Source organism: Larimichthys crocea, chromosome VIII (assembly GCF_000972845.2).
Source record: "Larimichthys crocea isolate SSNF chromosome VIII, L_crocea_2.0, whole genome shotgun sequence".
NCBI classification, from domain to species: Eukaryota; Metazoa; Chordata; class Actinopteri; family Sciaenidae; genus Larimichthys; species Larimichthys crocea.
The window spans coordinates 12,941,030-13,081,682 of record NC_040018.1 but is presented as its reverse complement, the minus strand read 5'-3'; the positions used below and the strand labels follow the sequence as shown (position 1 = coordinate 13,081,682).

General features: G+C 38.4%; 1 protein-coding gene and 1 long non-coding RNA gene across 2 annotated transcripts; both read left to right on the top strand.

Moving 5' to 3' along the window:
- The first annotated feature begins 50,544 nt into the window (after nucleotides 1-50,544).
- Nucleotides 50,545-122,112, top strand: galnt18b (UDP-N-acetyl-alpha-D-galactosamine:polypeptide N-acetylgalactosaminyltransferase 18b). The gene is made up of 11 exons (XM_010744806.3): nucleotides 50,545-51,855; nucleotides 82,576-82,771; nucleotides 85,683-85,849; nucleotides 91,928-92,111; nucleotides 93,138-93,335; nucleotides 93,580-93,694; nucleotides 106,790-106,975; nucleotides 110,960-111,097; nucleotides 114,715-114,810; nucleotides 117,420-117,584; nucleotides 121,474-122,112. The coding sequence occupies exons 1-11, from the start codon at nucleotides 51,618-51,620 to the stop codon at nucleotides 121,618-121,620; spliced, it is 1,830 nt and encodes a 609-aa protein (XP_010743108.1). The 5' UTR covers nucleotides 50,545-51,617; the 3' UTR covers nucleotides 121,621-122,112.
- A 9,192-nt stretch (nucleotides 122,113-131,304) lies between these two features.
- LOC113746268 (uncharacterized) lies at nucleotides 131,305-133,101 on the top strand. The gene is made up of 3 exons (XR_003462714.1): nucleotides 131,305-131,325; nucleotides 131,460-131,590; nucleotides 132,956-133,101. It is a non-coding gene; the product is annotated as an uncharacterized LOC113746268 (long non-coding RNA).
- The last annotated feature ends 7,552 nt before the right edge of the window (nucleotides 133,102-140,653 follow it).

The window sequence follows — 140,653 nt, the reverse complement described above, 5'->3', positions numbered from 1 at the left end:
TAGCTTTTGGTAATGTCGCTTGACATTATACTCTTTAAAAACAGCCACTGTCTCTTTGCAAATGAGGCAGACACAGTTGTTGCGTATTTCAGTGAAGAAATAGTCCAATTTCCATCCATCCTTGAAGCGTCGACCCTCGCAGTCAACTTTCCTTTTTTTGTTGATTGTCGCCATTTTTTAACATTGGCGGCAAAGGGTCACTTTGCTGCCCTACAGTGGGTAAATGAGGAACAGCATTTAGTGTGCAAGCTGCTTCATATGCTGGTAACAGTACTGCTGCCCAAGCTGCGCGAGTGCGCACAACGTGCGGGCCAGACGTTACTGATTTTATGACAGAGGCCGAGGGCCGGATGAAATTTGACCACGGGCCACATTTGGCCCCCGGGCCGGACTTTGGACATGTCTGGCTTAAAGGGTCTCAACATGGATGATGAGAGACTGATTGTTGAAGTGGAACAACACACAATAATTTATGACACAACAGATGCTTTTTATAATCTCTCCACTTCGGAGAAGCAAAGTCAGCTGTTTGTTGTTGTTGTTTTCTTTATACACAGTTTATCGCGGGGTCTCGAGTACGTCCAGGATTCTCGGGTGATTTCCCGTGAATATGGCCGGCTCGCTACGCTGCCGTTACGCGGCCAACACGCGCCTGGTGTGAGTTGACACAGGGCAAAGGACGCAGCTAAAATGCGGCGCAGCCATTACGCTGCACTTACGTCTCCTGTGAGTCCCGTGTGAGGCAGCAATAGCTGAGTAGGTCCCGCTGTTTACTGATGATGATTACGTGACGTGATTTCGATACTTGAACTCAGTGACCTTATGACTTTATAATTTCCCACTGCGGTGTTGTATGTAGTGTATTTGGAAACTTTACAAAGGGAATAACTGATGAATTTATACATGGAAAAGTCACCATTACCTGCCCAGTCCTCCACACTGACACTATGGTGAACTCAATATATGGAATCAATCTTGTGTCAAAAAGTTGAAAGAATACTTTTAAAACAGCAAGCAAAAAATCACAACTCAAAATATCAAAAAAAAAACAAAACCAAAAATACAAAAAAAAAAAAAAAAAAAAATCAAACACAAAAATTTAATTAAAAAAAATACAAGATTGCAATGCAATCATTTGAGTAATCATGTAAAATATGTGTCTTTGCCTCTTTCTCAGTTTTGTTTGATGCCATTTTCTATGATTACGATTCCAGCCTTCTCGTTTGCGCTCCCTGACTTTTTGATTGCGGTTTTGACACAAACGTGCCTGGTGGGTGGGATTTCCATGGGTGCATTCCCATTGGCTTATTTATGTTTGACGGGCAGCTAAGCAAGCGTATGAAGCGTATGCCGTACTCTGCTTCTGACTGGTCTTATTTGTGTGTAGTCTTTTGTCCCATACGAAAATACAGATGTGCGGTTGTCGGTTCCCGGGTTGACCCCAACATAGACATATATACATAGACGCCGCATTGAGCGCTGAATCGTACGTCGACATCACCGTCATATTGGATGTGGCAGATCTGCCTGTAAACTAATACAAGGAAATGGACTGAACTTCATAAAGCGCCTTTCTACAAAGTTCTTTAAGTGAATGTCTCTTATACACCCATTCACACACACACTAATATATCTGGGAAACAAATAGGCACCAATATGGCGGACCCGTTGACGTATTGCGACCAACGACCAACCCGCTCAATGCGGCATCAATGTATATATGTCTATGGGCCCCAACTGGAGAAGGTGGGGTCAACATCGGTACACGTCCGTGAGCTGTGCAGGGCCGGGATTAGGCCTTCCCGCACCGCCAATCAGAGGGCCCAATAACGCAGCATCACGGGCATTTAAAAAGAGAATCCAGGCGGCTTGTCTTTGTCTATCGCCTTGTAGTCGAAATTGTGAACGTTAACTTTGGTTTAAGGAGGTTTTGTTTTGTGTTTAATTACTGGGACTGGGCAGGGTTTAGTTAGATTTACTGATTACATGTGAGAAGATTTTTTGTTAGATTCATAAGTTTAGGGGTGCTGTTTTGATGTATATTCTGTTATTAGATAGTAGCTTAGATAGTGAGGTTTTTGTTTCTTGTTTTGTTTAAAATAAAAACATTAAAACTTGCGAGCAGCACGCGTCAACTTCCACAGAGCACCTCGAGCGGGCGGAAGCAAGACAGAAAAAGAGAATCTGGTGGATTTTCAAAATAAAATACCCTGCGCAAACTGCCGGTCATAAAAACAGACAAAAGCGAAACTAATTAACTACGTAGCATATTTACACATGTAGAAGCATGTTTAGAAGAACATACACCGGGAAAATGTCCAAATCTGAGCAGGTAAACAAAGTCTAGCGGACTAAGCACTCGCTTCTGAAACACTCTTGGTGGGGTTTAAAGTCGCGTGCAGGACGGACCAAATACGCCGCGCTCACGCAACGTGCCTGGAAGCCTGTTTGACCAGTGAGAGCATGCGCTGTGTGGGTTCCCATAGAAACCGCGGTCCCGCGAAATAGATTGTAAAGTGCCTCATTATCACCAGCCAAGCTGGCTAGTGAGTTTTTTTTTAATACACACCAAAAAGTATTTTCACCCGCATTTGGCAGGTCGGTGGGTGTTAATTTAGAGCCTGAACAATGAGAGACCAATTGTTGAAGTGGAACAACACACAATATTTATTATTATAATCTCTTCCACGTCAGAGAAGCGAAGTAAGCTGTTTGTTGGGTCTCGCGTGATCTCATGTGAATACGGCTGGCTCGCTACGCTGTCGTCACGCTGCAGTCACGCACCCGGTGTGCGTTGAGGATGGAGCTAAACTGTGGCGCAGCCATTCCGCGGCACTTACGTCCCCTGTGCGGGTCCCCAGTTTGGTTGGACAGAATCTAATGGTCACTCCGTAGATTCATTTTATTTGTTTCCATGGCTTTAGTATCTTTCATATCTGGCAACCAGGAGCCTCGGCATGAGTCATTTAGTTATAAATCAAAACACACGGAAAAAAAAAAACTGCCTGGTCCGTCATGGCAAATTTCAAAATAAGAAATATACTGACTATAGTAATTTGTCAAGAAGCTTGTCTTTCAATAGAGCATCTTTCCTAAATCTCTAATCTCTAATACAGTAAATATTTATTGATAGTGAAAATGGCAAGAACATTCTGGAACTGGTATAATATAAACATGACTTTTTCTGGTGTTACCTAGACCCTGACGTTAAAGCACGTATCATCTACTCAACGAGCAGTGGGTGTTGCCGCAGGCCCCTCCTCCGCCCCAAAACACTCACAGGCGGCCGGTCCTCACGGAGCAGCCCCTCCAAGCTGCAGTCAGAGCAGGAGATTCACCACACTACATCCAGACTACAAATGAATTGCGTATGCGCAAAGCTGTCACTTTTTGTCTCTCCAAGGACGTTAAGTCCTCTCTCCTACAGTGTCCATTATAAATACATGTACATGGCTGATTATGCAAATTAGGCCAATAGCTACTTTCCTTACTGAGGAGTTGGCAACACTGAATGACATTAATTGCCCATAGGTTTCTGAAGTGCTGTTTGGCCGCCGCCATGTTTGGATGTACTGCTTCTTCTGCCTCCTGTCTAATCCAAATATCGGTAAAGACGCACATCATCATCTGACAAATATAATAACCACCTACTTTGTACCTGTACTATTGAAGGCAATTGCATGTCCAGTTATTCCATTACCTTAAATATTTAAATGTAATAAATGTGATGATGTCCAGCTGGTAGGATGTGCATCCCATGTACTCAGGCTGTGTATTGTAGAGTGGGGACCATACCCACTTTGAAGGTAGGTAGTGTACACCATGTCATATCATTGGTGCACCATGTAATGTGTTTTCTTCTGGTCTAGCACATCTTTGTGTTCTCCTACTGTATATACTATAGCAGGATTAAGTGTAACCAGCAATTTTAATAGAAAATCACAAGGGAGTTAGCAGTGTACCATATCTTTTATACAGTAAGCCTTGCCGCCTCCTTGCAGGATCCAGCCTGCTAACTGTGACAAACTACAAGGAGGTGAACAGACTAAATATTTCTTATTGTCGTTCTGAGACAAATATTTTACATTATTTATCTATATCTGCAAATCTTCTACAAGTAAATATACAATTTATTTTCATTTTGTTTTTATTTTCTTTTTTTAGATAAAATTAGGTATAATGTAAAACAAGCAACATAGTTCCCACGTCAGACGCCACCAGGATGTCCAAACAATACTCCTGTACAACTATATTGCATCAATTTTAGTGGGTTTAAAAAATGTATTAATGTTTAAAGGGAGTACTGCACTTTCTAATACATCTTATTCATCCAACCTTTTTAATTCATGTAAATTTAAGGACCAGCGTGTAGGATTTAGTAGCATGGCAAATGGTAAATGCACAGCTCTTCTGATCTACCAACTACAGTACTAAGCTCACTCCTACACGCTCACATAGCAATAGCACAGCCATCACAAGCTATGTGGACTTGCCCAAAGATACTTTGACTGGATTGGGGTTCCTTCTCCTTTAGAAAATATGATTATTAGACGACTTAATTTCCTGTATTATGATGACTTTTAATGGATATCAAGTACAAGGCCCCAGAATCCCAATGTTCCTAAGCTTTATCTACATGCTGCAGTGTCTGTTGGTCTGACTGGAGCCTATATGGAATAATAGTGTTACTATCTAGCAATGTTTAGATAGATAGATTGAATTAATAGTCCTTTCAGATTGGAGAAAAGTGTAGTAAAGAAGAAAGAATAGTGTAAATGCTCATTTAAATGTGAACTAACATGTTAAATCATAACTTATCATGAAACTTGCATGGTGTTATTTGTCACATCAATGTTAGGAGACTCTGTTTGTCTTTGCAGTGTAAGATAACAGGTAGTTGTTCCTTCCATCAGCTCTGGTACAGGCACAGTGCAGTAGTTTTGAGGCAGAAGATGTGTTGGAATCAATTGACCCATGACTGTCTGCAAAGTCCAGCACATCAAAAAGGCCAAACTATCTAGATGAAAAACTCTGTAAGAGGATGTTAAGTCCATGGTTATTTACTGGAGCCCAGAGGAACTCACCAGACTACCATGAGAGAAGAGGCAGTAGAAAACTAATTAGACTTTCCCCTGAGATTATTTCCATTAATTAGAATCATTCAAGGGTGTCATTGTAATCGGGTCAGCGTGAGGGTTAAAGAAGTAAAACACAAAGGTTAAAGAAAGTTTTTTTTACTAAACAAACCCAGGTTAAAAAGACAAATAAAATAAAAAAAACTCTTTAGTAGCGTTTAATGGAATTCTTCATGCATTAAAAACAAATCTTCAACTCATTTTAAATGTTTAAGTAATTTAGCTGGAAATGTATTGAAGTCTGCAAGAGTGCAGTCGGGTTACAAGTTATTTGAAAGGAGGCAGTTGGTTGCTTCGGTCTATATTTAGTAAAGGGTTGTAAAATTAATTAAAGAAATTAGATATTAATTAGAATTCTAGTGCCTAACTTAAGAACTTTTCATTCTAACTACATTTTGCAAGTCGTGATGTATATTATTAGTTAGAATTATTAGTCAATTAATACATGCGGCAAGAAAGTTGAAACCCAGAGCTGAATGACAAACTGCACACAAACTTTCCTCAAACCCAAATCTGGCTGTGTCATGTTTTATGGTCAGCTTTTGATGAGTAATCACTTTATTGAGATTTTAAATGAAGACACTGAAGTGCTGCCTACTGAAGGTGCTAAGTCACAACCAAGCTCTGGCGTAAATGCCACTGATTCAAACACCAATAATTTCAAATAACTTATGTGCACCCTGTGCAGGTAAATGGCCTCATCACTCATTTGAAGTCCCAGGCCAGACCATCCTCTCTTACATCACTTCCACAGTGTAAGACCTAATCAGAGACAGTCATTTATCCTGCTGAAGGAATATGACTGCCATTACTGGACTGAAAGTGCTGTGTGTGCAGGTACACCACACACTCATACATAATGCCTATCAAACTGCTCATTAATATTGTGAAGCTATTTCCAGATTCCCTCACGGGGTTCTTATGCTAACGTGCGCAGGAGCACGACATGCTTTGTTTGGCAGATGGGGTTGGAGACGGTGACCTGGGATATTAAATGCAACACTTATTCTTGGACAAGCTTTAGGACAGATATCACAGATGCCCAAGACAATGACAATGGTGTGAAGCTCACGAAAACTATTCATATGTGGTAGCCATTATTACTCAGTATCACTTGCATTTGTTCATATTCTTGTGAAGAGACAAGGATGACATCCTTTGCACAAACTTGCTGTCAAGTAAGAAACCCACATTGGCTATCCTGCATAATGAAAATCATTTCCATTTATAGAACACTGTCCCGTAATATGTAACCGTGCTTTTGGGTGTCGCTGCAGATTAAACAGATGGCAGACTGTAAAGATCTAGTTTGACATTTGAAGTTGTTTGGCTCGATGCCCTAAACTGTAGCTCCAGTATGGTAGTGGATGTCTTTTTTTAATACAGGCAGATGGGAACAGGAGACTGCAGATAAGTGAAGTAGTTTTAACTGATTAATTCAGACATAACCTCAGGACCACTGGCTGGGTTGGTTTGTTGCTGGCATTGTCAGTGGTGTATGGCATTTGGAGGAAACTCAGGCAAACAAAGTCACTTTGTTTTTTTAAAAACTGTAATGAATGGTTTGTTTTTCAACTAAACTTGGACAGATGTACTTTTAAAACAGTGGCTGTGAAAGGAATTAAAAGGATACATGCCAAGGTTAAGGACACAAACAGAATCTGAGACAGAACAGGTACGAGAAAAAAAGACATACAAATCAATGGTGAAGCAGACAGGCTTGCAGTCAGATACAAGAAGCTTGTCCAAACAAGCAAACAAATCCAGAGGGACCAGGTGAGTGGGAAGGTCATAAACAGGCAGAGAATAAAGAACAAGAAAACGGGTACAGATGTCTGGAATACAAGTGCACAACACAACAAACTAAATTTGCTAGGGATAAGCAGAATCGATGCACACATGTGCAACAATAACCTCAAGATTACGAGGTTTGTGGAGCAAGGTGCTGCAATAGCTATGTACTGACTGCAAGACCCAGGGTATGATGGGAAACTCTTGGCAGTCCCCCGATCAAAGAGCTGGTTGTTTAAACCACATTTTATTGAACATTTTCTGTGTAAGTGTAATATTTAAAGCTAGATTGTAGGCTAACCAAGATCTGCATAGGGGGGCTAAGATGTTATGAATACATCAAGAGTGACTGTAAAAGAAACATTTCTCTTTTTTTTTTTTTTGCTTTAGCTGACCAGCATCTCTATGTGCTGTAGACCTGCATGCCAGAGTGCAGTGCACCCAGATCCCTGAGCTCCATCCTGAACTCTGAACCCCTTCAGTTTCTTCAGTGTTCTTGCAACACGAGCAGGAATAATGCAAAGCTTAGTCTGGTGTTACATATCTAAATTAGGTTGTAAATAAGAAAATGCAGTTCACTCCAGGAGCACTCTCTGCTCTCATGTTTATTTGAACTTACTCATCATGTACTGACGACTCCTGTACTGGCATGTATTTTTTGCTCACTACCTTCTCCTTTTACACTATAACCAAATAAACCTAATACATAACATTTAAAATGTCATTTACAACTCAATACAAAATGCCCTGAGATAGTCTCAGATTTTCTCTCCTTACAGGTATAGAGAGATAACAAAGGATCACTTTAGTTTACATGATGACCAGGTAAGCATTTTGTATTGTGTTCTGTATTTGTGCTTTGCTCATATGAACTAACATCTTGTAAGTATCATCTATGAAAAGCAACAATTACAATAAACAAACAAACAAACATTGTGTACGTAGGAATAACAGTTGCAGGCAACCATCCAGCCTGTTTGACACTGGCACACTACTTACCTACAGTACATAAACAGCCCCTCAGTGCAGCCATATTTCACTTGTTTATTACCACACATAAATTTCTATAACATAACTTCGTTAATTTTTTCAACTGACTCACAGCCAAAGATACCGACTGTTTTTAAGCGACCACTGAAAATAGACAACACTGTTTTTTGTTACGATCAAATTCAGTGTTTCTGTTTATGGTGAGCTCCTCTGTTGTTCACTTCAGAGTGCTACTTGAGCTCACTCATCATGTACTGAGACTCCTGGTCTTCTGGGGTTAGTTGCTGATGCCTGATTTATGGAGCGTCCTCTGCTGACAATGCTGTGCTTTAGTAAAAATGAAATAACCACACAGTAAATGATATAATAACAGGAAGATACAGGTAATTAGATTACGTTTTTTGAGACCTTAGCTTCCAGCACTGGACCACAGTATGGGGTGTTGACTGGTAGGAGCAGAGGTGCCAGTTTACCACTGCTGAGGTGCCCTCGAGCAAAGTACAAAACCTCTAACTGCTATGGGGCTGCTGATCACTCCACCATCTTTCCACATTGGCATGTCTATAAGCACTTTGTGTGTGTGTGTGTTGTGTAATTTTAATTTGTGTAAAACCTGAGTGAACAAAAAAAATCCCCATTAAGGAATCAGAAAAAATTAAGCGGGTTGTCTCATTCAGCAAAGAAAATAAATAAATAAAAATATATACTGTAGGTGGGAAACTGTAGCCTAGTTGTCTAATTCCCCTTTACTATTTCCAGCTCTAACAACAGATTCAGCTGTTACTCTGCTTGTTTTCCCAAAATACATTCACCAAACTCTTAATTTAGTCTTCATTCTTGAAACATAGTGTTTTAAAATACTTGAATTCACTAACTTTTTATGCTGCTTATGTTGGTCCAGCTTGTGGCGTCAGGATCATCAAAGTTGCCCATGAACATGTTTTTAGTCCATGCCGTGTATTCTGGATCTCTCCCAGGCTCTTCTTCCCGTTGATCTAATTCAGAATACCTCATCCTGATCATACATGTGTCAAAGAGTCACACTGTTCTTTATATTTCCATTCAACAGTGATCATGATCTTTTCCCTACTTTAACAATGTAGCTTAGATGACTCACCTTAACACACTTGGCTCCGCTGAGTGTGCAACAGGTACTACAACAAAACAATACCAACGTAGATACTGACAATGATGCATGAAAACGAATAACATGATGAGGTAGAAGGTGACACTTTAGGTATAGGTTGCCGCTGCTATATTAAATCAGTGAAATGCAGCAGGTGTTTGAAAGGGAGGGAAGACAAACAGGCAGCTGAGCACACACTGTCACACTAAGCAGGACCAACACACTCAGAAGATCCTTGTGTAAGCAACACACACTGTCACACAGGCAGAGACTGTAATGATGCAGCCTCTTACTGGGCTCCCAACAGTCAATGGGTCTATTAATGCTGTGTGAAGAAGACAGTGAGGAAAGAGGCTGTCAGTCCCAAACTAGACAGGTAAAGGTTTGGTTGTTTGACAGTAAAAACGGATTTGCTTTTGAGTTTGAGGTTTGAAGATGTTTTTTGGGGGGGGGTTGAAGAACTGGCTAGAGGAATTTGCCTCCAGAGTTGTGGAGCTTGGCAAGAAAATGCTCTGCTGCCTCTATTTTTCTTCTTGATGCTCGAGACAGCAAGAAAATTGAGATCCTCTCAGAACACGGGGAACAGAGGACAGAGAGGTCGGATGGTGAGCAGGTACAATGATTTTCACATAATTGAAGCAGTTTATCCAAACTTTCTTTATTGATTTTTGCATAGAACCAAAAAAGAATATTACAAGTGGAGTTGTTTAGTAATAAAAAGAGACAGTAGTTCTATGAGAAGTCCCCCATCCCAAATTTGCCAAACATTCACTCCAATCATTCTTACTTGACGCAGTTTAAAGTTAAATCTTACTTGATTTGGGAGGGTAAAGGTGTTCACTTACATAATATGCTGCACTTACAACTATCCACTGAGTGATAAGAACACCTTTTCACCTTTTACCTCTTCTCATGAAATGGTTGTGACAATGTGTTTTATTCTTGATAGATAGAAGTGTATCTTCTCAAAACTTTATTGAGCAATCTATTAGTATTAACATGTTTTACCAAGCCTTTATGTCTAAGCCAACAATAAATTGTTTTTCTATTTCCAGCCTATGCAAACTGATTATAAATTATAGACGACTGAATGCTTTTGTAATAAAATTGACAGACATTAAGAGCTATAGACACCGTACAGGGTGCAACCACATTATTAAGATACATTAATTAAACAACCTGCCACTTTAATGGCAGAATAATGCATCGCCATGGCAGCCAATACAGAGATGACTAAACAACATAAACACTACAAATATATGGAGTCAATATACTATTGTAGCTGTGTACATATGTAATGACTGTACTAATAGATTTGACTTTTCAGTCTGTAAATAGTAAACGGACTGTACTTATATAATTCCTTTCAAGTCTTCCGACCACTCAAATCGCTTTACAGTACGTATCTCATTCAGCCATTCACACACATTCACACACTGATGGCATTGGCTGTCATGCAAGGTGCCAACTGCTCATCAGATTGAGGAGCTAACCATTCATACACATTCACACACCGATGGCGCAGCCTTCCGGAGCAATTTGGGGTTCAGTATCTTGCCCAAGGACACTTTGACATGCAGATTGGAGGGGGATTGAACCGGGGATCGAACCGCAGATTTTCTGGTTAGTGGACGACCTGCTCTGCCCTCCAGAGATCTGCAGCCTGCATGATCTGACCCTTTGCGAACAAATGAAAAAGATCTGTACAAATAATTTCCAATGTGTGAATGTGCATAAAGGCAATTTGCATAAAGGTTTGAAGTTAAACATCTTTCAGCATTTTCAGGTTTTAAAAAAGTTCACACAGAACTCGTGTGTGCTCAGATTATCATATTACTTGACTCTCCAATATCATGTATCAATATTAAACTTAATTTGCTGTGAGTCAGCGGCTGCAACTGAACTGTACTTTGTGGAAAATTAATCTTGAGCAAGAAGACTATTATCACTTTCTCAAGGTAAGTCAGGTTTGCCAGTCCTTTTTTTTTCTTCCAGTTTTTAAACCTGTGTATTTATTTATATATTTATAATAGTGCTGAAGTCTTTTTCTGTATTATCTCATGTTGTTTTGTGTTTTTATTGTTTCATCTGTCACATACCTTATTATCCAGGTCACGTGATTGCCTCTCATTGACTGTTGCTACTATAGGAGTGAGGCCACACCTGTTTGTTGTTTGTTTAAAGAGCTGACAATGATGTACAGTGAAGCAAAGGCGATGGCTTTTAAAAATATTTTGTGACTACATTAAAGTTTTTATTTATTTATTTATTTATTTATTTAATATTTTAATATTTGGCTGGTTTGCCTTTGTGTTCATCCTGTTTTGGACTAATTATTCAAAAGAAGCGGACAGGATTTTGATTTACAGTTGAGCATACAGAGCCAGTCATCTCCTTTTTTCTAATCTCCTGCTTGTGAAGGTTTGTCCTCGAATGAAGCACCGGGGGACAGAGACAGGATGTTGGACTGTTCCAGCATCTGCCTTTGGTATCTCAGATTATATGATGTTCACTTTTTCCTATTATATATAAATGTTCAAGAAGACTGCTTCAACTTATTATCTATAGTATCACAGAACATTTTCTCCTTCCACGCATTGCGTTAAAAAACTGTTTATATTATCTGCTGATATTCAAGCATCGTACAGATAGTGGCCATGCCATTCTGAAGGTGACCACAGACCCAAGTGCTATCATCTCTTGTCTGAGAATGACAAACTCAAAATGGGGGACACAACTGAACATAAGTATTTGTCAAAGGCACTGCCAGAATGAAAGGAGAAAAAAAATCTTCATGCAAGAGAACTATTAATCACCTCAAGATAGATGCTCTTCCTCAAGTGGATTTATGATGTCTCATTTACTAAGGCTGATCAGAGTGTAGTTGGATGATCAGTCCAGCCAGCTTCAAATGTTTTGAGCAATACTTGGAAACGTGGCAGAAGGATGTAGCGAACACAGAGGAGGTGCAATTTGATATGTCAAGGAGACCATCTTAATGAAATGTGAGGCACATAATAAATGCAAGAGCTACTGAACATCACACCACAATGTCTGTTATATAGCTAATGCATGAAACCATTATATTGCTTTCACTGCTTTTCTAGTCTATCGCCAGCTGTATTGTTGTCCTTGAGGGTCTTCACATCAGCAATAAATGATCATATTAGGCTACCAAATAATCACATTAGACTGCATGTATGAACTGCTAATGTAGCGCACGTTATTTCTTGTTAACGTTACATGATGTGCAAGGGGGAATCATGGAGGCCGATTAACTTTCTGCTAAATGAACATCAACATCAGGTGAATTGATTAGCAGCATAAGGCTGACATCACCAATGTAACAATTTCTTAAAACCCGAATGTTCTTTTATAGCTAGCTAAACGTTATTACAATGAAAAAACAAAGAGCTGCTCACTCACACTTTGGCCAAAGCGCCGTGAAGTTCGCTGCCAGGTACAATTGCCTTGTGTTTTTTAGTACTCTTTGGACTTGTAAGTATGGATATAAGTGATTTGCCTTTTTGATACATACATACATGACACATCGGTGACCCATTCAAAAAAAGCCACAGCTCGAGAAAGATGATGGTTGTTGTACAAACTATGCATGTACTGTCTGTTATCATGAAGAACATAACATCTCAATAAGATGGAGGAACTAACAGCGCTGACCAGGCTACAAAGGGAGTATGGAGAGGGTAGCTCTGCAGAGACCTGGCTGAATGAACTTTGGCTATCAACTTTTGAGAGCGGACAGCTGAAGACAGACAGGAAAGCAGGGAGAGAGAGGGGGAATGACACAGCAAAGGATGTGTCCAGTGTTGGAAGCGGGCTGCTGCAGGAGTGACTCGGCATTTTGTACCAGCTGAGCCACCGGGGCGCCCCTATTTATTTATTTATTTATTTAGTATTTTCTGATCCACTTTGTATATTGTGAGCCATTGTAACAAGTGAATTTCCCCTGTGTGGGATCAATAAAGTCTATTTTATCTTATCTTCCCTAATGTTAGTATATTAGATTCAGGAATTCAACTTGATTTTCCACCTCTTGTAGACTTATATTTCAATGTTTTGGTCACCAGTGCTATTTCAGTTAATGTTAGTCAATTTATCAGGAGTTTATCTGATTTGGCAGAGTGTCTGGCCCCAAGATGATCATCTACCTTTGTCAGCCCGCTTGAGAAAAACTGCTAGAAAGCCTCACTCCCAAGTGTTGCCAACTCTTCTACCTAACTCCAAAAGTCAGTAGAGATCACATGTAATATACTAATCCGCATATTTATGGTGTTAAAACATATTAATTGCAATGAGGGAGAGATCACCTTAAGCCGTGTAAAAAGTATGTAGAGAAATAGTTTGCCAAATAATCATATAATAAATAAACAAACTCACTGCAGGGACATCATATATTTGAAGCAAAAAAGATTTTAGAAAAAAACTACAAAGAGAGGGAGATCAAAGAAGCTATTTAAATATTTACAAGATCAAACACCCATTTACATATTTACAAGATATAGGAGCATCCTAATCCAGAGATCCACAGAGAGAAAGAGTGAGAGGGAAATGTTCAAACCTGCTGCCCTGCACACCTCCTGCTGCCTGTGTGCATAGAGCAAGAGGAGAGGCAGCGACCCTGCTGATGTGTTCAGAAGAGCTGTGCAGCATGAGAATGAATAATAATATAATATTTCTCGCCTTTTGTCAGATGGTCTGAATAAGTTACTAAATTAGTCACTAGACGCTTTTTAGAAATAAAGTTGCAATGTGTGTCTGAAATTTTTCTAAATCTAGTGAGAGAGTCGTCAAGTTGGCATCGCTGCTTATTCCCGTGGCTCCATGACTGAACATGATATTTCCGATTGGATAATCAAATAATAATTAATCTGAGCATCTCCCATTTGCTATTCGGGAGGAATGAATTCTGTATGAACTTTTTAAACTCACAAACTTTTTTGTAACTACGAACCTTCGTTCAAATCATCATCACATCGGAAAATATTTTTACAAATCTTTTTCATTTGTTCACAAAATGTCATGCAACACTACAGATCTTCTTTCAGAAAGAAAAATCGAACAGAAATTTGTACAGATATTTTTTTACACATTTAAATATTTAAATGTTTTCATATATTCTTTCATACATGGTGAGCTACAATAGTATTGTCCCCATATTCACATCATATATTTTTGCTTTCATGTGTTAAAATTGTAGGCTATAACTGCTGTAGTGTTTATATTGTCTACTGATCTTTGCTGGCCTTGGTGATGCATTATTCTGCTGTTAAAGTCGCAGGTTGTTTGCACAGCTCCCTCTGGAACACTATTTATGTGAAGCGCCATGGGATCTTTACATGGGACTACAGTGAGTCACGGTCACAGGTCCACAATTTAACATCCTATCTGAAAGATAGCATCTCCCACTGGAATTTTATACGGACCACAGGAAAGAGTGCCGCAGCTGATTTTTCTTCCATCCAAGTACTAGCCAAGCTCTGACCTGCTTAGCTTCAGTCATTCACCAGAAGCAGGGTAAATGTTGGTATGACTGACCAAACTTACTGTACTACTGAGGTGAAGTTTGTTAAAGGAGCAGGGTAAAGGATTTAGTGGCATCTAGGGGTGTAGTTGCTGATTGCAATCCCCTCATATCACCATTTCCTTCCTTGCATGAAGAAGAAACTACCATGTCCACAAAAAGTGAAAAATATGAAAGGCCCTATCTAGAACCAGTGTTTATTTTGTCCACTGTGGGCTACTGTAGAAAAATGGCGGTCTGAGAAGGCAGACTCCATTGAAGAGGGCATGCAGCATTTAGAAGATTCATTCTGAGGTAACAAAAACATAATAATTCTTGATTATACACTAATGAAAACATAGTTATGCATATTACATTCCAATTCTGCCAATTCCAATAGAGCTGCTTAAATCTTAAAACACACTGGACCTTTAAGTCAGTCACTAATTGATGCAATTTCTTGAGGCAGTTTGCCATTTCCACCTCTATTTAAAAGACAACTGAAGTTGGTAACAATGTGTCATATCATAAAATGTGTTAATATTCTGGCAGAAGAATGTTGTTCAGATTTTTAATGAGGGTATTAATAGTGAACAATGAAATAGAACAAAGGCATGTGCAATAGTTTCAAAATTATCCACATGGACGACACATTGACTTCTTCTCATTGTAGAAAGATGGAAACGGTCTGTGTTTTTGATCATTTTCAAAATGAAAATGAAAGAAATAGATATACACAATGATTTGCAATTGTCCCCTAACCCATTCATGCCCAATAGGAGGTTTATATATCAGGATTAAATCGAAATAAAGAAGAAGACAATCACAATCACGTCAAGGAGGATACAAAGACGTTGTTACTCTTTAACATAGTGCAGTCTCCAGCCCAAATAGTTAAGGGAGCCAAAAAACTAAATAAGAGATGGTACAAAAACACAAAGTACAAGCTGAGGAAAATAGAAACTTGGAGAAAATATGTGGTTTGATGAGATGAATACTGCGGCTCAGTGGATCCAGGCTGCAAAGGATAATCGATAGGACAAATGAAAGGATCTATAGTGAAATGGATTCAGCAAATGCTCTTCTGTCTTGCAATGGAGTTCTGTACCGAGGCAAGAACAAGCCAGGGCTATAACACAGGAAATATAAATCTGTTGAAATGATGTATGATGATGACGCTTTATAGAGGAGAACAGGCAAACATACAAGATCATCTCATGAAACAAGTTCAACAAAGTCTGGGTACTTCTGTGACAGCAGAAAACTACTAAAAACTGTTAAGCAGCCAGTAAAAGTGGGAAACATGGATCACTATGTTTGTCTGTAAAGAAGTACAAATAATGATCATAATGAATAAATATGAGAAACACCAAATTAAACTAGCAAAAAAATAAAATAAAAATAGGAGCTGCTGCCAAGCTCCAAAAAAGATAGCTGGAGGAAAACCTCATGTGTAAGTAAATAGGCTTATCACTGCCAGGTCATTAATGCACTATGGGGATTTTTTTTTCATTAATACAGCGACGTCTTCACACTGAGGCAGGACGAGGATTTTCGATTCACAAAGCTTTGCTTTGCTCTGTGTCCCCTAAAGGCTGCACTGATGTGAATTTGAGTGCAATCTATTGCTTCAGTCACTCTCAAGACTCAAATGAAGGAGTTTCAGCTCACTTAATATGCAACAGCAAATTTCATTCTGTAAATATCCTCCCTTTGAGAAGAAACATTTGTATTTGTATCATCACGTTCCCTCCATCATCCACAGGACTCTGGTGATGTTGATGCTATGTTTATTTTTACACAGAGTTCATGGCATTTTATGTATTTTGAGCCCCACAGCTTGAGCAGGTTAGCTTAGCTTCAGACTGAGTCATTGTCGCGGGACTGAAAAGCCAGGGCTTAGCCCAACTTTGGCTTGGTAACCCACTAATCCTGCTTCGTGAGAAAGGCCCTTGAAAACAAAATCTTAATGTCACATCTAATCCGAGAAGCCTCCATCCCCCAAAGTTATTTTCAGCTAAGCTTCTTCATGTACCCAATCTCACCGCAAAGTTTAACTTGTGGATGAGCTCTTCATGTACCCAATCTCACCGCAAAGTTTAACTTGTGGATGAGCTCTTTTCATCTTTCATAGCCCTCGATTTTATGCATGTGAGCTTTAAGTTAATGTTTACAAACTGCAAATAAAAGTTATAATTTTAATAATAATTTTTAATATATATAGCCTACAGAATTAAGCCTTACAGGACAAAAAGCTTGAGTAACTGGAAAAAGACACCTTGGAACACGACTCGATACAAACACAAAACGAGAGAGAGCTGCTGCCTGTTTGAATAGACACACACTGATACACAAGTTAAATTATCCAGATTTTATTTCACTTTCATGAGCACACAGTCTGAAGCCAACAGATGATAATACCTTCGTGCCCCAGAAATGAAAGTGAGTATTTTAGGTCAGGCTGTTTTGTGTCAGATACAATAATATTCCCCTCCAGTGATGGGGAAACCACCTCCTCAGCTGTCACAATAAACAATGGCTGGTAGTGGAACCACCCCAGTGACCTCTAACTCAACTCTTTCTGCACACAAAGTCTTCTCTGTTTCTTTATCAGTTCACACAGACTCATACTCTGTCCTCATTAACATACCAAAATGCCTGAGACACGTGAGATACACCTGCTCTCCTCTAATCTCACTCAGTGCAGGTGTAGTAACATGATGCAAATCAGATTAGGCTTGTGTGTGATACCACCACCATTACAGGTGTGTTATTCATAGTAATTATGTAGCTATTTGTGGACTGTTATTAAAATGTTGCTGCTGTTTTTAGGCCCACGTATGTATGTGCAAACTGTCAAAGGGGTCAAAGGTTATTAACTCATTTTGTTAAAGTCTCAATCATGAAGCTTACTGATGCAAAAAAAATCATCACTGAAATGTGTGTGTTTTACTCTGAAGTGCCGAACATAGAAGCTAAAAAATCAAATTAAAAGCATCCTAATTATTTGGATGTGCAAACTTTCCCCGTTTTTTGTACATGCCAGAGAAAAGGTGACAGTCAAGACAGAAATGTGGTAAAATCATTAGCTGTCATTTCAAAGTTGTGGCACTAGAATCATGCTCTGAACCCAACAAGCAATTAAAAGCTTTGACGACCAAAGACAGCCGGTATTGAAACTATGACAGCATCAGAAATTTAGGACCAAATTCTCCCAATGTGACTCCTGCTACAGCACACATCTATAAACCAACCAATTAGTCATATTCTTGAAATGACACAGAATATATTGGCCAGTGTGAAAAATGTAGGCACCCACAGACCCACTTTGGTGGAGACTGGAATATCATCTATTACAACTATTGGAAGCAAGGTCACATTTGTACATTCATGGTTGCCAGAGGCCAAAACACATGACATTTATTGCAGATATTCAAGGTGTCTAGCAAAAATAATAAACAAAATAATTTGGGGGATCCTCTGACTGTCAGAAAGTTAAGTTAGCTGTAACTTAACTCTGGTAAAATGTCAATGTCATTATTGTCATTGTAAGAGCTGCTAGAATGGCTGTACACTGCCACTCCATTATGCCTCAAAATCAATATTTCACAGTCACAGATACTGACACTAACATTTCATTGGATCCATCTCACACAGTGTGATATACAATGAGCTTTAAAGCTGAAATGTGAGCTACATGTCCAGTAGCTCACATTTCTGGGAGTGAAAATGTACAAACTTTATATCAATATTTTAATTGACTTCAAAGCAAGCTGATGGTTCTTTTCCCTTCATCTCTTACTTGTGGAATTTGCTGCTTCTTCCATTCAAACGGTGCATCTACGCGGGCTTGTGTTCAAAGCCCTTCACGTCTTATCTCCACCCTGAGCCCGGGATAAAACAGGACAGGACTTACTGTCTTAAGTTGGCACTCTTTTTGGAGGTTTGGCTGCTTGCCTATATCCTACCCTGACCTGGAAATGAAAAGAAAGGAGTGAAGGCTCGGGAGAGATGACAGAGCTGTGTCCCCTTCTTCCTGACAGAGCTGATATTTAACGCTGCTTTGCCTCTCCTCAGCTGTCAATCTGCTCCCCCGCCAAGCGATAACTGGTGGCTCTTGCCTTCTCCTAATTGTGTCTCTTAAGCTTAAGTTTGTCATAACATATTGGTGCATGGTATCGTGGTGGTTATGAGCATGGGCAGCCCTGACTGCTCTGACAGCTTGGTGCCAAGCTTATGCCTCAGGTGCCCTGTGGTGAAATTGAAGATTTTTATTTTTTTGATCCTTGTCCAGCAAGATATTTTGCAGCACAGAGGATAGAAGACCACCTCCATCATCCTGCGGTGTCACAGTAGTCCACATTAATAGTAAATGGTAAATGGATTTATATAGCACCTTTCTGATCTACCGACCACTCAAACTGCTTTTACAACACTTGTCACACCCATTCACACACACATTTACACCCCGATGGCAGAGGCTGCCATGCAAGGTGCCAACTGCTCATCAGGAGCATTACAGCACTTCCTATCCAAAGCACTCACACTGATACTAAGCTCACACATTCACATCACAGCCGTAAGAAGTGTTTGGGGTTCAGTATCTTGCTCAGGGACACTTTGATTGGACTGGGAGAGCGACCCTTCAGTCGCTACACGACCCACTCAACCACCTGAACCAGCTATCCATTAGGTGTAGTGTTTTCAGAAAAAGGCTGACTTGTTTTTAGTCACTGGTATTTATGAATCAGTTTTCACACTGGCAGTATCATAATAACACATTAAACTGGAGAGGAAATGGAGTGCAAGGGATGAAGCTGGCAATAAACTGCTTATAAGATACAGGTAAATAAATAGATATTTAAATAGATCATTTGAGAGCAAGGGGTGCCATATGGAAACTTGAACAGCATCAGTGGCTAATTCCTGCTGCTCATAAGCCCCTCAATTACTGTGGAAATATGTTGGATAGTGCTTCTCTCAACCTGGCAGAAATTACAAAGTCAGAGTAAACTAATTAATTAGAGGAGACAGAACCTGTCTTTCTGAATTCACAGTACATCTACCAGACTGCATGCAGATTACAATGCATCTACCAGATAATGACTTGCTGGAATATCAGAGATGAGCACTCACAAAGAGAAGTGGCTAAAGAACTTCATTTCCCATTGTCGAAATAGAAACAAAGAAACAGAAATTCCTGAATTATATGGTGAAGAGATCAGTGAAGAAATGTTTAAGCAAAAATCTATCTTTTTCACTTTAAAACAGTAATAAAATAAAATGTATTCTGCTCGCACACATTTCCCTGTAAACTATTATGCATATATGGCAGAAAGATGTTCTAATCTGACACCCCCATATTGGCAGGACATATAATTTGACATCAGTATGGCTAAGGTTTAGTTAGGTTAGGACACAAAAATTACGTGGATATCTGTCTCCTTGGAAGGAAGGTCGAACACAGTTAAACTGAACAAACAGCTTCATGCCACTTTCCTAAATTTCCTCCCATTTCTGAGGTTAAACATATAAACTGTTACTTATTAATAAATACTTTATATAACATGTCTTGCACTCTTCATCCTGGAAACTAAACGTGTCATGTCACACATGTGCAGGTCTAATAACAAGTTTAAAATATCAGATAGGATGTGCTCCAGCATCAGCAACTCAACTGGCAGTGCTCATAATGCAGAACACGGACTAGACTACTGATATCGCCGACCTTTGAGTAATGCAGTCTCTCAGGATTCAGCTTCGGACTGAACAGCTGATAAAATCACTTGGCTCTCGATTGCTTGTTTCATTGTCCTGATTATTAACTTGTCTGTCAGCATGTAGTTGTTTCATTTTTGAGGTGAAAAGGTATTTTCAGTTTTCTTACTGTCTGCGTGGAGGCTGCTCACTACTCAGTTTCTACCCACAATTCAAATAATTACAAACATGCATATGAAAGTCTCTGGTTCTGTTTTTAGATGATTCACTGTGTTCTATAATGTCATATGATGAACACGCTGCAAAAACTCTATTTTTAAGTTAAGTGATTTTCGAGTGTGGATTAAATTGTCTAGTGCCCATTATGTAGGCTGCATGACTTAATTTAAGTAAATGTCACTTACGTTGTCTTAATTGGCAATTTTATGTTATTTGTAATTATTAGCACAGAATAATTAGCTACAGGACCTTTAACACACTTGAAGTTTCAAGACAAAAAACATCTTATTTTAAGTTTTACCATTTCTGCTTGTGTGTCTGTACATTCACTTTATCTTGAAACAAACTCATTTAATTTCAAGGTTTAGATTTTTTTTTTCACATTACATTGCTGACAATAGTATCTCAGATGATTTACACCCTTTTCAGTAATACAAAACTATAGTCTCAGAATAATCATTAGACCTAACACAAAGTAAAAGAAGAAGAATAGTGTTGTGGAAAAAATGCTGAAAGTCAATGGCACCAGGTCAGGAGGGAATGTCTTATGCTGTAATATTTATTGAAGCTTGATCAAGGAGAATCAGAGACATTTTCACATACAATCAGGTATGCATATGAGTCGGTCTCTATTCTGCGTAACTCATGCTGGTGGTCAGACTTTAAACCCTTACAGATGACACCAAAAATACTTTACGTCCAAAATAGTCAAAGGGAACGCATTTCCCATGTTAGTGTTACACCTTCAACACATTCTAGTCTAGAGACACTGCTGTCTGTTCATGCTAATGAGACGTCAACAGTTATCTATCTATTATGTCTAGGAGGCCATCACTGAGTTTCTTCAACCCTGGTCACCTGGCACCTGCACTCCTCCCGCACTCCAAACAACGGCCTTACATGCCAAAGAGAGAGCGTCTTCTCTGATCTGGCTTAGTGCCGTCACCGTTAATGATCCCAAGGCCCATACACGGCCCTGTGTACCCAAAGGATAGAAAATTCCATAACAAATAGCATGCCATACATTATTACATTTACATTATTAATAATAACAAGTACACAGTATAACAGATGATGATGGAAATGTCATTAGCAAGGTTATAACTAAAACCAAACTGAAAATATGTGTGAAAAAACTGGCACTGGCAGATTAATTCACATTTTTCTAGTCTGTATCCTATGAAATCTATATTTATTTTCCTTATTTATATTGTTAATTTTTGTAGTGTTGAGTCTGTCTTTATACTGATTCTCACACACTGCCCCTGAGGCAAATCACACATACAGACAAGATTTTGGTTACTGTTGCTTCAAAGATGACACTCCTCACACACCTCCACATTGACCCTAATAACATAAATCAATGTGATACTCTCCATAGCTGTCTTTAGACTCTCAGAATCTCAGACTAAATATAAAAAATACCAATGAGGTGCCAAAGAAGCTTACTGTAAGAAGTTTAGACATATAAAGAAAACACCCACAAGGTTTGGGCTAAACAGATCTCAACAATTACTTAGTTGTCATGTCATGATATAGATAGATATATAGAGAGATATGTGTAATATTATTGACCACTTGACCTTTTACATAGCACCACCACTATCTGATTAAAACCTTGACAACACTTTAAATGTCATTTCAGATACTGGTGGCTGCATTTTCATGACATTTGTTGTAGATATTCATGGTTTCCTTTCCTCTAGAGCAACAGTGGCCAGGCTAAAACTTTCATGTTTGTAAAATTATATAAAGGGTGAATTTCTCTGAATTTGCTGAGGTCTTTCAAAAGAAAAATTCCAATTTGGGCACTAGTATGCCTCTGGCCCCATCCTCAGGTCACAGACACACAATTTGTGAGGCGCATTCATTCTCTTATGGTAATAAACCATTTGATTTTTATGATGCTATGGCTTCTTCTCTCATATTACCTCCCGAGCGAAATTTAAATTTTTTGCTGCACAGTTCCTAACAATGAACAATAAAGGCTATGACAAACTTTTTTATTGCATCAGTATATCAACCACTGTGGTCTATTAACTGGAGATTTTTATTAAATTTGTATTTGAAAAACTACACTCTGCTACATGCTGCAGTATTAGTTTTGCCTTTGTGTTGCTCCACAATACATGAAGCATTACATACATTATTTTAGGTAATAAATCATGCAAAAAGAAATTTGCTGTGGCCAGTGAGTACAAGGCACGATGTCCCTACCAATCATCCACCTGTCAATCATGTGGTTATTTTTCTATTTATTGGCTCAGTTTAATATCACAGTTTGTTTCTTAGCCTTATCCATTTTTACAAAGGAATCTAATTTCCTGAGCCAAACCTCAATTCCCAAAGCTCCGCTTTGACTTTATAATGCTGCTGGAACAGCCAAAACAGGGGAAGGTTGTATATGACGCGTTGAGCAGGTGTCCATGGCTTCTGGTTAAGCGAGATCAATCTCAATATGTTTCACTTGCAGTTTTTGATCAAATCTGCTCAATGTCACTCAACCGACAAAGAAACAAGGCAACTCTTCCTAGAATGTTTACTGTACTATATATCTGACCCCACTATGGGCTGCTCAACTTACAGTAGATGAAGAATTAAAAACCAACGTGTCTTACTAGGTGATAACCAGGTCAGAAAAGGTGGAATTTGTTTGAGTGTGCTATAGGCTTGCAAAACTTTAAGACTATGCAGAGAATATCCAATTTTTTCTGAACTTATCTTATCACAAGTAAGGCATGAGACAGGATATGACAAGCGAACTTTCTGTTCTCCTGGTCAAAGCAGGCGGTGCATATATTAATAATGTTTCCACAGCCTCCAGAACTCATGGCCAGATCCTGCGAACTCTTTGGCCTCGCAAAGTCTTTGATCTTGGCTAGCTTGATTCCAAAAAAGTCAAAGAAATCTCTGACTAAAGCTGCATTAATTCATTTGTTGGCCACTTGGGGTTGGCTCAAATAGTTGTAAATACAACTCAGAAAGTTATGGAAATCAATGTTCCACTACTTTTAGCCTGTTCCTGTTTTGGTCTCCACCAACTCCTGAGGGAAATAATAAACTGTTTGGCTAAATGCTCCACTATGTTCACAAGCTAGTAGTCTGACTGCTGTTTGCTGCTGCGCATGCAACATTGCAGAGTCAGTCATAATTCTCTGTAGGTTTGTCACTATGAACGCCCACTTTCACACCACAAGAAGTAATTTAATCTACTGTATTGTTAGTATATAAAGATAAGCGATATGGCATCATGGTGGCGTTAAAGTAAATGTCAATGGATCTGTAGGATTCATCATCTGGGAATTATGAACGAAAATCTGGCATGATTTCCCGTAAATGTTGAGATACTTTACAGCAAGTGAAACATTTGATCTGTTGGTGGTGCTAGAAGAAAAGTCAGAAGATAACCAACTTTACTCACATCAGTTCCATAATACCAATATTATTTATATATGTTTTTTATTATTTTTTCCACCTTTTTCCACTATTTTAATTGAATGAAAGAGCTCACAGAAATACATTTCACTGTGATTATACCTGTATGTTTATATGTGTCAAATAAAGTGGAATTGAAATGAATGTCTGTACAAATTTTCATAGCCTTCCGTTGAATAGTTGATGAGATGAGACATTTCAGTCTGGACAGTGTTTTTGTAAACAATAAGGATGAAGAAAAATATTAAAGATACTAGCTTTATGTTCAAATTGCCTATAATATATACCAATTTGTTTTTACTCAAACCTTTATACAGTGTCACGTTACATTCAAATGGAATTTTCGAATGACTGCAAATACTGATAATTTCCCTACTATTTCTTAATCAGCCATTTGTTTTTCCAAATTAATTAACTTTACTGAGGTAAATTGCTCAGCCTTACACACTGTGTGTGTTTTTGGAGCAATGGGTGAATAGGAAATGGTTGTAAAAAAAAAAAAAGCTGGAAGATAAAAACTGAACAATAGAAACCCTGAATGCAATTAAGCAAAAAGAATTAGAAGTCTGTGCAGCGAAAAAGAAATGCTTTGCCTCAGTAGATCCTCTCGTTCATGCAGGGAAAAAGAACTTTGGTGTGCTGATAACGTAAAGCCTTTCATTCCTCTGTGCTCGGAGCTCCTGGTGTCCAAGAATTGAAGAGACTTCATTTTAATGCTGAAGATGTGACTCCGTGCACATGATATGAAGAACACCTTCTTCACTCGGTGGTACTATATTTTCCTCCCAACACAGCGGGAACTCTTTTTACAAGATGTTCCACATGAATGCTGGCAAATTCTTGACCTTTGTGCTGTTTCTGCAGAATTTACTCATGGTGGGTCTCCACACCCATGTACTGATAACCAATCTCCTGAAGTAACTTTGAATCACTCGGATGTTAATTAAACCATTCCTCATAAATGCCATCCTTGAGGAATGAGGAATTATCTGATTTACACATGAAACGGCTGCCACATTGGAATGTGGCTAATTAGTGATGATGTTAAGATATGATGTTGTTGTAAAATGTTTCTCCGTAATTATCATACAGCTCAGTGCAGTGGAAGACACAAGACACATGCATCATGATAAATTTATGTAAAGTTAAGAGAGTTAACATATGACCTTCCCACAAATTTCTCACAGTTGCATCTTATTTTCTTTTTTTTTTAGCTGAAGAAGAACAACTATTATCTGTCACACTAAATGGGGAAATAGGATACGTTCACCAAAAGGTAAAACAAGAAACATTTTATTATGAATAACTCTGACTCCTACATAATTGGATTTAAGACTACATATTTCTTTTTCTAACCAGGGGCAAAACTACAGATTAGCAAAAGAAAACAAACACTGTTTTTTGATATTTTATTTCACATCATGTTTTACTCACATTATTCTGTATCTTCGTTGCACTGCACTAGCTCATCACTCTCACTCTCAAAGGACTGCAAAATCAATCCGTTCAAACTAAATTTGAGGTTTAAAAAACAAACAACAGAATAGTTGGGGGGTGCTGGAGTGTTATCTACACTGTGTTTGTGCAGGATGTCCTCTGCGTGTGGTTGCTTCAGATTTACAGGTCTCTACAGAATATCACAGAAATAGAATATAATATGCATAACTATGTTTTCATTAGAGTATAATCACCTGAAAATAAGAACTGTTTTTTGTTACCCTTGAATGAGCCTTTTATATCTACAGACTGTAGGTCTGGGTGAAGCAAATATTCCGCATTATACAGTAAGTGTTCCTTTCTTAAGTGATTTTGAATGATCCAGTGAAAGGATAACATTTTCCTGGGAGTGAAGAAACCCTGCAAGTGTATTTGTGCATGCCTTTGTTTGTTTTGTTTTTTTTTCATTATTCTGTATTTATTTATTTATTGTAGCTGATGTAAACAAGAACACATCACACAGTAGCAAAATGACTATATAATGTTGTGTGGGCTGCAGGGTACAAATGAGGTGTTTGGGGGGAAACAGCTTGGGATTATTTGGTTTTCACATACAGAGCAAGCAAAAAGAAGAAGAAGAGGAAGAAGAAGAAGTATAACCTGAGAGAACAAAAATGACTATAAATAAGAGGAAGACTCACATAGCGATCAGGTTCTGCTGCTGAACATATAGAGTACCTAAACAGTGTAAATGCTGATTAGTTACAAAATATATGAATAATAATGTATGATTGTTTTTTCCCTCAAGACCATAAAAGACACCTAAACTATATATTATATTATTATTATTATTATCTGTAATTTATTCGCAAAAAAGTTGAGGCAAAACTTTCAAACCTTTCTTCACAAAGTTGTGAGAAATCACCATGAGGGACCGGTCTTGTCAGGTTTTCATCTTCGCTTGTCACTGTTGCACATCATCATTAATTCATCTTGCTTTCTTTCTCACTTAGCAGATGACACATTTCAAGCAGGGAAGCAGATGTACAGGCTGATTGATGTGATTTGTAGAACAGAAGCGCACCATGCGTGGAACATTATATCATACAGTTTTGCATATTTAGTCAGTTGGTGTAAAACTGAGGATGACATGACTTCTAAATTATCTCTTCTTGCTTTCCTTCCTGTTTGTAATTTAGAAATAATGTTGGTATGATTTCCAAAATGTCATTCCTTCTGAGCATGAAAACACCTTTAAATTTGTCTTTTGTTACATACAATTTGCATAATGGAGCCCTTTGAACCTAAATGAACTTGTGCACTAAAAGCACAGAGAGGAAATATTATGACAACAATCTCATTACTGATGTCTCAATTCCTGCCCACACACAACACAATACACAACAATACACGTTGATTGACATGCAATCAAAATGTATCTGTGTATTACACTCCCACAACTCTGCGCTGTTACCCTTGAAGAAAAATCAGACATGCATACTAGGATACATTCCATATCACTCACTGTTGACTTTATTGCTTTGTTTTCTTTTAGAGGATTTTTGCAGTGACTGTAGGCTGCAGTGTAGCATTAAGTATTTATTCAAAGCGTAAAGTTGTTATGACAGTTTGTGATGTTTTCTCTTAAAAGTATAGTTTGGGTACTGCTTGTCTACTATGTGTAATATACTGACTATGCATACTGTATGTACCTTGTACAACTGCACTTCAACCCACGACAGAGTAATCCTGCTGTGTTAGAGACACAGTGAACTCCTGCTAAACAAGAACACATATATATGCAGAGATATGTTTTGCCAATTCTTTCCGTACACTGTGACCAAGCAGGTGTGAAATGAAGCCAGCACGGAAATGCCAAAAACTGCAGCTCCTCAAACAAGTCAGTCTCCATGAATAAAATGTCCACTTCCAATGTCCAGCCTCACAGCAGAAATAAACTGGGCTGGTTCAAAAAAACAAATTTGGCCTCCATTTCCCTGTTCATGACAACTGTACTGAGGCTGAATTTTTAAATAACTCACCTCTTCAAATTATGTTAAGGCTTAAAGTTATGCATAATTAAGAGCATGATTGATTGACGAAGGTGGGTGCCGTCAAGGGTGGTTTGTTTGAGCACTCAGGATTCATCCAGTCCGCCTCAGCTCCACTCACAGTCCATGTCTTTACCCATTTTTAGATTAGCTGGGAAGCATCAGAGGCAGGACTAGGGCAAGATGGTGAAGACCAGAGCCGAACCACATCTGAGCTTGGCTCTTCAGAAACCTAGGGGTTGGGGACTGACTCTAGCAAGTCAGCGACACTTCATGAGCCAGGACCACACCACAAACTAAGGTGAAAATATAAAAATAAAATTCTGAGTTAACATGAAGTGTATTAGTTGTGACTGGCAAATGGGAACAGTGAAACAATGTGTGAAAGGATCAAGCGTGTAAACTAGACAGGTAAATTATTTCCATTTACAGTGATTATGTTGTGGTGAATCTCTGTTAAACTCACCACAACGAAGCTTCAGTTAATCACAGATCAAGGTATATAAACAAACACATATATGAATTTGTTAAATAAGCATTACAAATCTCTCTCTGTCTATCGCTTTCATGTTGTCAAGAAATGGATGAACAAGAAACTTGAAAAATTTGTGTTTGTTGCATCAGTGGTTGTCAGTCCATTACATGAAGTGCAGCCAGCCAGTAGTCATTACCAGTGTAGGCTGTCAACAGCTGTATTTGGTCCTCCATCAGATCCAATGTTGTCCTCTGTGCAATTTTAGAAAGCCTAGAAACAGTTTGAAACTTGAAATCAGAAAAAGAACAAACTTTATATTAGAGGGCATGCAGTAAAGGGAAATAGGTGAGCATGATGTGTGAAAGATATGGGAAAACTTCGCCAATACCATTTGATGTGAGAGTCATGCATAAGCAATTTCAGTAGCCAGAGGCAAGAATGGATCCCACAGGTTTCTGCCTCTCTCATCTGTGCATATGTTTGTTATTTGTTTTTGTGTGTGTGTGTGTGTGTGTGTTTGAGCACTGATAATATTGTGTGACTATTCAAATAACCTTTACATTTTGCAAACCACATCCTGAACACAGTCATTCAGCACAAAACTGAAAGGACATCCTTTGTTAAGGTGCTGAGCTTTAATACCCGACACTTGGAGGATTAAGGAGGGTGTGTGGGTGGGGGGTGCAGTCAGGTAAGCGACACTATGGGGTTCAGAGAGGTCCACATCTCAACAAAACACTGTGTCGGTCAGACACAGGGTACTGGGCGGTAATATACTGCATGAGCAGCCCAGAGGAGTATCAGGGCCGGAACAGTGTAACATAAGAGCTAATGTGATGCTGTTTGATAGTGAAGTCGGACACAGATGCAGCCAAAAAAAAGCTGTGTTGTTTGTTCAAAAAAGATTTTTAAAGCCAAACCTTTTTATTTTGGTTGTAAATTAGAAATTCAAGGACACCTTTTCAGTTTTTATTTGTGGTATTAGACACACAGAGAGTGTTAATGACAAAATCTGAGATCTGAGAAAAATAAGACACATTTAGTGAAAACACACACAGTGATAGGAAACCATCTCTATTTTCCTTGGTGTGGTTGTTTCTTTCTTTGAGACTCTTTACATGTTTTAACTTCAACATTTTACTTTAAATTTCATGCGCTAGCATCTTTCATTTCTTTACAGTAGTATTTTACAGGTGTTCGCTACAATGACAATTTGTGGAAGACCAGCCGGCTAGAATTAGTTACTTAACAGAACATGTGCTCTGATCAACACGACATCAGATGATGCTTTACACCTGTGCTGATAGTTCTGACTCATTATTAGCTAAAATACATTTTTGAGAGAGAGATGTTTCCTCTCTATTATAACAATAATATTTTATCTTTTAATGTCTAATATTATTCTACTACAAATATTAAACTTATATCAAGCAGATATTCTCTTTATTAGCATAGATATGTCATATTATTACACTGTTATTACAATATATTTCACAATTACTGTTTATCTTACAATTCAAGGTTATTTAAAATGTTTAGTACATTCTAGCTTTAAAAATTATAAATGTCAGTATGAAGGAATAGCATATGGTCTTGTAACTGTGAAAATACATTATAATACATAATAATAATATACAATATTAATTCATACATTTTTTCAAAATAAAAAAAATATTCAACATATTAAAAATGAAAACCTGCTGTTACAAAGAGTACATTTTATTATCACAATAATAAACTACCTGATTATTTCGGTGTTATTACACACACATATTATATTATATATAGTTCTTTTCTTGCTATTCCATATCACTACTGTTTCTGAAGTACAGTGAGGTTTTTATAAATGTCAATATGATAAGACAGAAATTAAGGCCATGTCTATAGGCATATAACTGTGAGAATAAATTCTAATATGGTGCCTTCATAATATATATTTTGCCAGATAATTAACCTGTTACACAATTTTAAAAACCCTACCATTACCCAGATATTAATAATATGTTACTGCAATATATTTGATGGCTATTACCTTGTTATTACTGATAAATATTATTTTTTTGTTAAAAATATTGAATAGTTAATTTTATTTGTAAAATTGTATTGTTATTTGTGGTTTTATAAATGTCAATATGATAAGATAGAAATAAAGACCATGCAATAATATGTGGATAATACAGTGAATATACAGGAGAGTATATATTCTATACATTAACTTTACATGTAGAGTGTATATATAATACAGTACGACTACAGTGGTAATTTCAGTGAAAGATACCTTGCTGTTTTTCCTGAAAGGTTTTTTTTCAGTTTGAGAAAAATATAGATTTTTTTTTTTTCAGGTAATAAGGTGGAAATAGTTTCAGCAAATCACTTAAGGGTTATCACTCCATCTACTTTCCATTAGATTTTAGGCAACAGTGTAAATCAATGTACAATCACCCCTCAGCAAATTATGTTGCTGAAAGTAGCTGAAACTCCTTCTGCTCATCAGGCTCCCTTGTCCTCCCATCCACAACAACATGATGGTGATGGTGTTTTGTATCAGCAGTTATATTTGAATGTAATAGATTCTCTATTGTCCTCTACATCTGTTGGCAGTTGGAGAGTGACAAGTTGATTTATGGGACTTGGAGGAGCAGTAATGATTTAATTAGGTTGAGAAGATTCACTCCTCAAGGTCACTGTCCAGTGATTCACATACATCTGCTCACTGACTGCAAATCTGATTAATGCACACAGAACAGAGAATCAACAATCAGAAAATGACCATCCAAAGACCTGACAACATGTTTTAGCTTTAATTATTTGTGTCTTTAATCTTGATTATTGAGGCTTAAAAAGTTGTTGTTGTTATTGTCACCCCCAGTTTTAGAGTGTAATAACATGATGTAAATATAAACAGTTATGCACATGTATTTTTTATAATTGCATTACCTATAATTAAAACCTAGTAAGTTAACAATTTTGTTAACATCTTTGTCCAAACATCAGCAGCAGGCTGATATCACTGACTAATCCAGCAGCAAGAAGCCCAGCTTGGGTCTTTTTTTTCAGTCTTTTATTTCTCAAAGCTCTCGCCAACAACTGAAAATCTTCTTAGCTGCCTCCGTCCTCCTTCTTCTTCTGTTTGCCTCTGCCATGCTCCACCTCTGCTGAGTCCAATTACATTGCCCTCTTGCCCAACTCCAGTTCTTGATCCCATTCCAGAGTTACTTCCCGTCTTCAGGCCTGAAAACCTCCCAAGTCCAGACAGCACAGCTAACTAACTAATCTAGCAACTTTAGCTGCTAACAGCAGCTATAGTTTGCAGCAGTTTATTGTCCATCAGAGGAACATTTTCTCCATAAAATATGATCCAGTTTCACAAAATATGTAAAATAGTTGGTGGAGTCAACAGTGATTTGATCTTGCATCCTCAGCCCTCAAGCAGCTCAAATATGGTAGTCTCCTGCTGTTGCTTCAGGTCAGGTTGACAGTCCACCTACTATTTCGCCTCATACTCATTCCCTGAAAAAACTGATCCACTTTGCCTGCCATTCAGATCTGTATTTGGATAGCCCCTCCTCACAGGCAGACTTGAGCTGGAGGTATTCACTCACAACTAAAAACGATTTTGTAACCAGGACAACAATGACGCAGTAACAGACCAATTGTGTCCCGTAGTGATTCAGAAAAAGACATATTTATTTTTTGGGTCGTTCTGGGAGCCCAAAGTTTCATAGTATGAGAACAGATGGGTGTAGCACAGAGTGAGAATGACAGAGGCACTATTCACCTGATTTCAAGTCAGTGTAGCAGTGTAGCAAAATGTCGCTTTAATAAACAGTCAGGAGAGGAGTTTCCAGTTACCTAAACATTACTTATTAATTTGCTAAATTTCTTAATTTTACATCAATGCATCTCCAAGGCACCAAAACCATTTTTCATTATTTCTTAATAATAACAAATGGGTAAAGGTGCATCTGATGAAAGAACACATTAAACATTAGAGTGAGTCTTAACAGTGAATTGACCTGATAAAGAACAAATATGATTAGAAACATAATTAAACATACAGTAATTAGACAGTGAAGGACTGTGACTATATAGGCCTTAACCAAAAGATTGTGCTGGATTAAATCGCCCAGGGCGCAAATGTGGCCAGGACCGGCGCTGGTATTATGTAATGTTAATATAATTATATTGCAAATAATGAGGATAATGACATTTTTATTACTGTACATCATCATACCTGCTTTATGTTATGGTTTGTAAAGTAAGTAAACACTGGTGAATGTACACTTGCAGTAGCTGCACACCTGTATTTGTATGTATTATTAAAAGCAAACACCTATGTTTGTCTTGTTCGATCTGCAGCATGTTGAGCCTTCAATTTAGTTGTCAGAAAGATTTGTAAACATCACCTGGCACAGGTTCCAGGAATGAATATCAGAAAGAAAATGGATGTTTAACAAATACAGTTTAACTAAGAATCTGAGTAACATCTGCTCAGTGTATTTTAGCTCTGTTTTTGGTTTTTGGCCAAATCCTGAGGGAAATATTCAACTCTTTGACTGTTCAGTTCATCAGCTAGTTGCTAACTGGTCTGTCTGGTGCAGAGCAGGTTGTGTACAATGGGGTTTTAGAGCTTTTTTGCTGGAAATTACACTATGAGATTGGAACCAGAACAGTACAGTTGTGGGCTGGAAAGACACAACAGATGGCGAAATTGTGCTATAAAACTCTGTAGAGCTGAGAGGAACTGTTATGTTGGGTAAGAATTCTCTGTATTTTAAGTATTATGAGCAAACCCTTTCACACAGAAGTGGTCCTGTGATCCATTGTTACCATAAAAATATTCATTATAGTCACTTTACAAACAACACTTGAAATTGAGTCTCTAGGAATTGAGCAGCCAGCTGAGCGTGGGATAAATGACTTTTTAAACTGTACATGTTCTTCGTCGTTAGAGGCATTCTGTAGTGCCAGCCCGAGTTTAACCTCTATTGGTTCTTCTTTGGTACACAAAGCCGTCCTCCTCTCCCTCTAGTCCAGAGGTTGTCCTTCAATTGGTGAATCCCATTAGCAGATGCCGCACCAGGAAACCAGATTTAATTGAGTCCCAAAATGAATCCGTCACCTGTAGTCACCGCCAATTTCTGCAGTTTAACAGAGGCACTGGTGACTCTCGACGTACCATTGATTGGTCACAGGAAACTAAGAACTTCCACTTTGCTCAGCAAAATAGCTCAGACTCCTTCCTGCAGAGGCCATTAGCTCTATGATCAGAGGGAGTAAAGACAGACAGGCTTTATCAAGGCTGCGGCTGTTAAATAGAGCCGGTCTGTGGGTTGCAGGTTTCATTGATGATGCTACAGAACGTGCTCAAGCTGTGTGAAACACCCGTAGTGACCCAGCAGGAAGCTCAGGGGTAGAAAACTATCTAGCCTGCTCAGCGTGTATACCAAGCAGGCACCATTACATCCCATTTGCAAACATAGGCATTTGGATTTGATGCTGTTGTTACACAGGGCCAATTTAATTTTACTGCTCTGTATGCCTCAAGGACAATATCAGTTAGCGTATACATGAATGCCTTGATGGTGATCCTGCATCGCTGTTTCTTTAATGCCATATGTTTTCTTTGTTTTTTCCTTTACTTATTTATTAATTGAGTCAGCAGAATCTTCAGAAAGGATCTTAAAGAAGAGAATTTAGGGGGAAAGTAGAAGACTGATACTGTATTGCAACATGTTAGCACGTGATTAACTTCAAAGTTTGTTTCTTTTCATACAGTCCTTTATACTGGGCAAGAAAGACTAATCACCTGTTCGATCGTGGCTTTGTAAGATGAAACTTTAATAATCCATGTGATGAAATTCTCAGACAGGAACTGTATAAAGATTGGTCAGATAGGTATGTTACATTTAGATAGATACTAAAAGATTACATTAGTAAATTAAATTAGTAAAAACACAACACTGACAACAAGTGACATGTGTTAAAGGGGTTTAGGCCACAGCACCTTATACAGCTCCTACTTGACATACAGGGAATCCAGTTATCCAGTTATTAGTTTGGGATAAAAAAAAGTTTTTAAGCCTTTTATTTGATTCCACCTTAACTAGGCTATAAACTAAGTTAGAGGTCCATCATCAATCAGAACTTCTTCTTCAAGGTTTGGCAGAGATCATCGTCATGGTTAAACATTCAGCAGTGACTTGAAAGACGAAACATGTTCACTATAATAATGTCAAACAATATTATTCCAATATTACCACAGTGCTTTTGTTTCCCAAGCCTAAGCCTAAATCCTGGCCTAAATCCCTGCACCTTATCCTACATTCAGCATTCACCCTGACCTTCTTCCTACTTACAGTTAATAAAACATGATGCTTGTCGGATTACATTTCCTATTATCATAGTATGTAAATGTTGTTACTTGGCCCAGCTAGCATTTGTTTTCCACCAAAATATTAGCTCCTAGTAACTACAGCGCTACCAAACCTTTCATGGTCATATTTAGACACTGCCAGGGTTTAGTTAAAGTTATCGCAAGATAGATGTTCTTGTTATATTTTCCACCACAATGTAATCAGGGAATCAAATTAACATAAATAAATTCCAGGAGACAGGGCTGTCTATAAACTCAGTGGAGTATTTGACTTTGTTAGTTCGACTGTGTGACAGATTTACAGGTGAGATGCTTGCAGTTTATAGATCTAGTTTCTGAAGGTTGCAGCATGCTTGTTAGTCACATCTTCACAGAATGGAAAGAATTCACAGGAAGCTCATGTAGGATCAAGGTCTTTAAAATGTTCTTTAATTGCTTCAGTGTTATATTTAACACCCATGAAGTTGTGTTACCTCAATTTCCCGCCCCTGCTCATGTAACACAGCTTCATATTTATCTGTAAAGTAACAGTGACACAACAACACATCTGCCCTCATTACATGAGATTCACATTCAAGTTTTTTTTTTATGTGAGAAATAACTTTAACTCAAAATTGAAATATACTGTATTATATGTAACACTTCATATACACACCTACCCTGATGAGCTTCTTTAAATATTGCCAAGATCAGCGTGATTTTGTTGTGTGTGTTATAGTTTATACATTGAAAACACCCAGTTATACAAAAACTGTTATTGTTATTGGCACAATGCACAGTACAAGATGAAATAGACATTTTGACAATGTAAACAATGGACCAGTTTCAGTTCAGTTATCAGTTCCAACTGTGCTTCTCATCCCGTGACGTCTAAGACCATTTCCAAATCATACAAATACATTGTTTGTCCACACCCTCTACAGTGACACACAGAAGAATTGTCTGATGCAAGCCACAGGATGACATCCTTATATAATGATAAGGCATAAGGTATATGGCATGACAACATGATAGTTAGTGTTTGGTTTTGGTTAAGGCACAAAAATGACTTGGTTTAGAGAAAGATCATGTTTTGGATCAAAACACCTGCAACAGTGTTGCTAAGGTTGGGAGAAACATATTATGCTGATTATTTACAGATAATTAGGCAAGCTGTGATAATGCTACATTTTTACATGTTATAATGTAATATTTGTATTTTGTTATCTTCGATTAATATGAATGTTAAGTTACACTGACAACATATTTAAACTCCTTTGTGTGCTCCATTGTTTATTTTTGGTGCTCCAGTGAGAGCAAGTGATGAAACAATGTTCAGTTCTTCTCTACACAGTTCACGGATCAGTTCAGAGTATTGTGAGCATTACCGAGCATTGTAACTACTCACTCTGTGACTATTTAATGAAGCTTTGGGAACCTTCATTGTCATGGTTACCATAATAACTGTGGTTCATGTTAGGAAATGATGGTTATCCTGTTTTAAGACTATTTTTAGTCTGTGTTATTGTGTTCATGTCATTTTGCTGAAACAACTGATGCTATCAGTCTTGTCTCTCTACGACTTGGCATTATATGGAATACATTAAAACATAACATAATATATGATTTACTGGAAATAGTTTGTTGAATGATGATAATGATTTCGTCGTTTTAGTAGTGATTTACTGTATGCAGAGCTAAAAATATAATTGCATGACTAATTCCGGTGTTCCTCTGGCATGCAGAGCTGTGAAAACTAACAGTTCAGATGACAGAGAGAAGTGAGAACGAGTGGATATGAGATAGGATAGGAAGTGTGCGAACCCGAGACTTGAATTTAATAAATGCATGCCTGAGCAAGTGAGACATACTTTTGCTTGAAGATTTGTCTTTTTACCGTATTATGTCTCATAATTAAGACAAGTGAAGACCAAGTTTTGTTATTTAATGTTCCTGTTGGCTTAGTCACAACCTCTGTGATCATAAATTCAAAACGGAACACTAATTGTTATTAATGGAGTGATGCACACATGTAAGGAAGATAAACTACTTGTTTCTGCTCCTACAAAGAGCTCTTTGTCCTACTCTGTTTCCTCTGATGGTCGTAAACAGTGGTTCCCAAGCTTTTTACTTCAACTGACAACCACTGACTAAGTGACATATTTTATATTTTACTCAATGCATAACAATACGAAATACAAAACGAATATCTGATAAACTGCGCAAATAACCAAAATAATAACGCCAATAACTACAGGAAGTGATCAGAAATGAGGCTTCTTTTTTGACAAACTTACACCACTTAAATCAAGAAGGCCTTGCGACCAGTAAGCATTGGTGACAGCCAGCCGGAGTCAGGACTGCTAAGTTTAGTATCCAGAGGTTTGAAGGATTACTTTAGGGACTTTAAGTATCTCTACAAATCAGCACTTTTGTCTTCTCTATATGATTTCTGCAGACCAAACATCTTGTCTGTATGCTGAAGAGTCAACCAACATATGGTCCTCATATTGTTTGTCTGGCATGAATGGTTTACTGAATATCATAGGATGATGCTGAAATAGCGAATAAAAGAACAAAGTCAGTGTCTGGCTGCAAAACCTCTACCAAGTGCCTGCCTGTGAGTCTGCTGTGATTTATGGAGTACTGGTGTTTTTAATGCTGCCTTGTAATAATTAGACATTTTCCTTCAGTTTGGTCATCAGTGTATAGTTACACTGATAAAAATATTGAGCTTGATCTACTTAAAAAAGGTAAGGCAACTTTTTGTATCAGATTATTATGTACATAAAGCAAGGCTAGTCTTTGTATAGGCTACTTAATTTCTTGTGTGCAAGAAATTAGTTTTGCAAGTAAAGTATTAATTATCAAGTAAAGTCAGCTTAATTTTTCAAGTAGAGAGAAGAGTAGACTTTACTTACTAAATTAAATAGACTTTACTCACTAAATGAAGTAGACTTTACTTCCAAAACTAATTTCTTACATTCAAGAAATTAATTAATTGATTAGTTTCGCTTTTGTCTGTTTTTACGACCGGCAGCGATGCCAGCACGTGTCAATTTGCACAGACCACTTTGATCGGACGGAAAACAGACAAAGAAAAAGCAAAGAGAATCAGGTGGATTTTCAAAATAAAATACCCTGTGCAAACTGCCGGCCGTGAAAACAAAACTAACTAACTACTACTAGCATATTTACACATGTAGAAGCATGTTTAGAAGAACATACACCAGGAAAATGGACAAATCTGAGCAAGTAAACAAAGTCTGGCGGGCTAAACGCTGGCTTCTGAAACGCTCTCATTGGGGTTTGAAGTCACGTGGAGGACGTATCAAATATGTGACACTTATGCAGGAGTGTGCAGGTTTTTCCTTATAGCCACATACTAATGTTAACTTCAAATGACACTAGAATCATCTATTTTGTATCCACTTAACTTGCAAGTTAACGTCACACAAGAGGCTAACGTTCATCTTCAAATTAAACGAAAAGACTCTACAAAGTTATATAAACTAGAAACTAGCTTCCCAACAGGCTGGCGCCGTCTAATTTCTGGCGGTCCTGTTGGCTGGCGTTCTGAGCCAGAACTCCAGAAAAAACACATACAACATTATGAAAACCGAAAAGACAGTAATATCTAATCTAACCAGCTACTTGGCAAACCTTTTTCTTACTTCAAAGCTCAGTCGACTCAACCGTAAACTCAGCCTCTGTAAAATGTGGCACTATGCTGTTTTCGGCGGGATTACAGAACAACGTAACTGAAACAAGTTTATTGTTTGTTGAGTGTTTGTACTTGAGAAGATCGACTGGGATAACTAAAAAACGCTTGTAAATGAAAAAACACACAATATATTGTATTTTGAAGAAATGCATACTAATTTCAAATGATACATTTTCATGTAAAGATATAAACTGAGATTTTTATTGTTAATTTAACAGATTTCATTTATGTTATATTTACAAATGCTCAGTGTAAAAAAGCATTAAAACACTGCATAATTGCATTATTCATGTGGATTTTACCTGCAAACCATGCAAAATCTGTGTACACTAGATGCAGGTTAAAATAAAGTAAATTCTGCCTGCTATTTTAAGCTATAACTGTGAGGTGAGAGCTATTTTAAGCATGGTAAGCAGCACCTTATCATCTCTGAGCTTAGTCTTGTGTTTTCTATTGACAAAGCAGGCACAGTCCTGACTTCATAGCCGTGTCTAATAAAAGGAAGCAGTGCATTCTCGGTTTACAGCTCCAGCAGAGGCAAAGGTTAGTTACTCGTACCCCCCCCACCCATGAGACAACAAAAGAAACGAAGTAAAGAAACAGAAGGAGCAGCGCGATTGGAAGATGGAGATCGAGTCACTAATCAAAGCTGTGCCTGGATCTGTAACTCTACCAGCTGGGTAGCCTGCCCGCCTTGATGGCAAGAGACAAACTAACCTGGAGTGACCAAAGGGAACAAAGATTTACACTTTAATTCATTTCACTTTTATGTTCTCTTGCTTAATGAAAATCAAATCTCTAAGCCAGGGGCCAGTCAGTCTCTCTTTCTCTCTCTTCCTTCCCTCTCAGTCATTCCTTCCCCCTGTCCCTCGCTGGCTTGCTTTGAAGTGTAAATCAGATTCTACTGATGTATGAAACTAAAGTGCAGACTGCACACCAGAGACCATTTTATAGCACCGAGGGCAACCAGGGTCCAACCAGATGTAAGTGTATCTTTTTCATCAAACGTATAGGTCAATAATGCTTCAAGCAACTGTATGTGTGTGTCTCTGTGTGTGTGTGCGCTGTATGTAAAGCTACTTACCAAAGGAACTGCCTATTAAAATGTATGAGGCTACATTTTTTATAGCTAGACCCGCTACTTGTCTTTTATCTCTGCATCAACTATAGTGGTCAAAAACACAATAACTATCAAGTGTCTGGTACTTCTTTCAGGTGCTCATACCTCCTCAGTATGATCCTTTCAGGTACTCTTTTTGTAGTTTGTAGTTTGCAGGTAGTTTGTAGTTAGTTTTTCCTTTGGGAATTTGAAAGAAGTACACTTGAGTGAAAAGGAGCATATTCCTTTATAACAGAGCTCTGATCTACAATATATGATTATTAAGCTCAACTGGTGTTGACTTCAGTCCTTTGAATACCCACCAGATATCTTGCATCTCTCTGACTTGTACTTCCTTAATTTACATCTTCTCCCTTGTGATTGGTAGAGATTTAATAAAGACATCAGTAAGATGAATGGTAATGATTTTCACCTGGATTTACCTCATCACTGCAAGTTTTAATAGTGCCTCACAGTCATTTGGGCTGGCACAGAGGTTGTTTCATACTGTCATGTTACATACCATTCAATCACATGTGTTCATGTCCTGTCTCTTTATAGTCCATTTAAAGTTAGTTTTTGTTTTTGTTCACATAAACAAACTCTGAGCTCTGCATCCTCGCTGCTTTCAGAATTTGAACTTCTTCCACTTAATTAACATTTAGCTGTATGTAATTTTTTTGTTTTAAAGAGCAGCTGAAAGTCCAAATGAAATTAAGTTAAATTTGTTTTGTTTTGTTTTCCCGCTACAGCACATTTGCTCTGTAAATCATGTGCTGTGTTCTCAGCCTGAAACCAAAAGTGAGAAATATATTTATATAAATATATTTCATATTTGTTTGTTCTGTGAAGGCATGTGATGCTGAGTGAAGTCAAAGGTCTACATGCTTAAAGTTGTACAGTTGTAATTAAATTATTTTTTAAATACACGTTCATGTACATCATATTTCAGGCTGTGCAGAATGGTTATGAGCTCTGGAACAGTCTGTGTCGAACTTGGTTGAGGGAAACCTTTTTTGGGGTTATTTGTAGATCCTGTGACAGGAGACAAATGTCTTTGTTTGCAATATCATTTTATATGTTGTGTTCATGCAATGGTTAGCAATGTCACCTCACAGCTACACATCTGTCTGTGTGGGTTCTCGCGTGTACAAAGTACAAAGACATGCACTTAATAGGTTAATTGGTGACTCTAAATTGCCTGTAGGTGTGAATGTTTGTGAATGGTTTTTTGTCTCTATATGCCCTGCGATGAGCTGGCACCTTGTCCAAGTTGTACCCCAGCTCACGCCAAAGTCAGCTGGGATAGGCTCCAGCCCCACCGTGACCCTGATGAATGTAAGCGGTTACAGGAAATGGATGGATGTTGTTGTCTTGTCTGACAACTCATCCTCAACTACAGTATTTTTGGAGTCTAATTGGTCCATGTGGGTTTGGCACTTGACACACATGACACAATAAATAAATGAACAGTGAAGCCTCAATGTCAAACTAAAATACATAGTTTTGTTAAGATAACATGTTAAAACTTCAGCAAAAAATACTCGAGTGAAGCATGTTGCAAACACTTTGTACCAACTCACTGGTGCAATGTGCTATTTTTATATATTTTTAATGTTCTCACCAAATAGACATTAAGGACAATAGTGGACAAACAATATTTGACAGGCAATGCATATTAATAGACAAATACAGCATCCCTCTACTCTAAATGTTTCAATCTATTAGGCTACATTTACTGCTCATTACACTGCTGCCAGTTGTTTAAAGCATGGGATATCGTTTACTGTACAGCCGTCGCCACATTAGTGTGTCTTAATAAAAAAACAGACTTCCACCTGAATGAAGATGAAGAGTTAAAGAGGTAAAGAGTCTGTTCTTGAAGTAAAGATGTTTATAGCTTTATTCAGGCCGTATCTCCTGCGGTAGTTTTTATTTTGGCATCGACTGCAGCTGTTTAATATGCATCAGAATTAGACGACCACATGTTTATACAGTACGGTCAGACTTTGATTTATTTATGAAAGCTGCGCAGTCAGCAGTATGCTTTATATGACCATGGCTGCATTTGACTAATCACTCTTTTTCTTTATCAGCACATGTTCTCTCTTTTGCTGTGATTAAGCACTAATGTAAAGATTTTTAAGATTTTAGATCAGAGCAATAGACGATAGAGGACTGTGATATTTTCCAGAGCAGAAACTGATAATTAAAACTCCACAGATGCCTTTTTATTACTTTGTTACCACTTCTTCCCAAGAGGACTTAATTGTGACCTCATTTGTTCATAAATCAAATGTGTTTCATATCACGTGATGTTATTAAATCACACACACACACACACACACACACACACACACACACACACACACACACAAACATGATGGGCCTCGACTAAAGACTGAAAACTGTTGAACTCATCACCTTTATTATTAGACAATATTGTTTAAGTGGATTTGCTGCATGAATTTCTGCTTGTTACACTTCATATTTTAAGAGTTTTTTTTTTTTTTTTGAGCATGAAATGTTTAGACTTGTTAGAAATAGCAAATCATTCCTGGCTTAAAGGCTTATAGACAAAGGGATTCAAGGGAGATTATTTTCTTTTGCAAAGCTCATTTTATCAGGATTAAATTTGTGCCTAAGAGTGAGTGCAATGTGGAAAGGGAACACACCATCTTTAGAGACATAAGTGTTCCTGGATAAAGACAGTTATTTTGTTCATTTGCTGTGGTAATGACAAAATGAAACTATTCTGTGTATTATACTGTTAAAAGCAAATATACAAAGCATGTTCACTTTGGGGTGACTGAATGTGAGCAAGGCCCCATGATGCCACACAAAGCCTTTTGTCATGACTGTGAAAGGATTTACTCTTCTTCACCCACAGACAAAACACACTGTACTGTAGAGGCTTTGGGGTTGTCATTTTGTGTGACATCAAATACTCTGCTTAGTTTGGCCTGTTCATTTCATTTCTGCATGAGAGATGCTAAAATAGAGAAAGTAGGACAAAAAGAAAATTTATGAGAATTTATGCCAGTCTATGAAATTATAATGATCAGTGATGATAAGTGCATTTCTGCTCCTTAGCCACTGAGAAAAAGGCCATCAGACAACTCTGAGTACAGGTTATAAATCCTGCAACGTGATCAAAAATACTTTAGCTTCTGTTGCTGAAATATACATTAAAAAGTAATATTTGACTTTTGACAGTGATGACACTCAAAGATTTATTAGCAGTCGTGTTATAATGATCAATTCATGTGTTTAACTGACCGCCTCCTAAGCCCCTGCCACCAACTACTATTGTCCAATCATAGCTCAGCAACCATAACTAGACAAAGCAAGTTTGTCAGGCTTTCAAATTCTCCTCATTTAGGGGCTGTGTACTTTAATTTGGAGAGTTGGATCTGTTTTTACTTCTTTCCAAAATAAAATTTTAATAAAAAACAAAACAAAAACAGACTTGTTCAGTAACCAATGTTGTAACACACTTAAACTTATGAACATTGTTTTAGTCTGCTTGTTGTTAATACCTGCTCCTCCTTCAGACCTTGCCACACCACGACCGGCCCTGCACCAGACACTAGATTCCCTCTCACCTGGATCTCCACCCTCCTATTCACATATAATCCCTGCTTTCAAATAAACTGTTAAACCGCTGTGTTGTTTGTCTGTTCAAACATAGCAAAGCTACAAAGCTTCCAAAGCATTGACTTACTGTCTACCGGATATGTTGAAATAAACTTTCTACATAATTAGCTACTGTATCCACTGGATCTTCAGTTCTAGCATTAGGAGCTTTGTCAGCTTCATGGTAAGCTTGGATTTACACACATCAGAAATGTGTTTATTTAAATTTTTCTTGTTGTGTCCTAGTTTTTTACCGTCAAAGTTGTCATAAAACTGAAAAGATAAATGTTTTCAAAACAACATTCGGTAATTATTATTCTGTTTAACTTGTCACAGAGTGTATTTTTTTTACATTTTTAGAATTAAGGATGAGCTTGAGTCATTGCAGCAGAAGGATATTTACTGTAGCAGCAGTGTATTTGGAGGCTAATCTTTGTCAACATTGGCTTGCCATCATGTCGTTTTGCAGTTTTAAATTAAGCATGAACAGTAATGATGATATTAAAATGTCTTAATCGTCTCCTACCTTACACATATGACCATAACCTCAATTGACCGCTTCCTGCTTGCACGGATAAAGTCCTCCCCGCCTCCTTCCCCCTCAGTTTAGGCACCAAACTGAGCTTGTAAACTCTTTTTCCTCTCAAAGCCCAAGTGAGTTCACCTATATTTGTCCTTCAATTTCCAGCAAAACTGTCTGCTGCTTTCCTTTAAACCTCCTGCCATCACTTTCTGATACATCAGTTAATTTTTCTACATTGCATAAACACCTGAGTGCCTTCATCTCGCTGAATTGTTTCTCCCATGCTGAGAGAGATCAAACCAGTCCTCTCACTGGTTACCCTCTGGGTTTGTCTGTTTTAATCATTTTCTGAACTAATTTTTTCTGCAAATACTTGCCAACATTAAAGACATACATGTCTTGTTTTCTTGGTCCATTAAGGCTGTAAGCCCACTTAAGACCTTCTCATATGTGGTGGATTTATTTGAAAAGATGAGTTGCTGTGCTTCACAGGCTGCTTGCAGAGCACAACATGTTATTAACTCTAAACGCACTGACCTCAAAATGCACGAGAGATGAGATTATTAAAATTATTCTTTGTGAAAGGACGCCGCACTGCATATGAGATTTCACCAGCTGCACACGGCTTTGATTGAGAGGTTTTTCATGTTTGTCGGCATGTTCAAGGTAGGTGGTGTCGAGTAGACAAGGCCATGCTTCAGTATGTGGACGCATGAATAACTGGTGTGTAGTGTAATCTTGCACAACAGTCCTGCAATGATCACTACAGTGTAGATCTTTATAGGAAGCAGAATGTAGTCAAAGACCTCAGTGTGCACAGTTTTTTGTCTTCCTGAAGAGATAATATGTGATCTATTATGTGATTTAGGTGAGAACTGCTTACAAAGTCTATTTTATGTTTTATTGCTCATTATATGATGATTCAAGTGCTACTCTTTTGTAAAATGTCCATCATTTCTAATGAGTTCTCCTGGATGAAAGATTATAAGAAACTTTTCTGTAGCTGGTTTCATTTGTAGAGCTGTAAGAGATGTCGTTATGTCCATTCACAGATTTTTAGATTAGGTTAGTTTGGATTTTATTATTGGATTTCATATTATTTTTATTTTTAAGTCATTATTCAATATTCCTCAGATTAATATAATAAATACCAAATGCAAGGTGGTATAGTAGTATGTGGGTGTCTCCACGTGCACCTTCCATTTGTTCACGTGTGTGCAGCAGCACAATGTGAAAAAGGGGCCTGGTAAAGGTGAATATAGGTAAGAAGGTGTTACATCACTGGTCTCATACCTCTGATCACAGTTTAAACATCAGCTCAGCAAATGAAAAAAACATTACCTCAAGTCATTGGATGTTTCAGAAAATCATGACATGAACACATATACCCATAAATCTGCAGCCAAAGGTAGATGGAGTATGATTTTCCATCTGCTAGTTGACGAAAGATAAAATAAAGTAAAATAAATAAAGATGATTCAGTGAAACTGCTGATATGATGATATATGATACTATTTTAGCCCCCATATTGTTTGGTAGTTTGGTAATTAATGTTACATAAAAGCCTTTCCACTGCAACGTGTTCCAAGCACAGAACATGAGATGCTATATGCTGAAAAGAAAATTTTCGGGTGCTCAGGTAACCAGACATCTCCTTTATAAAAAGTAGAGTATGAAGTTATAACCAAACCAGTGTGTGTCGAGGTCTGTGTGGGTACTGTAGCAGCCTGCTGTCGTTTTCAGGAGATTTAATGCAGGTAAACACAATAAATGACCTGTGCGTAGCTACACTGCACTTCTCAGAGGCTGAATGAGGATTTATCATCAGGCTCCCTTCAAATGCTGCAGGGATTTCATGAACTGATGGAAAATATAAAGCAGCAGCAAGAGAGTCATTCATTCATCAATTCAGACTGATTTATTAACTTTGACCACATTAAATGCTGCTTTGCATATACAGATACAGTATTACCATGTTGGCAGGTTCCGGTTCCTGTTCCTTTTATCTCTGGCTTTATTATCTAGGCTCTCTACATTATTATTTTTTATTGTATATATTATCTGGTCTATAGTCTGGTCTACTTTTTTGGGTGAAGTAAACAAAATTGCACTCTTTTTAAAGAAGACTGAAGTTTTGATACTTTACATATTCAAAGTGAATATATATATGTAATATATATATATTGCAGAATATCTTCACATTATTTTTTTCTCTGGGTAAGGACCTCCTTGGCTTCAACTTTAAAAGTGACCCTCAAGAGTTTTGGCTTGCAGGATGCACTTGACTGATGCTGATTTCTGTGCTGACGTGTGGTTCTCTGCATGGGATTAGTTCCTGCTGCTGAAGTGCTCCCCATCCTACTTCCTGCTTCCAGCTTACCTTCCAGAGATGCAATTCTGAGGAAACATGATAAACACTTGGCCAGTTTGTCAGTCTTGGCAGCTGGGTGGTGCTTCAAGTGCCTCTCAGTTATTGTCTCACCCTAAAAGATGTTAATCCTTGTTCATCTTATGTGAATTCCACTGAGGCACCTGTTAACTACCTGGAGACTGGGCCAGGCATAGGTTTGATTACTACATACACTCAGAATACCTTTGTTTAGAAACACTAAGATCTGGGGTGCTGTTGACTGCTGACAGGTGAGATCTGGTAGTAAGGTTTTACCTCTATACTGGATTTGAGTTAGTTGTGGCCCTTATTTTTAAGACTCTTTTTTTGCTTATTATAAATATTTATTTATTTATTTGCATCCGCAGGCCTGTTTTACTTGTGTTGAATAACTAAGTTCCTTGCAAGTAAATAGCTTTGTTTTACCGAATCCATTGGGTTTTATGTTGCTTCCCCTTCCTCTAGCGAGCTGGGGCATCACAAAGTCCCTGTGTGAGATGTACATGCAATATTAAATAAATCACAAATAAGCAGTGTACTAGGTAATGTATTAAAGGTGTTCAGTGTATTTTGTCCCCATCAGCACAACATTGTGTACGCTCTACAATTCAATCCAATATAAACACCACAATGTATAATTTACCAGAGTCAGCTCCCGGCTCACCCAGTCTCAACAAAAAAAAACAAGTAAACTTTATATGGTGAGATACAAGAAGGCGGCACTGTTGCAGGATTGTTTAATTGCATTAGATTGTACAGGCACCTGTGATTTTGTGTCTCCCACATGTAGATTAATTAGACAGGTGGAGCTATTCTGAGTCTTGTGCTTTGTTCACTGCCTTGCATTTCACTTGTTTCATCATGTATTACAGCACTCCACTTTGTCATGTGAATGATTATGATTCAGGCTATCTGGAAAGGTTTGCCTTTACTCTCTCTGAAGTCCTTTGAGACATACTTGATGATGAAAGGCTCTATAATAAATGAGCCTGAACTGTGATTCCCATCTCACCAGCCATGTGTCCACATCAGGAAATTTAGTTTTGCAGCTGCTTCATTTAATATGTAGGCTTATTTGAAAGTACAAATATTCAGAACAACTTTTTAAAAAGGGCTATTCTCATCTGAGTTTTAGCTCTTCAGCTGTTGGCAGTGAAGATTATTAAAATTACTTGAGTCCACTCAAGTTCTTTATTAGAGCCAGACTGATGTATCAGTAGGACCAATGTTATCAGCTGACATTGTCCTATCACAGATCAGCGCATATAGTGCATATACAGTTAATTATAATTATTTTAAATAAAGTTTACAGTTTCAAAGCACTGATGTCATTTTGAACAATAAAGTTTATTGTTAAACTGTAAAATAACCTGCCTCCACTACATATCTTTGACTCAAATGTTTGATAAACATGATACAGTATATTCATATCTGCATTTTTTACACTCTAATATTCGGTATAGGCCCCCAAAGTCCACTATCGGTCAGGCTCTAATCTTTCATAAGGTGTAGATGCTAAAAAGTCAGCTGGAGACTGAAAACAGCGTAGAGTGTAGTTGTTTGACCTTTATGATAAAAACTGCATCCAATTGATGTGTGTAAATGTGTTATGTGTGAAATTAAAAGAAACAATTACAATTACAATTATGAACACACATACTGATCAGAAATAAAGGCCAGCTTTTGTCATGTGACATTATGAATAATTATTATTATGACATGTCTGTCATTTAACTGCAGAGAGGTTGGTAAATATGTTCGTCCTGCATGAAGAAAACATGCAGCATATAAAATTGTTTATTTTGGATAAATCTGTTCAGATTACTATGGGTGCATCTACAAATACATACATACATATACTGTATGTATTCTCCAAATAGTCTTGTGGTATACTCAAGTCAACTGTTATGTGTCTACCTGTGGATATACTCATGCTAACACATCAAATGCTAAAACTAAATTGGAAAGCATCTGTAGCTCAAATTAAGTATTTTTTCAGGCTCCTGTACAACAATCTGCACTGTGCAGCAGTTGGATTAATTGAAAGTGAGTCTGTGTCTCGGGGGAAATTTCCTTTTTCTTGTCGGCCCCCCACAGAGAGTTCATAACAAAGGGTTAGCCTCCTACACCATATGAAGGGTGGATTTGTGTCAACCATTTCTACCATTTAATGGGGGGATTGTGAGACGATCAGGGAGTCAGTGTCAGAACACCTTTTGAAGCTGGTAAGGATTCTCTGCCTCCACTTGGACAAAAGTTTTAGCAACAAATTCTCTGTAATTTATCGCTGTTAATTAAAGGTGCCGCTTCAGAAGAATAAGTTTAAAGTTTATCACAATAATTTACTTATCTTACCCAAGTTGTCAAGCCCTAATGCTTACATGTCAAGTGTGCGGTTTGTTGATTAATGGTCGCTGTCTCCACAGCTGAGGAACTTACAGTGGTGGTGTCTTTGTCTCTGGGACCTCACAGTGATGATTACAGGATAACCTCTCACACACACTAATTAATCAGCCCACAAGAAGGCCGTTCGTTCAGAGTAAATGTGACAGCTGCTTGGCCGGGCGGATCACTCAGTGGGAGGATCTCAGCCCCTGATACCAGCCTCAAAGTGTCCCTGCCACTGGCTCTGATTCAAAAGAAATCGATAGAAGCTGCAGGTCTAACACCTGCAGGTGTTTATGGCTTGTCAGTTAAACGTGGACATGGCTTTGGGGTCATCTTCATGACAACACGTTGTGTTGCCGGGACAGCCAGTGGTTGTACTCACAAGGACAAGATTCGTTTTTCAGTACTGCCCTTTAAACAAAGAAGAAGGTCATAAACATGAACAAAGAGAAACCAGAGCTCGCCAGTGATCCTCAGACATCATGGTGTATCATACTGTGAGTTATAAAACAAGCTAATCTTTGACTCAGTCCTTCAGTGTGACTGCTGACTTAGCAGAGATATCAATTTCTCATTATAATTTCAATCCACTTTAATCCATCCGTACTGAGCATCACATGGGCCATTTGAACTGTATCCCGACATGTGATTAGAATAAATGTCTTTCAGATTTCAATGAAATGTTTTTCTGAATCACATTTCAATTGTATGTTTTGGGTGATCTGAATTTGAAAGTACAGTCCACAAAGCCAGGAAACTGGTGCACGGTTGAATATCTGACTAGTACATGTTAATGCAGTGTAATTACATCAAAAAAAGACTCTGTGAGTGACGACAAAGTGCAATAAAAGTCATGCAGACCTCAGAGCATTTTTCTTCATTTTCGATTCATCTCAAAATAAGAAGTTGAAACCCTCATAGGAATATTGAGCTGAAACAATCATATAGATAGAAAATTAATAGCCAAATATTTTAATAATCAATTAATCATTGAAGTTATTTTTTAATAAAAGAGGCCACCATCTGGTTGCAGCTTTTTAAATATGAGCACAAGTTTTGGACTGTTGGACAGACAAAAGAACATCTGAAGACGTCATGGGCACTGACAATGAGCGATGTACATTTTAAAAATATTTTCTGACATTTACAATCACAAAATAATTGATGATTGATGAAAATAATTGTTAATTATTCCAAAGACAAAGCTGACATCTTCACATAGTTTGCTGTGAGACAGAAGAGAGATTTTAGTTGTGTATACATATATATTTGTGTGTATATATGTAGCAGAAAATCCTTACTACTGAGCGTCTGTATAATCTATAAAATCATTGAATGGAGCTATTCAGCCTTTTATAATGGGCCTTTAGTGAAGCTTGTACCATCTGAAAACCCTCCAGTTTATTGACATTAATTAGAATCTGATAGTTTAAGATGAAATGAAATGAGCAGAGAAAAAAAAGGAGAGAGAGATTGCTTTTTCATCACATCCACATAACTCGCAAATAGACAAAAACCTTCAGATATTGTAAACTAAAAAAAAAGACCTTTTTGCACTCTGGCAGGTCTGTTAGCTGAGATGAATGGGCGCTCCTGCATTGATCATTTCACAACCACATAAATGCTGCTGCTGAGCACACAGGACAAAAATCTGGATTATGGAGGGAGCTGAAACATGTAACCCTGATGCTCTTTAACTGACAAAATAAATGTGTGGGAGTTGAAAATAATCAGCTTTAAATATTCTTCTTTGTTTAATGGCAGCACATTCCCAGCTGTCAATTAAATGTACCGATTTTTCTCTATGATGAGGTTGTACGATAGAAGTCGACCACAAAGACAATGATTCATTTTGCTCTGAAAAGACAGTGATTGTTGATACTACTGCAAACAAAGGAGTTTGTCAGGATTTGTGTTGCTGTATGCACAAACATGCTGTAATCATTCAGGAAAACATGAGAAATCAAGTGTCAGAATAATGCCATTTACCAAAAAATAATCCACGTATCGTATTGATGCAACATTTATTTTTTCATCATCGAATATAATACATTCACTCTGGCAGCCCACTGAGTTGTAGCTGTCTGGCAGATTGGATAGCAAAGGCTGTTATTAGCAAATAATCATCTGGCACAGATGATACTGGAAAACGCTGTCAAAACACAATCAAGAATTTGGGTGACAATGGAGCAGAAGATCTGACACTCTTTCAGTTCCTGTGTACGTCTAAAGGATCCTCAGTTACAGACAAATGCAGAATGGAATTAAAAATGATTTGATGTTTTTAAAGAGTAGGATGACTGCAAGAATTGAGAGGTCAACCAGACCTTGATACACAGGAAAGCTGTCAGACGCATAAAAATCCAGTCCAATCATGCAGAAATGGAAATTAGTGCATGGGGAGTGAACATGGGCAAAAGCTTCTTCACAATGACTACATTTCAAGCTCTTTTCTTTTTTAGCTGAGCCATTTAATGAGCCTAGCTATTCTCCTTCTGGGCTGCAGGAATATGCAAATAGGTGTAGATACCTCCAAACAGGTAACTCAACAATTTAAAATCCAATAAGGCACACAAAGGGAGGCCTACATAGAGCAAATGTGCCTCAGAACTAAAGCTAAAGTTCAGGATTAATACAGACATGGACAGCTTGGTATAAAATGACTACTTTGTCTCACCAGGTTAAACTGCTGCAGGTCTTCATGTTCAGTCTGTCTGCAGTATTTTTCCCCCCTTGAGCAGGTCTGCTGTAATTACTCCGCCTGGTATCTTTCCCAGCTCAGGTCTAATTGCAGCAGCAATGTGAGATGAGCCGCAGCCTCCTCTCCGCATCCTGTGTGTCTAGCGAGCTGGACCAGAGCCAGACCTATAACATGACCCCACCACACCTTGATTTTCCCTTGGAGACCCGTTGTCTCTATCTCGTGGCATTATCCAGTATTGCAGCAAGAAACCTATCCCTTCATGTCGGTTTGGAAAGATGTGATCGCAGTGACTCCCAAAAGTGTTTTCTACTATAAAAATCAGCAACAACTCTGAGATTATTCAGCTGGATTTGCCTCGCCGATCAAGGGGAAGAAGTCACACATCAGATGTGCAGTGTGAGCTCGGTTTGGCGCAAATATGTCGCTATTTGGACACAAATAGGTTAGAACACTTTGTGTCCTGGTCTATGGAAATAGTCCGGTCAGATCCACTTTCACGGTGAATCAGTGCGCAGCGGGGACGCGTGCAGCAGGGGCGGCTGTCAGTCCTCACCATCCCTCTCATTGGCTGCAGCAGGATGCTCGGTCTCTCTCCTGTTTCCTTGATCCTCAAATGCAACTGGAGCCGACGGAGGTTTGCAATGAAGCAAGCGAGAGGACCTTCACCTGTAGATATTTGTTATTAACCTGCGTTTCACCATCGCTAGAAACAAAAACAAAAAAAAGAACCCACACGGCACTTTTGAAGTAAACGCCGTGCGCTTCGGATTTTGCATCGCTGCACAGTCGTTGGAAATAACTTGTTATTCAAGGTTTGTTTGTTTCTTGTTTTTGCGGGCGGCTGTCGCCCGGTCCTCCGGTTTTTAACGGGATCCTGCAGGCTGTATGGAGGGATGTCGGCATGGCTTGCACCAGGAGAACCAAAACTTTGGTGTCCACATGCGTAATTCTGAGCGGCATGACCAACATTGTTTGCCTGCTTTATGTCGGATGGGTTACTAATTACATCGCCAATATTTACATCAAAGTCCCGATGCCTTTACCGGATAGAAAGTTAGAGGGGGACAAGAGAGGAGACACTATCCGGATCATGGAGAGGCTTGATCGGCTGGAGAATGTGGTCAACCAGCACATACAAGGTAAATCACTCTACCTGCAGCTCCATCAGAGGAAAGTTTGAATAGCTTTACTTTTATTTCTCACGAGCAAGGTGCTGTGGTGTGATTGCATTTATTTCCATCATCTACAGCAGGAACTACTTAGATCAGGTTGTTTGGAGGGTCTGATAGAGGACAGTGAGACAGATAAGTGCAGTAAAAAAAAAACACTACATGTACAAGAGCTAAATAATTATAGGCTGCAAGGTCTTATTATAATATGATATACAAACTCTGACAGTATCACCATAAACTTACAGTTTGAAGTGTTCATTATTGCTCTTTTGGTTCACAGGCAGTGAGTAATCTCATGACTCATTCATTACTACTGTTATACACATGGCAGTGGCTTTATGTTAAGGTTAATTTGAATGCTGAAACGAGCTGCATATTCTTTAGAAAAGTGCACAATATCTTGAGCTGCATGCCACCTGAAAATGTAGTGTGATACAATATTATGAGTCCTTGTTGAGAGACATAAAGCGTTAAGTGCTGGCACAATGTATTTTTTAGTTTCCGTGTGTCTGACTCTGGCTCTGGGGAAGTTGCAGAGGGAATTTTCTGATCCCTCATCCTTTGGTTGCTTCTTATTTTATCAAAGTTAATTAGGAATATTGAACTCCAGCTTGTTCTTTACTTTGAGGAATGCCTGGAATCCTTTTTCCTCAAATTCCTTCAAGCCTTTCCTCCTCTCTCTCTCCCGGTGTACAGTTACTTTACACTTGATCACACACAGTTAATTTCTTTTCATTCTGTGCCTTTAAAAGAGAAGCTATTCTTATAGTCACAGGGGGGCTCATTTTGGGCAGGTCGCAATTTGAAATGGCACATAGCTGGTGCACGGGTGAAATACAGACAGAAATCTGCTCATGCTGCTGTGAGCAGTAAAGGCTCTGTGCTAAGCTTGGGTAAACATTCCTCCTAGAGGCAGGTCTCCATTTCAGTTTGGCACCCATAGGCATATGCAGGGTGGAGCTTTGTTCAGGTGCCCCCTGTGACTTACCTCTTAAGTATGTGTTTCAACTATTTCTGCTCCTCTGACAGAAAAGGTAATTTCATGGTAGAGTTACGCTTTAAAAAACACTAATGTTCTGGGAACACTTCTGCAATGACTTTCCACCTTAGCAACACTATTCACTAATTCTATTTTGAGCTTTACTTCATACGGTTTACATTTCAATTAAAAACTGTGTTTGACAGACAGACCAAACTATCTTCATTGCAATTCATGAACTAGTTTTAGGGTACAGTTTGACATTTTGGAAAATATTAGTTGTTGTTGTTTTTTTTGCTGAAAGTTAGATGAAAGATTAAACCACTCTCATGTCTGTTGGGTAAATATCAAGCTACAGCCAGCAACTACACAGGTTAACTCAACAGAAAAGAAACAGGGGAAACAGCTTGCCTGGCTCTGTCTAAACCACCTCTAAAACTCACTAATTAACACATTGCATCTTGGAAGTTGCCGCACCCGGCCAAGAAATAGTCCCGCACATAACCTCCCGAAAAACCATACAACATGTTGTTTTTACACCAAGCATTAGACATGCTGGTTAGTGGATATTTTTCTTACCTTTGGACAGAGCCAGGTTATCTGTTTCCCCATTTTTTCTAGTCTTTGTGCTAAGCTAAGTTAATCAGCTGTAGCTTCATAGGTAAGAGTTAGACATTAATCTTCTCATCTAACAGAAAGAGAACTGGAAAAATGTCTAACTCATCCTCTAAAAAACAGCTGTGGCTCCTTGTCTTTTTATGCCACTTTTAAAACTAGGTCAGTCATTCTGTAATTAGTAAAAAAAAAGTCCAACATTTTTACTTCTTTTTTTTTTTTTTAACTCATGTTCTCCAGAGCTCATGCACAGTCAGCCAGCATCATTATCCAGTGCTTTAGCTATGTGTGTCCTCTTTTCCGTTTCTCAATTTCCAGACCCCCCCCCCCCCCCCCCCCCCCCCAACATAAACTGCATGGCCATGACAGAGATCACATTAAAACTAACAGCATGTCTCCCTGCTGGTCATTTTTAAGAGTTTTTAGAATTACAACAGATACTGCTGTGGCTAATGCTGAAGGAGACTGTTGATGCCATATATTTGCAAGAATAAAAACAGCGACCACAAAATAACCTGTCACTTTAAGTACGAGCCATATTGTCTGGATTTCCCTGATAATTGCTCTGAATGCATCCGCTTCAAATATAAACCCATAATCTGAGTCTGTAAGTGGCCAATGGCGTCAGTCAGCTGCGGGCAGAGCCACAAAGTCATTAGTGCGCTTTCAACATCTCTAAAAATACATTTTCATCCTATATCATGTTATGAGACAAGTGCAGAAATTGTATATTGTGGCTCCTGCATTATTTAGTTCAGTACTGTCATTTGCACACTTCTGGTGCACTTCAGTTACTATGAGCTCTCAAACCACAGAGCATTACTACATGTAAGAATAAAAACATTTACTGCAGCTGAGTCACTGTGGACAGTCAAAAGAGATGTCTCGGCTGTCAGCGTCCCACTCCAGAGAGGAGACAAATATTCCAGCACTCTAACTACTGTATGTGATGACGTTAAGTGGCCTGTTACCAGGACAAAGCAACGTGGCAACAGCACATAAACCGGCTGTGCTCTGTCTTGTATTGTATAAGTATAGTCAGCCGAGGGGAATTTATTGGAAAGCTGGACTGGACAGGTTCACACACGCCCACTGTGAGGGCTGTTTGCTACACTTATGACAGTCTGCAGGAGACTTTGTCAGGTTATACTTCAAAATGTATTTTATGTTTGCATACTTGTCGTGTATATATAGTTCATTAAGTAATATACAGACTGGCATTGCTTTGTATATTACGTATATAGTTCCTCTTTGTTTTTTGCTTAACAGTGTGTCTCTGTTTAATTGTTTATGTGTGTATTTGTTGCCTTGGGGACAAGCTTACAGTTTCTCTTGACGGAATAAAGCAGAATTGAACTAAAGTGAATAGGGCTGCAATTAATCATTTATTATTTTCTTGATTCATTTATGAAATATTGAAAATAAGTGGAAGGGAAAAAAAAGTGTGATGACTTGTTATCTGCTTGTTTTTTGTGTCAGGCTAACAGTCCAAAGCAGAAGATAGTCAACCTTTTGTCATATATGACAAAGAAAAACAGTATTTTTGCCTGAAAAATGAAATGATTCATTCATTAGTTGATTAATTTCTTACATTAAGCAACTAATGAATGAATCGAATTGAATAAAGTTGATGGGTCAGTTGCCTAGAACCAACAACAAGTTCAACAAAGCTAAAACAATTAAAACAACAACTAAAAAACAAATAGTCGGAGCGAACAGAGTAAGACATGTGTATGAACGTATGGTGTGACTGCTTTAACAGAGCCCTGTTTTAATAGAATAGTGTCGTTTATGAAAAAGCAGCTTGTTTCGTGGCTTGCTTCGACCTCTGAGGATGCGTATTACCAGCGTGTAGTCTGACTGAATGGCCATGAGGCCTGCGAGAGCTCGTCATTAACACAATGCTGATTTAGCTGCAAATTATAGCGACAGTTCCCGAGATGGCTTCAAGCAAATCCACCCGTCAACTCAATTGAGCAGCTCAGTAAATCAGCGTTTCGGCTGATACTCAGAGGACAGTTATATTTGGATGTTTATCTGATGTGATATTCCAGAGCAACCATGAGTGCAGGCGTAGAATAAATGAGTGAAAGCACATGGATCCACATGAATGTGTGCAGGTGTCTGTGTGCATGCTTGTGCATGCAGGCTATGGTATGCAGCTCCAGAGAGTACAAGTTACACTCACACATACTTCCAGCTCCTCTAAAAGTGCCCAGTCCTTTGGGAGAAAGGACAGCTAGATTCTTTTGATACTATTATAGAAAAAGGCAACTTTGTGTCTTATAAGATTAATGCTTTAGATTTTTTTCACTGAGGCATTGAACGATGATTTGATATAACAATTTTCTCTATCAGGCATAAGCCCAGAGAGGAGTATGAGTTTAGTCGTGTGTGTTATTCTGTCTCATTCTGTCATACTACTGGACCAATCAGTGTCATCTGACTTGTGCACAATTATGAGAGTATGTTCAAAGACCTCTCCTTGTTGTGGTGATTCACATATTTTTTTTGACTGCTTTGTTTTACACCAACTGCTGACTCCTGACTCTCCTTATGTATGTGATATACAAGAGGCGGTTTTGCTTTTAGTCAGACGCTCGATTGATTCAGTAAGTCTGCTGGACTGTATCTCCTAGTCACTGATAAAGTATTTTTTTTTAACAGCTTTCGTTTGTGAGAGCTGTCATTGAATAAAGATGCTGCTTTGTCACTGAGCAACGAGCGGTAAAAGATAGCTTGTCTGCCCTAAAAGTAACTTAACGAACTAGCTCTTTAAAGCATATTAGTCTCAATCATTCTGGGTGATGGCCTCAGGCAGGCACGCATCGCAGTTCCCAAGCCATCCTTGGACCTGGCAGATGTGTACTCTTCTTAACACTACTATTAAATTAAAGAGTAGCATCGCAAAATGTTTGATTTTGTTCTTTCTGGAGGAAATGGTCCTACATCTGCAGATTTATTCACTATAGTTACACACAATACAACATGAATTTTGTTGCCACCTATAGGAGCTGGAGCAGAAGATACCTCTTTGGCTGCTGCTGTATGCTGCATCTGTGTGCTGCCATATCAGAGAGGTTAATATCTGCCAGTAAACAAATATTTGTGTGTTTAAGAGATGAAAAATTTAACATGATGGTGGGTACTTGTTGGAAGTAAATTCAGTTAATGGGGGCAGATCTGATTACCTCTGTGCTAAAACTAAAAGACCCGCAGGCTCTGATCTATGAATAGGCAACATCAAGTGTAAATTATTTAGAATTTCAACTTGGAGTTTCTCCAAAAATGTAGATTTCTATAGCTTTTATATTATTATTAAGACACCCCGTTGCTTTTAATGTTCTAATTAAGTAAAATATTCAAAATCAATAACAGTTTTTAAAATGAGAAAATGAGTTAGGTGAACTCTCAGTTACAACACATTACACTATTGTATGCATCTTCCAGAAAACTGAGACTGTACTATTAAAAAAAACTCTTCTATACATCCAAGAAAACCTACACTATACTGTACCAAACAAATATATTAAAAACTTTGCAAATCTCAGCTGGTTGCATCTGGCAATGATGGAGGCATTGCTTCACCATCTGCTGCCTGGTGGAGATCTGCAATCTACTGAGTGTACTCTTCCAATTAGTTATAAGATAGGTATTAAAATACATTAAATGTAAAGTATAATCATATACTGACTTTAATATCTCCACTACTTAGAAAAATAGGTTGAAATCTTGTTCTTGTGCTTCATATGCAGAGACCGTCTTCCAATGTTGAATGTTTTAGTCTGTCTTTTAACTTTTTCTGAAACAATTTTTCATTTTTACAAATTTTACTCGAGGGATCTTTTTTTTTTCTTACAGATGCAGAGTCATGGTAGAATTATTTATAGCTGATAATTACATTTGTAAAGTTATTTTCAGATATAGATGAAGATTATGAAATATTTACCAAAAGAAAAATTGAGGATGTCCTACTCTTAGTTGTTAAGATCGGGTCTTGGGTCTGTGGTGACACAGTAGAATCAGAAGACTCCCGTTAGTGGGAATAAACTGTGCGGCTAATTAATGCGAGTGAGGGGCAGGTGTGTTGGCAGGTGATGATGTCTGGGGAGCTGCAGGAACAGCTGAGTCCTGCTGCTTTGTGCAGAGTGAAGGCTGAAGTGACAGGGGAGAGGACGATGGGCTGAGAAATGAAACAGTATATTGAGACTATGACAATCAGTTGACTAATAATTGACTAAAAATACAATATTTTATTGGTTATGCATAGCCCCAAATGTTTAACATGCCAAAGGGTCCCTGCTCACTTTTGGAGCTATTTTTTCATGTCCCCACTTTGTTCCTCTCTGCATGCACATGCAGGTGAGTCCTGCCTGATAGTCTCACCGTGACAAAACATGACAAGATATACTGAAACGTGCTAGTAAGGTCCAGGAAGAAGACGATAGTGATTATAAATGTAAAGAATATGGGCTTTAAATGCTTAGTAAATGACTTTGCAAATGTTTTATGAAGGAGTTCCACTCAGCAGGTTTCTTCTTGGGAATACATACAGTGTCTTTTAATTTAGCGTGTAAGCATGCTCACATTTTTCGAATTATCACTAAACACAAAGTACATCCGAGGCTGGAAAAAAATTTAGCCCACTGAGTTGTGTATTTTACAGTTTGCCTCTGTTCGACAAACTAGGTTTCAGAATTACTGAATACTTCTTTGACAGTTCTACACTGCAGTTTGATGATTTATCAACATTTACAGATGTGTGGGAAGATCATTTTAGTTATTAGTCTGGCATTACTCTATTTAAAAAGATGACGTGATAAGAAAAATATTTGTTGAAGGAATATTTTAGTCTTGCTAGGCTGGCAGAATTTCATGACTTATTCAGTAAGCAGCCAGGTAGGACACTGGGCACATTTAGAGAGGCCGGGAGCTGCATGCTTATAATAGCCTAACCCCCTTAAAGGTTTCTGTGAATTCTTCACTTTACAGTGATGTTACTTCTCAGGCCTTGGCACCCACTGTGATAAAAAGGAGAGGCTTTACTGTTTATAATTAATAAATATGAAATTAATGTAAGCATGCACTCTATAAACATTCTGCTGTAGATTTATTGCAAGTCTAATTTATCTGTCAGCATTCGCAGTTCACAGCCTGCAGGCAGGGATGCAGCATGTGTGTGTGTGTGTGAGAGAGAGAAGGAGTGTCTAGGGTGAGGAGTGGGGATATAAAACAGAATAACCCCCATATTCTTGGTGGTAATTCCAATAAATCGAGAAGTTATTGAAATCCAGGGATACGAATGCACTGGAGAATGTTTGGTAATGAAAACAATTAATTATTCTGACTCCAGAGGGCAAAATCATCACGAAGAGAATAAATTAAAAGCGTAAAAACCTCTTACAAGAGTGTCGATTCGAAGGTCATCCCCCTGACAATTTCTGCTAAATAGATCAGTTCACTATTGCAAATGTTCTCGGTGTACTTTCTTTTCCCCACTGAATTTCTGCAGCCACAAGAAAAATATGAAAACAACTCTTGTAAGTTGACTTACAAGACTGAAATCTGGTTTAGCTGTGACTATATGAGATTTACATCACGTTGGTGACAAGTCATTTATCTCTTCCCGTTGATAGACAGTGATGTATTCATCTGAACTTCACAGCTTCAGTAGAAGAGACATAAATATTCTTAGGAGAAACTTGCAGCTGTAATAAATGTTTGTTGGTTTTTTTGTTCTTGCTTAATGCTCAACTTTTTAATCCAGTCTCCTATATAATGTGTTCATTAATGAGATCTAGAGCTGCTAATAGACATATTTTCTTAGGCCAGAGCCAGGCTAGCTGTTTTCCCTGTTTCCAGTCTTTGCACTGACCTAAGTTAACTGACTGTTATGACCGCTTCATATTGCCTGTACAGACATGAGAGTGGTTTCAATCTTTTCATCTAACTATCGACAAAAAAGCAAAAATGTTTAAATATTCTATAATGTACAGATACAGACCATTTGTAATAAAATAATAATTAAAAAATCCACCCTGTTCTTTCCTTCTAACCATATCATTCTCCAGCTTCACACCTTTTGAGAGGTTACATCACCACATTTCAAAATCATCAAGCTTCACTAAAGGCAGCGACTGTAGGGACAAATTGATTTTGTGCTTTCTAGATTTAGCAGTTTGTTTGTTTGTTTTTTCTCACTTCTCTGCACTTTTTATTTATTTATTTAGTGTCATTAAATGTGCTTCTGTGTGCTCTGGTTCACACACGCATGCTATTATGTACAAGATGTTTTCATCTGCCATGTGAACAAGTGCAGAGAGTAGTTTCTCTTCTCTGAGTCAGCACCTCTTCTAACAACGTGATCCGGTCTGTTGGCATTTTCAAATCCATTGAATAGTTTTATGGGGGGAAGCTGCAGACAGACAAAGTGTGTAAATGTGAACATGTTTATGCCAAAATACAAAGAGAAAAAACAATTAGTATTACTGATCATGGAAGAGTATTTAATCAAAGGAAGTTTTATATCAAAAAACAAAGGGTGATATAGTGTGGTCACACTGGCCAATATCATATTTGTAATAAAAAATTAAACTGATAATTCAGCAAATCAATTCGATTGATAGAAGATGAATGCAAACCAAAGTCACTTGACCACCAAACTACAAGTGTTACTGTAAAGTATGGTACATCATCTATTAACAGTTACAGTATACACAATTAGGACTGCAACTAAACAATGATTTCATAATCAAATAATGTGAAGATCATTTTTTAATTAATCTTCTTCTTCTTCAAAATTGCCACCGTAATTTCATAAGGCCCCAGTGTTCTTGTTCAAATCATTTCTTCTAACCAACAGTTTGGTTAAACTGATCTGTTCTGTTTAACTTCTACACTATCTATCTGTTAAACTTTGTAAATGTGTTTGCAAGCCAACACAAGAACAGAAGACAAAATCTTGTCTCTGAACCTCAAAACTGCACCAGAACAGATGTGACAACTCTTGGTGGATCACTCCGCTCATGTGTCGATGAAGAAAGCAGTTAGATGAAAGAACTTGAAGTGAAATGTCAAATATATCTTGGGCTGCGTTGCAAAAGGCAGCTCATAGCCTTCATGACATTTCATGTAGCATACTTATTGTGAGAGATTTGTATTGTAGATTTGAAATGTTCTCACTACAATATTTTATCTAGAGGCTAATTCATTTTAGGTACTTTATACCGTCACTGTATTTTTAAATGTGCATTGTTTTGTTCAGCCTGCTTTTGGAGTCAGAGTTTCTTTTTAAGGACTTGAAAGACAAAGAATGAAGCATGAAGCATGGCACCACTCTAGAAAGTCTGGATACGGCACTGGACAGGAGACTCTGGTCTGCACTGCTGCATTTGATGTCTGTCTGGCTGTTTGTGTTCATCCACCATCACTCTACTTCCAGCTGCTTGAATTTGCCTTCATAGATCATGTGGCTACATGCCAGATTTGTAATGTGCAGTTCATGTGTGCAGTCAGTATACAAAGCCAATCTGTTCACACCCCAAAAACCTCAATAAGTTCAGTCAAATTCTACTCACAAACCTCTCAACCAGACGGCATGAGTCGTGTGAACAGAAACAATATTTTTTAATGCATAAGATTGTAGCTGCATTTTTCCTCTCAGCAGATCTTTCTATCTATACCACGGTAGACCTAGCTGTCAGTATTCGATTTGTCTTTATTGAGTCAGCTGTTGCTTATGTGAAGTTATGATGGGGGAGGGTGGAGATGGATTACAGGGTGAGACTTGATGAGACAGAAGTGAATTACTGCAGCCTTGAAACAAAATTCATCAAAGCTAACTCTAATTTAGATCTTCTATCAAAATATATTTTCCCGACCTTCACTCACCATTAATTTATCGCTGATATAGAAGAAACTTGTACTTTAGTTGCATGCCACAAAGTGCTGCATTTTTAATCCAGAAAAAACAACAACATGGATGCTATGCTTCTGCCATTAAAAAGGTTTCTGTTGAAGGACTTTTAAACCTCAGATTTCCAACCATCCTTGAATGAACCACCAATGTAAATTTATGATCTCAGTTTATCTCACTTAAGGCCTGTTCTCAGGATGAGTATTACTTGGTCGCCTCCTGTGATTTGTAATAATTGTAGAGGTTGTCTCCGTTCTTCATCACATGGGAATCTGCTGGGTTTGTAATCTGTAAAATGAAAAATGAATCCTTGTTTGGACAGGATTTATGTCTCCGAGGGAAGTCAGGTATTAATATTTAATATTACCTGTACTAAACAGAAATTTTAAGCCTGCACAGATTGCATATGTGTTTGATATTTCTTATACTACCCACCACCGTCCATTTTTTAAGTGCCAACAGCCATGTGAGGACTTGTGATTCGGCTGTATGCGTAGACATTGGCCAAGTTTCCATCAAACTCAGTGCAAAGTTTTAAAGAATTTCCAGAAAATCTGCGCAATGAGCATTGTTATGTGAATAAGGAGTTTTATTCTTCAAGATAAACAGTTGGTGGCGCTAATCCTCCAGAAACTTTACAGCCTCTTCATCGCTCCACACAGATTTGATGTTTTCATCTGCCGCTATTTTCTTTAATGTCTTCAGTGAAGCAAAATCAGTGTCGGACATTCAAGTCAGATGCTTCATGTACTTTCTTCAAATTTCTGCCATTTCCACCACAGGCATCTCTTTTTATACAGCTGCACTTTTTGTACTTCATGGGAATAGAAATTTAAATTTTAAATTTTTTTCCACACAGATGACTTGAAATTTAGTAATTTATGTCACACTCATCATATCTCCTTCCATTATTTGCACACTCCTCCATCAAAATTCACATGCAATAAAGACAGGAATACTCTTCAGTGTTGACAGGCAGAGAGTGCTTCACATCACGTGGCAAAGGCTTATAAATCTTGTTGGTAATCACATGAGGTCCCCAGATAACCATATTCAAGTTTGAGTTTTGGGCAGATATTGTAGAATCATTAATTATGTTATTTATTTATTTTTTGTTTAATTAGCATGTCTATTATTCATCTCAAAGCACTTCAGTTTAAAGTTCACAGAATTTAATGTCACAAAGTGGCTAAAATTAATTGTCAAATATCATATGTTCCATGAGCCTCACATAATTAGAAACATGACATGACGTAAAAGCTGTTGAATTGCAATGAAAGTCCTCTGATAATCACACAATCCTCTCTGCAAAGCCTGTAGTTGAGCCTTGGCCTTTGAGATTTAAAATGGAAAATTACCTTAATACCATTCCATCATCCTGTGAGTGAAACGTCTGAGTAAATGGCAAATTATAAATGGCTTGTTTAACTGTTATTAGTGACACCAGTGGCCTAGGCGAACAATCAGCATCTCGTTTCTCTCTCTTGCATGCGCGCTTGCACTCCATGTGGTGAGCTAGCATTTGGCATCACCCAAAACAGTCAACATGGTTACGACCGAACACAGCCTCCAGACCAGTATGTTATACGGTATATGATTTATATTTATATTATGATTTACAACAGCTTCCGATCAGGACTCTTCACTCCAAAGACAATAAAGACATGGCGGGTTCAGAAAAGGACAAAAGAGGCATTAAGAGCAGGAGAGGAGCCAAAGAGAGGTGAGCCATCAGTCAGAAACCTCGTCCTTGGAAGCCTGAATAGAGTTTACAGTGGGGTCAGCCATGGGCTGGCAGGAACTAGACCCAGAAAGAAAGCCACCTTGGTACTGTAATCTCTCTGTTTCTTGTCATCAAACTGGCCACTGTCGGTCTCAAAGACTGTGTTTGGTTTCGGTATGCTCACTGGGAGGCTGTGGCTCAATATCCATATCCCCAACAGCATTCACTGCTGGTTATCCTGCCCTGGGCCTGCAAACCAACTTCATGGTCCAAAGCTCTTATGCTAGAGGTGTAAACACCAACATCCTCTGGTGCTTCAAGTTTCCAGTCCGGGCAGAGTCAACGAATAGGGCTGTAGCTGCACGGCTAACTTACTTAGTTATTAGTTATTTTGGCAACAAGCAAAGATATCTGTTCATCCAAAGGCTCAATGAATCACTGAGTTGAGGCACAGCAGCTGAAGGACATCAGAGGCAAAACCAGAAAAATATTTTCTCAATAAAATATAGTAAATTTTTGTTATTTTACAAACCATTGTAGCTGTAATACTCCATCAAGGCTTTCCTGATATGGATTTGGGCATAAATACTGTAGGATGAAAAAACGATAGACACGTATGGTTCTAACTGATAACATTCAAGGTTTCTCTTTCAAAATGAGTTAAAAGAAGGACAAAACTGTTTTCAGACGTTTACAAAAGCCAGGAAAAAAGAAAAGAATAAAAGACAGAATAAAAAAATAAAAGAATAAAAGAAAATATTTGATTAGAAACATCAAAAGTTTGTTTAATGAATAGATGTATCTCTATGGAGAGAGGAAAACACATCTACTTACTTTAATGAAGTGCATTTTTTTCTTTTTTTCTTACTTTTTTATTAGTTTTCAACTAACGTGCAGGTATTCTGGTATATATATTCTATTGGGTTTAAATCAGTGAAAAGAGATGTTGTAAAAGTGTTTTATTCCCAAGTCCTCAAACTACTCAAGCATTTCTCCACAGGGTAAGATTTAAGACTGCACAGTCGCTGTCAAAGAGCATCTCAGTATCTGGTGAGAACAAGTTTTCACATGACTCAGTTGTGGTTTGGTGTTTCTGACACATGTGAGTGTCAAATGCCTCATGTTCCTGACAAGCCAACCGTGTCTCTTGGGAATTACATTTGTATGCTTCAAAACTGTTATAAGCCGGAACAACATAATTCCTGTCTGGATTATGTTTCCAGATGTTTGTTACAGTAAATGAAACATTTATGAGTTAAGGAGGTGGGGCTTGGGAAGGATGGTGGGCATACAAAAGGCGGGATCCAAGATCCAGGGCAAGAAAAGCACTATAGTTACGGTTAGGGAAACATTTCAGTTAAATGTTCATAATGTAATGCAGTGTAGTCACTACAAGTGGATAGTGTCTTGTAAGATTACTTAATTTGGGGAAAAACAAATATATATGTTGTACTGTAAACATTTTACTGATACGTTTAGTGTCAACATTTTTACAGGTTGCCGAGTAAGTTAATAAACATTTCTTCACCGTGTCCATGGAAAACATGATTTGGTCAGCATTACCATTTCCTCAAATCATAATTGCTGATTTTCTTGTATATAAACAGAATGTCTAGGAGACAGTGAAGCTGAGGAGCCGGTCTTTTTACTTATTAAGAATGTGATCATCTCTGTAAACATTTACATATTAAATATATATATATATATATATATATAAACACATAATCTGTGGGCAAGGGACCGATATTTTGGCACCAGAAGCGTTCTAGTTACCGTTTGTAGTCCGAGTAGGACTGACCAGTCATGTTTGAGTGGGCTTTCGTTTCAACAGTCTGTGTAGAGAGAAAAAAAAACAGAATGTACTGACCAGAATGCAGTGTTGAAAACCCACTCATCTGACGCCGCTTTTTTCTGGAGTTATCTCTCTTCATATGCAGATATCTGTTTATACAGACTAGCAGAAATCTGTCTTTCTTGTCATTCTCGTGTATCAAGTTGCGAATCGAACTGCAGTAATTGTAGCAAAATGGAAAAATGGCTCTCAAAAGATTTGCCCTTTGTCTGATATGATCGTTGATGTTTACACAAAACAAGCAGTGTAATTGTTGCAACCCAATATCGTTATTTGTCATAGAAACACTTTTTTGCATGGTTGTACCTTTTTAAATACACTTAAGGCACATTTACTGTCTGTTTTCTGTCTACTATTACAAAACAAAAAAAACATTTTTTTCTATGAAAACACCATGTTTTCATACACACATACACATGACATACACACTGTATCTCATATATATATATGATATCTTATATGATATTCTCATATATATGAATTTAAGATAAATAAAACCATTAAAAGGAGGAGGTGGGAAACTAAAGGCTCATACAGAGACCCCACCTACAATTCCAAACAGGATAACAGGATGAGGATAATGAGGATGAATTTGGTCATATTATGGAGCAGTTCATGCCTAAGCACCAGCATCCCCATTTCCTGTCTGTGTCTGTTCTTGGTGCATGCCATCAAATATTCACAAATGCCTCTGGAATGCAAATGCTTAGCGTAAAAGTAGTTTCAATCCATTTTAAGATGCTTGTTGGTTTGTATTTGCACAAGCATGTCTCAGCAGAATTGTACACAGTGGAGACAACAACAAATGGTGCATCACAACTACAGAACTGTTTCTTTTCAGTTAACATCTGTAGTCGTCTGAAGGTAGATGTGGTGCATTTGTTGCTGTCAGAAATGAGTGTACTGCATTGTGTATGCTGTCCTGCAACATGTGGGCACAGGTTCATTTTCCTCTCGTGAATTAGTCACAGATCCACAAAAATAACAAACCTATGCTGTATCTTGAATTGTGAGATCAGGGTGTTAACAACAGTTTACTAAAACCATGCCACAATGTACCCTTTTCTATAAGATTGCATGGTGTTCTGACAAAACATGATATAGTCCTCAGGCAGTGCTTTGTCAGTCTGGTGCAGCGGGCAGCGGCTGCCATCAGCAACCAGCCGGCAGCCATTCAGTCTGCCTGACCTGAGGTGCAAAGCATCACTGTGCAAAAACTCCCCTGTTATTTGCTTTTGTGGGGCATCTGCTGCGTGGTGATAAGGACTGGGCTGTTTCACTTTTTGCAACACGGCACAGAGTTTTTGAGCTAATTATATATCTCATTGTATTGTTGTAGGAATTAATGTTAGATAAAACTCTCCCTCAACCTATGCGCTCTGAGTCTTGACACATGAGCACAGAGCAGGGCATAGAACAAGGCTTTTTTTTTTCAAAGGGATGTGCGAAACATAACAGCACATCTGCTTCGTACTGATTACAGAACTGAAACACTGAGAAACTAAACCTTCATATTTCTGTACAGCGAGCTCTCTGTGCCCCTCAGCAGCCTCAGGTTCAACACTAGTCTCGCTGGACTTCTCAGCGATCATTTTTTTAAAGGCTTGAGAACTTTTTTGTTGGTTGGTAGGTTCACTTGTTGTCAAGACAACAGAGTTATCTTCGGTGTAGTTGAGGATGATGCAAAATATCCAGCTGGTGTCCAGTGTTGTTCGCCATCTGTTAGTCGACTCCCTGACTTTATACGTTACTTCACCTTCCACTTTTTATGTTTGGAATACAAACTGAGCAGAAGGATGGGGCCTCCCAAATATTGAATTCTGTATTTGGGAGCATAGCAAGTGCTACTGTATGTGGGCTTGTGGAAAAATAGAATAAAATCTTACAGGGCTATACAGACCGATGACGTGTTCCTCTTAATGGCACCATGATAGCACATCCCCTAACAATGCTGGCTCTCAGAGGATAAAACAGTTTTTGGACATATTTGACATCTATGGCAAAATAATATATATATACATATGCACAGGAGCTTCATCATTATAGTTTCTATTTTCTGACAGAAAGTGAGGTGAATTCAAATTTAACTTTGACTTTAACACAGTTAGCGTGTTCATCTTCAGAATAAGATGAACTCTTTTGTAACAGACTCAGAACCACTGTGATAATTCTGGTGTTTGACTCATTTGTTTATCACTGGCAGCCCTTTTTCACCAGAGAATTGGTAAGCCTCATTACTGGCCTTTAGCTTGTTTCTTCACCCTTAACGGGTGATGTGAAAGGTGTAACACATTTAGCCAGCTGGTTGTGCAAATGCAGACAGCCTGAGGCTATTTTTCTCCATTTCCTCATGAATGAGCACACCAGTTCATACTTGCATGGGGGCTGTGAGCTTTTATATGACTGGGGTTAACGATACCGATGATAATAAAATGCATTTTATTTTGTATCATGTTCTGTCGTATTTTTCCAGTTTCTTTATCTTTCATTTCATAGCTTTGTTTTCGTTTACGTTTTATGTGTTATATCCCTATTTTGTATTCTTCATGGGCATTTTGGATTTTCTTTTGGATTTTACAGTCAATAATGTAGGGCCCAACTATATAGTTGGGTTTACAGTTTTACAGTTAAAACACTGTAGCAATCACTTTGTGCTTTATGCTTTATAGTATGAGCAGTGTTTCTGAGGATTTTACATCTTGTAGTTTATGTTGTATTTTTCAACCTGTATCAACATTTTTCTTGCCTTTCTTCACCAACAAATCAGCGGTGCAAGACATTGGCACATCTATCGACAGAGGAGCATTGTTGTGAAGTTGTTGTCAATCAAGTGTCATCAAAGCCCAAAAGAGCTGAATTTTTTTTCCCAGTCAATCACTGCACCATCACATTTATTGACGTGTGCACGCACAGTCCAAAAAACAGCAACAACAAAGAAGTGAGTGTAGCTAGTGGAGCAAAGAAAACCTGTGCATTATTGCGCTCTGACAGAGCGAGGAAACACATGCAATATGCTAAACAATACTGTTACCTTCAAAACATTCATCATAAACTGTGTGAAAATCATTTTTGTTTCCTGTTAAAGGCTTAGCTTTCCACAGAAATTGGATTCTAAACTTCAGTTCGTGATTCTGTGTTTACAGGATGACATGTTTATTTCTACATGAAAGTGAGAGTAAGACAGACGGGGAGAACATAAAACAACACAAAGATGAGATGAAAATGAAACCTCAAAGGGCTTATTAAAAAATCTCTCCAATAAAGACAAGGGCAAACTACAAATAAGGAAACTGACTGAAGGGAAAACTGAATGTTGCAGAAATATGCTTGTGTTTTGTCACTGTAAGCTATAAAATTACAGACATACGGTAATACTGTAAACAAAATAGATATAAATACATCTGATATCAGTGCTGCATGTAAAGTGATACGTAGCGTATCTAATTTCAAATCCATGTCAATGTCGTTGGAAATGTTCGATAAAGGATACAATTAGCATCACTTTATTCATGTTACTGTCTTTGTGCCTGTGCAAAATATCCATGAGCGTGCATCTAGTTGGTGATGTGTTTGGTTGACTTAATTAAATTCCAGGTGATTATCTGCTTCTGCATAATCAAAGGTGACACTAATTTCCAAATTAAGACCATGTGTGAGGAGTTTAAAGTACAACAACAACAAAATGAAAAACAAAAATAACTATGGAACAGTCTGAATGTGTGGGGTTTCTGAGGGGAGGGGGGTGTCTGGTTGAATTTAGTGGCTCTTGGGTTTGACGACAACTTTATCACATTTCAAGCTGGTTTTATCCCTCCGCCACAGGCAGCTCTGCAGTTTGGCCCCGCCGGTCATTTCTCCTCCTCTGAACAGAAATGAAGAAATCTTGATTGATATCGTCGTCCAGGCCTTCAGCAAACTTGCAGATGTTGAGGATGGATAGGCACTTATCAGACTTTAAGAGCCTGACCGTTATTTGCCTGAGCCTATCTACACCATGAGGCCGTTTCTGCTTCCCAGCATTTGTCTCTCACTTCACTTTCTCGTCAGCATTTCATTTTTGTTACATAAATGTCTTTATCCGGCTTTAACCTCCCAGAAAGCACAAATGTCCACTCTGCGTGTTATATTTTGGAGCATGAATGTATTATTTGACGCAATACAGTGATTTTAAATTCCCGAAGTGATGTGGCTGTAAGTCCTTGACTTGTAAACAGTGACTGTAATACATCTTACACACAAACGGAATCAACTACTACTCTATGAGTGAAAGGTTTATTGAACTACTAACTACACCCACAACTTACAAATGAATTATTAAATTCAGTGATGAATGAATGAGGTCAGCCATCTACCAGATAAGGCAGTCACTGAAATGTTTTATATCCAGATAGACTAACTTGTGGGAGTGCGGGAGACCACCAAGTGGATAAAAACTGCAACATTAGCCAGTGAGATGAATTTGGGGGACCATTGAGAGAAACTGAATAAAATAATAAACAGATCAATTGCTTCTTAATCACTAGCATCACTCTGTAGCATCAGCCCCTCCATGTCAGGGGAAAAAGTCAAATTTCACCTGGTGGTTCAGATGGACAGGGGGAAAGGTGCAGATGGATGGGAGGTGGAAACGAATGGTCAATAACCAAAAAGACCAATTCTCACTCCCTGGAGCTCTGTCTGGCCTAGTCACTCACTCTTTCTCTTGTTAAAGTTAAAATGTTTATAAAGTACTTCTCATGCTTCTCCTGCATTTGAATGCTTGGCCTTCCGAGCTGCTGGAGAGCACCAAACACATCTGTGCCACACAGAATGTCATCCACTGACTGATACCTGATACACAGACTCAGAGTACATGAGTACACTTAAAAAGCAGATTAAGAATCTAATTACACACAGAGTACATGGCCAGAAGAAATATATCCAGGGAAATCAGGTTTCTCTAATCCGCTAACTTGATTACGGAAGACAAGTTTCATGTACCCCTGACAGAAATGAAGTTTCTGTAGAAAGGTGACTGTAATCTGGTTAGGTAAGTGTTTAGTAGTAATTAATGTCAATGCAGTGAGTTATGAACAGCTATGTAATTGTTTCAAACAACAGAAAACTAAATCAAATGCTCCTCTTCATTGGGTGTAAAGAGTGTGAATGGTACATTTTTGTGCTGAGTGCTGTTTGTCAGCTCTTGCGTCAGGGAAGAGTCACATCTAAAAGCAAACCCTGGGAGATGAGCAGCTTTCAGAATAGAGACTCTCACAATAGCTCTGGTTGACAAGTGACCTGTGCCTTATTTCCCTCAAAACTCCCTGAGTGAAAAATCAAGGAGCTCTTCACCTGAATAATTGATACATGCCTCATACCAGCCATCAAGAGGCTGCGATCAAAACTGAAACATAAAATGAAATGCTATATGTCTCTGTCTGCCATCCAAATCCATGTAGACTTCATTAATATAGAGCAGGGACTTCTGTATCTACACACAGCGGGTAAAAAAAGACACAGTGTGTTAAAGATTCTGTTACTACTTGTCAGTGAAATATTTAACACTGTATGTCAAAAACCTTCACAAGATCTTTTCCTATTCGTTAAAAAAAAATTGTAGGTTAACATTTTTGTATAGCTCGGCTAGAATAATCTACATTGCTAGAAAGTCATCAAATAGTAAAATAATAATAAAAAATAAAAAAAAAACACAGAGAGAACTGTTCTCTGAGAACACAGTAGATCTTCTGTCAAAGGTGAAATAATTTATAGTAATATTATCACTGACGGACCATGACATATTGCACTTTAGTAAATATATATTTCAATTAGATGTATTGGCTGCTTTGATTTTGAGTCATATACTGTTTCTCAGCAAAGTGTTTATTTGCTGAGGTTTGTAGTTTAATCTGATGGATCAGCAGAAGGAACTTTTTCTGTTTAAATCTCTTCAGCATCCTGACAAAATCCCCCCAAAAAAGCCAAAGATACTGAAGTTTTTTCACTTTTTATCTGTGTCACACAAACACATGCTTTTCCTTTATAACCATCAGCAAGTAAAAAGCTGTCAAAGCTATCTTGACAAATAGCCCAACATATAAAATGTGAGACATTCACAGTTTGTTGAAATTTGTTGCTTTAAGTGAACTTTCTCTGTAACTATTGGGTAGATTGGCGTGATATTTAATTTAAAAAAAATGTTAGCATGGTAATACACTAAGCTAAGATGGTAAACATTACTTGCTAAACATAAGTATTTAGCTCAAGTGTCCAGCTTAAGAGATTTATTTATTAATGTAAATATATGTATTTGTTGGTGTGGAAGCTATTTACTTTTAACATTTACTTTTCGAATGATGACATGTTGAATTATTCATTCTGCTCACCCCATTGCTAATGTAGCCAACAGAACAGACACTGTAGGCTGATCTGGCAGCTGCAGACCATCTGTAAATGAGGAATGTGCACAAAAACAGAAAATCCCTGTCCACACAGGTTGGGCAGGTTGTGGCACAACTTAATAAGTTATAAATAACTTAAAGAAAAAAGAAACATTGTGTGCAACAGTCCACCTTCTCTTCCCCACTCTCTCTGTCACCTTCTTTTTCAAAATCACACACATGCCGGCAAGAGAGCATGCGGCTCGGCTGGTCGCTCTGTAGCGAGATGAAAAAGGTTCAACCCTGGAACTGTAGGCATTTGTACACAGTGCAGCCAAACACCAGCCTAAAAAATACAGTATGGACCTATGGACCTAGATGTGGAAGATGCATCATTTGTGTGTGCAATGCATGTATGTGAGTCTTAAATGAAGGGTTACTTGTTTTGCTGTTATTCAACAATAAAGAACAAATTTGAAACAATTTAGCCGAGAACTTCTCACTACTGTGGGCAGCGGAGTAAGAGAGTGCTCTGACAGCTTCTTGACCCATAAGTGTTTAATGTGTTGCTGTATTAGTGAAAGAAATTGATTAAAAATGTGTCTGGTTGTGTTTAGAGTTGCACCCCTCAACTTTAACTTTGGAGAGACAGACAACTCAATGCCCCCGTCCTCCAAAGATTGCTCCCGTGGAAACAGTGCCTCATTAGTTGCCTTTTCTGTTCAGTTTTTGAGTGATGCTGAAATTTTTGAAGACCTCTGTTCTCATTCTTTTGCTCATGCATCTTTGAAAATGTTCTTTTTATTTTGTGACTATTTGAACATTTCATGATCACATAAAAGGGCATTGTTCAAGTCAAATTCTGTTTTTAAAATATCTTTTCACTCTTACTCTTATTCATCATGATCTCTTATTGTGTTATTAAACACTCTGAAAGCTCAGCCACAAATAATTTTTTTAAAAACCTTTTATAGGAAAAATAGGTCTTAAAAATTTCCAGGGGGTTATACTTTGATTGATTTCCAATAAATGAATGAAGTGATAGATTAATGGCATTCTTCACCCTCCATTTTTCCATGCTTTAGGCTACATCAGTTTATTTTTCTGCTCTCGGGTGAATGCTGTGAAATATTTTTGATTTATATCCTGCACTGATGAGTGATTTTCTGAGAAGAGGCTATAATGCAGACTCCAGTATATAAAGAAAACAGCCCCCCGAAAAAGGACAAATTATGTTAAACGCAGGGCGCCGATAAAACCTGTGAGATAAAAAGTGAAAAGATACAGTGAAGAAGCTTTTTTTTCTCCACAGGCTCCATGCTGAGGGAGTCAGATCTGATAGGAGGTTATAGAAAAGGCATCTCAGATGACTGAATTTAATGGAATAACGAATCCTGCTTTTCAAGTTGAACAGTGGGAATGAGAAATGTTGCACAATAGTCAACATGTCCAAAGCTTGATATCAAATAATGTCCGCACTGTCTCATAATGTCTGCACTTCAAAAGAAGGAAAATATTGCAGCTAGTTGCTCAGAATTTGACAGCGTTAATGATGTTAAATTTTGAGAGGATAATCGTTATCCAAAAGGATGAAAAAGCACAAAGAAAGCCTTTGTATGCTGAAGGGCATGGGTGATTTTAGTGCTTTAATGAGGAGAAATGAACAAAAGGGGTAGAGATGACAAAGACCGCTGCAAGTAAACATGACCCTCCTTCTAAATTCTGCCACTGCATATCCCCTCCTGGGAATAAACAAAGAAAAAGACAAAGCCACACGCCCCTCTTCTCTTTCAAGAGGAAATGTCAGTGTGACATGCCAGCTACTGATGCGTCCTAATGAGAGAATTTCCCCCTCCTCCAGAGCCAGTTGCGCGGGCCCATACAGCACCTATACAGTGGTGGACCTAGTAAACAGACTAATTGCTTATTAGCTGTATTTACTGTCATGGAACAGAAGACTTCCAGTGAGAGGAGGAATAATATAGTATAAACTGTAACTGTGGTGTCTAAGTATGCACAGCTGAACACGGTCAGTGTGTAAGAGCTGCAGTGCTCTGCAAACAAGTATTTTCTTCATAATACACTTTAACATTAGTGCGTAGGTGGACTAGTAGGGCTTAGGATGTCAAGTGTTGAGTCATTTTATAAGTAACCCAGTAAATGCATACTTCTACAAAGCAGCTCAGGTTATTCTGCTTTTTTTCATGGATTTTATTTAAACCTGCATTTATTTATTTATTTATTTATTTTTGATGTAGATGTAAAATACAGCACTGACAGGCTATCATCTCGTAATGTCATGGATGGAAACAATCAAGAATTTCTGCATCCAGCAGACATAAGGCAATATTAGCATTTATTTGCTGTCGTGAGCCACCCATTGGTGGTTTTCATGTCACATCCCTATAGGAACGCCTGCTTGAAGGGCAAAACAAGGTTTTCTTCCGCTGCCCACCAGCTGAGCCAAGTTAGTGAGCAATTTTCAACACAGACTTTGTGTTGTTGTTCTCCGTCGGTGGAACGACCTACCAGTTTCTACCAGAGCAGCGGTTTCACTCCATCTACAAAAGAAGATCCAGCTCTTCAGAGAGTACCTCCCCTTCTAGCACTCCCACCAGCTGGACATGCTAAATCTATCCCCTCTGAAACTGCGACCTTATTCTTTGCGAGTCGTACTTACAGTAACGTGTCCATGTTGCGCTGTACCTAGATTGTTTCCCTTTTTGTAAGTCACTTTGGATAAAAGTGTCAGCTAAATGACTAAATGTAAAATGTAAGTGTAAGTTTGTTTAACTAAAATTCTGGATAGTTATTGTTTGAGACAAATCTGTGTTGAAGAGATTGAAATTTGGCCATGTGGTGTGCCTGACTTAGTGGCGAGTGCACAGCAAATTGCATTGTGTCTGGAAAGACCATTATGCTTCTATAGAATGTGAAATCCAAATCTGCATCTGAGATTGTAGGTCAAAGAATCCAGATCAGAAATCCATACAGTATATCAAATACAAAAAACTATAAATCCTGAGAGAAGTGTCTGGCTCTTTAGCTACTTAATGCTCCGAAATGTTTTACGTAGCTAGTTGCTACATTTGTGTGCTGTTGATGTTGTTAATCACAGATTTTTCACTGAAAACATCAACCTGCTGGTAAAAAACTGTTGGAAAACCCAAACAGGGGACAGTAAAAGTCTTTGTAGAGCTCAAAGGATCTGCAGAGTGAGGTGATGATTCTTTGCAGGTACCCTGATACATTACCTTGCACCAATAATGATGGTTTATTTAGTAATACAGTAATCCACTAAACAAAAACTACTGCTCTAATGAACAAAAACCTTTCCACAAAGACACAACGTCCTGTCATAAAACCAACTGTGTTGTTGTGAATATTGCTATATTCGCATGTAAAGCAAAATATGCAGGCCAAACAGTGGTGCTGAGTTAATAACTGGAGGATTGACAGACTGACAGGTAGTCTGCATCATTCTCTGCTTTTTGTTTATGCTCATTTAGTCTGGTCTGAGGAATATTTGCATCCAAGTATGGTCACACACTATCAACAAATTGGATTTATTTTGTTTTGTAATTTTCCATCTCAAGAGAATCCAACAGCAATACAAAGAGTTTCAGCATACCCAGATTAAAAGCAGTTATATAAATGAAAAATGCACTGAAGACTCTGTTTCCTTCAGTCTTAAGTCTAGACTGTGGACGAGCCGGGAGTTTGTTTTCCTGAAGATCTAAGACTCTCCCGGTCTGGCTCTTGGGGACATGAGATATGATTTGGAACAAGGCGATGCCGTGATCAATTAAATCTTTAAATTGATTCTGAACCTCAGAGGCAGCCAGTGCACAGATGATAAAAGAGACTAATATGATTGTGTTTTGTAGCCTCTGTTAGGAGCCTAACAGAAATATTTCCTTCTACCTGCAGCTAAAATGGTAAAGGCAGGACGTGAACGAGTTTAATCATAAAGAGATGAAAGCATGACCTACCTCTGTGACGCTGTGAGATGAGAGCAGTTTCATCATAACAGTATTTTTGAACCTGTCTCCTCACATGCGAAACCTCATGTCATGTTGAATATAATACAAGATACACATGTATTTGAAAGAGGTGGAAATGGGAATTGGTGTATTTTTATGTGACTGACCATGTGAATAGGCACAACACGGTGGACGTGGAGCTATCTAACTGTGAGTTGCTGGTGGAAATAAAATAATAAGTAGAAGGAAGTCCAGTCACAATTGTATAAAATATTAAAAGAATCTCATTCATTTGAATGAGGTAATGCAGGGGGCAAAAAACACAGGGCTATCCAGCAAAAAAGTTGAATCTGGTGGAAGTTGAAACTTCTAGCAAGGTGCTGCAGTGGCCTATCAAGTACATGCAAGAACTGGTTCTTAGTAAATAAAACATTTTCAGCAGACTCTCCAGAGTTTGTTATGAGTATCATAAAGGACGTGTTGTGTTTTAGTGAAGCTTTGCCTTCAAATTATGAATCTGTTACTTAAGCTTTCCTGGATCTTATTTAAATTTTTATGTCTCACCGGTTCCTGAATCATCACGCCTCCTTTTATTCTTTCCTTTGCAATGTGGAGTTTTTCTTAAAGAGTGTTTTTGTATTAAGGAATTATATACAGTATATAAACTTATTTTAATTTCCATTGGAGGGAGTTATGGTGGCAGATATCTCTCTAAGTTGTTCCATCTTTGTTCGTGTTGCCTTTTTATTACTACAGCTACTAGATATCCTAATTTTGAATGACTAGATTTGAATCCAGATTCTTGACGGTTCTAATATTTGCAGACCTATTGTGTCATTTATTTTTGCAAGAAGATCAAATAAACACTTTTAACGTGCACATTTATGATTGTAATTACATTTGTGGCATTGTGTGGCTCAACACTACTACACTGCGTGTTATTTGTGAACACTATATCTGAATTATGTGACCAAGGGGAACAATGTATAAGATGTAAAGATATTGCACAGATGACAGAACCACAGTGAAAAACACATGTAATATGTGCTGCAGAATGTGAGCAGCTTAGTGATGGAAAAGGTCATGTCTAGTGTTATCCAGTGCTAAGCCATGTACTGTGTACCTAATCAGTCAGATGTGGATGTGGAGATGTGTCAGTATGAGTGATTAAAGCTGGGCAATATGGTTGAAATCAATATCACAATATTAAGACTATTGACAGCAAAATCAATATAAACGCAGTTGCTGCCGTTCTACTGTCATGTATTACATATCCGAAATGTCTGCACATGTGCAAAACAAGAACGTAGATGATTCTTTTTCAATCTTTTTATTATTAAAATGTGCTCAGAATTATTCATTTGGATTTTGTAAAACGATCCCATGATATGTTGAGGGTATAAACTCATATTAACACTTAAAATATGTATTAACATTACAGTATGTCAGTAATGACAACATATAAAAATCTCCAAAATGAGAAGACGTGAAAAGAAGCTCAAAGATCAGCAGCGGTTGTAACAAGCTGCTGTTCAGATGTGTAGTCTTGGGCTGCTCTGCAGAAAATGCATTTGGCAACGTGACTGTGGCAGCGTGCAGAGGATTTTCTGTGTTATTGTCATAACTGCCTTCAGTCTGAAAAGTTTTTTAAATGCTTGATCCCCTCTAACTGACAGTATCTTTGATAACAAGTTGTAGAAACACCGGTGTGTCCTCAAATTTTCATGTGTATGATGAGACTTGTTATTTTACAGACTGAGGTCTACGTCAAGGTCTCCTCCTGCCTCTCAGTCAGAATGAATATTCAATGACTATTTTGACTGCACCACACTGTTTGATGTTGTGGCTTCATGCTCCGCTCTCATTATTTTGGACGTAAAACGACACAATGACTGACAGTAAATCGCTGTTAGCTGTAATTGGAGGGCATTTACAGACAAACAACTACAGACTTCAGATTTAAATGGTTGTCTGGTGTCAAGGTCAAACAACAGTCTTTATCTGATTAAAACAATATTCACTCGTCAGCAGCTTCGTTTGGAGTTGAATACCTTAAATTGACTTAAATTACTTCTACAGGAGCGGCCTAACGTAACTCTATCTCTCCGGGTTATAGTGACAATTGTTGTTACTCTGTATATGAGAGTTCAGTCAGAATGCGAGTAGTCTCTAAATTATTAATGCAAAACACAGAAGTGAACTGAAGCATGGAGCAGTATAGAAACATGTAAGCCCAGTATCAGGCTGTTTAGACATAGTGTAGCTATTTACATGAATTAATTACATTTTTTAGCCTACGTACCTCAGGTCTTTAGAGACAGAGTGGCACAGAATGATATTCAAAATAAAATATTGCCTGCAAACTTAAGTATAATCTGCCAAAAACATATTTTTGGCATGAATTGCTTTCACTGTAGCAAATAATGTTTATATACATATTCTACAGTGCTATAACTTTGCCTTGGTTCCTGATAACGATGAAGCCCTTTCTGCAAACGCTCTTCCATTTCTACACGCGTTTCCCAGAGCAGCACTTAGGAGCGAGTGCACATGTATGCCTTTAAAAGCTTTTTTAACATCTGCTGCTCATGATGTTGAAGATAATACGCTTTAAAGTAACTTCACCCGCTGAACTGTCTGTAAGCTTATATATGCATATATCCAAAGCATAAATTATGTAAACAAATAATTGGAATTATTCTGGATGAAAACAAAGTAAACGCTCTACAACCTGCTGCCCTTTATAATTCATGTTCCAGGGTGGAAATCAGTTTTTAAAAAGTACATTTTGATTGATGTATCTGCTGCTGGAGGGGAACGTTACTCTTAAGCACACGACTGATGACTTGGCAAGAAAAGTATAATCATCATCAGCTGCTCCAGACATGCATTCATTTTCAAAAGGTACTATCATCAGAAACCCTCCATTATCAAAGGAAGCGCTGCTCTGCAATATAGCTGACACACAGTGACTGTAGGCCAGCATAAAACACATAAAACCTGTTATCAACTTCGACTGTGAAAACAGAAAAAACAAATATTTTCAACACTTTTGACATTTTGGGAGACCAGCAAAGTGCTAAAAACAGAATAGCGGAGATTGAGGCTTGAGACTGAATCAAATGAATAAATAAACACATACCTTGAATCTCTGAAGGCCCGAGGTATGCGATTAAATTTTAATGACTGGTAAACTATCTCTGGATGTCCATTTGGCAGTTGGCAGCATCTGGTGTACAGTAAAGATCTGTCGACTGAGATTTTTAGCTAAAATAGTTCCAGCACCCAAGTGCTATCTTTCCTCCCAGTGTACAGCAGAGTTTAGAGTATGGAGAGGCAGGTAAAGGATTTAGGCCTACAGCGGTCTTATCAAACGTCTACATCTGTGAAGTGAGTTAGCGTTTCATGGAAGAGAGTTCTCTCTGAAGTGTCAAAAATGATAATGATTTGAAATTCAAAACATTTTCCTCTCCACAGTCGGGTGAGAGAGGGAATCAATATAATGTATATATAATATAATAAAATCTTTGTGGGGCAGTTTCATCATAGTGAAATATCTTTTATAGGATCAAATTTAATAATTCAACATGTGCAGCTCTGCTTCTAAAAAAGTAACTTCATGTAGGATTCGGGGGTTTATTGTTCTCTTTCAGTGACTCCTCTGTTAAGTGTGAGTTTGTTCTCCAGTGATTTCGTGGTTTCAGTTATGTCGATGACAGTGAGTGTGTGTATGTTGTATGCGTATATCTTTTCTTTTGACTCTCTCCTCTGTGACTGCAGGAGCAGACAGCTATAACTCTGTTGCCTCGCTGTGCACGCAATGGAAGCATACTTACTGTAGTGCTGCACTCCACACATGCCCAGAGTGCTGCTGGGGTGCTTAGGGAATACTTCACCTGTCTACACACACACACACACACACACACACACACACTAGTTTTTGCCTCAGGTATTTGGCTGTGCTTTACTTGAGTTAGCACCAAGGTTAGTTGATTGAATGTGTACTCGAGAGGGAAACCACTCTCCAAACAGCAAGGTTACAGTAAGTCACATGACCCGCTTGATGAAAAACAAGTCATGTGACATACTGCGAAATTGTTTTGTTCTGTGTGATTTATTTGAACACATTGCAGTAAGGTTGTACGAGCATGTTTGTCAGGCATCTGCTGCATGTGCGCCTGTAAAACAACACGCTAAACAGATGTTGTCGAGGTTACCCTGTCCAAACAACACCGACCTGCCCTCACGTCCGCTTCAGGGATTCACTGCTGAGAAATCTGTCTCTGTAGGCTTAATTAATTACCACCACAAGCAGTCAGACGTATGGGCCTTCAGGCATAATTGCCAGGATTGAACGACTCACAGAACGTTTATGCTGTCCTTAGTCCAATCACAGTGTTGTCTTATCAAGAGCTGAGACACTTTCCCTCTGTTTTACAGCAGTGAAACTTCAGCGACTATGTGTTGAATGTGAGGAGTTGAAGTCATTCCGCCTCAGGCTTGTACAGGCTCGCTGTTCTCTCTTTGACTTTTGGGTTAATGTTTCCCTGAGAATTTTTAAAAATACAGCCTTGTCATGTGGTTTGTAAAAGATGGATAACTGTGTGTGTGCAATACAGTAGGATGTCACATTTGGTATTGTAAATGAAGGAAGGAAGGAAGAAAGAAGCTTTGTGTGCTCGGGGTACTATTTTGATCAGTCACAATATTTAGCTGCAGCTCTAACTTTCATTAGAGCTAAAATACATACATTATCATGGAAAAATGCCATGCTGGGTATAGCACATTAACCACTGAATACTAATAGTAACATTTTACACAGTGCCTCACTATTTAAAGCTAACCACACTGGCTAGCTTCACCCTACCAGTATAGGGCATAAGCAGTCTAAAATCGGAAAGAATAGTTCAACATTTTGTTAAATATTCTTATCTCGCTTTTTTTTTTTTTGCCACAAATAATCATAAGGATTTCAGGTTAAATGTACAGCAGCTAGCAGTGAAGCCTTTAAAACCACAATTTGTTTTTACACAATAAAGGACTAGTGTGTACGATTTAGTGGTTTCTAGCAGTGCAGAAACTACAGTGGCTGTGAAACAGATAATAATAATATAAATTGCCCTATCTAAAGCCAGTGTTGGGTTTGTCCGTTGTGGGCTACTGGAGAAACATGGGGGTTCAACATGGCGGACTCTATGTACACTGGACCTTTAAACACACGATAGAATAAAAAACAAACTGTCAAGGTGATATGACAAACTTGTTAGCAAACTGTTGAGTCATGGAGTCACTTTTGAAAAAGTCCAGTATTCACTCTGTTTTAGTTGTTGTTGGTCTTTACCACAGAAATGTCAAGCTGTCTAGAAGCTAAATGCTCAACTCTGCTCCATCCAATCCATTTTGTTCACTTAGTTCTTCCTCTGGATGACTGTTTGTCACTCAAATGTTAAAACAATAAGCTTGTGAATAATAACCTTCCTCAGTCTCCTTAAAACACACACACACACACACAAACACACACACACACACACACACACACACACACTGTTTGGTTCTTGGATGCCTCTCAGTTTTTGTTCACTCCTCACTGTTTCATTAAAGGACCATAGTCTTCATTTATTTGCCTAAACTATTCATTCATACTGTCATCGTTATCATTCATCTTCATCGTAATCAGAAACACAAGAGATATTAATAATATTAATTAAAATTGAAATAATTCATGTCACTCTTCTGCTAGCTTGCATTTCAGTTTACTCTAAAAACTGTTTGTTATGTTTGGTTTGTTGTGAATTTTCCGTCTGTCAGCAGTAACAGAAGCTTTCTAATGAATCTGTTCTTTTTGTTATTGTTGTACGGCCTCAGTATGCTACAGGGTACCAGTGCATTCTTTTTAATGAAATTATTATATAATTACAGATATTACTAGCCAGCACAAATTGTCATTAGATTTCTATTCCTGCTGATTAGGACATTTAAATTAACAATATGCAATTACTATCCTTGATATGGAATTCAATTTTAAACACTCCTTTTTAATTATGTAAATTTTTAATAAGGAAATTATTATTATTTTATAGGCTGGTTGAATGTAATCCTGTTTCTATATACTATACTGAGGTAACCCATATTTGTCACCAATCTCAGCACACATGAAATGAAATCCGCTGGGTTACCACCAGCAAACACTCACCCACACCCTCATATTCTCACATATCATAAATATCACTGTGCTGTTCAGCAGTAGCAAAATGCAATATTCAGATCGGACTGTGGTGCATTATTGAATCCCTGAATAATGTCCCAACAGGTACCAGGCCTCAATGAAATGTTGTGTTGAATGAAAAACCTGAGAAAGATTTTGCACTATATCTACAGAAGATGTAGCCACTGCAACTGTAATCATGTAAGCGCAGTTGGGAAACGTGATGATGATGATATCCTTTCATGTTTTATCTCTGTATTTTTTGAATTTTAACCAATGCCCAGTGGGTGAAGCTCCTTGACTGTTAAACACAGTCAGAAGTTTGCCTCTGAAGTGCATTAAAACTTCTTGGAAGCCGGACAGAATTTCTAACACATGCCACCAGTGTTTTATGGAGTCTGGACCTGAACTGAGTCCATCAACAAGGGCTACAAGCAGTAAAATATACTGTTTGTCACATTAAATGTGTGTTTGTTAAATGTTCCTCTGCTGTCAGTGCTGCTCAGCTATGAAATAAGTCAGGCTGCACTCATTTTGAACCCTTTCAGCCCTTTAGGCACAAATGGAGTACTCCTACAATCTTCTGTAGTAAAGAACACTCAAAGAGAAACTTTACTTCAAAAATGATCACACATTACCACTTGATTAATTATTGAAGGGAGCTGGTGTATGTTACTCTAGTGATACCTTTAGGGACATGAGTTTCACTTTCTCCTTTCAGCATAGGTCAAAGAGCAATGTCAGCTACAGAACAGCCCACCAGCTGCTGCAGGGGGCTGAATCTTTTGTTCAAGGGCACCAGAGCTTCTCACCATGTGTATGAACTCCCCATGTTTCTGCTGAAGGACAACCGATCTGTCTCTGTAAATAACAGGCCACCTTCACCTGCTAACATACATTACAGCACAAGGAAATCAACATTCGTCACACTGATCATATTAGCCCTATCATTTGTCCACATTCTTTAAAAGTCACCTAATGCACAACCTTACTGGTAGGTGGGAAGGCTGTAGCCTAGACAAATATTCATGCTATTTGTCTTTCTGTGCCTCTCAGAGACTCCAGGGAGGGGAGAGGACGGTCAGGCGGACACATCATTCTCTGACTCGTCACTGTTTGCTCACTGGGGTCAGGAGCTCAGCCCAGAAAACCGGCGGGTGGCACTGAAGATGTTCCAGTACTATGGATATAATGCCTACCTCAGTGATCGTCTCTCTTTAGACAGGCTGATACCAGACCTCAGGCCTGATGGGTAAGACTGCAGGGAGAATGGTGCTCAAACGCTGCCATTTTAATTAGACTATGACCCTACACGATGCAAGTTGTTGATATTGATGTATAAAGTATTATGTGTTTAAGTTTAATTGTTGTTTTCTGAATTACAAACAGAATGAATTATGTTCTACAGAAATACCAGTATTATTGTGTGCAAGCAGATTACTTTCATCATTTGCACCTTTTGGTGATTTCATCACTATGTAACAGTGTCAAAACAAATTTAGTAGGTCAGTGTAATTGTGGTATATAATAATATTATAACAACTATAATATGGAGTAGACAATGTAGTTCATTTCTTTTATTGCTGTATATGTAATTGTATACTGTGACATCAGGATGTATTATGATATGGAATGATGATGATGATGATGATCATGATCCAGCAAATGAACTCATGACTAAGAGCCTACAGCCATCCAGGGGCACTAACAGGCTCTGCTTTGAGCTCAGCGCTAACAGCAGTGTGCTAACATTTTCACATTGGCAATGCTAAATAATTATAATATTTACACCATCTTAACTAGCAGCTTTCTTAGCATGCTAACATTTGTTAATCATCACAGTACTTATTGCTGCACTAACATGTTCTCCCCCCTTGATTGTTTCCCTTTTCTGTACTGTACTGTACATTACTTTGGATAAAATCATCAGCTAAATAACTAAATGTAAATGTAGATGTAATAACTTGACAGTACAGCTGAGGCTGAGAAGCACAAATTGACATTTTGACATGATAATGGTGCTAAATGAGAAATTAATTTTAGATTTAGCAGTATGTTTTTATTAGTGTATAATCACCTGAAAATAAGAATCATGTTTTTGTTGTCCTATAATGAGCTCTTTATATCTACAGTTAGAGCGTGGAGACCACTATGTTGAATGAATTTTTGTACATTAGCCCAGAACACACAAACCAAACAATGATCTAGATATGTGTCTTTTGCTTTTAGTATGAATTTGGCAGCCAGGGTTTTTAATTCTGCGTAGAAGAAAAAGGTGAGGCGTGGAAAAGTATTCATTTGGTTGCAATCTGCAGCTTCACCTATGTGCCACTAAATCCTACACACTGGACATTTAATAGATCATCAGATTAATTACAGTCAGACTTGTTGTGGGTAGAGATCATGATTTGTTTTACAAAAAACTTTGACCTGCTGATGGTACTAGATTAATAGTCAAATGATCACCAAAGTCAGTAAGATTCATCATCTGGGGACTGTGCAAAACTTAGTGGCAATCCATGATGTTGATGTCTTCCTGGACCAAACCAGTAGACTGACCAGCTGACCCACAGCACAACATTGTCATCCCTAAAAATCAGCTAATTTCAGCTGTAGTCTCACTTTATTTATGCTGATATCGGTCATCTGTATTTACCTTGATGTGTGTTCTGTGCTGCTTTGTTTTTAGCTTTGAGGGCTTTTTTATACTTTTTAGTAAAAACAGAGGAACTCATGAGGCATTTGCCATGGAGAAAAACACTTTGTTTTTACCTCGCAAACACCGAGTGCCTCTAATTGAAAACCAATGAAGAATTTACTTGTGCCCACAGCATTCAGCACAGTTAATCATCTCATGTAGGCAAAAAAAAACTCTTGTTTGTTGTCTGATTAAGGGCCCGATTTTTACTGTACCAATATATATATATATATATTTTAAAGCCTACAGCCATCTGAAGGTATCAGGACAAAGTAATGTTTCACATCTGCGGCCTATAAATTAAGTCACACGTGCATTTTTTAAGCCATGTGCAGGTATTTGTGTACTATGAGCACTTTGATTAGGACCTGGACAAATAGTACCAAAAGTCATCACCAATACACCATCCTTTTGAACACTAGTTGTAGCTGTGACTCTCTTTACAGCACTGCTTTCATGTTCATGTCACCAAGGTTACAGGAGCCCACAGGGTGACATCCTGGTACAAAGGTTTATACAGTGCAAAGATCTTCAGGGCATTTTCTCCACTGTACATCACTTAACTCCCTTTAGACCATCAATTCCCACTAATATTGAGTCTGTACACAGGGCTGTTCAGGGGGATACATTAATCACACACATTTTGCACATATTTCCCCAAAGTAAAGCCCAAGCCATGGCATTCTGTAAATACAACATGTTCTTTGGCCATAATGACCAACATGATGTGGTAACAGCAATGTGATTTTGTTAAATTTGACAGCCAGGGCAGGAAACAGGTAAAATATCACAAGCCCAACACAATTTACTATGTACAATTAAAATAAATGGTCATGTCAAGAGGATTATGGTGTCATCCATATACTGTTATTGAGGGAATAATGGTCTTTTAGCCCATTTGTGTGATTACACACTGAAGACATTATGATCAGGAATTCAATTTGAAAAACTTTAACTCGACTAAAAGGAACATTACCTGCAGCTTTATGGTCATATTATAGCCAGCCTGTTCTCTCTCTCTCTCTCTACCTACAAACAGGCTTCAGTTTTCTTTAGGGAGCAGTGGCTGGACTCCTTATTCACAATGCAAATGTCAGCATGCAGTGGCAGCAAACAATATTCTAAAAGGGAAAGAGGAGCTTGATTGATGTCAGACCTTACCACACTGCCAATTATTTATTCCTACTAAACCAGTCCCTTTTATAACTGCATTGCAGGTGCACCACGATTGCAGTAGCACTTTAATCATTACATTTCCAAAAAATCTGCTATGAGTTGGTGCCAGTGCCTACATTTATACTTTGATTCATGAAAACAGGATCCTGATATTGTCTGCCAACTACCTGAGTTGGCATGAAATCTGGCATTACTATGCTCTTTAGGAATCAATGTCAAATTTATCTGTTAATCCTTCAGACAGGTCTAAACATTGTCTCACCTAGGCTTTGTGATTTGTCCTTCACAGGTGCAGAAACATCACTTATCCTCTAAACCTCCCTCAAGTGAGCATTGTGTTCATTTTTGTGAATGAAGCCTTGTCCGTCATCCTGCGGTCGATTCACTCTGCCATCAAGAGGACACCCTCCCACCTTCTCAAAGAGATAATCCTGGTGGACGACTACAGCAATAGTAGTAAGCAACATCTGCCCCGCACACCTCACCTCCTGCTGCCTGTGAGTACAGAGCAAGAGGAGAGCGAGAGATGTTTTCCTCTCCGATAGACACAGTGCTAAAATAATGCTCTGATGAAAAGGTACAAGCATTTTAGCAGTGTTTCAGTCCTTGGTTGTGTATTGTGGCACCGACTGTTTTCCCCTCTGGTGGGCGTGGTTTTCAGAGCATGATTCATTGCGCTCTGTCTATTATTATGTATTATTTATATTAGAACAGACATTTTGTAAAGCATAGTAACAGTAACTAAGGGGGAGGGGCCTAGCAACTATGTCATTTCAGAAAGTAGCTTTTGCAGCTTAAAGGAGGTCTATAGTTTACATATCATTGCCTCATGTGATGAAGAATCTGTGTCTGTGATATTTACTCCTCTGATGGCCTCCAGACTACTTTTTAATGTTTATAATGAGGGGCTTTGTTCACTGGATTTAACCGATAGATGAATAACACTAATTAGCTGCGAAGCCAGGAAATTTGCCTCAAGGCAGATAACAATCCAGCAAGGTGATGAAGTGTTTATACCTATCTCGTCAGCATTCACAACACTAATTCTTACATCTGCATGCACTGGATGTAGTGTGAAGAGTGTCAGGTTGAAAAGATATCCTGTATGTGCTGACGAGGTGTATCCACTGAGCTGTTCACTCGTTATTACTGAGATGACTTGTAATGTGCGAGATCACTGATAGGTGACTTTAATCTTCTATGCAAAGCACAAGAAAAAGACTTTAAGTCACCTGTGAAAAGTGCACCTATAATTTACAGTATAAGACTTAACTACATTACAAAGGCAGAAAGGAGCTATAAAAAGATAATGATACTATGCCAAGGTCATTTATAGGCACTTTTAAACGGGATGTGCTGCTTGTAACAAGGACTGAGGCAGGCATTAGGGGCAATCAACATGGGAAATACTGGCATAGGGAAGAATATTTGCACCAAAGTCAATAATGCAAAACATGTACCAGGGACTTCTGGAACATAACTGTAGTATGCCTTACTAACTTATAACTTATACACTAGGATAAGGATGACTGCTATTCCTCAGGCTATTATTGACTAGAAAGTTAAATATATCAAAAGTTATGTGTGAAAAAAATGTCAAGCCCAAAAGTTTGCTTCCACTCCTCCAAGCACGGTGTTGGATTATAAGATCAGACCCCACAAACATTCATATTTCACCACGTAATTGAGAGCTAGGGAGCAGTAGCCTTTAGCTCCTTCAGGTATCCGAGTCACGCGTTGACATTTTGCTGATGGCATTTCAGCCTGTTTGCCTGAGCACTCTGTCACACTGCATCTGATAGGCCTGGTGTTATCATTATCACCATGACTGTGAATCTTATGTGTGCTAAATGTCATTAGCCTGTTGACCCGTGATGCTGCTGAGATAGTTGAAGGGGTCATCGTCCACGGCTAACCTCCCAGGCATCCAGAGCGTTACATTAGTCATCCACCACTGTCACAGCTCACCTCTGAGAGGCATTAGCATGCAGAAGAACGTGTAGCTATCAAGGGAGAGAAGGGCAAATTGACCTAGCTGATTCCTCCTTAATTGGATAATGTCCCAAGCTGTGGCCCGAGAAGGGCTCGTCTGTTTAAGAGTGGGCTTTTGAGAAGGGCTCACTTATTAGACAGGCTGTCAGAGGACTTATTATTCTATACTTTAACTTAAATGATAATACCAAGGAGTCTTGTATATATGTGAGGTTGAAGGATTTTGTGACGAGCAGCTAATTTCAACCACAGTGTAGACAGCAGAAAGAATTTAATGCATTTATCCAAATCTCTCATGGTGCCAGATCACTAGTTGTCAGTGAGTTTTGAGTCTGATTCATCTCATGTGTGAAGGCGATGGAGCCCTTTTAGGTGTCAGTCAGAGGGATGTCAACAACTTAGTTGGTTCATTCATTATTTAAAGAGTTTAAATCTGCTGAATTATGCCTGATCAATTGATTAATTGTCTAACTTAAATAGACAGGAAAAGAAGAAAAGCAAATATGCAGATTTGAAAAGCAGTAACTGTTTTGGATTGTTTTGGATTTTTGCTTGATGAAGTGATTATCAAAATTAGCAAATTATTGATCTGCTGAGCAACAAATGGATTATAAGATGCATGGCTCCAATGTGTTGCTGGACAGATCCTGTGGATTGCGTCTATTCTCTCTCTCTAACCGCTGTCCGTCCCTGTGAACGTCGTGACATAATGTGTATTCAGTCAACGACTCAGGCGTCCTGAGAAGTTCCAGCAACTGTTTGAAACCAGTTGGATATCCGGCAGTCACACTGCAGGTCTAGCCAATAAAAGCTGTAGGGTACACAAAAACTGGGATGACATCAGCAAACATCAACAAAGCTGAGTTTACAGTATGTATTGCCAGCTATAAAACACAAGCAGTGCATTTGTACTGGAACTTACAGCAACATGTGTTCAAAATGTTTTAACAAGCTGCTGGTCTTCTATCCAAAGCCTGCAAACAGGATTTGGGTACAAGGCTGATAAAATTGTGCGGGAAGAGTGAGTATAAATTGGATATTTTAAACAGAGATTTTCACACCATTTTGCCAGGCGATGTAGTGCAAACTACACAGCAACTGTGAGACCTGTATCCATGCCGATTTGCCATCTGCTGTGCAAGCAGTAACACCTGTGTGCTGATAAGTGGTATTTAGTTTGAACATGCACAGAGAGAATATACAGTGTTTGAGTGTTAGACAGACAAGCTTAGTTCAGGCCAACTGTAAACCTACCATGACCTCACACACTGGTTTTGAGGCCTCAAGTTCAGCATTAGAGCCAGAAATGATCATATTTGGACAAGATCATGGAGCTGGTGGTTGACATACTGCTGTGCGTCGTTTTGAATCATTTTAAGCAGAAAAAAACAGTACACTAAAATATGTTTCTGAAAATATTTGAGGTGAGAAATGGTGATTCATATTTGATCAGTGCTGCCTAGTTTGACAGGCTGAAGACTAACTGAGAATGACTTCAATCTCAAGATACCCAAGGCCTAAGGCCCGATTCAGACCAAATCTGGCGCTGTAGCAAAAACACAGATGTTTCTATTCATTTGAATGGGAGTAGTGCATTTTGGCTGCAGGGGATGCCTGAAAAAAAGAGAAGTTGAGCTGGATTAAAGTTTTGGAGAAACACTGAAACTGAAGTAACGCTGCTCAGACCGGTCAAATCCCTCCACAGTCAGATCCCATTCATCAATTAAATATATTGCTTGCCTGGCTCTGTGCATAACTACGCAGACGACACTGTCACATTTCAGTCCTCTGCACACTTAAAGAAAAGAAGATGAACAAGAGATTTTTAATCTATGTTACACTCAGAATGCATGTTTTGTTTTGAATATAGAAAGTTTTCATACAGTAGGGTGTTGATGTGTTTTCAGAAACATAGTTGTTATACAGTTTCATGCAGTATTATTTTGTCACACTGAAGATAAAATGAGCTAAATGGCGTATTCACCATTTTGCAGCTCACCATTAGCTCTGAGAAAAACATGTTTTCTTTTGAATATGTTGCTGGATTTCCTGCTTGAGTGCACAGTGATGTTGGAAACCTGTTTGCTTGTTGTTCCACTCTAGCTCCATCCCAAAGCACATTGCTTTCCAGCAGAGGTTCAGCAGGATATCAGTTCTTAAAGATTGATGACTGCTGGCCATCAGCCATTCCTGGTGTAATGGACTGTGCTTTATTATGATTTGTTATGAGGCATAACACATCATCATTCTTGTTTTCAATTCATGCACACATCCGAATGTCTTAATAATTGATGGATTAAAAATTACTATAGATCCAAAAATCTGTTGGTACGTCACCAGCAGCTGCACACATGAGTTACTACAGCAGCTTTCCTTCAGCCAGAATTAAGAATCCAAAGTGAAGACTGCTTCTACTACATAAGCTAAAACTCAGTAAGTGTAATCCTGACCCAGAGCTCAGCTGCTTCATGTTCCATATATCTAATCAAGAGCAGAGTTACACCTGGGATGTCTGCTAATTGTGCATGTTCTCCCAATGTCTGCTTGGGTTCTCAAAAAGGTACTTCAGCTTCCTCCCACAGTCCAAAGACATGCACTTAATAGGTTAATTGGTGACTCTAAATTGCCCATAGGTGACGTGTGACTGTGAATGAAGGAAGGGTAGAAAACAAAACACTAATAACACTTGTAATATTATATTAGATGTAAATGTACCATAGAATTTATGTTGCATATCGTGTATATAGTGTAAGTATTATTATGTTCCTTTTTTATTGCCCTGTGGGAAATAGTAGCAGTCTGGCTCATGAGGTTATTTCTTGCCCAAGAAACAGTTTAGACAAATTGAGGTAATTGAACAAATTCATGCGTTGTGGTGTTTTGATAAGAATATGCAATAGCTTAAAAGTAAATTGTGGAAATTATGACCATCATCATCACTACAGAGCAATATGTGGGTCATTGAGCACATGCATATAATAATATTATATATATAATAATAAGGTTTTGCCTGCATGGTTTTGATCAACAATTGTAGGTTATAATGTGCAATGCAGCAATAATAAATGCAGTGAAACTGAACTCTAGCAAACATGCATGATTTAACATTTTTATGATGAAGGAAACTGAGTTATTTTTTTCAGGCCTGTAGGATTCACACATACACCACAGGACACACGGTTTTCACATTGTCCTTGACATGAACGCTAACGGACCCTCGTAGGCATAAATGTACAGTCTGTACTTTTATAAATGAATGTGACATACAGTACTGTGCTGTATGCTCTGGCGATACTTTTCTTAACTGTAAATATAATGTGACTTTTTTCCACATGTGGATGAAAATAAATACTGCTTTTCAAATCTCTGATGGGATCTTATCATGAGCTAAAATAATTCCCATTATATATTGTTGCATTTTATATTGAAATCACTGATTGATCTGCTGTAAGACTTGTTTATCTACAGGGTCAACGTTATCTATAACACTAAACCTGAATTTGTTCTTTGCACAGAATCTTTCAGTGTTTGCTGCTTTAATCATATTTTGTGCGTTTGATAAAAAGTGAATCTCATGTTGTGCACTTTCTATGAGTAACAGAGCCAGTGTTTTCATAACTTCAATTACATGAACTACTTTTTGAAACTAACTTAATAATAACTTTTTTTCCAGTTCTGTTGGTTTGGAAAATCAAAGTTTTTCGACTCGCGGTTGCATCTGAAGAAGCCAGAAACGGCATGATTTCATGTCGGCCTCTTTCTGTCTGCCTACAACTGCACCCCGTTCTCTTTAAAATCAAAAGGTAGCGGCGGTTTAAAGCAAAATAGTGAAGACACAGCCTAAGGTGATTTATACTGGGAATGATGAAACACAGCCTGATTAAAGTTTTTTTTTTTTAACGTGGGATATAGTTGTGGTTTTTCTCACTCACTGGCTTTTTCTCCAGAGTCTGGCCTATATCAGCATCATCAAGTTTTTTTCACTTGGTGAACCACAAAGAGAACTTCTAAAACATTGCTGCAATCTCATGCACATTTGAGACAATTTGTAGAAATATTGCTACTGCTTATAGCTTGTAGGGGAAACTATGATTCTTTTTCACAGAAGTAGCACTGACTGTTTTATCCCACAGGCTATGATTCCTCATACAGTATGTAGCTCAGGTAATAATGGAGGTAAACTTTAAAGCCAAACATTAAAACGGATGGACTTCTCCTCCCCCCCCATGTTTTGAAAGACATTGCAGGCTGAGTCCTCAATATTGCAATATCCCGTTATGACTGGTAAGCCCCATGGAGGTCTGCAGTGCTGGCTCAAGCTGCTGCCTCTTTGGTCCAGTGATCAAAGCAGTGAAGCATGAGTGCTTTTGGCCTTCTACCAATGAAATAGTGCCCACTGGAGGAGGACATGACAGTGTCTTGTGGGTGGAAGTTTGCTCACAAAGCAGCTCTCACTGTACTCACCTCATCATCTCATATGGGATTTTCAAGAACTACAAAAGATGTTCATGTAAAATTGTTGCGTGTTTGTGTGTTTTGTAGACGAGCTGAAGGAGAAACTGCAGGATTTTGTGTCTGAAACTAACAGCAAGCATCCAGGATTCATTAAGATGGTGCGGCACTCCAAGCAGGAGGGTCTGATCCGGTCCAGAGTGAGTGGCTGGAGGGCTGCCACTGCCCCAGTTGTTGCCCTGTTTGATGCCCACGTTGAGTTCAACGTTGGCTGGTGAGTCACTCACAAGTGAAGTGCAGCACGATGCTAGCACAGCTCAATACAAGAGCGCTGGTCCTTGAGTCACTCTGTGTGGGTTTACAGAAAATTACCTAATTTAAAAACAAAGACTGCAAGTTGGCTCTTTTTCTAGTGACTGCATTCTGTGTCTACGATGAGTACACCCTGCACAAGATCACAACAGTCATTAATCTACCGGGGTCGTAATACTCCGCCGGATAGCTCTGCACTCTGTCCCAAATCTGTCATGAAAATCTGAACAGCATCCATCTGCTTTCTTGATCCAGACATGAACTCATTAAAGCAATAGTTTGACATTCAGGGAATCTGTTTTCTTGCTGAAAGTTAGATGAGAAGACTGATACTACTTTTTTATCTACCCATTAAATATAAGGCTGCAGAAACACATACAAAACCATTACAACAGCGTGCAACTAGTTACCTCAGCATAACCAGGGGACAGAGCTAGCATGGTTCTGACCGAGGGTAGTAAAAACCAACTACACTATTTTTTTTACAGTTTAAGCAATCACATAATAATCTTTAGAGCTTTAGAGGGGGTGCTGGTAGATACCAAACTAAGCTACTGTAACACAGGAAACTGTTGCTTTAAATATTTCTACCACATTGAAATCCTTAATAGTAGGAGCATCAAACACTGCTCTGCAATGTCTTGTTATACAGGTTTGCCACATATTTAGAAAAGGAGCATAAGTAAGGGGCACGCATGCACTATTAATTGACCTTGTAAATAAATTGTGCATTTTCTGAGTCACTTGATTAAATGTTTACAAATGAATAAGCATATTTCATCTCTTCACATTTTGATGAAAAAATTCTATCCGCTTATCCAATGAGAAATGATGCTTTTGTCAGACTAATAAATTGGATTCATCTTGAAATGGTGAGATTGGTGTTTTAAAAGTGCCCCATACATGACAGACATGATCACAAAGGTAACGGAAAAAGCCTGTCAAAACAAGCACTCTGTAAAATGACTTTCTCTTTCCATATTTGAAGGGCTGAACCCATCCTGCAGAGAATTAAAGAAGACAGAACGCGCATAATCTCCCCATCATTTGATAACATCAAGTACGACACATTTGAGATTGAAGAATATCCGCTGTCTGCCCAGGGCTTTGACTGGGAGCTGTGGTGTCGCTACCTCAACCCACCCAAGTCCTGGTGGCACAAGGGCAACAAGACTGCACCAATCCAGTAAGTCAACACCACAATTTCTTCTTTCTAGCGTGAATCAAATAAAATGAGTCTTCTAGTCTCTTAAATCTGAAATTAAGTAAACATATGTTAACCCTGATAAAAAGGGTAATTCGGGCAGTTTTCATACTATATGCTCTGCAAGGTTACATTTCTCTTCTTGTCTCTGCTGTCACTATAGCAACTGTGCCAGGCTACCTGTGCAAAGGAACAAAACTGATCTTAACTATCTTTAATCCCTCAGGAGCCCGGCCCTGATTGGCTGCTTCGTGGTTGATAGGCTGTACTTTGAGGAGATTGGGTTGCTGGATGAGGGGATGGAGGTGTACGGGGGAGAAAACGTGGAGCTGGGTATCAGGGTGAGTAATAATGTCAACCCCCCTGCGGCCATGGACCATTGTTCATCCAGGTAGTGTGTGGAAAATTAACTATGATAATGACACCTAATGTCTGCTGAGAGCAAGGTCACCGTAGATCTCATTGTCAAAACACTAAACTCGCTGAAAAAAGTGTCATTTGGCTACAAGCGATATAGTCTGAGGTGTAGCCTGATAAATGGTGTAAAGGTGGAGTGGCAGTTAGTAAAGAGATAAGAAGGAGGATATCCAGCCAATAGGTGTTTTTCTTTTCATGGAATGAAAGTGTTCTGCAAACTGTCAGAACGTTGCTTTTGATGATATATTATTTTAGTTGAATGTAATTTATCTTCTTAGATTATGAATATAAAGCTGAAGTTATTCAGTGTTTTTTTTTCTTGTCAGCACATTCACTGAAAAGAACCAACAATGCGTTTGTCTGTCTCTCTCTTTACTTTTTGACTTCCTTCCTCCCTTCCTGTCAGTGACACTGAACCGCACACCTAACAGTTCCTACTGAAGACAAAAGCAAATATATAGTAACAAAACAATCTAACCTCAAGGTCGATTTAGCAGCTACTCTGAAGCTTTTCATCATATCGTGTGAGCTTCTTCAGCTGTACCTAAGAAAAAGAATGGACTCAGAACATACTATTATTCAGCTGAGGATTTAAACACATTTGGTGCTATAGTGTGTATTAACAGCAGCAGGGCTGAATGTGGGAGTAAATCAAAGTACAGTAAACTAAAGCACTCAGCCCCTTCGACTGCACCGTAACCTTTTTATTGAATTGAATTGTATTTTCTGTAAATTTCATTTTCCAACATGAAGGTCTACAGTAGCAATAATTCCAGTAATAAAAAACCTTCATATAAAAACATCTCTAGTTTTCTTAGTTGACTCAGAAATAGTCAGAATCTGTGTAATAATCTATATCAGGCTTTAGGTACACATGAAATATTTGTTAAAATGATCATTTTATTGTTTGTTTTAGATTCTCCATGAGATATGTTAAATTACTGACAATAAGACACACATAGAATATCACATTTCTGATCCTTTAAACCCTTTCAAACAGGGAAACTAATGACAGTACTTACATGATGTGACAGGAACACAGTGGAGTAAATTATCCTTCACCAAGTGTACCCAGAACACACTGTGACATGCTCTCTCGTGTAGTTTTAGCTAGAATAAATAATCACTCCTAATTAATTCGGAAGTCTGAATGATGACCTTCATTCCCTGGTGAGCCCACTGAAGCACATGTGAGAGTTGTAGTACTCGAAGTCATTGTTACTGTTGGCAGTGATGTGTGAAGAGAACAGCATTGTTGAGAGCAGATAGATGCACTTATGTTGCATTCTCCTCACATGATGCTATACTTAATTTGCACACCATCACCAGATCTGAATTGGTGGTAATTGTTCTGGTGTGTGTTCAGTTCAGCAGTACGACAAGCAGATGAGCCAGAGAGAGGGATGGCTAGTGATAGCACATATCCACTGTACACTGTAAGTCATTAATGCGGCTATCAGCCTGTTCAGTAACAGTAAGAAGTTGGAGACGGTTCCTCCTCAGCTCCACTCCTCCCTAGATTTCACTGTGAGGAGGAAATGGAGCCACGCTTACGACAGGAAAGTGGAGATTTTCATCCTCACTAATGACAGAGATGCAATCATCAGTCAAGAAGGGAGATTAGTCCTGTAAGACATTTTCTTCTAGAAATTACATGCTTTTAGAGTTCCTGGGCCTCATAATAGCCCCACTGATTGCTTTATAGCTGGACACACTGATGATTATATCACACATACAGAGCCCTAGCTCTATGTTTGATGGATATTTTTTTGTCTATCACTCAGTTCTGAGCTCAGTGTTGCTTTCCATGTTGTTTTCTTGCCTGTTGGACTGAAGGAACCTGACCTTGTCTGGAGGTTAATGTAGTTTAGAGTTCTGTAATGCTTTTGAAGCAGAAGGGTGGCAAAGGGAGCTGAAAGCTACAAGACCGCAGGACCTTGGATTGGCCCCAGATTAGCAGTCCCATAGAGCCCCAGCATGGTCTGTCTGTCTGTCTGTCTGCAGTGTATTGGTCATGCCTTCAGACCACCTGCCAGCACACAGACTGGCTCCTCAGAGATGCACTCAAACCAGGCCAACAGCTTCGGGCTTTGGCCGAAGCTTGAAGGGATGTCCTGGTTAGTGTGAGGGTGAACTGAACTGCTACTCTGTGTTCACTTTCGGTCACAAAGTACAAGCAGAATATTTCTAACATGATGTACAAGAATTATCACTGTAATTCAACACGATGACACAAATGTTGCGTTTATTTTATGTGTCTTAAATCCTTAACCATATATCCTTATGTACAACTCTAGTAGTAGTCCTTGGTGTCCACTATATAACACAGAGTTAGACTCACTGCACAACTTTCCCTGTCAGAGCTGTCAGTACAGGCTGTCTTTTTGAGCTTCAAGTCACAATGTGTTGATTTGTTTTGTGTATTGGTTTATGGACGTGCAGAAAAAACAAGATATACAGTAGTCGGTGTGAGGTGATCCTTCAAGTCAGACTGGACAGCAGAGCACACAGCAAATTGGACAGGACCCTGAAACTGAATAGTAATACAAATGGTTTCCCAGAACACCTGTGAATACTGGGTATTGCGCCAACAAAGCTAGCCCCGGAACAATACATCACAGAAAGACCAAAGCAACCAGTGCCAGGAAGATTGTGTTGAGAAATGAGAATCATTGAGGGGCTATGAAAAACAATTATGAGGCCGGCTTTGTGCACAGTATTTATGGAAGTGGCAATAAAACACCATTACTGTCATAATGATGTAATGATGAAATATTTGGCATGCAATTTGTAATTAATATAAACAGCGTGTAATTATCTGTATGAGCATTTTAAACGCCAATGTGAAAAGTACAGATAGCACAAAGAATAAATGACACTCAGTGCAACACACATTACTCTAATGACGATATGACTATAAGAATAGAATGCAATGAACGACCAATTAATAAACAGTTCATCCGCACATCAAAAGTTCAGAATCGTGTAAAATTCAAAACACAGATTGTTAATTCTGAGCTAATAAATCTGAAAATATATAAATAAATGTTATCTTTTTAAAAACAGGCTCTTTTAACTTTAGCCTCGACGTTTCATCTTTTTTTTTTTCACAGCCTTGTTCATAATAACATATTTGTGGAACACATCTCGAATAAATGAAACTAAACAGAGGTTATCACTGCACTCACTCAGCATTAACAGTATCCATAAATAACTGACGTGCATGAACTGCCGGTTATTCACCTCCTACACTGCTGTTTTGACTTTCTGTGTCATTTGAAAGATACAAAACATCTGCATAATCATCCAGGATGAATACCAAAAGTTGTACCATAATGACTGAGTTAGTAATTGTAGAACAGCACTAAATGAGTTTCATGACCCCGCTGCTGCTGCTGAAAATCTATTAAACTCCACCGAGTAATGTCAAAACAACAAGACAATCAATGAGAATGTCTTTTGTCTGTCTGACAGAGGTAATGTGAATAGTAATGTAGCCCCTAAAGAAATACCACAGCTTCTATAAAATCTGCATAGTTAACTATAGAAATGCAGATTGAAGTGGTTTATATTAACCAGTGGGACGTATTACTACTACTGTAATATTATTGCAATATTTCTTATAGTGTACTGGGAAGTAACATTCTTTTAATAAGAGTCATATTAACAGTAAACAGACACCAGTCCAGTTTTAGAATTGATTTTACACTGCAAGGTAGAGGGCAGAGGCCCAGAGTATATTACTTATAACTAAACTTTTAAAACTACCTTTTATTTTATCTGAATTATGTTTGTACCTTTCCTTCCTTTAATTATTTCTTAAAAGAAGCTGTATATATAAAGCATGTTGTATTGTATTACAGCTACAGACAGTAATGATCATAGTTAACTATAGTAGCACTCACATTTGAAGTGTGACTGTACAAACTAAAATGCATTTATAGATTTTATAATATAGGCTATATATTTTTATCAGATTGGCACAGAGGTTTATTTTAAATATAGTATAATTATCTAGTACCATATATACACCCGTCAGCCATAAAGCCATAATGACCACTGACAGTGAGTAACACTGATTATCTCGTTATCATGATATCTGTCAGTGGGTAGGATATACACTGCTGCCCATAGGTTGAAATAAAATATTTTTAGCTCTTCTCTTGATGAAGTGTATCTTCTCAAAACTTTACTGATCGATCTCTTCCAAACATATCAAGTGAAAATCAAACCACAATAAAGCTGATGTGTATAAATAGTAATAAAAAGAGGAATATGTCTGAAAACCAAATTATTCCAACTTTATGGGCAACAAGTGAACATTTCGTCCTCAAAGTTGATGTTAGAAGCAGGAAAAATGGGCAAACGAAAAGATTTTATCACTTTCACAGGGTCCAAATTGTGATGGCTAGATGACTGGGTTAGAACCTGTGAAGTGGTCGTGGTGTACAGTGGTCAGTACCTATCAAAAGTGGTGAACCGGAAACATGAGCCATTGATGGACGTGGGAGCAAAGACTGGCCCGTGTGATCCAATCCAGCGCACAAGCTACTGTAGCTCAAATTGCTTCATAAGTTAAAGCTGGTTCTGCATTGCAGCTTATTGTATTTAGGGCTGTGAACGGAGAACATAATGTTACGGCTTCTTTATCACATTTCAAAACCAGACAACATTATACCCTATAATCACAACATAGTTCTTGAGTTGGTGAATGTATTAAAAGGCAGATGGAGCTGATTTTGGGGGGCTCAGTTGTTTTAACTGGCATGAGGAAACTATGTCACCATCATGGGGAAAATTTATGAGCAGCTGAAGCAATGATAAAACCTCATCTAGGAGAGTAAGAGCAAAGAGGAGTTGAGGATTGCTTTACAGTGTTGTTGATATAGGAGGACTGTAGGGAGGTTGAACCCAGTTTGGCTGCAGCAGAGTGTATGAGTTGTGGTAGCAGAGTTTTTCAGTAGGTACCAGGTACCCTCTGGATGGGAGCACAGAGTGAATACTAAAGCTTGAACATGCATCCCCATGGAGAAGCTGGATCAGATTTGACAGATCTGGTAGACGGCAAACCTGCTGCATCCGTTTTAGGTGGCAGTATGCGGCTTTGTGCAATATTGACTTTTTTCATGAGATAGTATTTGTGGTTTCATTCTAGCCTGCTTAAAGTTATATTTCCTGCACTGTGTATTGTGATTTGAAAGCGCACATGCCTTGATTTACATATTTATCACCTCAAATGAACATCGAGGGCACAAACTCTGCAAAGCTCCGGGGGTAAATAAGTTCAAGTGTGAAAATTTACTTCCATCTCATGGTCTTATGTATGAAGTACTAATAAAGGTTATTGTGTAGGTAGAGAACTTGCTTGATGACTGTGTGAAGGTGTTGTCTCACAAGCAGGAATTTGTGAACAATATGCCAACGTTTTTGAATGTTTATCTTCTCTCAGATTCACACTTTTTTTTCTGCTGATGATAACAGTTGTTTGGAGGAAGGAAACTGTTTATAATAAAAAATAAATCAAGTCCCTAGTCAAAGAGGTATTTTTGTTCTCAGTGGGTTCAATTTCACGTCGACACAGCAAAACTGTGCTCGTCGATGTTCAGACTGCAGGCTTTTTCCATTTTTTTTCTTTCTTAATAAGCACCTCCTTGTTGCAACTGGTGGCAATCCCAGTGCAGATATGCCAAGAGCTACTTGTCATTAAACCGCTGAATTAAATTCCTTATTGTTGCTTCTGGAGGTAAAATCAGCAAGAAGACAATGCCATACCTCACTATGTAGTTTTAGGCTTGATTCACTCGTGGATATGAGTGTTAAATAATATATGTCATTCGATAGATGTTCTTTTACATTCTGAATAACATCAATTCTATCTTGTTTGTCAGCGGTTGCCTATAAATATATCTAAAAGTAGTGCAGCAATAGTCAGATATGAAAGGACAAGAATACAGCTAGTTAGGTTTGTAGTAACAGTCTCTGGATAATTAACACAAACAACCAATCAAGAAGCTCATCAGCATCTCTAGCATTCTAGAAAACTCCATGTTTTTAGTTAGACGGGATGTGATAGTAAGTGATATATTAATAATGCAAGGCTACGACTCTTCACGTTGCTGTCTGCATGGATTACTGCGGGCCTGTCTCCTACAAATTGCATTTATATGCATTTATTCTACATTAGTGATTTATGTTCAAGGGCAACATTCAGAGCAAGTGGAGCCAAGGGAGGATCAGTGAAAATAAAAAAGGATAATGAATGTGCATGTAACGCATTATCGCTCAATACTAGCAGCCTGGCTTTATTTCCCATGTCAATTTAACAATCGGTGTTGGGATTTTTTAGGATTTAGAGAGTAGGTTAACTAAATTACAAAAAAAAAAAAAAACATTACTCACTAACTCCTCGAGGTAACAAGCCATGTTCATAGTTTTCTTAATTGGTCTGTGTTTTGAGACATCTCCCTTCAAATACAGCATTGAAACAATTATTTAAAAAGACTCTCCAGTCAGAAACAGTGTCATATGGGGCCCATGATTAGCCATACGCATTTTAAGACCATGGACTAAACGTGGACTAAAGTTGCACACAGGAGAATTGACCAGGATTTCAAAATAGGTTTATTGTGAGGACTGCAACCACTGATTATTTTCACGATCCATTAAACTGATGATTGTTTTCTGAATAAAATAAATTAATAAAATGTCTACAAGCTGCCAAAGTAATGTCTTAAAACATTTTGTTTTTTTCCAAGCAACTGTTCCAAACCACTAACAGTATAAAGACTGTACAGTGTATGTGTGAAATTACCCACAGGTTTCTGAAGAGCCGTTTTGAAGCTCAAAATCTGTGGGGCTGGCAACTGCTATGTTAGCACATGTTGGTTCAAAAACCCCAAAATCTGATCACATAAAGAAGAAAAACAGCAGAGTTTCAGATTCGAGAAGCTGGAACAGGGAAATTGTCTGTTACAAATACAAATAATTGTAATGTTATCAAAGGAAAGGAGTGAGCTGACACACACACACACAGCAGTGAGTGAACAGATTTTAAAACTTATTTTGTCTTCGAATGACTGTTTATTTCCTCAGTTTAATTAATTATCACAGTGAGCATGAGGGACATCCACCCCCACGTCTCACTGGTCTAATCAACACAATAATTTCCTCATCAATGTCATCATTTATTAGCTAGAACACAGAATTCTGTACAGTCTAACAGTATATTTAAAAAGAACAGGATGCTGCATATTAGCTCTCAGAGTTTGGCTTTGTGATTTCCAGTGGCTCTTGTAAAGTGCAGGGTTACACTCAGGGTTTGTACAAAGAACAGCTTCTTTCCTCAGGCTCCGCAATTCATCCTCCACACTCCATCATAAATACTGGGAATAGTTATGGGGTTTGTTTGTTGTGTAGAATAAAGTGACAACTTGCAGTAAATTAACCTTGAACATAGAAATACAGATACACCAAAAATGCACTTTAAACCACTAGATGCGCTGCTTGGTACCTGGGCAATTTAGTGTCACCATACGCATACATGTCTATGTATTGTGGCAATAATGATACAGTTATTAAACTGTAATACATATCATTTATATATATTTGAAATACATCACATGTGTACTATCCTAACTGTGTGTTTATGTAGGCTGAAGGACAGTGGTGGAGTTGTATCATGTTGATTTGTTGATTTTTGTCTGTAGATGGTTCAGCGTTTCTGTGGAAAGCACAGGAAATGTACTCTCCTTTTCAGACAGCAGACACTGTGATTTGATACACATACACAGTGGAAACTCAATGCCAAATTGTCTGCAATGCTTCAACTCTTTGCTCTGGGCAGCAAAAAGAGGAAGCTCAGCTTTACCTGAAAAGTAAGTCTGTGCCTTGATGTGAAGGGTTTTATTGTCACAAAATACTGAGGAAATGTGAAAAGAATGCAGTGGGAAATATTAAGGTAGGTTTTTTTTTTTTTTTTTTTCTAAGAAGCCAGTTACGGTTACTGGAGGGGAGGGAGCTGGAGTGGTGGTGCAGGGAGATGAAAGCAGATAGCTTCAGATACACAGACAAGTATAAAATGAAAAAAGAAGATTCCTAAAGCAGCATAGTAAATCACAGGAAGATATGGCCGAAAGATTCCTGAGGTTCTGCTCATCTTGTCAGGAGGCTGCAAAAGTATGTATTTCCTTTGCTGTTGCATTTCTTTTCAAGCTTGACAGTTATCATCGACAAGGTGTCACCACATTTTCACATCAGAAACTGCCAGGATGCTTGGAACATCATTGCTACACATGTTTCATACTAAATTAATAAAGGCAACTTTTTGGTCATGTTGTGTGTATGCTTTTTAGACTTCAGGACATTTTTCGTTAGATTTCTGCATTGTCGACTGACTGACTGTTTGGAGCTGTTCTATAAAACCATTCTGTTTCTGTTTTTTTTTTTTTATTTTGTTTTGTTGCTGAAAAACATTCAGAGAAAGCCGCTGTGCTCCTATCATATCTGCACATCTAGTGGTATTCAAATGTCTGTCAGTTTTTCGGGGGCATGATGTTTATCATGGATATGCACCGCACGTCATCATATCCCTACCTCCAACTTGCTGTGGTGACTCACGGCACAACTGATGCATGAACTCATGGCTTCAGATCTCAGTCCGCCCAGCTTGAAACAAGACCATATCATCTTTTTTTTAAATCCTCTGGTGCCTCGACTACTTTCACCAACCTGACACATCCCATAGTGCTCTATCAAAGATGGTACTTCTCTTTTTCGGGAATGCAAATGTAATTTTATTCTATTACTGAATGTCAAAAAGAGTAGCAGGTTAATAATGGTATTATAGCATGCAGAGAAAATAGCTCCAGGTAATAAATGGCGTATATCTTATTAATAATATGGTAATGAGAGGGGTAACATTTGATTGCTTAAACCCACCCCTCTTAGTTACCCTATTAAGCTTAACATTCTTGCATGCGGTATTATGCAGTTTGATGGAAGCACTTTTATAAAACAAGAAGTCTTTTGCACAAAAGTTAACAAAGGTTCCTTCTCATCTCTAACCATCAGAAAACAAAAAGCAATGAATGAAAATAAACTTTGAGATCACTGGAATGTAATAGTTTTTGCATTTCATGTAATATTCATCTTAATTTAGAAATAAACCCACTTCTTCCATGAACTGGCCATAGCTGCAAAGGGTCTGTCATAATGGTGGTACTTCTACAGGAATTGGCATACCAGAGAAGTATTAGATGACACCGAGCTTATAATGAACAGCAGAGAAATGTTTTTTGTTGCACAAGTGGTTTTTGACATTTTCTGTCTTGGTCCTTTTTTCGGCTGTGAAAAATTTTCGTGTCTGTTGTTACTGACATGACCTCCAGCTTGTGCTGTTCTAAGTGAAGAAGAAAAACACAAACATGTTACAGCTCTTTCAAGTCTGCAGGGGGTGAGTACACTCTAAAATTAGATTTTGGGTGGGGTACTTTAAGGCAGCGAACCATACACAAACCAGTGGTTGCAAAACTTTAATGAAATAATTAAGTAGATAATCCAAATATTAAACTGAAAATAGTATTTTATGTCATTTGATTTGACATATTGCTGCACCTTAAAACTGCAACATAATAATGCTTCATATCCTCAAAGATTTTGTGAAATTACCTGATGAGTACTCCCATCAAAATCCACTTTAAACTGCTAGATGCTCTGCTTGGTAGCTGGCATCGCTGTAGACAGAAAAATGAATAAAGCACTTCCACTCCCATTACATTTACATTAAAGGTATTTAGCTCTTGCACTTGCACTTCTAGCAAATTATGATGAGGGCAGCAGTAAAATTAGCTTAGGCTAAAACTGATGGCGCCCTGATAATAGAGCTCAGCAAACATTCCTGTAATATGAGAATGCATCTCTGCCAGAAAAGTTCAAGGAAAAGAAATTAGAGGAAGAACAACGAGATAGCGAGGAAGATCAGATTTAGACAAGAGCGTATTTGCGGGAGGATATGGCAGGAAAAGGTGTGATACAAGTGGGAGCAGGGGACGTGAGGTATTTCCTGACGAGATGAGTTTTAAGTTTACAGGGAGTGATGTGCCGTCTTGACTGAGATTCAGGCAGATTGGTGGAGTGAGGACCTGACTTCTAATAACACAAAGCAAACTTAAACATGGACTGAAAGTGGTGAGGTGGTGATTTGACATGTTTGTTTCACAGTGAGGGTGAAGTATGGTGCCTCCCCTAAATGACATGTCAGAAGTTTTCTAATCTTAAGTGCTTTTCAACAACTTTCTGACAGCATAGAGGTCATGACCATGCCACCTTCTTGGAGTAAAGTTTGATGATTCAAGAGAAGTACCCTATTAGGAATATTCAACTATATAAAATTGTTGTATTTTGAATAGAATAACAAAACATCCCTCAGTAGTAATGGATGACTCAGACGTCTATCTTGACAGTAATTACCCATTTATAGTGATTAATTTGGGAAAAGAACAGCGGACAATTAGTGGTTAACTGCAGGGGGCGTCACACAGGCACAAATTTGTTCCATTGTCAGAAAGGGAAGTCGACACTGAAAATGGAGGGAGAACACAAGATGTAATTGAATGTGTTTCAGGAAGTGCAGGCATAATTGACCCAATGTTTTACAGCAGCATTTTCAGCCTGAATAAATGTCAAAAAAGTCGTGTGTTTAGCTGGGTTTGGACGTATAAAGTCTGCAACTTATTATTTTCGTTGTCAATCTGTTGATTTTTATTCATGTTTGCAGCAGCACCCTAGAAATTGGTTAGGCCACCACTTAAATATTTCAACAACTGTTGGATGGGTTGCCATGGGATTTGGCACAGATACCCATTGCTGTTTTATAATGGTGGTGATATAGCTGGTTCTGGGTAAACAAAAAAGATCTTAATGCTTAAAAATGTCTATTTTTGTAGGGATTATTTCCATAATGCCTGTCAGGGGCAAAAACAAGCAGACATACTTTGACAGTGCGCAATCGCCCTGAAGGATTGCGTTGCTGACTGCTGTGCTCTCACTAAATGCTGGACCAATTTAACAAAAATGTGTCACTGTTTGTCATTTACCCACAAAAGAACATAGGAACATGGTCCAGATTGAAAAGGTAGCTCCATAGACTGAACTGTTTCCTGCCTCCCAGAGTTTAGTCTTGTCCTGATGCCATTTACCAACATCTTGAATATAGCTCCCATTTTTATAACGCCTTTCAGGGGACTCAAGGACGCTGTAGATTCAGTGCATGATCATTGTGTATATAATGCTCAGTTAATTGCCAGTTATATCATATCATTGCGAGGACAGTTCAGAGTTTACTGTTGCAAATGAAATACATTTTGTCCTTTTGAATTAGAAGACTTGAATAATTGTCACTAACAGTTCATCTGCTTGACAGCCATTTCAGTGGCCATGGAGCGTGTCCTATCACAGTCACAAACACATCCACAGTTTATGTCATGTCTGACGTTTGTTACTCATCTTTGATGATGCCCATCTGCACCAAACACTGTATATGTTCTTCGGCAGCAGGTTTTCTGATGGAACTGACACATTTTACTTTAGAAGGATGTCAGCTGTGCTATTCGGTGCTCACATAACAGCACAGCATGATGATTTCAACCTTATTCATGATGAAACGCCGGGTGTCTTGGGCTAATGTTAAGCTCCGCACATTTAAGTGATTTCTAAGTATCCTCCACAGGCTCTGGTGGTGACATCTTCTTTGATGACCCCTTAGAAATCCGAACATTTGAACAGAAAAGCACATCTTCATTGCTTCTGTGGAGTCTTTGAATTGTGCTGAGATACCATTTAAAGCCTTCAGATACTAATCAGCAGCATTGTGAGGACAGTTTTTGTGAGTCAGAAATTCATATGCTATCAATGTTAACGAAAAAATAAATAATAAATTGAAACTTGTTTGGGTGATTAGGGATGAATCCTGGAAAGAATGCAAAGAAGACTATAAATTAAGTGAACTTACATAAATAAACATAACCACAAAGCCAACAATTATAATGCTTGATTACAGATTGATTAGAAATGTTTGGAGGAAAGTATGGGAAATGTTAATTATGTAATTAAGTGAATAAGCAGATTATATAAATGCACAATATGAAAAATTGGTTTCTTTGATTTTTGCTGAATGCAATGTATACAAAAATCTGAGTAACTTAACACTTATGATGCTGCAAAGCTGCATCTACACAAAACATATTTAACAATATTTCCTTTTAGTCTTTATGCAGGAATCTGTTATTATTACCTATCACCATTTGCTGGATAGAAGTACCACAGTTGGGAAACGTTTGCAGAGATCCCTGCACCAGGGTCTTGAGCCTCCCAGAGGTCTTCATTATGTGAGGAGTTAGTGCCAGTGGCTTTTTGTCATCAAGGACTCAGGCTTCTCCTCCCAGGCTCTGGGACATTAACGTTTTCCACCACAGGGACTCTCTCCTCACAGTCAAAGATACACTAGGCTGCAGAGGTGATGAAGGGCCTCGGCTGGTTGCCCAAAACGTGCTTTAAGCATCCTAGAAATTACGCCATTGTGGCCCGCTGCAGTTACTGTGTGGAGATTTCCAAACTGATCTCCGACCTGAGGAAGAGTCTGTTTTCAAGTCTCAGTCTAGAACAGTGGAAAAGAGTAAGGGTTCATAGCTCTGCACAGAAAAAATAACATATTTCATCAAGTTTATGAGAAAACTGTTAAAAAGTAAAACTGTATTTTTCTAAGATTTGAGCTCCCTGGTAGCATGAGGAATTTTTGCTTTCTTAAAAATCTTTATGGTTTACTTCAAACATTATTTCGATGCTGAACTGAACTGAACTACCTCGCATGATAATCACATGCAAGGCTCCAGGGTATGTCACAGCAACATCTGTGGAGCTTTTGGCACAGATGTTTTTCAACTGAACTCTTGAAAGTGAACCCAGCTGTTAATGTAGATGAATAACAAATTTTCTCTCTTCTTTGTATTATGTCTACAAAACAGGTATGGCAGTGTGGCGGCAGTGTCGAAGTCCTGCCTTGTGCTCGCATCGCCCACATAGAGCGTGCTCATAAACCCTACACTGAGGATCTGACGTCTCATGTGCGGCGAAACGCCCTCAGAGTTGCTGAGGTTTGGATGGATGAGTTTAAGAGTCATGTCTACATGGCCTGGAACATTCCCATGGAGGTGAGTGATCATGTTAATCATGTTAATCATGTTAATCACAGGCTATTCTAATAAGTGCAGGTCACAGATCTCACATTGGTGTCACAATTCAGGCAGTTATCTGTGTCCGCGTCTACATCTAGAATAGAAAGGCATAATTATTTTTATTTATATTTATATTATTTAATATAAAAATCTGAGACAAAATAGGAACAAATAATATATATATAAATACATATACATATATAATAGAAATACATATATAAATATTATATTAAATATATTTTAAGTACAAAGAACCAAGAACTGTGTGAAAGTCAGCACAGCAATGCAGCACAACCGCTCAGTAGCATAAGCAGCTCATTTTGATTCACCTTTTTTATGTAAAGATTACATTTTTGACATTTGGTGTCTGAACTTTTTGCTGTAGACATACAGACAGGACACATTAAGAGACGTTGAAGTTATACAGCACATTGGTAACACTTGTGTAGTGCGTTATCTGGGCATTCATAGTGAATTATAATGCATTCATAATGCTTTATAACTTGACATAACACATAATGCTCTCTGTGACTTGTGAATTACTCCTGACTAGTTATAAACTATAGGTTGACTGATGGGGCTTATAATGCATTATGATTACCTATACTCACCTATAAACACATCTCAATAATTATCAACTTGTAATATAAGTATGGTCACTTATGATGCAGCATAAGTTCTTATAAATGTATCAAACTTTACTTGAATTAATTATTATATGTAGATCCATCAATATGTACCTCACTTTACAGAGCACATACAATAATAACTCATGAGACTGCATGGACTGTTATAGCACCTTATGAGTTCTTACTACAGTTGATTGTTGAGGTGTGTGCATGAGTATAGGTAGGCATAATGTGTTATAAACTCCATTAACCTCTAGTTTCGATTCATAAGACACTTAAAGTTCTAATTCTTTAAGTCACATCTGTAATGCTTTATGAATGTTCATATGGTAAGCACCATAAATGCATTATATTCCATTATAAATTCCCACATAACGCACTATAGGTGTGGTCTAAACAGTGTTCTCGTTGACCGTGACCAATATTTGGCTGTGTAGGCACAAAAAATCAGAATTTGTGTGTGACAGTCTAACTGCAGATACAATTATACCCCTGAAATTGCAAAACAGTTTTTTGTACAGCAGAATCCATCATAAGCTGTCCTTTGTGACGTTCCTTCAGCTTCTCGGTTTTATAGACAGCTGAGATGAAATGGTGTCTGCTTTTAGCACAATCTTCAGTATGCATGTATGTGTCCCATTTTTAAAATGTCAGCTGTCAGCTATAGCTACAGGCTGAATTGACAGACAGCAGAACCATGGAGACGTCATATGTGTGCAGAATAGGAAGAAAACACCTCCGTCTCAGTATCACAAGTGAGCCCATCACAGTATAGGTGTCATCAGACCATATCACACATATTGCAATATTGATTATTTGTCCCATAGCTATTAGAAACAACATAATGAGAATAGGAACCTTATTCATAGCTTGTCAAAGCTTGATTTTTCTTTCTGTATGCAGGATTTGTTGTTGTAGCCTTTTGTATGGTAATTCATGTAAGTCAGAAGTGAAGAAGTGATTCACAGACACACAAATATGAACACAGATAATCAGGCACACCACCATAAATCTACAGGACCAACAGGCCCGATTCATTCTGCCGCCACCTAATCTAAATGTTACAGAGTTGAGTGTCATCTGTTATTATCTGCAATCCTCCATCACATATGTTTAGTTGAATCGAGCCCCTGACAACTCCAGAAGGCTCAGATGAAATTATTCCTCATCACTTAGGGAAAGGCCTGAATTAAATATGTGCCACACAATAAATAAATGCAAAATATTATTCAGTAAGATTTAGTAAACTGAGACATAAGCAGTTAGAGAATTCAATAGAAATGACAGAAATAACATTTTAAAAGATGAATTAAAGAAACTATCTGGATTGCAGCTGTGACTTGGGAGCACAATGATTAATAATACAGAGAGAAAAATGAATGCAATCAATTTATTCATATTATCTTTTCATTTGAGGCTCTGTTGTATTATTTGTAATGTTGAAAAACGCATACAAACTCATATTTTTACAAAATGTCTGCAGACTCGCCATTAATCTACCGGTAACTAAAACAAACTGCACATGCGACATGCTGTCTTGTGTTTTTACGGTTTAACAGTGTTATATAAGTGTTATATTTTAGTGTTTTCAGTAGATACTGATTTATATTTTATCTTGAATGGTATTCGGTAAAATTACGTAAATAATCACTACGGTCGTCTTAGGTTAAATGTAGCATCGCTCAAAGGCGAAGTCAGATGTTTGTTCACCAAAGCTTTTTTCTTCTCCTGCATAATCTGTTTGAATATGTAAATCCACGTTATGAATAGATGAACATCTGCAGGCAATTCATTCAGTCAATAATGAGGCGTTTAACAGAGTCTGTACTCAAGAAGCATGAAATTTAGCCCCAGCTTTAGCCCAATGAATTAACCGCACAGCAAAATTGTCAGTGTTAATTTACCTTTGAGAGTGTGAAGATCAACACAGTGCTCATATAAGTCATATAAGTCTGAACTCATCTGAGTTCACTTTTTGATGTTTGTGAGCACCACAGTGCCCCGTCAGCAACTTTACTCTACAGCTTTTGAGTTATTAAATTATTAAAAACAAGCATCAGTGACTTTAGATTAGAGACAGTGGACAACATGGGGCAGATGGTTACATGCAGTGGTGGTAGAAGTACTCTGATCTTTAATTTAAAAAATAACCAATAACACACTGTAATATTGCACGCCAATCCCTACTTAAATGTACAACAAGGAGTTTTTAACTTGTTATGAAACAGCTTCAATTTAATACTGATGCCTCTACATGACCTACATAAACAAAAAAGACAGAAGGGGGTCAGATTTGGTTGGATTCCCCTTGCAATAAACGTCTAATAAATGCAATAAACATGTAGCCGATTTAAGTAAAAGTACAGAATTATTAGCAAGTAAATAAAATTAAGGTATCACAATTACTCATTCTGTTAAGCTGCCCAGCTTTGACACTATGACTGTCCTCCATAGCCCGTTATTATATATGACACTATTAGAGTGCTACCGCATCAGTGTGTAAGTGGCCTTTTACTGTTATAGCTGGTACAGTTAGTTTTAAGCAATGGTTTCCAAAATGGGGTTTGAACCACCTCTAAAGAGTCACAAAATAAATCTGATGGGTCGTGAGATGATTGAAGGAAGAAGAAAAATGAAACATTTCTGTTCTGATACAACAATCTGTTTATGTTTTCTGGAACTTTCTCTAAAATATGCTGTTTTTTTGGTATTGACGTCCTTGCCTTGAATTATTTAAACGGGACCACATAAGAAGTTTTTGGAGGAAATCTCTTTGGTGTAAACTTAACACAAACAAGGAACTTCTCAAAAACAATGTTGTTTTTATAAATGTATTGTATCTACTATATGTTCTTAATCTGAAAAGTTGACAGGTACTACAGTCACCAGATGAATGTGATGGACTGACAAGCACAGCATTTTCCTCTTAAATGTAATAAAGTAAAGGTTTATGTAGGATAAAATGGAAATACTTAAGTTATGTACAAGTACCTCAATCAAGTAAGTTACTTTCAGTCACTTGCAACATGGAGCCGGTCCTCAGTGTGGCTGTGAAACATCTGGATTGATTATGGTAGATGGTTTTCAAGTCAGAAGAGGAAAAAATCAAAACCCCATAGAAGCTGTTCAAATATACAACAAATGGCTGCACAATGTTTTTCAATGACCCATTATCTGATTTGGTTCTCCACAAGCCACATTTAATCAATTCTATGCTTTGTGTTTCTGTGTGTGTGTGTGTGTGTGTGTGTGTGTGTGTGTGTGTGTGTGTGTGTGTGTGTGTGCGTGTGTGTGTGTGTGTGCGTGTTTGTGTGTGTGTGTTTGAACCCAGGACTCAGGAATTGATATCGGCGATATCTCTGAGAGGAAAGCTCTGAGGAAGAGGCTGCAGTGTAAAACTTTCCGATGGTACCTGGTCAACATGTACCCTGAGATGAGGATGTACAGCGACACCATCGCATATGGAGTAGTAAGCCGCCGCCTCCCTCTTCATCCCAGATTCAGTTCACTGTCTGCAAAAGCCAGAACAAGCCTAAACCGTGCCTGAGCAAATCATTTTAATCCCTTGTGTGGGGATCCGGATGGCTGCTGTCAGGAACACAAACAGTTCACAAAGACGAGGTTTGCTGCAGAGACTTTGATTTTCTCCTGCTCACTTCAAATTAGACGCACAGATATGTAAATATATAGATTAATTTGAAGTTTACTCTAAATATAGATGGAGCAGAGAGCTTTGCTGCTGCTTTATTAGTCAGAGAAGCCAGAAAACTGACAGCCAGCAGGGCATTCTGGCAGTGTTTCTATTTTCCCATTCCTAGTTGTTCTCAAACAGCTTTATTTCCACGGTCCTCCCACCTCACATCACTGTGGTGCACCCTAATACACAGTGACATACAGGCCACAGTATTACTGCACCACTTTCTATGATTTTTCTTCTTGTACAAAATGACAAATGGTGGAAGGGTATAGCAAGGAAATAGGCCGGCCTCATTACATTCATTTCTCTGAGTTAGTTGACCTCATTATTCTATATTTGCGACATGCATTTGATGGGCTAGGCAGTCGTGGTAGTTTGAGGAGTATATATCCTATTTGCCAGGGAAAAATAAAAATTATTTCACATTTCCAAAGAATGTGTTTGAGGTCTAATTTATTCATTTCTCATCCTCCTCTTCCTCCTGATATACAAATGTGGGTGCGGGAGAAGCAGGTGGAGGCCGTTGCTGTCCTTTACAGCTGCGAGTTCGCTGTGTATTCGCTAAGCCATGCCCACGTTGGACCAGTACAATGAAATCTAAAGGATTTTATTTAAATCCTTCCAATAACTACACTCCACCCACGTTTCATTCAGAAACACGTCACATTACAGAAGCTAAAGACGCTCTAAATGACGCTTCACACGTTAAGCTAATGTTCCCACAGGTGTCACTGATGCACATTTACTATTTTTTCCCTCTGCACCATGAGAAATATTTAGACCTGAGCTGTTGCACGGGACCGTGTGGATTTACTGATTGTCAGATAGAAGTAGACATCTCCTGAGCCTATGGGGAGCTGAATCATGCCTAGCTGTGTTCTTCTGATCTAACATCTTTACCTCATTCACTTCCCACACAAACCACCGTCCCTGGAGCTCCCCGCAGTGCAGTTTGTATCTCGTAATCAGGCAGACCTTTGTCATGATGCGCATGAATAACTCTCTGGGACTCAAAGTCTGAATCATATTCGTCAAGCGTGAAGCTCCTGATTTACATTTGTATGTATGATTATGATTCATGTTGTAGATGTTTCAACCTGCGCAGATTATTCTGCATTTTCTGTAAATATCTTTTAATATTTGGGTTCTGTTTATGCAAACACCAGAGAGTATGAAAGGGATGATCTTTCTCCTTTCTCTGTTTCAGTTTATAACGCCTGTCCAAACTCAACACAATCTCGTGGAAACATTTTCATATTAACAGTGAGCAGCACGGCAAGCAGAAGTTAATGTTTGGATAATAGTTTCATTCGCCTGTGGGATAGATAATGTTCTGTAGAGTTGAAGAGAGCAGGTGGTAGATGCAGCTTTCTCGCTCTCACTGTGATAGTTTGGCAGTAGATGTGTTTGTCTGTGGACTGGACACCACCCATGGTCAGGAATTATCCGTTACTATTATTCAGTCCATCAAAGCACCAGAACCTCTCTCCACCACACACCTGACTAAACATTTTCAGCTATATTTCCTTCATCAGGGAGATTGTTTTCAGTTTCCTTATTAAACATACAGTCCAGTAATCAGTTATACTAGTTATAAATTTTAAGCCTACGAGACATTATCATCATCAAATACAAAGTACTAGATTTGCTCTTGTAACAGAAATGTGCAAGAGAAGTAGAAATTGCCCATAAATATATAATATATATGACAACCATCATTTCAGGATATTCTGTAGCAGATAGTCTTTTATCTTAATGAGCAAAAATATATGAATATCAATTTTCAACTACTAAGCAACAAATTGTGTTTTCTTTCAACCCCATTAATTTTTTTAATTTACCCAAATGGCTTTTATCTCACAGAATGTATGGATATCCAGCAAAGTCTGTTTTAAAGCCTTTGTATAACATAAAATATTTATGACTAAATATGCAGCAATAAAAGTTCATCATGAGTTCAACATGTCAGATCAGATCAGATTGTGAGCCAAGTGTTGTTTTATCCTAAAAATGAAGCAGCAGTCATTATGTTACTGGGTAGTGCATGAATACACATTCGTGCCATACTTGAAAGCTCTGGGTGCAGTTGGAGTCATGGTGATTGAGCAGACCACTCCTTCATCTCTCCCCTCTCAGTTTCACTGATTATCAGTCTGGGTTTTGGCAGCACTGGTATTTTGATGTGCAGTTATTTAGATGATAAATGGACTGTACTTAAACAGCACCTTTCTAGTCTCCAATCTACTCAAGGCGCTTTTTCACTACATATCTCATTCACCCATTCATACGCACATTCATGCGCTGACGGCACTGGCTACCATGCAAGGTGCCAACTGTTCATCAGTTTGGAAGTTAATCATTCACACACATTCACACACTGATAGCGTATCTCTCGGGAGAAAATTGGGGTTCAGTATCTTGCCCAAGGACACTTAGACATGCAGACTGGAGGAGCTGGGGATTGAATCACCGATCATCTGATTAGTGGATGTTCCACTCTACCTCCTGAGCCACAGCTATTGTTTCTCATGTTTTCAAGTGCATTTTGTATCATTTCACGTGTAAAGTGTATCCTAATAAAATTATCTCTGAGCCTGTTAGTTAACGTTAGCCTAGTCTACAGTTTTGTGATTTGGTGACCAGCCCTTAGGTTGATTAGCCACAGCAAGTGGCAGACAAATGGGTCCAGGTGTTGATTTATTTATTTTTTTTAGATTCAATCATGATGCATTTTTTTCTGATTTTCAGTTTGTTGTTAAATGTTTTTCTAAATAGTTTCTGATAACCATGATATATATGTCTATGTTGTTTCATAGCTACGGGTCAGTTTAATTACAGAGGAGGTTTGAATATGTGATATCACATTAGCTATTTTTGGCCCTGTCAATCATTGTAAAGCAGCCTACATATCAAAACAAAAGGATGAAAGCAGCAGTGAAATAATGAAAGCAGTGAATAATTAACAACATCAACCTAAACTCCATATTTTTCAAGGGCACTTCACTAAAATATGTCTATAATTGTCTTTGGATACTATTTGAAGACCAGTGTAAGAAATTAAATTAAATTACAATCATTAAGACATTGGTATAGTGATGTAATGACTCTTCCATGTTTTGTAGTTTCTTTAATTGGTGCAGTAAAGTATGTGACATCACCTTTTTCCCAGCTGAGCCTCATCCACCTATTCAGTACTAACAGAATCCTTCTTTTGTTTTCTTTCAGTTTTCTTCTTTGCTTTGTCAGTGACTAATATTTGGGTTACCTTGTGCATGCAAACATGTCATAATGCTGATTTGACTCCCAGACAAATTCATATATTTTGTTTGTTTCTTTCTTTGTGTGTGTGTGTGTGTGTGTGTGTGTGTGTGTGTGTGTTTCTTTGTCAGCTGAAAAACTCCCTGAAGAATGATCTGTGTCTGGATCAGGGACCCGACAATGACAACGTCCCCATCCTGTATCTCTGTCACGGGATGACACCTCAGGTTAGAGCCCTCTCTCTCTCTCTCTCTCTGCGTCCTGCAGCGTGTAGTGTATATCCAGATTTAATATATCACCTCCAGAGAAAGAAGAAAAATAACTCAGCTTTCCTCTGCTTTCAGATTGGATCAAACTCAGTAACTCATAAAGCAGGGTCTGGTTTTCTACTTTACCCTTTACAGAAATAGTCCTCACTGGTTTTAAATACGTGTCTGCATTTTTCATACACCTCCATTTAGAAGTAGCATGTCCCAAATGAATCCAGCTACATTATTGACGAAACACAAAGTTGGATTGTAACTGAACATTTGTTTCTGTCTCCGGCTTTCTTCAGCTTGATGTTAAAAGATTTACTTACTTATCACAAAAAAAAACATTGTCTTATTACATGTTTTCTGTCAGCCAATATCTTTAAAACCGTATATTTGCACTACTTGTTCAGGATATATCTCAGCCAAAATAACAGGGAGTGAAGGTGTCTTCAAATGTTAGCGCATCCTGATTATCATTTACTTTCTCCAGCCTTTTCCAACTCCTATCGATTCCCTCTATCCCATTACGTCTGGGCAGATTGTTTTCAGAGATTGTTTAACCTCGCTGCCTTATAGAGTGAGGCTTGATCTCACATTATCCCTTTAAATTCAAGTCAGTCTGTTGGACGTTTCACACTCATTGTGTCTGTATTGATATTTATACCAAAACTAACTGATATGTATAGTCACTTACACTAATTCCTTATAAAACCCACTCAAGCCAACTTCAAATGCTCATTCTGAGACCTAGATAACTTTAAAACTCGCTAATTATAAATCTGTTATATGCTATAAGTCTCTCGTAAATCCAGGCATGTCAAACAAAGGATTGGAGTATCACCAGCGTTCCTAATGAGATTAGGAATCTCCTCTGCAAGACAAATCCAGTCTGCTCTATTTTCATGTTTCAGTGTTACATCATCCCATGGAATTAGAGCCTGGATTGCCTCTATAATGACACATGTAGAGAGACTGTTGCAGATGTTTGCTGTAGTCAGTCAAACTGTGCCTTTGCAATACTCATCTGATTTGATTTGGGGGAGCAATTGTGTGCACAGGCACACATGAAAGGAAGGGTATTATAAAACTCACAATCCAACATGTATCTGACTTTGCAAGAGCGTGTTGTCAGCAAACATGCAGCGCTTCTGCTCGAGCACTAATACAAAATACTGACTTAAGCATAGCAACAATAGAAAACCGCAGCCATGTATGCCCTGGCAGTCTGTGCTGCTCCAGAAATGAGCAAAAAAAAAAATTAAATCACACTAGTCAGACTGTGTAACGTCTGGTGTGAAAGAAGCAGGATGCTGTTTGGGCGTTATCAGAGAAATAAGATTAGAGTAAGAGGATAAGAGTAGTATGACAAGCAGCAGAATATGCAAATATGGATATGATTTTTTTTTTTTAATAAAAGAAAATATCCTAGGTTGCTTTGACAGCTAAAGGGAGTGTTGAGTCAAAACAATTTCTACCCCCATCGTACTTATGACATGTATAGACTGCTGCAGTTAGAGTTCTTGTTAAACTGTCTGCTCTTTTATCCAATTTTACTCTGATATGAATCTCTCTCCCACCTTGTTGTGCCTTGACATCGTTTGGATTTTGCAAACTAATTAATGTGTCCTCCCTTATATTTAGTTTTTTAATTTGTTTGTTTTAAGCTGCTCATAGTGGAAGAAGTACTGACATCCTTTAATTAAAGTAAGATTACCAGAAAGCAATGTAAAAATCCCCAAATTGAAGTAAAGTACCTCATTCAAATTCAAAACATACTGCACATTATCATCAAAATGTATATGATATATCAAAAGTAAAAGTGCTACGTGTCAGTCAGGGCACCTCTGACTGATGAATTATTATATATGATATAATTAGATTGTTAATACTGATACATATGTGGGCACATAGTATGTTACTGTTGTAGCTAGGTCCAGGTGGTGTTCATTTGAACCATTATACACAGTATATACAGTTAAGCAAACCTGGGCGTTAGGCCCAAATAAAACTGAGAGATAGTGAGATGATTAATGGAGTTGAAAAGAAGAAAACACAACACAATTTTGTATTCATTGTTTTGAACTTTTCTCTAACCTTTGTGTTTTTTTTGTGAACTATCTGATAATTATATCTCTTTGAGGTCTCAAACAGGTATGCTACCACTCTTTTTGAATAGAGAATGTTTCTCCTGCTTTATTCCTTCAAGTGATTTTCAGCTTTCGTCTTTTAGAAGCAGTTGGAAAGGTTTCCATCACAGAGGGCACAACTATTTGTGTTTTCTCCCCATTCCTGAATTAATAATGAGATTTTTTTCTGTGCATTGCCTTGTCTTAGCTTGTCCTCCTTTCAGTCAGGACAGCTGAATAAATATGCATATTTAGTGTATGTAAATCAGCCGTATAGGTGCCTCTTTAATACCCAAAGACAACCCAAGAGCAAGCCTCATTTGCTGCATAGTTTATTACCTCTATGGTTATATACAGCTCTGGAAGGGCCATTATCTAAATGTCAGCCTCAGCAGTGTGAATCTACAGTACAGCACCACACAGGCTTCTCATAGCAGGATGTGCTGTTTCTTGCAGAATGTGTACTACACTAGTACTCAGCGGCTTCAAGTCGGGCTCCTGAGTCCCACCGTTGACGATGATGACAACAAGTGCCTGGTGGATGTGAATAGCAGACCGCGCCTCATCGAGTGCAGCTACGCTGCAGCCAAACGCATGAAGCTTCACTGGCTCTTCACTCAGGTGACAAGCAATGACTCAGCCCCAACACAAATGAGCAAAAAAAAAAACAAAGTTAGCATTCATTCTTCTCTTTATATTCAGCCTCAAGTGAAGGTTATGTGTTGAATGTGATGATGATGTGGAGGGAGCTTTTAAACACACATATAGTCTGATTTATCTGTTTGAGTTCTCCTCATTCCTGAAGCTCATTTAGACATGAAGAGTCATTGAAACTTAATAACTGTCCTTCTACATTAGCCGCTCTGCGATTGCAAGCTGTGTTTTAACAGAACAAGCAGCCGCCTCGCAAAATGCCCCATGACAGCGAGTGAATTGGATTTACTGCACGCTTTGATTTGGGTTCAAAAGACCTCATATTGTTGTTTGCAATGTCAGTGCAGCTTTAATTATAGATGTTGTTCCTCTTTTAGCCAAACATGTATCAAATCCCAAATGTGCTTCATGTTAGACACTTCTTATAATAAGTACACAAGTATCCTTTTGACTGTGGCACTGCTGCTGCAGGTGTGTCTGCTTGGTGCAGAGAAATGGATTTATCCACTTGAATTCATGCATTACATACAGTATGCTCACCCACTAAGTGGTAATTTTTGTTAAATTCAGTCAGTAGTATGGGGACGTATCAGCACGGCTGGAGTGTGTCATGTCCCTGAAATGTGGCATCAATGATTAATACAGTTTTGACTGCACATGTGCCAAGTGTCAAGCTCAAACAGAAATAGATTGCCTTTATGCAGCCATAGCAACTTCAGGGAACGGAGCAGTGTACAAATTAGAGAGATTTCTATCTTAATTCAAAAGTTCTGTACAAAACCTGATTAACTGGAGATATTCTTCATATGCAAAATTAGGTCCATCATCAACTGTAAAGACTTCCAGGACTTTGATAAGCCTTGTTTTATGTTTGCATGTGATGATGAGTCATATGTTGGCAGGTGCTGATTTTTCTGATAAGAAAGCAAACACACGTTCAGTGGGTGGCACTGTATGGTTTTGTGGTATGTGTGGGTGATATCTTTGTATTTTTTGATGGAACAAATACCTATTGTTCTATTGTTCTGTGTGTAGTACACATTTAATGTAAACTCTAACAAACCATAACATCCTAAATCAAATAACAACCTTCCCACATGCAGTATGCTCACAAATACATTCATTAGCCAACTCCCAGAGGGCTGTTTTAACAAGCAGCACCAAGATAGGTTGTATAGATAACTCGGCTGAGTTAAACCCAGAGCAGCTTCTTTTATCAGTTTATGTTCCAGGTTTTCAGGGACTCAGGGTTTTACTCTGGCCTCGTTCCAGGTTTCTGAGCCACCGCCCACATCTTAGATTTGTTCTGCGATCTTGTGTTGCGCTAATGGACTGCTTTTTCTTCTGGTTTGAGAAACAATCAGCCAATTAGGGTTTTTATAGGCAGGATTAAGAATAGTACCAGAAGAGCAAGAAATAAAATAGCTTCATCTACAGAGTGAAATAAAACTGTACAGGTTGTGCTAAGTCGACTTACAAAAATAACAATAAGATATAATAATAAGATTTTTTTTTTGGCCTTTTATTTGAGAGCGACAGCTTGTAGAGTGACAGGAAATGTGGGGAGAGAGAGATGGGAAATGACATGTGGGAAAGAGCCACAGGTCAGATTTGAACGCTGGGCCACTGTGGCAAGGACTGAGCCTTCGTACATGGGGCGGATGCTCCGACTGAGCTAAACGACACCCCTTACCAAAGCTTCTTTGGCGGCCGCACAGATATGTCATTTTGTTATAATGTTAATGTCCATGGATTTTGTCACTCCTTTTATTGTTCTTATTAAATTTTAGAACTGCACTTCCCATATTGCTTTGGGTGGTGTAAAATGGAAGTACATTGTTGGCAAATTATCTTGTTAGAATTTCATACTGAAGAAAAATTTAAGATGTGATCCTTCTAAGGCAAGTTATAGCATAAACCTTCTAGGAATTTTAAGCAGATGTACAGAGGTTTTTACTCCAGCAAGTGCAAGTCACACTTAACCTAAAAATATGTGTGTTGTGTCAGCATTTAGACGCAAATTGTGGAAAACCAATACCAAGTGTCTCTAAAGTATTTTAACATTCTCCTTGAACGCTTAGTCACAATCTCTGCTGCTGACCGTGCTGATAGGGAGAACAAACTACAGATCTGGAAAGAATGCATGCACCTGTACCCTTCACAGGAGTCATCACCCTCTCTTTCTACCTGCTTTACTGTTACTCTTTGGCTGCTACTATCAAAAAAGTTTAAAAGCACAAAAAATAATCTTTAGAAAAATAAAATAAAACAGACATATGCTACGGTGGGTCAGTCAACACATTATCAACCATCAATGAAAGAGCATCTTGCCCAGGCAAACTTTAAAGCATTATTTATTCCTAAATGTTAAATGTTTTACCTGAAAGCTAAAATCAAATATTTTACATCAATGACGTGTCTGAATAGGGCGTAAACAGGTGCTTTGACACACATCTATTTGTGCACTTTGGCACACTCAGACAATCTGATCCAGCCTTGGAAAATAAGGTAGTGAAGCTTGCGTCTGCATCAAAACGTTTCTCAACAATTTCTGAAAGAGTCTGCGACTTTTTCATATTTTCGTTTCCCAGTCGATTTACATAATGATTGAGCTTCAAGGCTGACCTTGCAAACAGCAGGTTGACAAAAGAAAATCCAACTTGTTTTCGAAGCTTCCAGCAACAACTCTTGTAGGGTTGCTCAGTTATCGTGAAAATGGTTAAGATGTTATCACATCATAGAATATATTCATTTTATAATCTCTGCAGTCCACTTGATCACAACTCTGCTGAAAAAATAGCATACCCAGAGTGGGAGATTCAATAAATACAGGATCTGAAATTAATCTGGCTTTATGTAGCTGATGCATTTAGGTGAATAAATGCCTTGATTGCCCCATTCACTGCTTTTATGGGCTGGCTCAGGACACCACTAAATAACCACCCATAAATGCCCACTTTCAGTAGTTATTACCAATCTGTTATCTATAAAAAAAATGTCTCTTGGACCGCACAAACCAGGCTAACCTCTTGTAAAAATACGGAAAGACTAATTTAGCTCACAGTCTGTCCAACCTGTCCAACCTTTTCCCACATCCCTCTGCATTCCTCTCATGGTACTGGAAAGAGCTCTCTCCTCACAGCTCTCTACACACTGTATTGACTGTTGAAGGCCTCCTCTACAGTCACTTGCCCTTGGTTAGCCATGACAGTGTAATGAGAAAATCCTGCCTGGTTTCATCAGGACATGCTGGAATATTTTTTGCAGAGCTGATGTGCTCACTCTGTTCAGACTCAGCTGTCATATAGAGGTGTGTGAATTGTTGGACCTTTTTTTTTTGTACCAAAGATTTTGCTCTTCTTCCGGGCTTCAGCCTTATCCACAAATACACCAAATAATTGAATGAATATCTTTTGTATTTATTGATTCCAACCATATTGTGGTTCTGGTACGTGGTGTGAGGTTTCTATGCCCCTCATGCATTTGTTTCTCATACGCCAGAAGCTTGTGTCCGTTTTGTTTTTGTGTGTCTCGTTTTCCTCTTTCAAGCCTTTTTCATCTCGTCTATTCTCTTCAAACCTTGGCCAGGCTAGGGAGAAAACTAATGACTACTCTGGCAATTGTATTGTTGTTTTTGCCTTGAAACTATGTTGATGCTATCTGTTGGGTCCAATGAGGGTGGTAGTGTGAATCAGCCAAAATGCCAACAGCACAGGGTGCTTCAGAGGTTTGCATCCGTATCCATTCAGAGCAGTGTGGGTTTAAAGGAGACAAGTTATATTGTGCGCACAAATTGTTCTTCTGGAGCCCGGCACAATTTTAACCAGCCTGTTTTTTGTTTTTTTTATCTTTTCAGGGAGGATCCATTCAGAACAAAAAATCAAAGAGATGCCTGGAGCTTGTACCAAGCAGTGACAATGAGTTTGGCTACCAACTGGCTCTGCAGAAATGCACTGGACAGAAATGGTTCATCACAAACGTGCTGTTTAGCAGCTCCTTATGATCGATTGCTAAAAGGAACGTTGCAGTGAATAGCACACCAGACTGGATGGAGTTGTTTCTTTTGTGTGAGAGAGAAAGAGAGAGAGAGAGAATAAGAAGCAGCAGTCCGACAGACAAACGGTGCATGGTTGAACATCATTTTGAGCACCTTGATGTCCTCTGATGAGCAGTTGACATCACATCGTAAATGTTAAACATTTTATTTTGCCTACAGGATCAGCCATAGTTGGCGAATATTTTGCAGATTTGACAAGGGTAGTATTATAGTATATTTTGTGGTAAATACAGTACAGTCAGAGTTTCGTTGACTTGAAAGATGTAATGGGTCCAATATGTTTTTGTACTGTTCATAATTGCTACTGTGTAGCAAGCTTTCTCAACATGTCCCTGCTGTAATTATTTTCATTTAGTGTCTCAGGTTTGTAGGTTTATTACGGTATGTGATTCAGCTGTACAGTTGTGGGAAAATGTTGGAATAAATCTGAAAATGATAGATTATTTTCTATGTGTTAATATTTCAAATATTTGTAATGTAACAGTACAATAACAAATGTAAACTACTGAGTGCAAGTGCCTTTTTTCTTTTGTTGATAAAGGCACAATCAGTTATTCAAATCTTATCAGAAAGGGTTGCCCCATCATTGACATTAAAAGGACTGGAATCTGATATCATTCGTAAATAAATGTTTATTTGTCAAGAAATATTTGATGTGTTACAGTGGCCCTGAGAGTTCACTGCACTGCAGCTACATGAAACACATGAAAGCAGACAACATATAACAAAATCCAGTTTTATAACATAAATGTAACAGAAAAAACACACATTGCAAAGTCAGAGAACACAACAAAATTCAGAAAACACAAGCACCCACAGAAATGCTGCAAACTGCAATGTGTTGAGCTCTCGGAGTCACCATAGATATGGCCTTTTTTTTAACAATACAGACTCATGTATATGCACACACAGCATTTAAAAAATACAGAGTCATGGAAGTGTTACCGTCAGTTTGTGATGACAAATGCAGGGCCAGAAGCTGAGAAACGGGGCTGCTTTCTGCTCTGACTGCTGACTGCACCTGGGGAGGCACAGCCTGTTTTCAACACGCCAGTCCTCATTACCTTCCACATTCAAGCAGAGCTCTGCAAACCATGGTATTAAATATACATGGAAACCCACTTTCATCAAAAGGATTTTCCTCAATAACGCGTCTTAATATATGCAATAAGAGCGCCTCTGCATGCTGAAACTTTTGAATGAAAGTCAACAAAACCGACTCCCCATGCACATTACTTACATCCTCTTTTAGATGACCTCTTGTCCTGATTCCCTGCTGCTGCTGCTGCACTTTCTAAACATCCAGCTTACTACTTCCAGTTTAAAAATGACTGTCTGTGTACATGTGCCTAATATTCCATCACCATCATCATCATACATTTATCAGCCTTGTTGACTGACTTTGTTGTTGACATAAAATGGCGTGAAGGGAGGGGATTTAGGTTGGCACAAAGCACTGAAAAAAAAAACACTGAATCAAATTCCTGGTAAATCTGGACTGAAAAAAAACACATTCAAAGTGTCCCATAGTGCTGTGGAGCCATTTCTCTCTGAGCATGAGTCACATACAATATCTCAAAAAGGTGTTGGCCTGATTTTGATGAAGACGGGGTGATAATATGTCTCTCTTTCCTTTAAAATCTAGCTTTCGCAAAATTACAGTGATTGCCTTTCTATTAAACACTGGCATTTAGTAGGTACTGTACATACTGTACTCCTGCCTTTCTGGAGCCACTGTCATGGAAATTGTATTCATATGAGGAGACAGGATTCTTTATTGAGAATCCTTCTTCAGTTTAAACTGTCCAGAAAAATACTGATCTGATTTTGCCTTGAAACAGAAATGTGTAGTTGCTACATGAACCAAAATTGAGTGTATATTATTTGCAGGAAACATAAAGGTTGTTGTTTAGTAAAAGAATCCCTCCCTGACTCAAATTGTGTCCAAGAAAAACTACTTCTGGATTACCAACAGTTTTCTGTCCTTAAGTTGTTTTAATTATTTAGTGCCGAGGGCTCCATCTGTGGGAACATGCTGTTTGGCTATAATGTAGAAAAACTGTAGCTCAAGTAAAAGCTTTAGATTATATATAAACTACAGTGTAATTATCTAGGACATTTGGGCTATCAGTAAAATACTTAATGCAATAAAAAGTAAGTAAGTACAAGGGATAATGACAGGAGACAGGAGGGACATGTCATCATGTGTTTTTTTAAATTACTAAACATCTATTTAATAATTAATATTGTTACTGGAGAAGACAGGGGAAATGGCTAAAACAGAGAAACAGTGCAATGAAATAGGTGTGGTGTGATATATTTTTTAATTATGGCACTCATCTGACGATCAAAACTAAATCTACAGCCACATCATGTCATTTGACTTTTAATGACAAAGCTAAAAGGACACCGTAGTTAAACCTTTTGTCCTCTTTTAGTGTGCACTCTGTGATTACTTTACTGGCTAATTAAAAAAGTTAAATATTTATCACTTTTGTAATTAACTTCAAAGTCCCTCCTACATGTCACCTCCTTATAAGCTGTACTGCAACAGAAGTGTTTTATTGGTACTCTTTAGTCCAGTTAGTAAGCTTTTTAGGTAATACTTTGACATTTTGGAAAAAATTATATGGTTTCCTCTGGACGAGAGTGAGATGAGGAGATTGATACTGAATTTAATCTGTTATTATGGAGCAATAAGTCGGTTAGCTTAGCTTAGCACAATTACTGGAAGCAAGGCCAAAGAGCTGCCGGGCCGTGTCCAAAAATAACAAAATACATCTTCCAGCAACTATAAAACTCACTAATTAATACACTATGTTTTGTTTGTTTAATCTGTACTCATAATGAAGTGGGGTTTTTTGGCTCGAGGTATTTTCATTCAAATGTCAGATTTAGATAGATATTCTTATCTAACTCAACAAAAAAACTAAATAAGCATATTTTCCAAAATATCAAACTATCCCTTCTAAGTCACCCCCCGCCTCTCTCTCTTCCTGTATTTCCGAAGCTCTCTCTACCTCTATAATTCATCTTTCTGGCTCTTGTGGGAAACGGCTCTGAGAGGCAACCCATCATGTCTTGTCATTATTTTCTGCCCCCGACATGGAGACATAAAACATTGAGGAATATATTCCTGGCAGAACTCATGGTGTGATCAGGGGAATCAGCTGAGTGTTGAGTACCATATGGCAAAAGGAAGCAGCTTGTCAGAAGTGAGAATATCTGAACGCTCCTTAGGATCTAGAGATGACGTTTTCTCTCTTCTCTCTCCTGCAGGTGAGCCACAGGTAGCTGAAGGGAGGCTGTCAGTACCGCAGGGCAAGTGAGCCAATACACAAACACAGAACCAGAAAGTGGGAATAATCTAAGCACTTACTCATTTGAAGATAAACATAAACGCTGCCAAAGATAAAATGACTCTTCATTTATAACCTGCAGCAAGCCAACAGTGTTAGAGGGAATGTTTAAGCAGAAAAACAGATCCACCAGAACAATGCACGTGGGTGTGAAATTTGTGTTCACTACGCAGCCAAAATGTTTCACGTGGATAAATGTCACTGTTAATTGTTTTCTGTGTTGTAACCATGTGTTGTAACCATGTTGCCATAGCTACAACTCCTAAACTGTATATTCTCAGATATCCCCAGGCATCAGACCATAGGTGAGCCGATTAACAAAAAAAGCTGACAGGATATAATTGCCCCTCAGAGGCAAATGTGACTTTAATCTTTGCCCTTTTTATGTTGCGCTTGAACACTTCGACCTATGCAAATGAACCACCTAACAAAAAATATTTGTTTTTGTGCATATCTTTCTGCGCTGTGTGTGAAATAAAAAAAGCAAGATGGTGAATAAGGGACTCGCTACAGTGGAAAATTAAGTTCTCCACATGGGGACAAATGAAGTGGAGGCTTGAAGTCATAATTAAATAGCTGAAAGCAAGCGGCAAATCATCTCTAACCAGCCAGGCCTCTGCTATGTTCCAGTACAGGAAATGTTAATCATAAATTGGCCACTCTTATTGATAATAAAGTTGTGAATACATTCACAGAACTTGTCACAAAATTGATAAAATTTCATATATAATCAGTTAAAATAAAATTATATATAGTCATGTTTCTGGCCACCATGTTGTGCTTTTAGCTATGTTTTGGTCTCCACCAGTTTCTGATTCAAATATCTGGCTCTTTAGCAGCTAAATGAGAGGCATGGCAGTGAACCAAAAAGTTGCGGGCTAGAAAATCAAACGAAGAGCTGATAGACGCTGAAATGCAGAGCTTAGGGTGAGTGCAAGGTCAGGTGATAATCCTCTGTGGGTTCACACATTTCACATATGGATTATGTAATGGATTGTCAATATTGATCAGTGTATCTTTAAAACCTGTAGTTGCATCAATTTGTTGGGCATGCTATTTGTCTTTTTCCCAGTTTTATACTGCAGGTCATTAATATTCACTTTGTTTTCAGCAGTAGAAACAACGAGCTTGAATATTACACATTTCAGCTCTCTGTATCTGCAAGTCAACTGAATCAACACAGATTTTTAAAACGCTATAAGGCTCATTGCCTCTGTAGCTGGGGTCTCACTTTACTTGTACTATTATATTCAATAAATGTTAACAAGTGAGAGGATGTAAGCATTGTGACATTTTATCAATTACAATTTAACTGGCCTTTGACAATGATGGATGAGGTTCCATGAGGAAGCCTATGAATCAGATTAAACAGTGAAAATGGGTATTGACTGTATTATCTGCAGTCTATTTGCTTTTAGCCTTTAGTAACCTCTCAAAGAGGTTAAATCTGTGGAAAGTCTTTGTTAGTATTATTCCTCTTTTGACGCAGACATTGACTGCTATTGAATAAATTACTGATCAAATAAATTCAATCAAAAATAAAAGCTGAATTAAATGACATAACCTCTGCTGCAATGCACTGTTTGTATCCTTCAAACTTAAGGACAGAATGAAACTGTAATTCATGATTGGATGTCCTCTATGAACTTATTCTAGAAATACCTAGAGATTATTTATTCATTTATAATTTGTTACTAAATACAGCACCTAATACATGATCGCTCCCATTTTGACTCTGAACATGTTTAAATGAATAAGCTTCTCGACTACACGAACGTTATCTGCCAAAGTTGGAGCTGGTTATTTTACAGAGGAGATTTCTGTATTTGTTTTCTCTGTGTTTACTACTTCTGTGCACCAATCAAGATTTAGCAACACCTGAATCAATACATGATGACTGCTGTGAGGTTGTTTGCTCATTTTGACAAGCCGCCGCTCAAACTGAAACACAGTAGCCTACTGAAATAGATCAGTTGGGTGTTTGACTGAAAGCTTTTAACAAATGATGAATTTTTAAGATTTAAAACCAAATTTTCAAGGGTGTTTAAAGGAAGAGTGTGACATTTGGGAGAAACACTCTTATTTACTTTCTTTCCAAGACTTAGATACAAAAGATTAATCTTCTTGCTGTCATTATAAACCATAAACCTCCTCTTTGGCCTACCTTGTTTCCTCTTGCCTGGCAGCTCTATCTTCAGTATACCAATCATTCTTAATCTTGTCCATCCTCGTCACTCACACCTTAGCATCACAACCTCCAAACAATAGAACATGGCTGATCTTACTACTATCATGTAAACCTTCCCTTTGAATCTTGCCAGTACTCATTTATCACAGATCAACACTCTTCTACACCCACTCCACCCTACTCATCTCATCTCTTATCACCCTGTTAGTTAAAATGTTGACCCCAAGTATTTAACATCATCCACTGTTGACACATATACTCCCCGTACCCTCACTATTTCGTTGTCCTCCCTCTCATTCACCCATTTTCCATTTTGCTCTTCCTGACTTTCATTTCATTTCTCTCTAGTGCATAGCTCCACCTCTCCAGGGTCTCCTCAACTTGCTCCCTATTCTCTCCACAGTTCAACATGAAAGGCCTCAGAGGCGATCTTTGAGGTACTCCCACCTCCACCTCTGCTCACCTCACCGCCGTTACGCTGCCCTCATACATATCCTTCACCACTCTTACACACTTCAATGTGCTACTCACCACTTCTTCATACACCAGCTGCCTTGGCACCCAGTCATATGCTTTCTCTGAATCCTCGAAGATAAAATGCAACTCCTTTTGACCTTCATCTCCATTAACATTCTCAAAGCAAATGTTGCGTTTGTAGTGCTTTACCTGGCATGAAACCACTGCTGCCCGCTAATCATCTCCTCTTAACTTAACTTAGTCTTTCCCATAACTCCATGCTGTGGCGGATCAGCTTTATCCCTCTGGAGTTATTACAGCTCTGCACATCACCCTTATTCTTGAAAATCGTTACCAGTACCTGTCTTCTTCACTTCTCAGACATCCTCTCACTTTCCAAGATCCTGTTAAACAATCTAGTTAAAAAACTCCACTGCCATCTCTCCTAAACATCACCATGCCTCCACAGGGAAGCCTTTAAAATCGCTCTCATATCTGTACAGTAAATATGGCTCTGTCCAAAGGTAAGAATTCATCTAGTACCTCTAAGCTTATGCTAATCTAAGCTAACTGGGTGCTGGTGGTAGCTTCTTATTTACCATACAGATAAAATTGTGGTTTTAATCTTTTCATCTAAGTCTCTGCAAGAAAGCAAATAAGAGCCATCCATTTTCTACAGTCATTTATCCTTTGCAGGGTCATGGAAGGCTGGAGCCGATCCCAGCTGACATTGGGCGAGAGGCGTGGTACACACTGTACAGGTCACCAATTCATCACAGGGCTGACACATAGATAGAAACAACCATTCACACTCACATTTACACCTGCGGGCAATTTTAGAGTCACAAATTAACTTACTGACCTGTGTGTCTTTAGACACACGTGGAGAACATGCAGAAAGCCGACTGGACTCCAAAGCCTTCTTCAGATAGACAAGTACTAATCACTGCACCACTTTGCTGCCCTGACATTATTCGACTTCCTATAATTTTCTGTAGTTACATTTTTTCTTCTTTAATTTTTATTCCATTTTTAGCTGTACTTGTGAGCTACACTTGCCTGATATCAGACAGAATTGTCAGAGGAGTGAGTGGATTTAAAGGCCTGAACCCAGCCAACAGTTATACTATCTATCTATGAATAAACTGCTAAAGTTTGCAAGTAAGTTAATCAGTGCAATGCCAGGAAATTTATTCTGAAGATAGGTGACGGGCCTGCTTGTCCAATTATACAGGAGCAAGGAGAGTCTGGAACAGCATGGGTTAATCAAAATGTAATCACACCTCAGTGGGTGATTCAATCTGTGCTTGTCACACAGTACATTAGGTTAGAGCAGACACATATTTATGGTTCATTTTGCTGTGACAACAATAGTCTGCCTCCTGACTGCTCACTGACAATACCCACCCTTGACACCAATGACCTGAGAAATTTAGGCAGCCACTTTCATCTAAACGAGAAGAATGAACCCATGAACTCACATCGTAGACACACTCCAACAATGCCTAATCACTACAGTCTGGATTTAGACTCTGTCCCTCCGCTCCGGCAGCACTGTTGAGAAAGACATCTTGTGAGCATTGGAGCAAAACTCTATTTCTATTCTTGTCTCCTGCACGCAGAGCTGCATTTGATTCAAGATCTTCCCGAACAGACGAATTGATCATGAAGGCTTCCACAGCTAAAGATTTTCCTCGTTTTGTTCTTCCACTGGATTTATGTCTCGCTGAAAGGTTTTATGTTTGCCTAAACACAAAGAGCTCTGCGCAGCATAGGTAACTAAGATTTGTGGTTTAATCCACATCACACACGTCAGAGTTGACACATCATCGGTTTTTTGAATCACCTTCAAGCGTCTGCTGTTTTGAAATTCAACACCTGAATGAAGATAAGATTGAGGACATGACTCCTTATCTGCACCTGTCTACCACTATCTGTCAATCAATCTTTCACTCTCTGTGTTTATCTGTCAGTAACTAAGTATATTTACTGAAGTACTGTAATTATGTACATATTTGAGGTATTTGAGTATCTGATGCTATTTTACACTCCATTACATTTTAAAGGTAAATATTGTACTTTATTCCACTACATGTATACAGCAGTCACTCTTACTAGATTTTTTTTAGATTATTATTTTACATTTTTTTTAAAAAGAGTAGAGCACTTAGTGCTAGAGCATGCACCCCATTTACCAAGGCTAAGCCAGAGTTCAATTCCAACAGGCCTTTGCTGTGTCATCACTTTCCTGTTTATCTGCAGCAGTGCTATCGAATAAATAAATAAATAAATAAATAAATAAATAAATAAAATCATTACTTAAACACACACACACACACACACACACACACACACACACACACACATCATAACACATCATAAGCTTATGAAAGAAGGCAATGCTTTGGTAAAGATTAAAACAGTGGGAGGCTGGAGCAGATCCCAGCTGACATTGGGTGAGAGGCGTTTTACAACCAGGACTGGCTGCCAGTTCATTACAAGGATGACACAAAGACAGTTCAAGATACTGAATGTTTTGCAGAACATCCAATATTTCACACATTAAAACAAGGCAATGTAAAAACTGATATAAGCACAGCTATTTTAGTTTTTTCCTTCCCTGTTAATCTTCCCATGACCCCACAGATTTATTGTAACCCCTTTAGATGGAGATGGAGCCCTAAACTCTAGGTTGGGAATCAGTGCACTATATTAGCTAGTTGTATATTGTGTAGTTAACCAGTTTGACCAGCTACAACAGTAGAATACTGCTTACACAATGCTGCAGTAACAACAATTTCAATTACTTCATCAAGCAGAGCATCAACCATAAATGCCAAACATGATCAGATTCCAGCTTCTTAAATGAGAGGATCTGCTGCTTTTCTCTGTTTTATATCATAAATTAAACATCTATGTCGCACAGCTCAAATAGAGAATTATACTGTATTTGACGTGAAGCATTAGGTAGGTTGGAGGTCATTTTTAGGATTTTTTTTATGTTATTATGTAACATGCATGTTTGATGTGCAAATTTCTGATCAAACGTGCTGACCTATGCAAAATTAATCATTTCTAGCAAACAGAATGTGTCAAGCAGATGGAGAGTAATGATCTAACGTTAGAAGAGAAGCTCATTTCTATGACCACCTGCTTCTGAACTTATCAAGGGTACACACAACACAATAAGATATCCTCCGTATATTGCAGGGGAAAATCCATCTACAGCCTATCTCTGAATGTCTTTACAGAACCCAATTAGATGAGCCTCAGAAAACAGATTGTTTGCCATATTGAAACTTAGAAATACGCTTCTATCTTAGAGTATAGTAATATTTATCTTTATGAGCCTCCCTTTACTTCGCTCTACGATGTAATCACAAAACAACAACCCCTGACCAGTTGGATAATACCGACTTTAAAACAAAAAATCAATTTTGTGTTCCACAATTTCACTGACGAAACAGAGGTTACATTTGTTTTGAAAGATGGGAGAAGATTGCTCTTACATTGGTAAAATAATGCATCACCACTGAGAACAGCAGATGTGCTGTGATCCACATAGAATTAGTCGGGAAAAGAGAAGTTCAATATTTTGTCGAAATATGCAACTAGTCAACTGGTTCCCTAGCAACAACTCAGAGGCAGGTAATAACCCAGCACGTAGGCCAAATGCTAAGCTAAGCTAATCAACTGCGAGCTGTCACTCCTGTCGGACAGACAGGAGAGTTATATCAATTTTCCCATTTCTCAGTGTCTATCTATGTGCATCCTTTTAAAAGGTAAATCGATGTTGTCTTTGCGATGGACACAACAGCCACTTGGGAATCAGCAAGCAGCTAATTTGTGAGCATAAGTCAATGACTGTAACACATGAGGATCCATCAGCTAAACTCTGTGGAGCGCAGAGGAGGTGAGAGCACGACAGTTTCTCAGTGGGGGGAAAAGGTTAGGTCAGATTGGTCGATGTTTTCGTGCAGCTGAGCTAAGGTTTGTGCTAATTGGAAAGTGAATGGAGATATGTCAGGAGCGTGTTTGCCAGCACTTTACTGTAGCATGTAGGCTAATGCACAGCCACATGGTTCAGACAGACATCAGACTTTGCCAACAGGTTAGATCAGATGTGATGCAATATTTTTAAAATGATGAATCTGTTTTTCATTTCTTATGAACTTTAGTCAGCGACTGCCACCGCATCACGTTTACATGTGCAGTTTATCGTTACAGCACAAATTCATGAGTAAATGAGACTTAACTGTGACCTTGGTAAATGTTAAGCATCTCTGTTTCATTATCAGTAGCCTTCATTATAATTCCTTTTCTGAAGTTGCTGATCTCACACAAATCCACCATTGAAATGTGCCTTCATTCACAGAGGATAGTCCCGCATGCTAATTGTGTAATTAGCTGCTGCTTTTGTGAAGCAGATGTTACATAATTGCAAAGAGCAGCCAAAATTTGAACAGGAAGCTTCCATGTACCCAAATCCATTGTGTAACCTTTCTACCATAAAATAACAGATCTGAAATCAGTTTGATGCTACAGGGTACGATTACTCACAGCAGCTAAGTAGCGCTTTACAGCACAAAGTCAGGCATCACTAACTAAATTACTGATTTTGATAAAAATTGGACATTGAACAATTCCCCAATGACATCCTCCGGCTGCTCCGCCGGCTTCCTGTACAGTAAACTGCTGTGGACTGTAGCTGCTGTTAGCTAACAGCTGCCCACAGCCCCAGGGGAATGTAAGTGTTTGTATCACAGGCGTGTTGGACCAGGAAGACGAGGTTTCAAGGAACAGTGTGTGAGGGAATACTGACAGGGTTTGGCATGTGTGTCATGCCAGAACCGGAGCTGGGCAAGTGGGCAATATAACCAGACTTAGCAGCTTCTAAGAGAACATTGAGGGAGGCCGCTAAGAAGAGAAAAAGACAGTGACCGAGTAAGAACCCGCTGAACAAGAGTAAATCTTGGACTTGCTTTTAGTTCTCATGGGGAGCTTGGTGAAATAAAAGACAGCCAAGCTGGGAATCTTGCTGTTGGAAAAGTCAGTAATATTAGCTGGCTGCTATGTCTTGTGTTATTGCACTTGCTTGATGTTAGGAAAGTTGTTGGTTAGTTTTTGATCCTAAGTAATATAACATAATAAATAACAAATATGCATGCACAGCTGTCCATATTTACCAAAGTGGTAATTCACTTTGAAACTGGGCATATTGCTTGAAGTTTTACCAATGCAATGCAGATTATTATTGATGAATATTGTCTGTGTTCAGGCTGAGTATGGACATCATTAATGACCTCCGTAACTGTGGAGTGAAGCCTATATAGAAGTGCCAAAAACTGCAGTGCCTCAAACACCCACTTGAGGCTGGCAACAGAACAAATAAATCTCCACAAGCCCACAAGTTAAAATGTCCAACTTCACAGCAGAAATAAACATGTTTACAGCCTCGTACAACAAAATGGTTTTGGTCTCCATAGTTAATTTCCCTGTTCACGACAACAGTACTGAGTCTGAATTTTCTTTAACTCACCCGTTCAAATTATATTAAGGCTTAAAGTTATGCATAATGAACAGCATGGCTGACTGGTTTTAAATGCACATACTGAAGAATGTAGGAAAAAATGTAAATACAAAGAAGGAAGGCAGTAAAGAGATCCCAGGTGCAAAAGTAAAGAGTGTGCACAGATTGATCATTACGCAGAAAGCACATTTGGGCACTTTGGATGACTTTCTGGCCTCATTTATAAATAAGGCCAGAGAATCATTTGGGAGAACTCAAAACAGCAAAAGCAAAGCAGAGGACAGTACGCTAACAATCTCTTCTTTAATATGCTTCTCACTCTGCCATCCTCAATCAAAACAAATGACCTGAGCGGCATGAGGCACAGGGTGGAGCAACTCTGATCTTCCTGAAAGAAGAGATGTGACAGATTTTTAGATGCTGAAACTGTTTGAAATGCTAATGCACTCTGCCCGTGGACAAAAAAAAAACACACAAGGGGAACACCGATAAACACCCACGAGCATATGCACACACAAACAGACATATGCAAAAAACATGCACATTGCTCAAGGGTACGGTATTTGTTACATGATTGATGGTCAGTGCTGTGTACACCACAGTGAGACTGCAGTGACTCCAGAAAACAGGGCTGTGCTTCAACTTCTGCTGCCTCCTGCACAATAAACACTACAGCTGAGTCCTACCCTTTGACTTACAGGAAAGGCTGCTCATTTGAGCTGCATTTGGCACAGTTAAAGGGGTCACCCGGGGTCGTGAACAAGGGCGAGAAGAATTGTGAGATTGATAGCCTTGGTGTATGACAGTTTTGCAACTCAAGCAGCACACACCTTGGTATCAGACCTTGGTAGTGAAGAAAGAGCTAAACCACAAATCAAAGGCTTTTGATTTACCGACCAATCCTCGTTACGACCATCACCTATGCAAGCACCTCAAAATGAGATGACTCTGAAAGGGAGCTGGTCATACTCTGAGTGACAGGATGAGGAATTTGCAATTTCGGGAGACCTTGGCATCCCGCCACTTCTCCATAGTGAGATAAGCCAGCTGAGGTGGTTTGAGCTCCAAACACCCCCTGTCGGTAGGTGACAACAGAACAAACTTGGCCAGGACTTTGTGTGGAGATTACATCTGCCAGTCCTCTTCAGCGTAGCACTGACCTGGATAAATAGCTACAAAATGGATTTCGGTATAACATCTTTTCGAGAATGAACCGAACAATATTCAGCATTACTGATTCTTCGTAGTTGAGGCTGCACCAAGTCAGAACGTGAAGCTCGCCTATTGTTTGACCCAAAACCATTTAATGTCCTGAAGACTTGTTTTGTTTTGTTTTTATCTGTATTCTTTTTTTTAACTTGGTTTGAAGTGCACAGAGTTCGTGAAGTCGTGAAGTGAAGCCTATGCTGAAGTGTCAAAAACTGCAGTTCCTCAACGTCGAATTGAGGCTGGCTAATGAATGAGACTTCATAAGCCCCCATGTTAAAATGTCCAACTTCACGGCAGAAATAAACATGTTTACAGCCTGGTAAAAAAAAAAAAGTTTTGCTCTCTATAGCTAATGACACGACAACTCACCTGTTCAAATTATATTAAGGCTTAGTTAAATGCATGGTCACTTTAATTGACAGGTAACCGGACTGTTACAGGTAGCTTGTATGAGCAACCAGTCTTCATTCAGCCCGCCTCAGGTCCACCAATGATCCACGTCCATTTTTGGATTAGCTGGGAGGCACCAGAGGCAGGACTTTTTGAGTATCAAATAATAACTGAGGACATTTATTCCTAGCTTTGAATTTGATTACTGCTCATTCAGTCATAATTCTAAATATAAAACATTATAGTAGAGTTACTCTGTCCTCATTAATTTTACCTTTCATGTCCTTTTGGTAACAATTTTCTGCATGTAAAGCAAATCACAGATCAAGCATGCTGTTTGGGAATTATTAACATTTTATTCATAGCATGTAAAGTGTGGTCAAGTAGCAAATGGGCCAAGTGTAATAGCTACGTATACATGCATATTTAATAAACAACAAATTGACCTGCTTCATTTCCAGTGGTGCAGCACTGCCTATGCCGCCACTGAGTGCTACAAGGCAATTAAGTCCTGCGCTATATATGCCTATCATTCATCACGACCGACTCTCTGCAGTGCAAAAATGTGGCACTTTCTTTTCTGTAAAATGTTGCCTCTGCATAATCCTGGCAGCAATGACGTTGCCTTCAAAACATGAAATAAATGAACTATAGGCCTTCAAGGTAGTATATAAATGTAATTTATTAATCTTCACTGGTGACAATAACTGAAGTGCAAAAGACTTTGTGTCAGGTATAACTTAGAGGTGCAGGAACAAACCTTTAGCTTTAATGACTAATGAATTTGGTGTTTGTACTTTATGACTTATATATAACTGAATTACAACAGAGTGCAACACAGTGCCAGATAGTAGGATACTACTGTGATGCAGTCAGTCTAATCTGTTGAAGACTGCTGCAGCTATGTGTAATAAATGGGCTGATTGGAAGTTGTCTCCATTGAGACAGAATCTGCGCAGTGAGACAAAGATACATTTTACCTTTCAGCATGGAGTTGCTTAGTGTTATGTGGGAGTTAAAGTGAGATGGATGAGGATATTTTTTCCTGAATAATACATAATATGAGCCTCTCATCTAAGAATAACAAGAAACCCATTGATCCTTTCAGCACTAGAATTAGCATGTTAAACTCACATGCTCGACCATAGTAGCGTGGTAACATGACATCTCGGGGGCGAAAACAAAACGTGAAAACGTGTTCTTTTGGTGAAAAATGATCAGCAAATTTTTTCACTCTCTTCCTCGAGTATCACACAGACAAACATCTGTTTTTGACAGTTATATTGGATTCTTAATTCAAACTCAAGAGGATCATTAGAGATTTAATGGAGCACAACAGGCTCAGGGAGTCCTGTGAGGTCCTAATCGAATCGAGGCTGCTCAGTCACAAAAGCAAAATGAGTGGGAGGTGCTGAACCAGTTTCTGATTAGGTCACTTTTTTTTTTTACCCATCTCTACACAATTCACACATTAGGACTTTGGCGGAGCAGAGAAAGGAGAAATGAGGAAAAAAAGACCATCATTAAATTTTAAAGGGACACTCATCATCCTCATTTTGCCAAGGTTGCCCACAAACCTCCTCTAATACCCTGTTGGAGTCTGGTAGTTACAGTATGTTGCAGGACTGTTTACTCACTACTGGAGCCCAAAGCATTCATATGAACTATAAATCTCTACTGAAGGACCAAATATTTACTCTTGTTTGCTCTGTCTTTTAAGGGCTCCTAGAAATGTACTAGGTTCCTTTATAATCATGTTTTTGTCACAGTGTTGAATACATTTCCAGACTTCTAGTATTGGCATCTATATTTCACTGAATATTCATTCAAGTACATTGTGCGAGTAATTAGAATTTCTTTTGGGAGAGGATGGAGTAAACATGGAGTTCAGCCAAAGGGTTACGGGAGCAATTCCAGTAGTTCAAGTCACCTGCTTAATTGCTTTGCTCACATTGCATTCTTTTTTTTATTTCAAAGACACCTTTCATGTCAGGAGTTCCAAAAACTAAGAGGAAATAGTGTGTACCCTGCATGTTTGACAGTTTGTTGCAAACCTAAGAAATGAAGGAAAATAGCAGTTAATTTTACGCTCTTTCAAAATGTTCTGACTGTATGGTGGCATAGAGACATAAATTAAATGTAATAATAGCTGTCCTATCTCACATCTCTGTGGCCTTGAAATTCTCTGAAGACATTTCCGAGGAGAGCCACCTGTTCAGATAACCCCACGAACGAACCCCAAAATGGATCAAACATTATGAAGATTTCAAGGTGATATAGTTTCTTTTACCCTGAATGAAAAAATATTTAGAAAAACATGTAGATCTCACTCACCATCTGCATGTCAGTCACATTGTACAAAGTGTCATTACCCAAATGTCAAACACCTGGAACCCGCTTGCTGGAAACTGCTGCTTTTGCACAGCTTGAAGCACCTGCTCAAGAAAGACAATCACATCAGCACAAGGAAAGAAAATCACAGAGCAGCAAGAAGGTGTTAAGAAAAAATGAAGCTGACAGGAGGGTTTGCATGATGCCTTACAGCCATGTTTAGTAAAACAAAGGAAGACATTTATTCACACAAATTGTTCACTGAGAGAGGTGGGCGTAGTGTCCAAATGTGAGGCACTTTTCACACACTGCAGCAAAAATGTTCATTTGTCACAATTACTTTAGTTTCACTAAAAAAGGGGTTTGATTATCCATGAGCCAAAAAGTCCCTGTAGATTTTCCCCACCTCCTCGTGATGAACAAGCTTTCAGCACCAACAGAGAGAGACGGGTTTAGTGTGATTTGAGTTTATTTTTAATATCACAAAAAGAAAAATGTTCCCAAGAGATGCATTGAGTTTCTCAGCTGCAGTGGGACTTGTCGCTTGTATGTCTTCCTTTCATTCTTTCATTTCTTTTATTGCACAGGTTATTGTACTTTTATCGTACTAGCAAGAGGATGAAGTTTAGTGTGAGATGTGATGCATGTGGTGATGACTGACAATAAAGCTATTGTATACACTCCTGTTTGTCAAGTGTCCTGTCCAACCATGTGTTAGTCCGTGTCCCTTTCTGTGATGCTCAGCTCCAAGCTTATTTGTTCCCACTGAAAACAAAATCTTAAAAAACAGGACACAAATATAGTCTTGTTTTTTTAAAAGGCAAAAAATAGTTTCCTAAAACACTTGGGAACTGTAGTTTTTAGTAAATAATATTTAAACAGGAGTAAATGTGGATTTGTTGGGGACTATTTTCTGCGACATATTGTGTGTGCTCATGGCAGCAGGATGGTGTATGTGGGACTCACTCAGAATAAACTGCAATGCTCATGTTCATTGTAAAGAAGGAACATGTCACCCAGTATGACGGTGTGGCTCGCTGATGTTTTCCTAATAGCTTTTGTACAGCAGTTGATGGTTTGATGGCAGAGAGGATCAAGATAGTCACGTCTGGCTTTGGCTACACAGACAACATTTGTTAGTGCATCAGTTCATTCTTTGGTCTTTTCAAGGGATTTTTTTGACAATAAGAAAAGCAGATCAAGACAAGTTAAGAGTTCAAATGAAATGAAAGTACATTTTGTCTCTTTTGAGTTTGTGTCTGGTGACAGAGCCAGAGGAGTCTTTTGTCCATTTTTCTTTCTAAACCACAGCATGATGGTCCATTAGACCCATAGTGTTCTAGCACGTAAATATTTTGGGTATACATTGAGTGCTGCAGGCAATGGTCCTTACTGAGCACACCCCCATGTAACATTTATGGCTCAGGATTTGCTGTTATATTCTTAAATGTTGTGAAAAAGCATTTTCTTCCAACTGCTTTGTTGCCTCATACACCTCCTTTTCACAGCAGAAGTGTCGGGTAAAAAAAAAATAAATACAGACAGCAGTCTTTCTCTTTATTCCTGCTCCACTGCGTGGATGTCTGCAGGTGCAAAACATCCACACTATCAGACCACGAGTGGTATGACAAGTCAGTGCCATGCCACACCAACAGCAGAACATAGTGCCTGGGAACAACTTCACATCCTGTCAAACAGTGTGTTGTGCTAACTGAATTCAAAAGGATGAGTAAGGCAGAGACTGCAGTGTTTACTTGATAGCTATTGAAAGTGACACAAAACCTTGCCTCTACATTTGTGCCATTGTAAAGCAAACACACAGTAATGGCGCTGATTCAAAAGGACGCTGTATGTTGTGCAACATCACTATGGATTTATTTGTAACGTTTAACAGTGTCACTCATAACTGTAGGCGATTTATTTATTCAAGTTTAAATGTATCAATGTATCAATGAGAGAGAAGGTCACATTATATCTCCAGTGAAAAAACAATTAATAAATTATATGTATGGTTATCAATTTGAAGGTTGTTTATAGTTAACTTTGTAAGAGAAGGCAGTTTTCAAGTCAACACTTTGATTAAATCATAGTCATGATTACCTATAGGATTGGTTACATTAGATTCTTATTTATCCAGTTTACTTTTATCAGGGACATTTACTCTACAGAGGAACGACAGATCATATCTTCTTTGAGAAGCAAAGATAATACAATGTGTTTTCACAGCACATTTTGTCTTTTTTCTTTCTAGGGTCTAAGGACAGAGGGTGTCACTCCCTGTACAGATTGTAAAGCCCTCTGAGGCAAATGTACTTTGTGACTTTGGGCTATACAAATAAAATTGATTTGATTTGATTTGATTTGATTTGATTTTCAACCATATTTCCATTCCTGACTACCTGCAAATACATTATTTACTTATTATTTATTTATTTATTTTGTTTTGCTCTGAAATGCAATGTCTAATTTCTGCAAGAACTGATATCCATTACTTAGATGTGTTAGTATTACATGAAATGTAACTCTGCTCAGAAGTGCAATAGCTAAAATAATAATAATAATAATAACAGTCTAGTTAAAAATAAATCTTAAATTCACATGTTAACGATAGTTAACAGTATCTAAAGCTGACTCATGTTGACTCCACACTTCTCATGAGAATACTGAAGGGGCTTCTGATCTTTGAACCTCTAGAGTCTCCTTGAATGTTTGATAATGATTATTGTCATGGACTCACTAGACAGGCCACAGGCTGTTAATTGCCACTAATTACACTCACTCAGCACACCTGTTTTCCACACCTGTCCCTCGTTATCCTCTGCTCTCTCTGTGCATTTAAGCCCAGGTCTCTCCACAGTCAGTGTCAGTTCGTCTTCGAAGAAAGAGTTATTCCTGTTCGTCGGCTGAAGACTGATCCCCAGACCCTGAACCTGCTTTGAACCTGACCACTCGTTTCCTGCTGCTCCTGACGCCAGGATCCTGTATCTCCACCAGTCTCGGTGCCGGCGCTCTGTGGATTCTGAGACTCCAGTCCACTCCCTGCAGACCTCCAGACGCCAGTCAGCCCTCGACCCTCCAGCCTCATAGTCATGATTACCTATAGGATTGGTTACATTAGATTCTTATTTATCCAGTTTACTTTTATCAGGGACATTACTCTACAGAGGAACGACAGATCATATCTTCTTTGAGAAGCAAAGAAATACAATGTGTTTTCACAGCACATTTGTCTTTTTTTCTTCTAGGGTCTAAGGACAGAGGGTGTCACTCCCTGTCAATTGTAAAGCCCTCTGAGGCAAATGTACTTTGTGACTTTGGGCTATATAAATAAAATTGATTTGATTGATTTTCAACCATATTTCCATCCTGACTACCTGCAAATACATTATTTACTTATTATTTATTATTTATTTTGTTTTGCTCTGAAAGTCAATGTCTAATTTCTGCAAGAACTGATATCCATTACTTAGATGTGTTAGGATTACATGAAATGTAACTCTGCCTCCGAAGGACATA

Excerpts from the sequence above, each read along its gene's own strand:
- galnt18b (XM_010744806.3), top strand. The coding sequence starts at position 51,618 with ATGGCTTGCACCAGGAGAACCAAAACTTTGGTGTCCACATGCGTAATT. Across the intron at positions 51,856-82,575 it reads GGTCAACCAGCACATACAAG|AGACTCCAGGGAGGGGAGAG; the intron begins GTAAATCACTCT and ends TGTGCCTCTCAG. Across the intron at positions 114,811-117,419 it reads GTCACGGGATGACACCTCAG|AATGTGTACTACACTAGTAC; the intron begins GTTAGAGCCCTC and ends TGTTTCTTGCAG.